This window comes from Dipteris shenzhenensis, chromosome 11, assembly GCF_047967505.1.
Source record: "Dipteris shenzhenensis isolate YYH24624 ecotype China chromosome 11, Dip_SZ_1.0, whole genome shotgun sequence".
Taxonomy (NCBI): domain Eukaryota; kingdom Viridiplantae; phylum Streptophyta; class Polypodiopsida; order Gleicheniales; family Dipteridaceae; genus Dipteris; species Dipteris shenzhenensis.
In genome coordinates this window covers 45,332,407-45,476,585 of record NC_141606.1, presented here as the reverse complement: position 1 = coordinate 45,476,585, position 144,179 = coordinate 45,332,407, and the positions used below count along the sequence as shown (strand labels likewise).

The following is a 144,179-nucleotide window of genomic DNA, read 5'->3' as shown; positions in this document are numbered from 1 at the left end:
CTCCAAATATTTGATCGTGTGTTTTTTGGTTTTCTTCCAAGATATGAGCATTACCCATCTCGCCATGTTTGTATTAGATGTCAATTTCTGAAAGTTGACAAAAGTAAAGAGGGAAAAATTCTCCTTGCATTGACGTCCACGAATGAGTGCATCTTATGCATTGTTAAAATTTGAATGCTATTTTGACTTTAGAGAGTTGCACTCATGGAAATTGTCATGCAGGGTTGCTAGGGCTCATGTGACACCAACTTTGTCACATGAGATATTCTTGTTTCAGAAGTTTGGTTTGGAAGGGCAGACAAGTCATCCCTTCTTCGTCTATTGTCCAAGGACACGATAGAAGATGGGTGGAGGCTGAGATGGAAATAGAGAGAAGAATGGGAGGTTTATCGACATGGTATATCACCCCGGCCACGGTGATCTCACAACTTGTATGAAAGGTGAATAGTTTTTGTAGGGGAATAAAGTATATGCAAGTCTAATTAATATTACATACATTGTGCTTGCAGGAAGATTTGGCGAACATTGTGAGGAAGACCATGGGGAACCTATCCAATGAGGCATTGAATACTCTATGAAATATAGTAAAGCAATGAGGAGCATGGAGAGAAACTTCTGAGACAAGGGCTATAAAACACTGCATATTGCAAACCCATCTCATGGAGACAATTTCTTGCAATTGCTATTTGGTCATGATTGGTCCCAAAAGGGACTTATTCCTGCATTAAGGGAGAAATTGTATACTCTGTGTCACTCTAGGATTTGCTCAAATAGGTATGTTGTCTCATTTTTGCATGGAGTCTTGGCTTCATTATACTGATCACATTGGGGTGCTTGCAAGAGTGGTATCTGCAACTGTGTAATGTTTGTATCTCTTGTCTCTTGAAGGAAAAAAGAGATCTTGCACATGATGTTAAATGCAAGGATAAAAGACAAGTCCTCTGCTCAAAAGTTCATGGATAATAAGAAGACCCATGCCTTTGTAAAGAAGGACACATACTAGGATAAAATCTTCCATCAAGGGCAAGCAATAATAGAGGACTTGTAGGCTCAAGAATTTCAACCACCTAATGGGTTCAAGGCCTTCTAGAAGGAACAAAGGGGATATCATACAACTATGACCTTCCATGATTTATGGAATGACATGAAGAACATGGCAGACCCAAAAAAGCAGCCACAGTTCGAGCAATCATCTAGGCAACTTGTGTACATGTGAAATTGTTCTCATAGGTTTCTTTAATTATAGGCTCCCTCTGTCATGTCTGATATGTATTATCTGAGAAATCGTTTGTTGTTAGATGGATACAATCCTTGTGTTGGGAAAATGTGATTCCATGCATGCCAGTCTTCTTTATGACATGGACGTACACCATGGAGCACAAGGATAGTATGTATCCCCAGTCATGGGTAGAGAAAGGCCTCTCAAAATGGAAAAACAAGGAGTGCCCTTGGTGATTGGAATAACCCTTGGGATGCATACCCAACAGTGAGCATGTCCTACATTTGGGTATGCTTTGAAGACCCTCTCCCACATTCACGATTTTTGTATATTGTTTCTAGTGCATCACTCTTGCATTGGGTGCATTTGATTCACTGTGATGCTTTAAGAGGCTGAGAAACCCCAATGGGAGGATGCACCAAGATAGACATTGTTGTTGCTCGATGGACGAGAGGTGGTGTTATCAGAAGAAGTTGGATCATCTTTGAAGCGCAAGCCTAAATCTTCCAGTGCTCCTCGTGAAATCAGAAGCAAGAGGGGGTTGGATTTCCAGCACCCCCCTCCTCTAACCATATCATGTAAACCCTTAATGATGGGTTATCCTTTTACACTACTGCAGATTCGAGAAGTATGTGATCCCTTGTACAATTATTCATTATCTAGAACAAATCATTGTTGCAGTCATAAATGCGGATGTCTTTGAAATTCCACCGACCGTGCAGGGTAAAAGATGGTTTCTTGACATTGCTTTATTACATTCTCTTTTGAGAGAGTACTCTTTGCCCATGCGTGGATGGTGTGAGCTATGAGACCAGTATGCAGAATCTCTTACCGCATTGGTTTATCATAGGAGTGACAAACCTTGTTGCGAGTTTTACTACGGATGAGGGATGGTACGTTGCTCTTGGGCTGGCAAATCATTCCCATGTTATCCACCAACATGCGATGTGGGTGGGGTTCATTATTCATAGGGCATACCCTGTGCTTTTAGAAGCGTGTTACCTATATGATGATGGGGAGAAGGTAATAGACGTCTATTTTTTTTGAATAAGTACATTGCGATGGACTTGACTTGAAATGGGCTCCTATTGGCACTTGCAAGTAAGGGCACTATTGATGAGCATGTTTTGGAGGAATGTAGCGGGTTAGACATCCTACATGGACAAACAACAAGAACATGTAGTGGACCATCGCTTGCTTGAGGCAGATAGGAACTCGCTCTTGGAGGCAAATGACCATCTGCCTTTCGAGCGCACCACCAGATAGGAATCCTATGTTTGCAGGGGTGCAGAGTGGTCAAGTCACCTTTACAAGTGAGTTGAATTCCTGGTATTATTGGTGTAATACATGGATTTCATTTCCTTGAGAGTAGCTTAGAGTTGATGATCTACCCAGGTGGTTATTACATACATTCACAAAGCTAGGGCAGGCAGTTATTGATGTGTTTGTAGGCACATAAGGGCTTAGACAACAAGTTAAATGCTTGTCATGCCATTATGTGAGCTTGTAGCCCATCTTGGTAGATTTTTAGATGGTAGAGTAACTACACGGACCGGCCAATATGCCGCAATGAGTTTTGAGTACTTGTACCCTCTTGTTATGCACCACTTTTATAAACTTTGCTTTTAGAGACGTATGATTTTAAATTGTAAAACTCTGCTGAGTTGAGTAGACACTAAAATAGAAAGATGAAGCTAAGATTTAAGGGAATAAATACAATAAATCCACAAGAGGGCGGCCCAATTGCCTTACAACAATGACCATAAAAATTCATAAGGTGTATAACAACAATAACAACATAGCTGGGATTATACTTGAATCGTGCATTTTATTACAATAAGAAGTAAACAACAATTGTTCAGAATTTTTTGATTATAGCCATGCAAATAGCACTACAAGAAGACTCCCTTGAATAGCGGACCTTAAAGTATGATTGGATGAAAGGGGCAAGTTCCCTCCTCTGCAACGGGAGCTCCACTTTAGATACTTGGCTCATCTGCTGCCCCCGATTTTGTCCTCCGCATTGGGAGCTCCACCTTCTGCACCTAAATCATCTGCTTTGGCACTTGGACCTACTCCATCACTATTGATCCCCCTCCTTAGCTACAATGTAGCACCAACCCATTGTTGTCACCTAGTGATGATGCTTTGATGACGAGCTTCCTACCATTACAGCGGATGTGGCCGCAAATAGTCCCAGGCACTTGCCGATGTTGGGTACTTTTCCTTATCCATTTGGTCCATACCATGGCTCCAAATGGTAGGTTGAGGTCGATCTGCTCCATAGCTATAACCCTCCGCTCCAAGGTATGAGGGACTAAAACTGGTGGGTCTGCCAGAGCTGCGAATGGAGTGTGACACCTATCAAAGTACCACACTAGAAATCAATCTGCATCATGCCACCAATGTGGTCGGGGTGGCCTATGCAGTGCCCAAGAGTGTGCAGTTAGTTCTAGCGAAGCGTATAGGTTCCTGCAATGCTGCCTCATCAGTTGATGCTTGACCATTTTTGTCAAGTCATTGGCCACATCGTTATACTTGGCTTCCCAGTCTTTAGATATGGGTTCTTGTTCGGCTTTCCCTTTGTCCACAACCTTCCACATGTACCCTGTGCACCTGGAATGTGGATGGTGAGAGCCATGGTTGGTCTATGCACTCGCTTTGAGAACTAGCTATGAGCAGTATGGATCAATGCTTTCCACATCTCTGGAATCCCTACATGGTGCCATTCTCCCCACAGATCCTCTTGCATGCTTGCCAAAAGATCTTTGAGCTACTCCAAATTAATAAACATGTCGCTGGGCATTGTGGCAAGGTGCTACGCTAATCCATCCATTGTCCAGTGTCACACCAACTCCTCCCTAGTAGATCTTGTATACTCCCATGGAGGTTGCAGACATGTTCTGCCACATCTTCCACTTGCCACACCCATTGTTCTAGCTGCTACACCCGTATAGCTTGACCCAGTGTTTTCCCTTTGTATTGCTGTCACCTCCATGTGTAGGTCTATCATCTGCCATTGTTGCTCCTCCGAGTGATGACTAGCCATCTGAGATAGTTGAGTGGCATAAGTTAGCAACATCTAGGGTGACTAAGAATCCACCGGCTCTACAGCCCTAGAGAGAACTGCGCGACCTTTCCTCTGACACAAGTGACCATTGTGCTCTCGGTAGATACCATCTGCAATGGCATCAATGAAGTTACCACTGATGGAATGTTTATGTTTCTCCACCGTAGCAAAGAGCTTCCAAATTGTATCCCCCTGCCAAAGCCTACCCCAGTGGTGTGCTTGCCACTAGAGGGCTGGCCCCCACAACCAATGTTGGCACTGGCATTGGTGTGTTTGCCACCACCAATGACATTATCGACGAAGCAGTCGTAGACACTGGTGTTGCGAACACGTCGACCAATGAGACTATAAAACAAAAAGCTTCTGCAGCCATTGTCACCACCTCAACCATGGAGTCTGTCTCATCAAAAAATCCTCTACAGCCGTTGTCAATGTTGTTGATGCAAGAGTCATGGGTGAGTGAACATTCATCTCCGAGTCGAGAGCTCGAATTGCTAGTAGGGTAAAAGTAACAGATGGTGGTGGAGTATGCGCTTCCCCTAAGCATGCCCTCTTTTTGTTGCACTGAGTTCTGCCCTTCACTTCTTGTTTGCCATTGCTTGGGTAAGAATCGAATGGCTCAGGCATTCGAAATCGAGCGTCGGCCTTGAAATGAATCTCAATGTCCCTCTGGGGAAAAGGATCGAAAAAATTTGACCTATCTCTGTGTGGATAGGTCAACCCTTTGCACTTGCTGAGGAAACTCTGCTAGCCTCCGCTCAAATTTGCTCCTTTAGGACTATGGCCCATGCCACTAGTAAGGACTCTGCATGGCGCAAGAGAGCGCACATCCTCACAGACATGGTGTAGGTCTTCGCCTACAAGAAGAACACCTCTAGCGACCATCAAAAACACTCCTCATGTTGCAAGTTGTTGAGGCAATACTAACTGCTACTACAGCCCTCCCCAAACTCATTCTCCATCATAGATTGGGTGAAGGAAGATGGTGCAATGAATGCTCCATCAATGGGAAGAAGCATACGGTCTTTAATCAACTCCTCGCTGAGTAAGAGCTACTATCATGCACCAATGTTCACCTCGTCTCCCTTGGCAAGTTGAGAACACAGGGCAAGAGCCTGTGGATGGATCACTTCACAAGCTCAATCGATTTTGTTGTATCCTTGAAAAGCCAGGCATCCATGTCGGAGTTTTGCAAGTTGGGTAGTAGAGTGAGAGCGTTGAACTACACTGTTGCCATCACCATATGGGAGAGATGCATAGGAGACACGAAAAAGAACAAAAGATGGTGGGAGCGAAGGATGAGTGTGCTAGCAATTCATGGACACACCACAATGAAAATGAAAGGAGAAGACTTAAGTTACACACAAAGGGGCATGCACACTTCCATTATAGTGGATTTTTGAATCTCATCATCATTCCATGAACTAGCCGTAGAGGTGTGCACTCAATCCAAGCCATCGATCTCTCTGGCCTGGATCTTAAGGGAAAAGCATGCCACAAACATCTCCCTTATTTTGGTTGGTCACACAACTATTTGTCGACAGGATGAGTAGAATGAATGGACAAGCTGTGAAGAGAGTGGGAGAGAAGTAAGGAGTCTCATTTGCAGCTTTCTCACATACACAATGGGGGAATACACATAAAGGTGGAGGCTGAAAACAGTTTTCCTCTTCTTAGTTGTGAAAGCCAAAAGAACTCTCTCTAAGTACAAAAGGAATAGGTGAACCCTATATGTGGGTCTCAAACCAACCTCATCTAACCTAGGTGGCATACTAACTGAGCCACTAACTAGAGTACATAAAGATACCTGTCATCCAGCTATTATTCATGGGCGGTGTACCAATCGCATATGCAGCTAACAAGTCGGTGACATAAATACACAACGATCACCCTGGCATATCACGAGTGGAGCTCAATATCTCAACACTCCCCCTCGAGCTCAATCCCAATTCTTGCACACACCAAGTAGGTCTCTAAACTTGTGTAGCTTCTCTGTGCCCAATGCCTTCGTGAATATGTCAGCTACCTAATCCTCTATGCTGACATAAACCAGATCAATAAAACCTACTAGAACCTTCTCTCACACATAGTGATAATGCACCTCAATGTGCTTTGTTCTAACATGATAGACTGGGTTATTTGCCAAGTGTATACTGCTCATGTTGTCACAATAAATGACAACTGGCCCATCTATAGATTGATGCATATCATAAAGTAGCTTATGCAACCAAGCTGCCTCACATGCAGCCATTGTTGCACCCCTGTACTCAGCCTCTATGCTCGACAAGGCAACTGTAGGCTGTTTCTTGCTGCTCCAAGTGACTCTAGCACTCCCAAAAGAGAACACATATCCACTGGTAGATCGTCTATCAGAAATACTACCAGCCCAATCAGCATCAGTGTATCCATGGAACTGTATCTGAACCCCAGTCTCATAAAATAGTCCATACTGCAATGTGGACTTCACATACCTCAGTATGCATCTAGCCGCATCCAAATGCAGTTTCCTTGGAGCTTGCATAAACTGACTTACCAACCCAATAGCATAGCTCAAATCTAGCCTGCTAATAGTCATATAAATCAAACTTCCTACTATGCATCTGTACATAGTAGGGTCTTCCAGAAGCTCACCTGCATCTGTGCTCAACTTCACATTCTGCTCCAAAGGAACTGAAATAGGCTTACAGCTTGTCATCCCATATTTGGACAGCATGTCCAATCCATACTACCTCTGCAAGAGCCATATCCCACTTGTGGATCTAATCACCTCAATGCCGAAGAAGTAATGCAGCTCTCCCAAATCCTTCATCTCAAACTTCTACTTCAATAGCATTTTCACATGAAGGATATCTTCATCACTATCACCTGTGACGATCAAATCATAAACATAAATGACAAGCAGCATAATGCCTTTCTCTATTTTTCTCACATAAAGTGAGAAATTTGCCTTGGAGATCTGAAAGCAAATAGTGACAAGATACTGTCTTGTCTTGTCAGACCATGCTTTGGGTGCTTGCTTCAAGCCATACAAGGCTTTCTTCAACCTGCAAACAAACTCAGGATGAACAACATGCACATAACCTGGTGGCTACTCCATATAGACCTCTTCTTGCAAATCGCCATGCAAGAAGGCATTCTTTACATCCATCTAATGTAAAGACCATCCCTTTGATGCAACCATAGTAATGACTGCTCTTATGGTTGCCATCCTTGCAACCGGAGTGAATGTTTCTTCATAATCAATGCCATATGTCTGTGCATACCCCTTGATAACTAATCTTGCCTTGTATCTGTTCACAGAACCATCTGCATTGTGCTTCACCCTATAAACCCACTACATCAACCATGGGCTGATCTACTTTCTCTTTTCCTTTTCATGATACTTGCATACCACTATCTACATTGCTTTGAGGAGATTCTCCTGATCTCAATCTGCCTGTCCATGGTGAAGTATGTGAACACTGCTAGAGGACACTATAGGTCCACTAATATTTTGTGATTGCTGCTGTGAATTCTGTGCAGCATTACCATTTTGTGCATCTACATCATCAATCACATTTATTGGTTTATACCATCTGCTCATCTAATAAAAAACAACATCGCTGCTCACTGTAAACTTATAAGTAGAAGGGTTATAGCATCTATACCCTTTCTGTTGCATAGAATAACCAATAAAGATGCACTTCTCAGCTTTTGGATCGAACTTGGATCTCAACTCATTTGGCACATGAACATAGGCATTGCAACCAAAAACTTTCAAATGAGAAATATCTGGTTTCCTACCAGTATACCTCTCCGCTGGCGTCATGCCATGTATTGCTACAGTGGGAGTCTTGTTCATTATGTAGATTGCTGTAGCAAATGCTTCAGCCCAATAATAATATGGCAAGTCTTTTTCATTGAGCATGGCATGAGATACCTCTCCAATATGCCTGTTTTTCCTTTCTACAAGTCCATTTTGCTATGGGGTATGACTGCATGAATATAACTGCTTTATGCCATGCTCATGCAAGAACCTTGCAAACTCATTTGAGAGGCACTCTCCCCCTCCATCTGACCTTAGGCATTTTATTTAGAGGCCTATTTCTTTTTCAAACATATCTTTAAAAGCTTTGAAATGCCCAAACACTTCACTTTTCGTTTTCATAAAATGCACCCAAATGTTTCTGCTGTAGTCATTAATAAAAGTGACAAAATAATGACAACCTCCAATAGATGCAGCTTTAGTAGTCCACACATCAGAGTGCATTAATTCCAATGGCCTCTTACTCTCTTGAACATGTCTAGGAAATGGTTTCCTTGCTTGTTTTCCAAATTGACAGGCTTCACATACCTTATGCATTTATGCAACCTTGAACTTAGGCAATCCTGCAACAATATTTTGGGCTTGCATTAATTTAAGTCGCTGTACATTAACATGACCAATGCATTTATGCCAGATATCAATATCTGCAACTACACCGGTCCCATGTGCAAACATTGCTGCACTCAATTCAGGCATATCTGCATCCAACGTAAACATCCTGCCCTCCTTCTTCCCTTTTGCTATCAAGCGACCTTTATTTTTCATATCCTCAACAAAGAATCCATGAGGATTAAATCTAACCTGTAAGCCTTGCTCAACCATTTGACCAATAGAAACCAGGTTCTTAGTGATATTCGGCCCTCGAGACATGAAATACATCAGACAGGTATTTCTTTTTCCCATCTTGCATAGACAAAGGACAATAGTGTCATGGGGAAAATTGGTAAGGCCCATCCTGAACCACTTATCCTACTAGCCAACCGTAAAATTGTGAAGCACATATTTTGGGATGGATTGAACCATGTGACCTATAAGCTCCTTCGTTTGAGTGCTCTTTTATGATAGTAGCCATCTCTTTTTATTAGATCCTTCAACATTTACCTTTTCAAATCTCCTACATTTTAGAGCAACATGATTGTCTTCCCTCATTTCATTTGGACACACATGAAATGCCTTCTTCTTCAGCTTCAAGCTGCAATGCTTGCATGTGCCACAAATGCATTCAATGCGGTTCCATTCACAGTATCCCTTTGGAAAAATCACTGGCTTTCACAAAGACCTTAGGCTACAAAACCTAATCTCCCTGCAACACATGATGAGGATCCAAGTGGCCTACAAAGTGCACATTCATCGGGGAGGCATGGGCATCGATCCCTATAGAGTAAAGCTCCAACATGACCAAATCTCAAGTCATTGATAGTTTGTCGATCCAAGTCAAAGTCTATGTATATTTTCCAACAACTAACATTCTTATCTTTGAGTTTCCTGGCATACCAGAGCTTACAATGCTCAAAGCTCCTCTGCCCAATTGAAATGTAAAGATTCTGATCCATAAACTTGAGATGCACTCTGTCTTCTACAGACCCAACATGTGGAAACAACAGAACAGTGAGCCCTCTTTTAAATGGAGCAATAGTACAATGAGCCCCCTTTTTGCATTACTAAAATAAGATAAAATGCAATACGTGCAAAAACATGGTCTAATTAAAGTATATAATGAATCTAAACTGAACTAATCAAGCTACTAGAAGAAAAACAATTTCAACTACAATGATGGTTTAAGACAATCACAATTTCAACTACCAAGATGGTTTAGAATAATCACAATTTCAATCACCGGCATTGTTTAGGATGTGTTTAGGATAGTCAACCACCGGGCTAGTTTAGGACACATATAGGACAGTCAACTACTAGGCTGGTTTAGGATAGTCACAATTTAAACCACTGGGCTAGTTTAGCCTGACGGTCTCAACATCACATATTAGACAATAACAAGTATATTTCTTTTCATTTTTTTGAATTTTGCGATAATAAAATAACATTTAACAACTAGAAAATAATAATATAATATTTCTTTTTATTTCTAAATTTCAGAATTTCACTAAGTAGTTACGGTTGTTTGTCTTGAACCAGCACTGTGGGCTAGTTTATGATAATCATGTTAAGTCCAAGCCATCTTAGTCTAGAAATTAAATGGTATATGACCCTAATAGTAGAAAATTAAATTTAACTAATTTAATTACTAAGAAACACAGTAATTTCAACCACCGGGACCATCAACAACTAATGTATGTTCAACCATGCTAGTTCAAGACAACCACATAACCGGTGATAGAGCTAAAGTAGCCACAGTTGCATGATGTTCCAACCTCTAGGCTAGTTTAGTAAAATAACAATATAATGCTTTTCTGTTGCAAAATATATTACTGTTAATTTCTGCTCAACCACGCCACCAGGCTGGTTAACAACTAATGTTTGTTCAACCATGCTGGTTCAAGACAATCATGTAACTGTGATTGAGATGAAGCAACCACGATTGCATGATGTTCCGACCACTGGGCTGGTTTGGTAAGATAACAATATATTGCTTTTCTGTTGCGAAATATATTGTTGTTAATTTTTGCTAAACCACACCACCTGGATGGTCAACAACTAGTGTTTGTTCAACCATGCTGGTTCATGTGACAATCACATAATTGGTGATTGAGATGAACCAGCCTACGGTTGCATGCTGTTCCAACCACCAGGATTCTTTAGGACAATCACATTTAATCCAAGCCTAGTTTAAGAAATGAAACAAGTAAAATATCACAAATCTCAATCATAAACAACCACCACGTTGGTTTAGGCACCACTGACCCAGAATTGTATTAAGCATGTTGGTCCTTCTAATTAACAACACCTTTCACATTGTGCATTTTAGGGGACACCAAAATAGCTAATGTTTCCCTCTTTGTAGCTAGTTATTTAAAGATATGCACCCCTTTCTCTTTTTGTAGGCCATTTCTTAGGTTAGAGAGCATCGCCTCTTGGGCATGCATCTCCCGACATGTTGGTAGGGTTATTACTCTACAAACTTTAGGGTGCAAGCTAAAGCTTGTGAAGACTCAAGACTAGTATTCACCTAAATGGCCTAATGTTGTTGCCTTGAATGATCCCACCAATTCTGACACCACAGCTTGAGTTCTTCATTCTAATGGCAATGATCAAATGCATGCATTTGCAATTGTTTCTTGCTGCTGCTCTACAAGGTTTCTTGTTTCTTCTCATTGTTTCTCCCTTCACAAATTTTGCAAAAGTGTCTTCCATTGCTATTTTTGATACCATGCCATTGCTTTCCTTGACCCGCAATCTATTCCTTGTGGCTTTTTAGCTTTCCTATCTCACAGCCTCTGTCTACTTCTCTTGCAAGCCATGGTAAGCTATATGTTGTTAACATTGATTCCATGGCCATGATTAGTCTAGAATAGACCCATAGAAGCTAGCTTGTGAGGCGAGCAAAGAATAGAAGACAATGACAAACCAAAGTTTGTGCAAGGTTATTTGCTTTACATGCAACATAGCACCTGCAATGCTTTAATGTTCTCATTTCAAATTCTTTTTCCACAATTTTTTTGTCTCATGTTCAAGTTTGGAATGTGTACTACACCTTGAAGACAAAGTTTTTTGAATTCCATTGAGGAGTGCGTAAGTTATGGGTCATGCAAGATACCTATATCAGAAAATTCCTTGAACCTCACCAAAAATGGCTACACCCAAGCAAACAATGACCCTAGTACATTAAAATTCTTTTAAAGTACTTGAGAATGTTTTAAATTCTTTAAAAGTATTTCAATAATGCAAGAGGAAGAACAAGAAGAACAATCGCGTATATATATATATATATATATATATATATATATATATAGAGAGAGAGAGAGAGAGAGAGAGAGAGAGAAAGACTAGTTGTCGTAGTGTGTTTGCATTGGAATGAGAGTGCGAAATGGTAGTCTAGGATGCCCCATACTACTTGTCATCATATCCTTTTTTGAAGTGCAAGACTGAAGTGGCACTTGTAGGATCCTTCTCATGATATCGTTTATGAAATTCTAAACATCCAACTCCCCGTGTTTGAAATTTTAAACACCTTCTAGCCAAGTTGGAAAAAGCATCTTTTACACCCCAAAAACCACCATGTGAAAGCCTTCAAAAAAGGAGAAAAGTGGTACCACCTATCCATGCTTTCACCCAGATGCATTTTGATAATGTCCACTTGGTTAAAGGGTGGAATATCATGGGTGCCCATGTGTATGACCATTTCATAAGAGAGCTATTAACAATTGCTACTTGTGAATTCAAGAATTCACAAGCTCGCCAGACACTGGTGCCTAGATAAAGTTTTGGGAGCTCATTAATGACCAAGTGTTAAAGAATGGATTCCCTTACCAAAATTCATATGAGGTAGATGGGATAGGTGCAAACTGGCTTGCAATTTGATCAATTTATAATGACGGACTTGATAATGTCATGTAGGGTAAAGAGAGAACATGAATTTTACATTGGGAGATGAGCATAAAAGAGCACACTAGGAAACTCATTAGGCCTCTCTTTCAAGACAAGCATAAGCTCGCATGTAGGAAGGAGAGAGTTGGCTATTTCCCATGGCTTTTGTAGGAAGAGAAAGGTTTTCTCAATATGAAGGGTTTTGAGGCTTTTTGTCACCTACAAATATATTGGTGTTATCGTTTGTAGTATAAGTGTAGCTTAGGGCCCCGAGTCAAAGAGAGAGAAGAGGGAGGAGGAGGAGGGAGGAGAAGGAGGAGGAGGGAGGAGGAGGGAGGAGGAGGAGGAGGAAGAGGAGGAGGGGGGAAGAGGAGAGGGGAGGAGGAGTTGCAAGGTTAGGACATGCTTTTGGATGTGGAGTGTAAGGAAGCATGGACACTTGAGACAATTGCTTGGAATACCAAAGTAGAACTCAACACAATGCCCCAAAGAGTGTGGGCTTCAGTCGAGGTATTGGCAAATTGTTTAGTGGGCAGGTTGCACACTATTTGATTTTGCACTCACATGCCTGTGTTGTAAAGCCTTATAGGCTATTTTCTGGCATTTTTACACATTAGTTTGAGCCTTGTAATGCCTCTTGGCTATTCTCAACATCATATGCCACATCAGCCTTGTAACTGATTGGAATATATCGTAGTTCTATCTTCACCTCAATAGTTCAGATTGCAATTTAATATAGATAGTGTTTTGCAGTTGATTTAGTCAGTGTTTTTTCACATACACTTTGGGTACATTTCTTGCATCAGGTCTGCCATTAGTAACCTCAATTCGGAGGTAGCTACTATGTTGGATAACTCAAACTATGGAACATGGAAATACTAAATGGAGACCATTCTTGTACTTTAAGACAAATGGGAGTATGTTGATCGGTCTACACCTACACCATCTAGTGCACCACCAGTAGCAACTCCCACCATTGCTACACCACAAGCAAAGGGTTAGTTGCATGTAGGAGTTGCAAGTTGTATCTAGAACTCGCATGTTGCATGTTGCATGTAGGAGTTGCATGTTGAACTCGCACGTAGAACTTGCATGTAGAACATGCATGTAGAAGTTGCAAGTAGAACTTGCATGTTGAGGATTCCTAAGAGAGATTATTCCTAGCCTTATGCAAGTGCAAGCAGAGCTTTGCCACTACTCTACACACACATTCTGTACAATCTAAGTCCATGTTGGCACAAAGACAACATATTCCCAGATCCATTTTATTACCCATCCTCGGGTTATGGCTTATTGTGATCATAGAGTTGGGTTTCAATGCATGTAATCCAGCAGTAGTGGAACTTGTGTCATGCCAGTCAATCCTGTTATAAAGCCTTGGCACCATACAAATTTTGCTCAGTTTCCAAGTAGCCTGTATCCACCATTTTTTCGAACAGAGATACGTGGCGTGCTTCTAAGAAGATGACTCTTTGAGAGAGTTAGCTTGTAATCTGAGCATCGATCCGTTCATTGGGATTGAAATTGAGTGGAGGCAAATGGCGATCAAGGTGACATGGGACCTCTAGAATGTATTCCAATGTTTTGCAGAAGATAGCACTTTGGCAAAGGAAGTGATCAATGTTGCCACGCATTATTTTCTCATGTTGCTGAAGTGCTTGGATCATTGTGCCTTGGATATTCCATTCTACACTAGAGTATGGTTCGATCATTGGCCAATTAATGGTGCGATCTTCACCCAAAGTGCATATGTTGGTTCCCATCTGTGACGTCGTCGAATTGCATAGAACTTGGGATGGGTTCTGAGACATGGAGGTGCATGCAGGTACGCTTTCAAGAAGATTACATCAAAGAGCTTGGGACAGTGCCAATTATTTTGTGGATCCAACTTCCTTATCCAATCTTCACTAATTTGATGCTAAAGAAGGTTGGTAGGGAAGTTGTCCAGGGTCCATCCACCTCAAGTTTTCGTATCAGGATATTTGCTCCAAAATTCCTTGATGGGGTTACTGGGAAGTGGTATCTCATCAAAATCATACCCGTCATTGGAATTTGGCATGGGAGTATGAATTGGATTCTTTGGATCCTGATATTCAAAATCAAATACTGTGTCATTTTCTACTGATGGTAGAACAAATAGTGTTAGAGTTGATGATGGGGTAGGGAGAGAATCTGGGGACATGGGGGAGAAATATGGAAGAGTGTTAGTTGTTGAAGGGGGAGCAGAGGGGAGGGGGGGAAGAACTGGGCAAATGGTTTGAGCAGCTTGGTAATCCTCAAGGGTAAGATTAGCAAGGGAAGGGAAGAAGCTAGGTGTGAGGGGCTCGTAAGTTTGTGACTATTGGGTTAGTTGAAAATGGTGAGAGGCATGAGCAAAGAGATGATGAAGGGAATAGATGTTAGGATGGGTCTCAAGGAAGGTTAAGAGAGTGGTAGCAGTAGCAAGGGGAAGTGAGGTTGTGAGGTTGACAAAGAGAGTGGTTAGATATGCGAAGTTGGTAGGCCCTGTCATCTTGTGACACTTCTTTCTGCTGGTGCGATGGGATCATCAACTGCTGCAAGGGTGGGATGTTCATTATGTCATGCCTTGCAAATAATAGTGATGGCCTTTGTAGCAATGGCAACAAACTAGCAATAACCTTGAGGAGAGGACTACATATGCGATGAAATCATCCGTCGTGAGTGCTATAAACCCGGCATGTCTAGACAGGCAGAAGATATTTTTCTCATCTTCGGACAAGTCTTGGGAGATTATGCATAGAGTTTTGGTCCCTATGGAATGTTTCCATTCGATTATTAGATGAGCAGATATGATCTTGATTTGGAGTTTCTTCCATTGGATAAGCACTCGTGCATTGAGGTGATCTTCCGCTTATAGAGCGGTCACAAGCTCTTGGTACACCACCATTGTGCATTGTTGTGGGACTTCGTTGATGTTGTCTTCCATTGCCTCATTTGTTGTCCACTAGCAATTGGAGTTCAAGCTTGGAGATGATTATCTTTTGGGATTGCATCTCATCCATTTTTTCTTTATATTTATGGTAGATGGATGTATATGCCTCCTTAAGCTTCCTCATTTGCAAGGTGACCTTCGCCTGTTGAGGAATGTCTTCAGTAGTATTGGACCATTGGTCCAAGACTTGTGCTTGTGAAGTGCATGCCTCTTTAGCAGTAGCAAATTGGTCCTTTAAGATTCTGCATTCCCTTGTAAGCTCTTTAATGATGAATGTGCATGTTGCCAAAGACTGTTGCATTTCTTCAAGCTTGCCTTGGTAATTTTGAAACTCTTATTTTTTATGGATTAGCATGATCAAGCTTCTCATTCATTTATATATGTGTTTGAGTATTGTACATAACCGGGGTAAAGGCATAGTGACCTTTAACCCCCACAACCTCCCACTTAAAGGACAATGTGCCTTTAAGGGAGAACAACCAGTGAGCATACTATCTAATGCCCATCAATACACAACAATACTCAAAACGCTGACTAGGTAGACTCTTCATCAGCATATCTGCAAGGTTATCATCTGTATGAACCTTGACAAGCTCTATGCACTTGTCCTCAAGTACCTCCCTGATGAAATGGTACCTAACCTCAATGTGTTTGGTCTTTGCATGAAAGACTGGATTTCGTGCTAGCTGAATAGCACTCATGGAATCACTATGCAATGTCGGTACACCTGTATGAATCCCCAAATCTCCCACTAGCCGATCAAGCCATATAGCCTCCTTGCAACCCTCTATGGCTGCAACATACTCAGCCTCTGTGGTAGACAAAGCCATGCACTTTTGTGCACGAGACATCCATGACACTGCACCACCTGCAAAGGTGAACACATAACCAGAAGTGGATCTCCTACTATCCACATGCCCTGCATAGTCTGAATCTGTGTACCCAAGTACACGCATGTCTCCTTTACCAAAGCAGATGCACATCTCCTTGGTACCCTTCATGTACCTCATGATGCACTTAACTGCCTCCCAATGCCTCTTTCCTGGATAAGCCATATACCGGCTAACAACTCCCACTGCAAATGCAATGTCTGGTCTAGTAGCTATCATAGCATACATAAGACTCCCAACTGCTGATGCATAAGGAACCTTGGCCATCATGGCCCTTTCCTCATTTGATTTGGGACTATCTGTATGACTCAGTTTCACATATGGAGGCAATGGAGTACTCACTGCCTTCCCCCCCTCCGTATTGAAACGCTGCAATACTTTTGTAACATACTCTTTTTGTGAAAGCCAAAGGAGTTTCCTACTCCGATCACGCGTGATGCGCATACCAAGAATATGACCTGCAAGTCCCAAATCCTTCATATCAAAGGCCTCATGCAACTTGGCCTTTAATGCATCTAGCTCATTAGTATTCTTGCTAGCCAATAGCATATCATCCACATATAGTGCCAGGATTATCAGGCTACTATCCTTAGCCCTTTTAGTATAGAGGCAGTGATCAATTTCACTCCTTCTAAAACCTTGGGACCGAATGAAAGCATCAAACTTTTGATACCATTCTCTAGGCGCTTGCTTAAGACCATAGAGACTCTTCTTCAACTTGCAAACTAAATGCTCTTTGCCCTTTTCTTCAAAGCCTTCCGGTTGCACCATGTAAATTTCCTCATGCAAATCGCCATGCAAGAAAACTGTCTTGACATCCATCTGCATAAGCTCCATATCCTCTAATGCCACTAGTCCAAGCATGCATTTAAGTGTGGTCATCTTCACAACCGAAGAGAATATCTCATCAAAGTCCACACCCTTCTCTTGCTTGAACCCTTTAGCGACCAAACGGGCCTTGTACCTAGGCACATCATCACCTGTGACCTTCATTTTGTAGACCCATTTACATGGCAATGCTTTCTTTCCATGTGGCAAAGAAACCAAGTCCCAAGTCTTATTCTTCATAAGTGAACTCATCTCTGATTGCATAGCATACTCCCACTTGCATTGATCCTCGCGCATCATAGCCTCTCTGTAGCAAGAAGGCTCCCCGCAATCAGTAAGCATCACATAGTCTAGCCTTGGAACAAACTTATTAGGCGGTCTAGACACTCTAGATGATCTTCTCAAGGGCATTTCAGCTTGCTGTCCCACCTGCATATCAATCACATTTGGCTCATCATTTCCACCAATAGATGATCATCATCTACCCTTGATTGTACACCTGTGGGAGAACTTGGTGGTACCATTTCTTGCACATTTGGTGCATGGACAGCTTGCTGTCTATCAACATATGTAGGTGGATTCACATCCTGGAAAGTGATTCTCCTCATTTCCACATCCCTCATGGGTGACTTATGCATCTTCTTCTCATTGAAGACTACATCATGGCTGTGTATGATCTTCTTTGCTTCTGGATCCCAGAGACAATAGCCCATCTCTTCACTTTCACCATAACCTAGAAAGATGCATTTCCTAGACTTAGGATCTAGCTTCTTTCGAAGCTTTTTTGGCACATGTGCATATGCCTCACACCCAAATATGTGCAAATGAGAGTAAGAGGGCTTCTTGCCACTCCATGCCTCTTAAGGAATACCACCATCCAAACTCTTACTAGGTGATCTATTGATCACATGCACTGCAGTCTTCATTGCCTCAGCCCAAAAACCACCAGAAAGACTTGCATTGGAAAGCATGCATTGCAACCTTTCTTGAATGGTACGGTTCATCTTTTTTGCAACTGGATTTTGCTCTGGAGTATGAGGGGATGTGAGCTCCCTCTTACTCCCACGTGTATCATAGAAATGCTGAAAGTCATGAGAGAGATACTCTCCACCATTGTCAGTCCATATGCATTTAAGTGTTCTACTTGACTGATTCTCAACCAAGGCCAACCATTTCTGAAATACCTGGAATACATCACTCTTTCGAGCTATAGCATAAGCCCACACTTTCCTAGTTGCATCATCAATGAATGTCACATAGTATTTAGCCCCGCCTAATGACCGTGTAGGCATGGGACCACATACGTCTGAATGCACCAAATCAAGCTTTTCAAACTCTTTCTTTCCCCTTCTTTTATGGGCTGATTTAGTCTGCTTCCCATAGAGACAATGCTCACAAAATTCAAAATCAGAGAAACTCAAATGCGATACATAACCCAAACAGCATGAGAGTTTCATTCCATTCTGGCTCATGTGCCCCAACCTGCAATGCCACAAAGAAGTGCTTGGCTTCTCGGTTATTGTTGCAACATGATCAAATACCCCTGATACATGTAAGGGATACAAAGTCCCACACTTGGCACCCCTGGCCAAAAGCATAGAGCCCTTCTGAATTTTCCAACTCTGAAAGCCAAAAGTGGTGTGAAAACCAGCATCATCTAGCTGACCCACTGAAATAAGACTCTTGGTCAACTTAGGCACATGTCTCATATGTTTCAAAACAAATGCAGATCCATTTGCAAAAGAAAACTTTATGTCACCTGCTCCCACTATGTCACATGCATAGTCATTTCCATATGCATCCATATGAGCAAATCTGGCCCAAAAGAAAATGCTAATAAGTGCCAAATGACTCAAGCATAAACACCGTCCACTCACATATGCATCAATAATATCTCATCCAAGAGAGCATAGCACTATCAATGCATCACCTGCAATGTGTCAAAGCTGTCCCTCAGCATAAAATAGCATCCATGTGCAAAGCGTCCATAAAAAATAGCATCCCACAAGGCAATTTGGGCCTATCAGTGCATCCAACAAGGACCGCAATGCATCCAAATGGCCTATAAATCATCCACTGTAACCCAATGCATACCACAAATGAGCGCACTGCTCAAACTGCAACCAGAATGATCTGCATAAGGTATGCTCAAGAAATCATAGTCCCACAGTAATGACTGCTACTGAAAACAGAACCTGAGATGCCTCAAAACATGGGCACCATTGCATAATCGGACTCAGCAAGAAAATCTGCAAATATCTCTCTTTTGCTAGAACTCCAAAATCCCAACCGATGAGTGAGAAATGGGAGTCAACACTTATCCACTGCCATGTGGCATAAATCTAAGGTTTCAAAACCTTAGAATGAAAAATGCATAACAGAGAGACGAAATCGAATATACAGAGATCTATAAATCTGAAAATCCTCCACCGAATCGCACAAGAATTGATAGGTAGGGGTTTTTGGGCGTCCGAAACGCAATGGGACAGACGGTTTTGGAAACCGTGGTCTCAATCACTAGGGCCAACACACGGACTGAAAAACATTTTTGGAAACAGAGTTGTTTGTAAACCCCACCGGAGTGCAAATGATGAGCAACATAGAAGTTTTAGGACTCTTGAGTCCACCGGAACTGACAGATCTGCAAATGGTTGCTCCAAACTTGAGTTCCAACACCCGAGCAAAAAACGCAGAAACTGACACAGTGAGTCAGAAATCCAACGAAATGATCCCAGATTCAAGAATGAAGGTGTTTCCAAGCTCCTGAAGTGAAGTGGACACCAAAAGCAAGCAATATTTGCCTTTACAAGTCAATATGGAGTCTTTGTCTCATCGAACAGAACAGGGAAAAGCTCAAAAAACGAATTTTTCTTTGAAAACACTTAACAGGCTCTCAAAACCACTTCGCAAAGCCAAAGTGACTTTTCCAAAGGTTCCTCCAAGGTCTCTACACACTTGGATGCAAGTAAGTCACCCATAAAGCTTCCCACAGAGCTTCTCCTTCCTCCCACAGAGCTGCTAAGCTTCAAGCATTCACGCAGGCTCAGCTAGATCACCCGGGCTCTGATACCAGTTGAGAGTGCTCTCAACGGAAGCAAGAACAGAAGAAGGAGAGAGAGAGATACAGAGAGCCACACAAGGTTTGGTGGGTGCAAAACCACCCTAATCTTCTTTTTCATTCATTTATATATGTGTTTGAGTATTGTACATAATCGGGGTAAAGGCACAGTGACCTTTAACCCCCACAGACTCTAGAATAGACATCATAGACTAGGGAAGGCTACTTGATGTCACAGAAGATAGAGTGTCATTTGATGTAATGAGAAATAATGAAAAAGAGAGTGATGAAAATTTCCAAGCTCAAGTTGCAATAGAAGTACAAAGGAGGTGTAGAATGAAGTGGATAGCCGTAGAACTACATAATCCATTGAAAAATGTACGCTATTCTTAAGCAATGAATGTCTATGCATTAGGTTGGATTCTAAAAGAGATGTGTCTTTTTTATGAGGATTCTAGATACCTTCTTGAGAAGGTCTCTAGGCTTCCAGATATCCAGCTTATAAAGAAGGTCAAAGAATGGATTATAGACAATGTGATGAATGGAGTTCCATGTGTTCGGTACTCTTTAGAACAAGTGGACATCTTCTTTGCAGGTCTTGGTTTCAAAGGGTTTCTTGCCATGCATCCTCGACATTAAATGGATCCTACAATGGTTTTGGGAGCAAATACTTGTAACCAAATTATTTGGTATGATGAAAAACATTCCTTGAGATGTTATCATATGTGATATTATAGATCTTTGGTATTTTTCCATTTTGGTTGTATTGACATGGAAAAAATGCTTTGCAACACCTGATATGGACATGGAAAGTGTTTTCGCAAGGGAAAGTCCTTTTTCCAATCCAAATGGACTCAAATGGCCAAAAGTTGAAAAGATCTCCCCCAATGATGTTGTCCAGAAACTTTGGACAAAGGGTTGCGCTAGGCATGCACATTGGGCTATAAAAGACTATACACATGCATTGATACAAAAGCATGCTTCTAAGATTTTTATTTCAGTCTGTGGAAGAATTGCTCATTCTTGTTGCATTCCAATGTTCTTTGCACAATAATTGTATGCAAAGTTTGAGATGGGAATGGAGGTAGACTTCTCTAGTAGGGATCCTTATAAGAGAAGATGTGTCTCAGAGCTGGCAAGTACATCAAGGGGAGGTAGCTTTGACAAGTTAACTTGAAATCTTTTACATTTTGATGTTTTATTTCATTTCTAAATATTATTTTTTCTTTGAATATATGCAACAGGAACAACTCATGATACACCATACATAGATCATGCATTGGAGGCTGAGATATGTAATGCCACAATTGAACAACATAATGATGATGAAGAGTTAAATTGTGAAGTATGCAAACATCCCCAAATACAAAAACACTTATATTTCCTTCTATTGTTGCACAATGCAATTCATGAAGTGACTAGTGAAGCTAAAAAAAATGATCGAGTACATAAAGAAATAATTGTGCAATTGAATGAAAATATTGCAAATCTTCAAAAACAAAACTTATGCTTGCAAGAGGATATTCAAAAATTAAAACAACAGAGAGTACAGATTTTCAAGTACAAATATTGGAAATACAATTAAAAGAGAAAGTACTCATATTACAACACTTTTCATGTACTGTTGAAGATGCGAGGATTGCACTACAACACATTGATAATGGGGATCATGTTTTTTATTTTGATCATGAAATGGTAGGACTAGTAGTAAGAAGACAATCAACTCTGCCAATTGCACTGGTGATCAATCCAAATGGTCCTATTTGTCCAATATGCCATGATCCTTTTGATAGTAGCATTGGATGGTACACACCTTCATGTGAGCATAGCTATCATTTGGCATGCTTGGCAAATTCTTTGAAGGCAAGACGTGCATGTGTCTTATGCAATACACGCATATCAAAGGATTTGTATGATCTGTTGGGTATATCTGAGACTTAGAATTTAGATCCCCAAATTAGAGACATTCGAACGGGCTATCCTATATGGTGTGAGCATGAGTTATATCTCTCCTTGAGATTTCAATTAATCAAATCTATTATTTGACATTATACAACTTTTATATGACAATATTATTTCCTTTATAATGTAATTTTGTAATCATTTGTAGTAAAATTCATGTCTTATGGTTATGATTTGCTATAAATTCCATGAGGAGAATTTGTGTCCCTCAATGATGATAGTCTTTATGTATGGAATTCATTGCAATGTGGAAATCCATGAAAGAAAAAGGAATCATCATTTCAGAAATATTATTAGAGATTGATTCTCTCTCTCTCTCTCTCTCTCTCTCTCTCTCTCTCTCTCTCTCTCTCTCTCTCTCCATGTCTTCACATGCCTGCATGCGTGCACACACACACATGTACACACACAATATTCTCTAATTTATGCCAATAAAATTTGAAACCAAATGCAAAATAAAGTAGGAAATAAAAAGAGATTTTACAAAGCCATGTCACAATGTAGCAATATTATTTATAGTCTTCTGACATAATGTGAACTCTAATTCAAATGCTATTTGCTTGCACACTCAATAATCAAATCTTGCCAAAATTTGTAAAGGCTGATTATTTATTATTTAATTGCATACAAGATATCTAAAGCCTATCTAAAGTCAATATCGTGTCATTGAAATGTGTTTTCAAGTAGGGCACCTTCCAATTCAAATTGAAGTACCTTATGGTACCCCAAAAGGTCCCTTATGGTGTCCCAAAAAGTCCCTAGGGGACCCTAAAATGTCTATTATGGTACCCAATAAGTCCCTTGTGGGATCTCAAAAGTTTCTTATGAGACCCCAAAAAAGTCCCTTGGCGTACCCCTAAAAGTCCCTTATGATACCTAAAATATTCCCTTTTGGTACCCTAACAAATCCATTATGGTACTCCAAAAGTCCCTTGTGGTGCCCCAAAAGTTATCTTATAGTACCCAGAAAGGCCCATGTGTCACCCTACAAATTACCTCTTCAATGTACAAGAAAGATTAACCTCATAACTTTGCTAGTATGTTGGGCCATATGCACTATATAGACCTCATCTTCCAGGCTGACAAAGGCATGTAATTCTAAGTCATGATCCATGCAAGGATATAAGAAGTAAAGAAGGTATCCCATGACTTTTTTTTGGCCTGACAGTTAAGAAGAGTGCACGTAGGCATAGTCCTAGTAAAGAAGCACTTTTGTAATAAGGACGTTGGGCTATTAAAAGGCAAGTTTTTAAAGAATAGAACACATAACTTAATTAGTCTTTTTAAACTACACGTGAAAATTCACAATAAAAGCAGAAGTAAAAGAAAAGTAAAACACACGACTCTAAAAGTAGAGAACAGAAGTAAAGAAGGCTCTATGTAACAAGTAAAAAGGCTCTATATCGCATAACCTTGCTAACGTGAATGGTTACTACATGGTTTGTTGTCTCCTCATCGTGTTCGCTTCTTTTGGCATCATTAGGTCAAGCATCCCCATTGTTAACTGCAGCAGCTGTGTTGCCTTCTTGCGATGGCCTATCCTCTTCTTTAGCATCTCTACTTCGCTACTCTCTTTTGTCCTCTTCCTGGGCACCTACTCTAGCAAGATTTTTAAGTGATGCATGGCTGCCATGTTCTCCTCGCGGTTCTTTTCTTATACTTCACCATTTTCAATCAGTTTGGTTATGACCCACAAAGGAGATGAATAAAGAGTTGACAGTCTACATTTCAAGGAGTACCATCTACACGGTTGCTCACATGGCTTGTCCCCCCTCATCATTGATGGAGAAGAGTTTGTATTCCTCCACCATGATCTAGAGGTTCTTTTTGGACTGCGAGAGGACAAGGCTCTTGGAGTCCTATCTGGTTTCGATGTTGACACAAGTGTCAAAGAGCCCAGGGTTTTAGGTTCCAAAGACAAGACAATGGAAGAGTTTCTCTTGAGGATGTTGGCTTCAATGAGGGATACAGACATGTCCATATATGATGCACGTCCCTCTCATTCAAAAGCTTACACCTCCGAAGGCAGTGTTGAGAGTTGTGGTGCCATGAGCACTTGTAGAGCAAAGGTATGAGTAAAGGGAAAGCTGCCACATGGCATGGAGGACATATCCCACGTGTGAGCAAGCAAATGGATGTAAGTACCCTCACCTATAAAAGGGAGGTTCATTTGAAGTAATATCAATCAAGCACTTTGCACTATCTCAAGATTCTCTTTATGAGTCCAAGCTAATCTATCTTGGAACCTAATTGACTTGAGGTACATGTCATGAGCACTCTCTTCATCATGTTTCCACACAGGTTTCATCCACCTTAGAGCACTCCATAGATCCTGAGGCACGCATGTTTTGTCATGGTATCAGAGCATAGGTTTAGCTCTCCTAGTTTAGCTCATTAGTAGTTCACTAAGATTGCTTCCATTCCTAGATTAGTTGTAGGCATGTCTTAGGAGCTCATGAGTTCTCCTAGGTTAGTTTTAGTTTTAGATTGAAGACAAATTTCCATCCCTAGAGAGAGAAAAGTTCCCTCCATTGATTCCTTCCATTGCATTTGAGAATTCCGTTCATTGCATTTCTTATGTGAGAGAGATAGCTTCAGTTGAGAGAGAGAGATATAGCTTCATTATGAGAGAAAGAGACTAGTCTATGCCTTCTATTCTCTACAATATAGCCTAGTGTCCTATATCAACCTCTCAACAGAGCTCAAAGCAAGGCAAGAGCGGCGGGCTGCATACTACAAGCCTCGCAATAGCAGAGCAAGGCTCTAAGGCGACCACAAGAAGCGACTTTCTACACAAGGATGGTACCACCACAAGTCCTTGATGATGGATCTCCAACGCTCCAACAGATATAAGCTCCTGGACCTGCTCACCAGCCAGCAGCCTCTTCAACGCAACAAAGCTTCTACAACCTCTACTCTCCAAGGCCACAGCTCCAACTAAGGCTAAAGCCATAGCCTGCGCCCTCGTCTCCAAGCCTTGACGGTGTTGCAACTCTTCAACTCTTCATCGACCACAAGCCTAAGCTAACTACAGTAGCAGCTCTCTGCATCAGCCTTCTACAAGGCACCACGGCTCCTCTGTAGCCCCAATCGGCTCCCTTCTACAAAGCACGATAGACCCGGGAACCTCCTCCATAAAGGAAGGACCATCAATAGGCTTGTGCTCTTTATGAGCCCCTAACCAACAGCCTCGCGCACCTTCACAACACTTCTACAAGCCCCAGCAACGTCCGTCGACTTCTTCCCATAGCTCCGCTCCAGCTGCATCAAACGATGCAGTAGCCTCTGTCAACGATGCGCACACTCCAAAAGCCTTCCTTCATAGAGCGCACAGGCTCAATACTGCATTGCGGGCTACCGAAGACCTTCTGCCAACAACTCCATCGACGGGCGACGAAAATCGGAGGCAACAAAAAACCAAAAGCCTCCAAGGTCACCAATGACTGACATGTGGTAGGTAAGATTAAACCAAGGTTAGGTGAGGTTAACCCATGGTTCAGAGGCTAGGTCACCTTTTGGCCACGTGGCAGATAAGGTGTCAAAGCTAACTATGGTTAGGTTCAGTTGGACCATGGTAAATTTTATGTAACCATGGGTAAACCTATTTGGGTTTAAAGGTTGCCACATGGTACAGTGCCACCTATGCATAGAGTCCCTTGCTAAGCACAGTATGGAATTCAGCATGTGAATCCCTATGCCACATCATCAATGGTCCTCTTCTTCACAGGAACTTCGACAAGCCGTAACTTGCAATCCAGGAAGAATTTGAACACACTCCAAAAAGGAAAAGTGATCATCTTTTTGAGCTCTACATGCCTATCAGATCAGAATCATTGTATGCAATTAGACACTGCCAATATTGAAAGAAATCAATTGGTAAAACCTTTGCAACAAATGACAAATCAAAGCATGAATGCACACATCATTGTCATAAGCATGCCAAAAGCACAAGTGCATGAGATGACCATAGCACAAAGCATGGCATCCACACACAAAGCATCAAGGCACATGGAAGAACGAAACATCATGTAGGTAGCTACACCAAGCAAAGAAGCAAACGCATCATCATCAAGCCATGAGCCAAATGGTGACATCAATGAAATGTATTGAGAAATCAAAACCTTGCCAACCTTGCCTATATTTTGTAAATCAAACCTTACCACTTGAGAGTAGCCATGTAGGTACCCAGGGGAGGATTTGATCTTGTAACTCACATCTGACCACCTTGCAGTAGCCAAAGGATCATGGCACCAAGGGGAGGTGTTGAGAGTTGTGGTGCCATGAGCACTTGTAGAGCAAAGGTATGAGTAAAGGAAAAGTTGCCACATGGCATGGAGGACATATCCCACATGTGAGCAAGCAAATGGATGTAAGTACGCTCACCTATGAAAGGAAGGTTCATTTGAAGTAATATCAATCAAGCACTTTGCACTATCTCAAGATTCTCAGTACGCTCACCTATGAAAGGGAGGTTCATTTGAAGTAATATCAATCAAGCACTTTGCACTATCTCAAGATTCTCTTTATGAGTCCATGCTAATCTATCTTGGAACCTAATTGACTTGAGGTACATGTCATGAGCACTCTCTTCATCATGTTTCCACATAGGTTTCATCCACCTTAGAGCGCTCCATAGATTCTAAGGCACGCATGTTTTGTCAGGCAGGTTAGGAGAAAGCTTCCACCTCCCAAACGGAACATTACACAGCACTTGGTTCCATCAACATTTCAAATGAGGAAGGGATAGAAGCCGATGATGCTATAGTGGTAAGTTCAAACAATATTTTGTATTTTGATGTTCTTTTGGTATAATTTGTTTTGTCAGTCTTCTAATGTTTGTTGAATTGTTGCAGGAGACGTTTGAGGTTGATGAATTCTCATCTCGCTAGGGTAATGTTTGTAGTGTATTTGGGCAAGATCATTCTTTGGTCCATTACGTCGGCAAAGTCGCAGAGCACCTCGTGGTCTTCCACAGCAAGTTTTCTCCTCGAGGGCTTGTGGAGCTACTAAAATGCAAGGCATTTTCACATGCTATCGGATACTCCAAAACTACTCAAAATGCTAATAAAGTGATTTTGGTACACCATTTGGCTGCTATCAATGCTTTTGGATTGAACACTCACAGTAGGGCTTTGATGGCAACAACTATGTCTTTGGCCAATAGAAAATTTCTTGAAATACCAAAGTAGAACTCAACACAATGCCCCAAAGAGTGTGCGCTTCATTACATTATGGCGTATTTATACAAGTTGGAGAGCTTCTCTCTCTGCATTTAGGAATTGTAAGACATTCTCTCTCTACATGTAGAACTTGCATGTAGAAGTTGCATGTAGAAGTTGCATGTAGGAGTTGTGCATGTAGGAGTTGCAGGTTGCATGTTACATGCTACATGTAGGAGTTGCATGTAGAACTCGCATGTAGAACATGCATGTAGGAGTTGTATGTAGGACTTGCATGTAGAACATGCATGTAGGAGTTGCATGTAGGACTTGCATGTAGAACATGCATGTAGGAGTTGCATGTAGAAACTGCATGTAGGATTTGTATGTAGAACTTGCATGTAGAGCATGCAAGTTGGATTCCTAAGAGGGACTATTCCTAGCCTTATGCAAGTATAAGTGGAGCTTTGCCGCTACTCTACACACACATTCTGTGCTACCTAACTCCATGTTGGCACAGAGACAACATACTCCTGGATCTGTTTTATTATGCATCCTTGAGTTATGGCTTATTGTGATCATGGAGTTGGGATGCCATGCGTGTAACCCAATGGCTGTGGAACTTATGGCATGCCAGTCGATCATGCTATAAAGCCTTGGCACCATACAATTTTTGCTCTATTCCCAAGAAGAATGTATCTATTATTTGTTCAAACAGAGATATGTGGCGTGCTTGTAAGAAGATGGCTCTTTGATAGAGTCAGCTTGTAGTCTAAGCATTGATCCATTCATTCTTGGGATTGAAATTGAATGGAGGAAAATGTCAGTCGATGTGGCTAGGGACCTCCAAAATGTATTCCAAGGTTTTGCAGAAGATAGCACTTTGGTGAAGGATGCAGTCAATGTTGCCATGCATTATTTTCTCATGCTGTTGAAGTGCTTCGATCTGTGTGCCTTGGATGTTCCATTCTACACCAGAGTATGGATCGATCATTGGCCAATTAATGGTGCAATCCTCACTCAAAGTGTGTATGTTGGCCTCCCATTTGTGACATCATGGAACTCTATAGAACTTGGGATGGGTTCTAAGACATGGAGGTGCACGCAGGTACTCTTTTAAGAATATTACATCAAAGAGTTTGGGGCAGCACCATGTACACTGATGGTGCCGTACTTGCCAACCTGTGCATTGCTAGAGTGGTAAGACTAGAGAAATTCCGTGATGTACGTGGTCATTGTAGGACTGTCCTCTAAGTATTTTAGGCTCTCATACAAACTTCCTAGACCCCTTTGCTCTAATAAAGATGTTGTTGCATTGGAAAGAGCACAAGTCAATGGTTGTGGAGGCCACACAAGTTCCAAGGACTAGAGGCCCTGTCAATGGTTGTGGAGGCTGGTGGTGATTGGGGTGGCATTTGTTCTTCTTCTGTTTATGTATGGAGGTTGCAATTCTAAAGTATTCGAATCTCTGTTTTGCAAAAGTAAAGGATGTAGATACTCCACCTCGTGAGACTAGGGATGAGGAACCAGTCATTTAGGTTTCTCTTGAAGGTTAAAATCTCAACTTTCTTTACTTGAAAAAGTATCAAGCTTATGTTCTTGTTTATTACTGAAGCATTTGAATTAATTCTAGGAAAAAAGAAAATGGTGAAATATTTCATCACATTTGTATATCACCCCCCATCACCTTTGGATGGACATGGAGACATGCATGTCTATGTTTGGTTCAGCGGTAGGTGATTACAGTACCATGGAATTAGATTTCGCTACTACCAAGAAGAATCATGCCTACATAAAGGTACATGAGTTCTTTCTTGGATTTGCTAGAGCAAGGGGAGGGATTATACTCGGATGAGCAAAAAAGTAAAATGGGATGTAGACTTTATACTACTAGACTTCCCTATGGGATTGGAGATGGAGGGACATGTTGGGATTCCCACATGGAATAAGCTTATAGAGGACCATGTTAGATATGGTATTAGTGTAGCAGCTACTACACTTGCCAATGATGGATGGCTGGTTCTCTTCTGTCCTCTTGCAAGTAAAAGAGATTTAAACATACTCTCTTAATTGAATAAGATTTTGATTGAGTTTGGTCTTTCTAACATGTTGGCACAATCTTTGTTTGAAGGACCTTGCATTACGTGGTTGGAGAAATGCATTCATGTTCAAGGCTTGGAGGTTGCATGGCATGTAGTCGTGAGGGATAGAGTGCCTTATGGACATATCATGGAGAATGGAGAGGATTTTATGGTTGGTTTTTTTCTTCCATTGTTTGCTTTTATCACAATAGGAAAGAAAAGTTTGGTAGTATTCAAACTTTCATTGTTTGTATGCTGATGCTTTCCTTCATGGTAGTATTTGCTAGATGTATGTGCCATCATCCACTCATGTTCTACTAGGAGATCTAAACATTATTTGGCAGACTTCACATCAAGCAGAGGAAGGACTCATGGACTCGCTATCTTCCAGATGCAGAGAAGATAGCAGGATCCTCATTGAGTAGGCATGCTAGAGGATTAATGGAGAGGTCCACTAGTTTTGTGGGTTGTATTTTGAGCTTCCTATGTCTTGCAAGTGGACTTTTCATGGAGACAGGATGTGGAACATTAGTAGTTATGCAAGCATGCAGGCTACTAGTCGTTCTTGATTTTCTTTCAATAGTGATAGTACGATTGTGCATTCCATTGGGGAGACCCTTCTGTAGGTGTCATGTGCAAAGATATCTAGATTGGAAGTAGGTATTCTAGAGGGGGATGAGTCTAAGTATGCCTTGATGCCTACTACCAATCCATATGATGACTCATAGGGATACATTGGTTACTTCGATATAACATTGGTCTATGATTCATATTTTGATATTTTGAGACCTTTGAAGTAGTCATGTCTCTTTTTCATATTTTGAAAACTTTAAAAAGTAAAATTTGATTTTGAGAGTGGAAAATCCATATGGTCTATATGTGATATGGTATCTTGATTATGCTTAAGAATTTGTAGTGGATTGTTTTGTGAGCAAGGAGATTATATTTGTAGTTGAATAATCCATAACTTGAAGAAAGTTTTTACTTATTGGAATGTCAAGTTGATTTGGTCTCTTATGTTGATTTCTGTAGCTTCCTACCATGCTATGCAGAAGATATGGCAAAGAAAATGAAGGCAGACAAGAAGTATGATAGAAGGATAAAAGACAAGAAAGTTGCTCGATGCTTGTTTGTCAATGATGAATTCCCTGAGGTATAGCTCATGCCTCACCTTCCACTCATGAGGAATGATCTCATTTTGGATTCCTCTTTTAAAAGAACTTCATAGCTTTGATTTCCAATTTCCAAAGAACATTATACAAAGTCTGATTTGATGAATATTTAAAATAGTCCTATTGGATGACATTTTTTTGGCTCCCATTTTTTATTTCCAATTTCCAAAGGACATTTTGATTTGATGAATAATTAAAATAGTCCTATTGGATGACATTTTTTTGGCTCCCATTGTTCTCCTTTGCTGAGTATTGTGGTTGTATATTCCATCTTATGGTATAGAAGTCGCTCATGAAATTTCTTATGTCACTCGAGTAATTTGTTAGGTCACTAAAGTTCATTATATGGCAATGAAGTCAATGATGTAATTTATTAAGTCACTCATGCTACTAATTCAATCAATGAATTTAATGAATTTGAATGTTTATGTGCTTGTACATAGGTTGGCTCACTTCTGGCGGCTCGGCTTTCTTCTTGGCTCGCTTCTGGTGGCTTGGCTTTTTGACTACCTCGTGAAAGACTCTTTAGCCAATCCTAACCTTCCTCACCCAATTCTGGATGCTCGCATCCTACATGTTTATGTTACCTTAGCACCTTCCTCCCTACTACGTTCTTGAAGCTGATCTTGGATCTTCATTTATGTAATGGTCTTCTCTGCACCTTGTGTGTCTTCGTAAATGGGGTTTTCATCTCTTAATTCTTCACTATTTCTAACCAAGGATGAGAAGTCATACATGTGATGGAATCTTCCTTCATCCAAATGATCCTGCATATTTCTTGAATAGTTGGACTAATAGTGACGTAAGTGTTAATGAGTGGTTTAGAGGTTTTTTCTAATTTTTGGTAGCTACTCTTTAATTCTTAGGTGACTAATATGTATGAAAAGGGGATACACTACTTTTCTCAGGGTCTATACATCACTTACATTGATTGGGCCCCCTTCTTTGGGCTGTATTTTCTTCTCATTTCCATGCCTCTAAACTACTTCATATGAATTTACTTTAACATCTCTTTACCCCCTTACAATCTTTATTTTCCTTTGACTAAATAATGGAAGATTTGACTTATTATTTGGTTTGAGGTACTTAAAGGGATGATAGTAGTTTTTGCACCTTGTTTTCTTTTCCAGCTTATTAAAGTAGCTATAGTTCAAGGTTTAGGCTACTCTAATGTGGGGGTTAATGTATGTATGACTAGCACATACTTGACTCTCCCATTTACATGTATCTGGTGGGTTCTCACAAAATCAAGTTCTTTGCCCCTTCCACTTCTCTCCTTTGCTCTCCTCTCCTATATAATTTCCTTAGTCCATCACAGTGACTTGCTTTGTGTTTGTATGCCTATAATTAATGTGATGTGCAAGAAAAATGACTTCTCTCTCTTTATAATACCTTATTCCCATTCAAACCTTTAAATGAAACACGAGTGCACAAGTGTGTAACGCTGCCTCATAGTATATTTACATATGTAGAGCATCTCTAATCTTGTTTAATGATTATGGTTTGATTTAAGTTGGCATACCCTTTCACCTAAGCAACCTTATTTAAATAGTAATAATCAAACCTAGAGATTCACAAGAGAGAATCCAAGTCTCGACTATAGCACTCCCTCTAAGGCGTTAGTGCTAATAAGATACAAAGTGGACTGGGCACTCGGTACTTACTCCTAATATAATATATTGGGAAGCTTGCATTGCTTATTTTTTAATTTACCTTAATGCTTATTGTTTATTTTACATTGACATAACTACTCTCCAGCAACAAAACACACAGCACAATAACAAAAAAAACCAGCAGCACTGTGCCCGCAATGCCGCCCCATGCAAGTTGTTGATCACGTTTTGAAGAACTGCTACTCTGCAAGAGTTGCAATCGAAACACAACCGCCACACATCATTGTTCCAGGTTTGAGAAAAGTTGCAATGCATGCTTTCCAATGCAAGTCTTTCTAGTGGTTTTTGGGCTAAGGCAATGAAGACTGCAGTGCATGTGATCAATAGATCACCTAGTAAGAGTTTGGATGGTGGTATTCCTGAAGAGGCATGGAGTGACAAGAAGCCCTCTTACTTTCATTTGCATATATTTGGGTGTGAGGCATATGCACATGTGCCAAAAGAGCTTCAAAAGAAGCTAGATCCTAAGTCAAGGAAATGCATCTTTTTGGGTTATGGTGAAAGTGGAGAGATGGGCTATCGTCTCTGAGATCCAGAAGCAAAGAAGATCATATGCAGCCATGATGTAGCCTTCAATGAGAAGAAGATGCATAAGGCGCCCATGAGGGATGTGGAAATGAGGAGAATCACTTTCCAGGACGTGAATCCACCTGCATATGTTGATAAACAGCAAGCTGTCCATGCACCAAAGGCCCTGACCTCTAGATCTCTCTCTATGTCTCCCTCAAGATAATTTATGAGCACAACTTAGGAGCTTTTCTATGACCGTGGATCTATATCCATCCACATACATTGATGCAAAGATATCCTTTGTAGCCTACAATCGAGAACAAGAATAAGAAAGATAAGGATGTATTTTGTTTCACAATGACATTTGTACAAGAGTCATTATGAATATATAGATTTATATACTTACCCTATCTGGTTGCGGATCTATAAAGTATCTAACAAATATTTAGCATGGATCATTGTCCTCACCCACATGGATGGGCATCATCCTATTGTGGCACCTGCACCAACATAATAATCTTAAGATATGGTTTACCATTCAAGAGGACAAAAACATCCTTGAACATCCAAAAACATCCTTACCCTTAAGTTAACAATTTGAATAGTATCTAGCAAGTCCACATTTGGAGGACAATGATCCAAGACATCCAATAACCTTTTCATGAGTCTAAAAGATAAATTCCTATTGTTAACAATGGTGAAGTAACAACTCATAGCTTTATTTTATATGGGGCTATAGTAAAGAAAGGAAACATACAGATCAAGCTCCCTATGTGTCCATAGAGAGAGTTCATACAAAAGGCTTTTTGTTGTTGAAGATTGATACACACTAGGCTCCAATGGTTGCTGCAAAAAAAGGACAAATACATCAGTCAACATTACAATAACAAACGATACAATATATGAAGTAAAATGTCTTATTCACTTACTCATAGGAGGATGATAGTGATCACGGTGAAGTCACAGTGTTCAAACCACTTGACAAGATCATTTGTAGGAACCTTTGGATTTCTTAGTAAGGGAGTTATGCAGGGATCAAGTACATGAATCTCAATTTGATGCTGCTCTTTTAACCCTGCTCTGTACATGCTGGTAAACATATTGTTATCAATGCATTGCTTCAGATTGAATTATCTGTGCCAGCCTCAATGCTCCCCAACATTTCCATCTATGATTTCTCCTACAAGGAATTCTCACCTCTTCTACTGCAAATAGTGAATTAATTCCCGCACATTGCTGATAATCTCTTGAAGTGCTTCACAATTCCCACCATTCACAGTTGTCTGTTGGAGGTTCCTTAGCATCTAGAGAGCACGGTAGATAATATTGATTTCTCCTTGCAAGTGTTGGAGGTTTTCGTTCCACAAACTAGGTGTTATGTGTGTGCGTTCTACCACATGCGCTCTGCTTCCACAACATTTGCACGAAGGAGCCATATGCTCTCTCTTCTCATATTCACAATCGAAAATGGCTAATTGCTTTGCAGTGTCGGATTGCTTGTAGCGCGGATTGTGTTGACTTAATCTCTTTGACCATTAACTGTTTCAGGCTTCGATTCATTCATTCTTATTGTCCATCCCCTTGCGGGTAGAACGCCTTGGTCCATATCATTGATTAATCAAGAAACTCAACCCATATTCATCACCTAAGCATGAAGATCAATTACTTGAGAATAAACAAAAGAATTGTATTAGTCACCCACTCTCCTCGTGACCTCAAAGCTTGCAAATAGTCTTGGGTCAATTTTATATCTCTCACAAAAGTGGCATCTTGCAACTTGATGACAAATATTTGACCCCATCTCAGCTATCCCTTTATTATTTCTAAGGTCCCTTAGGGCAAGACTCTGGGATGAATTGCATGTTGGAAGCATCGCTTTACTCTATCATGGCCTACTCATAAGCAACCTTGCCTCTTGTGTCCTTGCTATGGGTTACCTCCTCTATTTGTATCCTTTCATCCTTTGGTTTCCTTGCTGGTGGCTCAAATAGAATATCCCTTATTTTCAAGTCCACCCAATTGCAAGGATAAAGGAGTTTGTTGTATCTATAATGAACTCTCTTGAGTGTCTCAAAATCCTTCACTATCAAGGTGACTTTATGAGTATGAGCAACAACACTCATCATGCTATCTTGGAAGAATTCTATCATCCAATATTTGGTTGAATCTTGGAGGGTAAACATTGTAGATCTATGTCCGAGCTAATTGTCATCATAGGTCTCCCTCACAAGCCTTTGAAAGGGAGCCTTTTTCATTGCATATTCCATGGCCTTTTGTGCCTTCCTTCTCCCTAATCACTTATACTTTTTGGGAAAGCCTCCTATTCTTTGCATGTTTGAGGATATGCACTGACTTCCCTTTCCTCTTATGATAACCTCTACATTGGTAGTGGTAGCAACAGGGACAATGGCAACTTGAGCAATTGGAGGTCCCTTACCAACCACCCTAGCTATTTACTTTGGCCTTGCCATGATAGTCTTCCAGCTTGCAAGCAAGAGAACTTAATTAGAGAAGTAGTCCCTATTGGCCTTGTCAAGGAAGAAGAGCAAGACAAAACATGCAACAAGAAACGAATGTAAAAGTGTACTTAAGAAAGCGATTTGGAGGGTTGGGAGTTGTCCAATAGGCCAAATTTCTTTCTTAAGCACATTATTGAAAAACTATCCCACACGATCTATTTATCTCCCACATTCCACTAAATTGATCAGACACTCGAACTAGCACCAACAGTCTCCAGTTGCCTCTTCTGCAACCAAAGCTTCAACGTGCGATCCTGCTCCATATCCATCAGCCATTGCAAAGGATGCGGCTTTGACCAATCCACTGCTTGGTGCTTAGGCCACTGCTTAGTGGGCAACACCTCCTCAATCCATGCACCTTGTGGCAACTGCTATTGCCAGTGCTCCTGTTGTGTAGCTAGCCGTGCTAAATTACCATAGGCTCATAAGAAGGAGGATCAGGTAATCTAGGAAATGAAGTATGCTTATTATAAAATTTCTCCAAAAAATGATCCGCTTCTTTCCACCAAGGAGGATGAGGAGGCAATGACAAACTGAAAGAATGGGCACACAATTCTAACCACAAACACAAAGAACACCTCTGCCACTTCAGCATCTCCACTCTTTTGCTAGAGCAAGCAATAGCGTCTACAATGCCATCAGCCAACTCTTCATACTTCGCATGCCAATCCTCCCTAGTCAGCATAGACTCCGCTACCACTCCTTCCTTATCTGCATTACCAGTACCACCTACAAAATTATTGGAACCCATCAGTCCAGATACTATTTGCACCTACGGACCACTTTGCGGTCCAAAGCTCGCATCAGCACCCGCATCTCCATCCATTCCGAATCGGAGTTGTTGCGGAACCACATCTACATGCTAGCGTGCAACTTGTCTATCCCATTCTGCATGAACATCCCCTTGGAGAGCATCAAGGAGCGTACCCATCTGCTCCATATTGACACTAACATTACCCAAAAAAGCCCGCAAATGCTCAGCCAATCCATAGGTAGTACGTCAACATAACAATTCCTCCTGAATGCCAGAAACATACTCCGAATGTAACTACTGAGTGGCCTCCGAGTGTGTTTCCACCACCTGCACCTATGCATCCAGAACCAGAACGTCTCCATAAGGATTCATTCTCATTCTACAATTGAGTGACCTCCAATTCTAAACTGGTCACCCTTGATGAATCGCTCCCCGCAAAACATTGCGTTGCAAGGCAAGAGAGCAACTACGCACAGAACTATAGTTGCACATTCATAGGCTGTGATTGAAAAGAAAATCCAGCTGAGGACATCAAAGATACCACCGCAAGCTCAGAGACCACCGCCAATTCCTTTGTTGGAGACACCCGCACTACCTCAGACACCACCACCACTGCCGTAGAGGGTGCCATAGTGGTGGTTGTTGTGCATTGAAGCTACTCCAACCATCTTTGAGTGAGTGATCCCCCCACCAACAAACTGCCTCCAGAAACACCCATCTCAGTGGTTGCAAGGTCTACCGACACCATTACCCTCTCTGCCATGACCAGTGGTGCAAGTGGAGGCATAACGTTGATCTAAGTTGATGCCACCCCACTACAAAACACACTTCCTGTTCCATCTGCATGAGAGGAGTCAGGGGTGCAAGGGAAGAAACCACCCCTGAGTGATACGAGGCCCTTGACATTTCTGCTTCTTGGGTGCTCTACTAGAGTTGAACCTTCAGCCTCCTCAACAAAAAGTTATGGAGCGTGACCTCAAATGTGTGTACATCACTTTAGCACAACATTGGAGGCCTATTAATCCATGCCTAATGTTCTCATTTAGGTGTGTCCTTAGGTTGAGGAGGAGCTCACATAGTGTACTTTTGAATGATTACTTGGTTGCATGTATGTACCTAACAAAATTTTGATGTTTTTGAATAAATTGCTATATCCTATAGTCTTCAGGATGCATTCACATGCAATATAGCACTTGTACTACTTGAACAATCTTGTTCCAAATCTTATTACATAATTTTTTGGTCTCATGTTCAAGTTTGGAATGTGTACTATAACTTGAAGACAAAGTTTGCTGAATTCCGTTGAGCAATACATAAGTTATGGGTCATGCAAGATACCTATGTACGAAAAATAGCTATAAAGGAAAGGGTTAGATGCCCTAATCCTAACCCTAAATGGGTTCGTATATATTCTACATTTTTCAACTAAATCTAGTGTACAGTTAGTCATTTGTGGTTTGCTCTCTAGCTGTGCCCTCTCTCCTCGTCTCCACTCTTCTCCTCTCCCCTCTTCATATTTTGTCATGGTATTAGAGCTCCCTTGCCTTCTGTTGAGGCATTGTGATTCTTGAGAGTGTGAGAGAGATTGAGTGATTGTGAGTTCTCTTGAGTATTCTCCATGAGGGTTCACTTCCGATGAGATACTCGCATCTATTGAGAGAAATTTCCATCCACTTGGAAGAATTTACATCCATAGGATTTCCGTACATCTCTTTCAAGAGTTTGTGAGAGATCTAGTGATTGAGAGAGAGAGAGCTTGATATTCATTCCTGTGAGAAAGAGATAGAAGTTCATTTGATTGAGAGAAATTTGCGAGTTCTCTACAATCTGTAGTGCCTTCTTTCAGCAATACTGCCAGCAGAAAGCTCTAACGGCTACTCCAACTACATGCAACACCTTACGAACAACCAAAATCCAACTACTCCTACAATGACTCGACATACTGTGCAGCTCTACAAACCTCACGGATGTCTCCATCTCTCGCCAGCCCAAGCTCCTAGTCAAAGCGCTGCTCCTACGATAGTAATTTGCCTTCTACCAGCCAACCACTACTATTGGCTCTCAACAGCCAGACAAGGGACTCCATGCAATAGCATAGCACCAGCCTTCCTTGCAACCAGCACACGTGGCAGCCTTCCCAGCGGCTAATGATCAACTGCTCCAAATGGCACCCGACGCTCAAAACTACACAAGCTCCTGCAACTTCCATATGGGCTCTACCATGGGATGCCTCCCGCGCTCCTAGCATCTTGTCTACAAAGCCTCGAACGGCCACAGCTCTACTAAGGCTTCTTGCTGTCGACACTCTTCCAACTGCCAACTGCTCTAGCGCTCCATAGCAATGTCGACACACAGCATGCCATCAACAGCCAAAGGTTCACCTCACACTAGCGGTCACACAAACAGAGCTCCATCGCTCCAAATGGTGCATCCACTCCTTCAGCATAGACTACCTTCAAGCACTAACAGAACTAGAGACGAAATCTCGTTGATTCCGTCAAAATCTATAAAAGATTTCAGTAGCCATATTACAACATGTGGCACCTACCCTATCCTCTAGGGTCACCACACCCTAGTGACACATGGCCATCCACATCCTATCTACCACATGGAAGACCTTATCTGCCATGTCATCACCTTATCCACTACCATGTTAGTAGGTCCACCTCACTACCATGTGGCAATAGCCTACCACATCAGCAGTCTAGTCCTCTCAAAGAGAATGTTGCAGACATCTTTACCAAACCACTCAATAAAGAGCTTTTCAAGAAACACTGACTAGCTCTTGGTTTGATGCAGAGAAAGGACATTCCCATTAAAGGGGTGTGATGGAATGTAATGTTCAATCCTTCTTCGATTCCCCATAATCATCATCTTGAGGGAAGGCCTACTTCATGATGTTGATCTTGAGGAAGGTGTTGAGAGTTCATGCTCAACATCATGTGATCAATGTGCATAGCACCATCATGTGATCATATGTGCATAGCATTAACCCAATATAGTGCTAAAAGAAAAGGGTTAGATTCCCTAACCCTAAAGGGGTTTGTATATATTCTACATTTTTCAACTAAATCTAGTATACAATTAGTCATTTGTGATGTGCTCTCTAGCTGTGCCCTCTCTCCTCATCTCCACTCTTCTCCTCTCCCCTCTTCCTATTTTTTCAGGATCACCACTTGTCAGGACTACCTCCTCAATCCATGCTTGGAAACGTATGAGAGCCGAAATGTCATGTTTTAGGATTATGAGTGTGGAGAGAGCTTTAGATCGACTATTTGTAAGCATTTTGCATTTGGAAATGGATATTACTCCTTTTGTCTCTATTGATATGTCTAGAGCAATTCAGATGATGTTGTGAGTTTCTAATTTTAATAATGTATTCTTTGCATTATTCGTAATGATGTTTTGCATTCTGTATATGAGTTGTACATTGCGCTTTGAGTTTCTGTTATTCTGGAATACTTTTGTGGGTTCCAGATGTGAACCCCAAAACACTGATGCCTCAGCTGTCTATTTATTTTCCATTAGTTTAAAGTTTTATTGTTCTACATCCTATTGTAGTTCAACTTTTTCTTTGTCATGTTGTGTTAGCAACTTCTATTCTTCCACTTTATACTATAAATCCATTGATTTTTTTCAATTAAAATATCACTATCTTCCTTTAGTTCTTGCCATTCTAAATATACCTTCTCCATTCCTATGTACTATTCTCTTTATTGCATTTGAAACCTCTGCGGTAGAGCAATTGCCTCATCTACATCAGTAAATGTGATCTGACCCTCTTCATCTTCCTCAGGGCTTTATTCACTGTGATTTAGATTTTCGTGTATTCGTGGTGACTGTTGTGCCAGCCTCTTTTGTTGTGGTGAGTCCATGGACATTTTTCTCATTGGAGGTACTCCCTCTTGATTTTTTGGCATCTGGTCTTTTGGCTTGTCCTATACTGCCTGTTCTGGCATAGTCTGTTTGACTTCCCATTCTACCAGCGTCTTGGCTTCTTATTTGTCCCTTGTGCATGGTCTACAGTTTGTGGTTTTGCACCAGATTTTGAATTTTGGTTTCTTGATTTGGTCGGGTTTAACCTTTTGGTGGGCAACCTCTAGTGGTGATTGTAAATCTTTCTCTGTTCCTACTGTTGCTATTGCTTCAATCTCTGCTTGCTTGTACCTAGCTTCCTTCAAAAGTCTAATTGTTTCCTGTTAGGGGAGCTATTTCCTTATGCATCTTTCTTCTCGCTCATTCTCTTCATCTGAAAATGGTAGACATTGGTTAGGACGTGGTCCCTCTAGAATCTAAATAAATAGAGCATAAAGAATGGATCGTAGAGCTTCATGTGGGTCCTAGCCAGGTCCTAGCTAGTTATCTCCCCCATGATTCTTTCGTGCATGAATGTTGCCCAATTGACAAGATTTCCCAGCTCAGCAAAATACATAAGAGAATATTTGTCTTTTGAAATGTAATTATATGTAGTGACACCCTCTCCAGGAACCACTTTCACTGATCTCATCTCTGGCCTCCTTTGAGTGCGTTCTTCACTTAAAAGTATACTTTTGAGTGTACCTGACCACCAAACTCCTACACCATGACCTCATCTAGATATCATCTTGGAGTCTTCATCGGTCCATTTGGAATTAATGGCAGTTTCAACACTTGAAACATTACCTCAATTGTGACTAACAATTCTAGTGTAAGCATACCCCCACAAGTGGTCAAATTCTCTCTGTGCTTCCATATTCATGGCCCACTCCCACCAAGGAAGACGATATACTTGTGTAGCCCCATCTTGTATAGCAACGTAGTGTTAGGAGGACTAGTTGTATCCTACACCATGACCTCATCTAGATATCATCTTGGAGTCTTCATCGGTCCATTTGGAATTAATGGCAGTTTCAACACTTGAAACATTACCTCAATTGTGACTAACAATTCTAGTGTAAGCATACCCCCACAAGTGGTCAAATTCTCTCTGTGCTTCCATATTCATGGCCCACTCCCACCAAGGAAGACGATATACTTGTGTAGCCCCATCTTGTATAGCAACGTAGTGTTAGGAGGACTAGTTGTATCTAGATCATGCTTAAACTCTTGGAAGTCTCAAGTGGAAGTATCAGCAGCTGGCCTTTTCTTTATCGGGAAAGGAGTTTAAGAAACCTACTCGTAGACATTAGCACTTACTTGACTGCAGAGCAACCAGCATGATGCTTGCTACCCCTTCCTATTATGTGCTAAGGGATTGAATGAAGATGCCATCACTTGTAAGCCCGATGAATTGCTAGCAGCTCCTCTCTGATTGTGTGCTCTTCTACGATGGTTTTGAGAGTAGTTTGCATGCTAACAAACCAATGGCAATTAGATAGAAGATTTTTTGGCAGTCAAAGCAAACAAAGGATGATGGGAAAGGTAGAATGATTGTTGTGAAGGAACTGGAGTGCCAATTTCTGCATGTGCTTCAATATCCACACGTGTAAAGTGTCACTGTCTTGTCACTCCTTTGGATGATTTCTCTATATAAAGGTCCAATTTACATCGGATCGCCAAAAGTTCGATGTTCGACCAAATGGTGGTCCAAAGCCAGATCATACTTGCTCCTTAGTCTAATGAATGGCTTCAGTCAAAACTCATTGTCCACTTTCAATGATATATTACCAAGAATCTCAACCAGTTGGAATGTGGCTTGGCCTAAATCCTTCACTATTTTAAATGGTCCATCATATCTCAATTTCAATTTTCCTAGGAGCATCCCCAATTTTGTATTAACAGTAGCCAATCTCCTTCGTTCAATAATTTTAATTTGATGTTTCTATCAACCTAGGCTTTTCTTTGCTCTAAGCAGTTTGTCAACTTTCAAGTCGATCTTCTTCCAACAATTGATTCAACTGCTATCATCAAAACCCCATCGACTCCTCTGAACTCAGTTTCTTAGTTGAAACCCATAAACTAGCAGTCATAAATTCCATGGGCACTACTGCCTCAACTCCAGAAACTAACTCAAAGGGTATCATTCCCTTGCTTACCTTGAATGCTATTGAGAATGCCCACAATGTTGAATCTAGATTTGTGTCCCAGTCCGAAACTTTCTGCCTATCTGGCTACTTATGGATGGTAAGTGGATACTATTTTGTAAACAATCATATGAACTTTTATCAGTTTTTTTAATGGTTCTATTTAGAAAGTATCCTCCTTGATCTGATACTAACTCTATTGCACATTCGAACCACATAATAATGTTATGGTATAAGAGATCAAAAGACAACGCACCACTGGCCACTTGAAGGAGTCAGGGTTGGAAGATCGTGAGCAGTAGGAGTTCGCGATGTACCGGGAGGTGTCTACACAGTTAGCCACGTATACACTTGCACCACGCACCATCACCCAAACCCTCCAAATGCACTTCGATGCACTCTGCATGCAAAACCTCACCTTCCACCTAGAACTCACTACTCCACTACCCCCCAATGCCCTTCAAGCCATCCTCCATCGTAATCCTGACTATTGCCGCTCCATCTTAGCCATATCGTATTTTTATCTAGACCTTCAGCCCACCTCCCTATCTCTTCTTCTCAATTTTCAAGGCTGGCGCCGCGTCATCACTCAGTCCCTTAATTATCCTACGGATGATGAAGTGATGCAACTCGCAAAACCCAAGGAACTCACACCATGGATCTGTACTTCAGAAAGTCTGCACGTAGACATAACTTGGATGCAGACCTACGGTAGAGTCTTCGCAGTCCAAGCTCAAGGACACCTTGCGGCCTACTAGATCACCACCTACCATCCCCTCGAAATAATAATACTCTTTAATCGGGTGCTACAAGCTCTCCAAGACTCACTTGAGTCCTTGGTGAGCAATTTTGAAACAATTCACGTAGCATACCCTGAAGAAATAATCGAGGACGAAGAACAAAATGCAATCACCCTCTTTCATACTACCGCCCCCTATTGATATTCCATTACCACCTCCACTAGATCCCGCCCAACCCACCCAACAAGCTACCCAACCTCCTCTCCCTCAAACAACACTGCCCGAGTACTCATCCAATGCCTCCAACACCACCATCGCATAGCATAGACCCTCCCCGTCCATCACCTCCAACGCTCTAGTCGACCTTCCTAACGAGGCATTCAACACGCTGCTCAAAGCAGCACATTTTGTACAAAGCACTGACTTAGCAACTCCTACAGGACCCCCAGAGATAGAACCAATGCCGCTAGCAGATGACGAAGCTCTACCACCATCCCTGCTAAGGTCTCCTCCTGAAGATCTTCATTAGCATCCGGACTTATAGTCCTTCTATGAGTTACCGGATAGTGCGCTCATGCACCACTGGAAGCGCCAAATCGAGGGCTCCAACCTCCATCTCTACGAAATTCTGGAGGTGCTCCCTCTCACATAGTTCATAACGCAGTCATTTGACGACTAGTGGCAAGCGCATCCCAAGCGCGCATGAGGAGGATACAACCTCACCCCCAACGCCCCCGTTCTCGTGACCAGTGCAGATGCCGGTCTACAGCCCAAGTAGCGGCTCCCCTTTTTAAAGCTGGAGAAATTTTGGTGCTACTACCGCAACATGCCTAATCGTTGAGTCCACCCACTCTACATGCCCATGGAACGACGTTGGACTTGGGCCGCATTTCGACATCTCTAGCAAGAGGACCCCAATGTGTTATACAATTTTCCAAAGTACAACTTCGAAAAGGAAATGACGTAGGAAGGTTTTTGCTTTCGCCTTCAGTCATTCAACGACACCTATGGCTCCGTCGTCGCCATCGTCCACTTCAATCGCCTCATCCTCTTACTCCTCCGTGACCTCCCGCCCATAGCCGCCCCATCGACGACCGCATTCACAATCTGAACAACAAGATTGTCTTCAACCCCGACATTGGTCCATCTCAGTTCTAGGACCTCTGGCTCTACCTACGCATCCGCAACCTCCACGGACATCACATTTGCACTTATGGGGATATGCATGCCACCCATTTTTGAAAGTACCACTCGTACCTCGCTCGCCTCACGTCCAAGTAGCTGGACCGCTAAGCCATCTTGTAGTTAGTCCTCTCCACCACCCTCCTTCAACGCAGCTCGGATCAGCAACAGGAAAGGGGGCATGTTAACATCCACAAGTACAATCACCAAATGCAGGGTAATCAATGAGTAAAGGTGACCAAGCAAAATGATCTACTTCAATAGGACAAGCTCAAGGGAGTTTGATACCCAAATACACCAAGGCCAACGATTATAAGCAATGTGCACACGGAAGAAGTATAGCTCAAACTCAGGGAGTTTGATCCCCAAATACCCCAAGCCTGCCCAAAAGTCCAAAGATTCCAGGCAACATGCATAGGTTGTACATTCTAGCTGCCCCCGCCCAGAACATGGAGGTGTTGGAACAAGGAGATGCACACTTCAGAGTGCATACGCCTTGCACTGTTTAGCTCCACATCCATAGGAAATAGCGACGCCAATAAAAATAGCCATGAAGGGAGTATAGCTCAAACTCAGGGAGTTTGATCCCCAAATATTCCGAAGAAAAGGCTTCTCAACAACATTTAGGGTTGTCGTGGTGTGTCTCATGGAAGCCTAGCCTCGTCGTCACTCCACGTTTTGAGCTGCATTCATAAGGTTCAAACACCAAATAGATGAAGGTGTGAGGGCGCTCAGGGAGTTTGAGTCCCAAATCACTCGAGCCTAAGAGTGGCGAGGCTAACACAAGCGCTATTTGGGAACCTGTTAGGATCACCTCCTAATACTAGATTTGTCCCAAGCACTTTAATATGGTTAACACAAGTGCTATTTCCGCTAGTAGGAAGAGTCGGTAAGAAGAGCAATATGCCTTGGCGCCCTACGAGCCCAAGAGCCCATGGTTGTAAAGTGAGGGAGAGTACTAAAAAGGAAAAGGGTTGGCCCTCCCTTCAAAAGGTGACTTGTATAAAAGGCCAAAAGTTTGACTTTGGTCTTCATTGTTGTTTGCACAAGTTTGAATACAAGCTCCCTCTTCTCTTCCAAGAGAGTGTTTTGGGTGTTCTCTTGTTTCCATTGTAGTGCCTTTGTGGTTGTCACTCTATCCCCCTTCACTCCCTTCTCCTTCTTCCCTTCCTCCTCCTCCCTTCTCCCCCTTCTCCCTCTCCCCTCCCCTCTTCCGCTTCCCTCTTTCTCGAGTGAAACCACACTGCAACAATCCAGAGGCTGCTTGAGTGACACTTTCGGACGACTCGTGCTATGCATTACTCCCACAAGTAGTAGTTAGGAGTGGAAGCTCCGTCAGCATATCTTCAACTACCCCACGACACATGCGTCACTATTGAGACCCACCACATGGGTCAAGACCGAGGTCTATGGTTGTGAGTGTGATCACATGAGTGAGTGTGTGAACACGTGTGTGTGTGTGTGTAGGTGTGACTGATGATGTGTCAGTTACTAGGTGTGAATGAATGATTCATGGAGAAATTTGTGGATGTAGATGCTCTCTTGAGCTCATAGGTACATTGTATCTCTTGCCTATATATTGGCCATCTCTCTCATGAATGAAGAAGCTTCTTCCATCTTCATGTGCCTCCATCATGTTTCCATTGCTACTCCAACATGTGGTATCAAAGCCACCATGCCCTCCTTGAGCCATTTCTAGGCATGTCATCATCTTCTCCACCTTCTCCATCCTTCCTTCTTAAGCCCCTTTCTAGCCCGAACTTGGAGCTTCAAATTCTATGAATGTAGGCGACCATTCTCTGAGCCCTTTCAGCAATAGAATCCTCTCATGTAGGTGCACTTCCACTTCATAGGGTTTTTGAAAATTGTCCTTCCTTTGTCCGTGCTGCCACGATTATTTCCTGATGAACTTTTGATGCATACAACCTGTAGGTGTAAAATTTTGACCAGCCCTCCTAGCTATATTTAGGAGACCATATGAGCTAGCTTCTGTTCGAATTTGAGCTCATTTGAACTAGTGGCTGAGGAGAAATCAATGAAAAACCAGTCGGGATTAAAGCAGCTTGTACTAGCGACTTGGCACAACATTTTGCCCATCCTTGGTGGTTGAGGATACTCTCTCGATGCAAGCACAGTAATAGCTACAAGTGGGTTAGGTAATCCCACATTTGATGACCAATTTAACAATGTTTATAAGCACATCGGGCCCAACGCCATAGCAAAGCTCTCTAAGTGAATGGCCCCTCTTAATGAAACTTCTAGGGCAATGGGTGATTCAATGAGGCTATCCCCTCGTAGCTAGCTAGTTGGTAGCTTGATTGCCATGTCAAGTTGGTGCATCATTGCTAACAAAAACTAAGTTGGTGCTTCTAGGGGACAATGTATTAAGGAACTCTCAATATCTTTAAAGTGCTTCTAATTAACAGGACAGGGGTGAAAAGGGAGGGGAAGGTGAGAGGGGTGAAAAGCCAGGAGGACACCAAAGGGGTGAGGGAGTGAATTGGGAAGAGGAGAGGGGTAAAAAGGGAGGTAAGGGTGGGAGGGGCATGGGTTGAGCATGAACCCTAGATGCTGGGTGATTTAGTCACATGCCCACTTTAAATTTCTTTGTGACACTAAGATGTGCAAGCTAGCTTGCAACCTTGGGCCACATATTATAGCTGCAAATCCGACATAAAGGTTGCAATAGGACTTATGACATGGTGGTAGCTTTGTGGGAAATGGGAAATTCAATGCCAATGAGGGATGCGGTCCCTCAACTTTTTTCCACATTTTTTTCGAGAGCACTGTAGGTCAATGGTTTTGTGGCAAATAAGATTTTGTGAAGCATTTGAGGGTTGAAAATGACATAAACACATTTCACCAAACATTATTTCACATTTTCAACCACATGAAAACCCTTTTCCCACCATGTCATAGCATAGAGCAAAAAACAAGAGTGCACCTCCTAGTCTTATTTAGAGCTTATGGTTTAATTTTAGCTTGACATAACCTTTCACCTAAGCAACCTTATTTTAACAATAATAATTACAAGTGGAAATTCACAAAAGGACAATCCAACCTTCCACTATCACTCCCTCTAAGGAGGGAGTATTAATAAATGCCATTTGTTTGAGGGCAGATCCCCACCATTGATCTACAAAAGGTCTTTTCAAAAAAATGGTGGCACATCTTAATCATTGCAAAAGCACTTCTAAAGGCCTATAACATTGGGGAATAATGGGAAATTTCATGCCAAAGCGGCATGTGGTTCACCATCATTTTTTCCCATTTCCCCCCACAAAACCAGTGAGCTTTTGAGGTTTATGGTTTTGTGGGGAAAAAGACTTTGTGAAGCATTTGAAAATTATAACTACATAAAATCTGCGTTTTCGCTAACATGGGGAATTAGTTTTTTTTATGAAACCCCTTTTCTCTCTATGTCATTAGGGCTTAAGAAACGTGATAATTATGGTCTTCAATCCTTTGTGGCAATTTAGCTTTGTTAAATAACTTATCGAGGAGTAATGGCAGCTCAAGGGGTAGGCGTGTACCTACTTGGCCTCGTAGTGGACCATGGTGTGTGAGTGGGTGGGTGAGTAGGAGGGGGCATGGATGGCTCTAGTTTGTAAAAAACCCACGTCCAGCCCACGGCCTAGATGCATTCAATGCACCATGGGTGAGCATGGATGGCTCTAGTCTGTAAACAACCTTATAAGAGCCGTCCACCCGATGTGCCTAGTTTACAATTTTTGGAGATTTGATTGCTACTTCAATTGTTCATGCACGATGAAATTTTTGTAATGATTGCATTTAATCAAAAAATTGGTTTTTTGATGGAACCCTCCTTCCAAACGAGGGACTCAAAGAAAAACTAAGTTTCCCTACTACTGACCCGTTTAATTTTTTTAAGCTGCAGTGTTGGATGCCTATAGAAAACTTCTTGAAAACTCCTCCACATGAACCAAAATCCTGGTTTTTGGCTAGGTTTACAATTAGGCCCTACTGGGGAGCACATGTAAAGAATAAGGGAGAGAGATAGGAGACTCAAGTTCAGCTTTCTTCACAACACACAAAAGAGAGAGGACACAAGGTTGGAGGGTGAAGCCTTTCTTCACTTTTGCACACAACAACAATACAATAGAAGAGGGAAATACCCTATATGTCAAAACCTAGAATACGTGGTTCATATGTGAACCCAAACCAAAAACATACGTGGTAGTCTAACTACACCACGAGTACAACTAACATAGACGGTGACATAAATGATAGTCATCCAGGAGATATGTCGGGGATAGAGCTTGATATCTCAACACTCCCCCTCAAGCTCAAATCCATCTCACGTACACCAAGCAAGCTCCTAAATCTGCGAAGCTTCTCGGTACCCAATGCCTTCGTAAAGATATCAGCCACCTGCTCCTCAGTGCCGACATAGACAAGATCAATCTCACCAGCTAGAACCTTCTCTCTCACAAAGTGATAATGCACCTCAATGTGCTTCGTTCTAGCATGATAAACTGGGTTATTAGCAAGCATGATGCTGCTAATGTTGTCACAATGAATGACAACTGCTGCATGAACTGACTGTCCCATATCTGCAAGTAGCTTCCGTAACCAAGCTACCTCACATGCAGCCATTGCTGCACCCCTGTACTCAGCCTCTGTGCTCGACAAGGCAACTGTTGGCTGCTTCTTGCTGCTCCAACTGATGGCACCACTCCCAAGGGAAAACATAAAACCACTAGTAGATCTCCTGTCTGAGACACTACCAGCCCAGTCAGCATCTGTGTATCCATGTACCTGTAATGCACACCCAGCTTCATAAAACAGTCCATAATGCAATGTGGACTTCACATACCGCAGTATGCGCCTAGCCGCATCCAAATGTGGCTTCCTTGGTGCCTGCATAAACTGACTCACCAGCCCCACAGCATAGCTCAAATCTGGTCTGGTTATAGTCATGTAAATCAAGCTACCTACTATGCGCCTGTACATAGTAATATCTTCAAGAAGCTCACCTGACTCTGCATTGAGCTTCACATTCTGCTCCAATGGAACAGAGATAGGCTTACAGCTTGTCATCCCATATTTGGACAGCATGTCCAAACCGTATTACCTTTGCAACAGCCATATCCCACTCGGGGATCTAATAACCTCAATGCCCAAGAAGTAACGCAGCTCTCCCAAATCCTTCATCTCAAATTTCTGCTTCAACAGCAGCTTCACTTCATTAATGTCTGCATCACTATCACCTGTAATAATCAAGTCATCAACATAGATGACTATAAGCACAATCCCTCTGTTTGTCCTTTTCACATAAAGTGAAAAATCTGAATTGGAAATCTGAAATCCAATAGTGACAAGATATTGCCCTATCTTGTCTGACCATGCCCTCGGCGCCTGTTTTAAGCCATACAAGGCTTTACGCAACCTGCATACAAAGTCGGGGTGTGAGTTATCCTCATAACCTTCTGGCTGCATCATATTAACCTCTTCCTGCAAATCACCATGCAAGAAGGCATTTTTCACATCCATCTGATGCAAAGACCATCCCTTTGCAGCAGCCATAGCAATTACTGCTCTCACGGTTGCCATCCTTGCAACTGGGCTGAAAGTTTCCTCATAGTCAATTCCATATGTCTGTGCAAAACCTTTGGCAACCAATCTTGCCTTGTACCTGCTAACAGACCCATCAGCATTGTGCTTTACTTTGTAAACCCACTTGCAGCCAATAACCTTCTTATCATGAGGCAAAGGCATCAAATCCCAAGTGTGGTTTGCATCCAAGGCAGCCATCTCTTCATCCATAGCTGCTTCCCAATTTTTATGCCCTGCTGCATCCTCAAAACATGTGGGCTCTGGCTCCTCTAGAACCTTGACCATATAAGCATAGTGATGTGCTATATACCCATCATATCTCAGCCTGTCAACTGGATACTTAATACGAGTGGACCTCCGTACAACTGGATCAGTTGCAGGCGTCTTTAAATCATGCCTGCTTTTCCTTGCACCAGGTGTAACAATAGAAGGAATCCCAAGTTCCTCATCAAGGCTCATTTCAGAGCCGCTTGACTCTCCATCAACATGAGAGCTACCAGCAGACACATCAAATACTGGAGCATGGTCCACTTTTTCTTTTCCCTTATGTGATACCTGCACAACACTATCAGGACTGCCATGTGACGATTCACTAGATCTCAATCTCCCTGTCCATGCATTAGATCCACTAGTAGAGGACTCTCTGGGTCCACTCAAGGCTTGAGATTGCTGCTCTGCATTTATTGCAGCATTCCCATTTCCTGCATCTGCATCTCCTACCATAACAGTTGGTGCATACCAGCTGCTCATTTCATCAAAAACAACATCTCTGCTCACTTGCATTTTGCGGGTGGAAGGGTTATAACAGCGATACCCTTTCTGGTGCTGAGCATATCCAATAAAGATGCATTTTTCTGCCTTTGGATCCAGCTTTGTTCTCTTCTCATCAAGAACATGAACATAAGCTATGCAACCAAATACCTTCAAGTGAGAAATATCTGGTTTTTGGCCTGTATACATTTCTTCAGGCGTCATGCCATGGACAGCTGTAGTGGGGGTTCTGTTCATAATATAAACAGCAGTTGCTACTACTTCAGCCCAAAAATAATCAGGCATGTTTTTCTCATTTAGGATCGCCCGTCCTACTTCTGCAATATGCCTGTTCTTCCTTTCTGCAACCCCATTCTGCTGAGGGGTAGACCTGCATGAGTACTTCCTTTGAATTCCCTGTTCTTTCAGATATTCACAAAATTCTTCTGAAAAGTACTCTCCCCCTCCATCAGATCTTAGCACTTTAATATGCACACCTTTCTCTTTTTCAACCATGGCCTTAAAAGCCTTGAAATGGCTGAACACTTCACTTTTGTGCTTCATAAAATAAATCCACACCTTCCTAGTGTAGTCATCAATAAACGTCACATAATAATGGCATCCACCAATAGAAGCAGCTTTGGTTGTCCAAACATCTGAATGGATCACTTCCAAAGGTCTTCTGCTCACCTTAGCATTTTTGGGAAATGCATGTCTGGCCTGCTTACCCATTTGGCATGCTTCACATACCTTTTGCATTCCCTCAACTCTGAATTTAGGCAAACCTGCAACAATGTTTTTCGTTTGCATAGATTTCAGCCTTTGTATATTCACGTGCCCAATGCGCTTGTGCCATATCTCAATATCTGCAATGACACCTCTCCCATGCGCAAACATAGCAGCTTTCACCTCAGGCATATCAACATCCAAGGTGAACATTCTTCCATTTTTGTTGCCTTTCGCAACCAAGCGGCATTTATTTTTCAAGTCCTCAACAAAGCATCCATCAGGATTAAATCTAACCTGCAGACCTTGCTCAACCATCTGGCCAACTGAAACCAGGTTCTTAGTGATTTTTGGAACATGAAGTACATCTGCCAAGTACTTTGTTTTGCCATCCTGCATAGCCAATGGCACTTTACCAACCTGCGTAATTGGGTGCGCAGTATCATCACCTGTTTCAACATAACCTGGCTTATCCAAATTTCTGACATCATGAAACCACTCACCATGACTGGTCATGTGGTTAGAGGCACCTGAATCAACATACCAAACATCATTGCAAGCTGCAGCATCTCCTGACATGGAGTTAACCATATGCTGCATCACAAAAAGGTGCTCATTTCTGTCGTCACCATGCCCACTTGATGATGCATAGTTGCTTTGCTGCAACTTCCCACTTTTGATGTCATTCTGCTTTTTATAGCATGTATTCTCCTTGTGTCCAGGCTTTCCACAATAATAGCATTCTGTGCTGCTATTTACTTGCTGGTTCCTTTGCCATGAACCACGGCCTCTTTGGCTCCCCCTGCCTCTAGAACTACCACGTCCTCCTCCATAGGACTGGTTTTCCTGTTGTTGCTGTTGGTTCTGATTTCCTACACGGCCACCAGAACGGCCTCTTCCTCTACCCCTACCTCTACCTGTATTCGAGTAGAAAGCAGTCTCTTGAGAAGTTGAGGTGGCTGAACCACCATTCCTTTGCTCTTCACTCAGCAAGAGAGCAATAAGTTCCTGAAAATCAGGAAATGTTTCACGGACTCCAATGGATGTCCGAAATTGTGCATAATCTTTCCAAAGACCATTCAAGGTCACGGACACTAAGTCCTCATCATCAACAGGTGCTCCAATGGAGGTAAGAGAATCTGCAAGGCCTTTCACCTTCAAGGAATACTCATTTATATTCATATTTTTCCTTTGCACATTGTGCAACTCCTGCTTTAGCTGCATCTTTCGTGCTTTGGTATTTGTGCTATACAGCTTCACCAATGTATCCCATGCCTCCTTAGGCGTCTCTAGATCCTGTATATGCACAATCATAGAATCTGAAATGCTAACGGACAGCCAATACAGGCATTTTCTGGCTTTTTCATGCCATTCTTTAAAGGCCTTCAATTCAGCAGGAGTGGGAGCAGCACCCAAAACTGGTTCTGCAGTTTCACCACTGATGTAATCCCAAACTCCCTTTCCCATAAAGAAGTTTGTCATCCTGAACTTCCATGCTTGGAAGTTGTTCTTGTCAAGCTTCTCACTGACAATGGTAGACAGATTCTCAGACATTTTACAAATCACGAATTGCAACAGCAACCTGTAAACACAGCAAATGCCTCAGAAGGGCAAATAGCAAAACTTCTGCAAAGAGCCTCACAGGGGCAAATCTGCAACACTGACGAAAGTGGTATTTCACCACACAGTCACTTCCTCGTGACGATTTTGCATCAACAGGCAACAGGCATGAATCTGCAACTCCCAATATCTCTGCACATAGGCATACGATGCAATTTCTGTGGCACCTTTCCACCGACTTGCCGCGCGGTGGTCGCACAGCAAAAACAGGGCCTTTTTCTGAGTGCCTGCGAAGAACTTCCGCCTTCAAAACGGGCCTCGAAACGGCCTCAAATCAGAAAAATAAAGTCACCGAGGGCTTCACCCAGCCCCGCAGCATATACTGCGCTCTCGCCGCACCGCGAAGGGCCTCTCAATCTGAAGCAGTGCACTCCTGCACTTCTGGCTGTGCTACCTGCAGAGATTTGCTCCCAAACTCGAAATAGGAAAGCTACACTGGTCCTCTTACCAGGACACCACAAACTTGGCTAGCTTTCTTGAGCTCCTTACCACGAACAAGGCTCTGATACCATGTAAAGAATAAGGGAGAGAGATAGGAGACTCAAGTTCAGCTTTCTTCACAACACACAAAAGAGAGAGGACACAAGGTTGGAGGGTGAAGCCTTTCTTCACTTTTGCACACAACAACAATACAATAGAAGAGGGAAATACCCTATATGTCAAAACCTAGAATACGTGGTTCATATGTGAACCCAAACCAAAAACATACGTGGTAGTCTAACTACACCACGAGTACAACTAACATAGACGGTGACATAAATGATAGTCATCCAGGAGATATGTCGGGGATAGAGCTTGATATCTCAACAGCACACTCTAAGAATCTTCTTTTTTTTTTGTGTGCGAAAAAGATAATTCATTAAAGAGAAGAGAATTATAGTGCAGCTTGCAGGGATTTATTGAAATATTTCAGTAAATCTAACATTCCTACCTGAGTATTCATTGCAAAATTACATGAGAGTTTTTGATGCTTAAACACTATAGCATTCTGTTGTTGCCATTTACATTGGACGAACAAAATGCTAAACAACGTATTGAGGCCTTATCAAGTATTGCGATCTCCTAGAAGTGAAACTTTCCATCGGGAAGTTTCACGCTCTAACAATCGTCAAGGTCGTGATGCGGTTGGAAGTAAGGGTGCCCCAAAGGTGCCCAACTTGTGGGCAGCCAAAAAACATCTTGGACAGTCTTGAATGGGTAGGGGCTTTACACAGTGCCTAAGCAAGAATCTTTATAAAAAGGTAGCATTTAAGGGGGAGTGATCCTCTACTTGAATTTGATCCCAATAAAACTCTTATGAAGGGCACGAGGTGGCAGTTGACTTAGCTTTTGGAGTCCTCTAAATTTTTGCTGTATGTAAAGGGGGGGGCACCCATCCACCCCAATGGAGCATTCTGATTGGCTCCCCCCATTAAAGATAGGCGAGCACTCTTTGGTGTGTAAAGGGCCACCGTCCAATCAACCAATCTTCCTCGTTGGAATTCGTATCCTCAAACGCGGGGTGTAACCTTCAGTTTTTGAAGTCCGCACGTCTCTATGAGTGCTGTAGGAAGATGTGAGGTGGCAGCCTGAAGATGAGTGTGTAGGGTCACAATCTTGGCAAGGTTCTGTCGGAGAGTCACGGTCGGGGAATGCTCAAGAGGGAGGGAGAGCCACCTTGATTTGTGGGAAATGCCATTCAGGCAGGATTCCATGGAGGAATGGCGAGCTGACGGCCATTCTAAGGAGGTGTGCGTGATTGTGGTACACGTGGTCTCCTCTGTTCAAAAGTATAAAGTACGCTCGAGATCTTCATGAGAACACAAGGTGCCAAGCTCACACTCGTCCTCCGAATCAACGATTTTGTTCTTTCACTCAAACCTAAACGCAACAAACTCAACAAACTCACGAACATTTCGTTGCACCAAATCGGATCTCCGAGCTCCTCCCATCCGTCGCGAGCAATCACTCTCACATTTGTTCAATCGCAGCTCGCAATTCTTGCTACCAGGTTCATTTCTGCTTAGCTCTGCTGTCCTTTCTTTGCGGTTCCCATCAGGCCGCTCATTGGTTTCTCCCCCGAGTTGGAATCGTGATTTTTGGCGGTAATCTAGAATCGCAGGTCGGATTACAGGATGCTCGATGCATAGATCTTTGCATTGGTTTGCAAAAATGTGGAACCTTGTGTAGTTTCCCCCGTTTGGAACAATGCCGGTGATCCAGAGCCTTCCATCGTTGCTCAGGAGTACCACTTTCTCGTTCCCAGCTCAGTGGATTCCCTCTCATACTTCTTGTCCGAAGCACTCGCTGCAAAATATTGGCTTGCAGGGGCGCATCCGTATCTGCATTTCCAAGACTATACAGGATATTTATTCGTACAATCCATATGCCTTTTCTGATGAGAATATAGTCGGTTGATTTACTGAGGCTTGGGCCCTGCCATTTGGAAGTATTGTGGGATTCACTAGTCGCACCATAAAGGGATTGGCGTGATGCCTTCGTCTCCTTCCTTCAGCAGAAAGTCTGCTCCCTTTCGTGCGAACGGGTGGCAGGACAAGGGGCCGTCACGGTCCGTACGCGTTTCGCGTCGTCAACTGTCTGTCATCTTCTTTCTAGGTTTGGTGATTCTGGGGTTGATTGTCTTTAAGGTCGACCTGCCTTCATATTTTACCTGTGGACCTGTTCGTTCTCCGTGCAACTGTGTTAATGTGGAAGATACACTTCGATCTACTTATTTTAGACCTGGGGAAAAGTATCCTGGCTGGTCTGGAGGAGTTAAGGCACAAGTGGAGCAAGGTTTGGATACTTCAAAATTTGGACAGGAGCTTCTTGGAGCGGATGGTGGCAATAGTCTATCAAGGCCCAAGGTTTTAGGATTTGTCGGTGTGCAAACTGGCTTCGGCTCTGTTGAGCGTCGAAAAGCATTGCGGGAAACTTGGTTGCCCTCAGATCCGGAAGGCATTTTCAGGTGCAGCATCATATTTTTATTGCACTATATTAAGATCTAAGTTATGGTAGTCGATTGAACTAGGCTTAATTGTGTTGACATTTGTTGAGTCTAAGTCTTTGGTTTCACTGCTTTTTTGAGAGTCATTAAAGAGGCTTTCGCAGCTTTCCGAAAAAGGCCTCAATTTTGGGGCTTGATACGACTATGGTTCAGTGAAAATATCGGTCTTGTAATCCTGCTATTCAAAACCCTGCATCTGTTACAAAATTGTACTAAAGCATGCAACTTGAAGCTTTCTTTCCTGATATTTTTATTGCGTACAATCTAATTGGAACATTAATTTAGAAGCAACTTAAGATGTGTATCTGACCATTGTGTGTGTGTGTGTCTCTCTCTCTCTCTCTCTCTCTCTCTGTCCCTGTCTCAGTGTCTTTCGCAATTGTAGCCTCCATAGTTTGAAGAAAGCCAAGTTGTGTTTGTTATCAGTTTGGACATGGGTGACTAGAAAGAGAGATATTTTAATGCATAGGAAGGTTTTCTTGTATTGCCTTGCTTCCTTGCTCTGCCATTGTGACTTGAACCTACTTTCTTATTATTTCATTAATTTTTTTTTCCCAGAGAAAAGAACTTTCTGTTTATACTTTGAAAAAACCAACCATACAAATCAGTCAAACCATATTGTTCGAGGAAGAAATGAAAAACTGGTTGTCCAACCAACCCGTTTCCAGAGAACTTATTCATTTGATTTACTTCAGGCTTCTAGCAATTCTCTTTGGGAGTACAAAGGTTTTACAAAGCTATGTTCCTATTGCATCTCATAAGAATAAGTTAGCTTTGCTTTCTAGTGCTAGGCGACAGCAAAAGATTTGGGAGGTGCTCCAGAGGCACCATGGCTCCTGGTGGGATCCTTGGGCCCTCATGGAGCTGATGGATGGTTTCCTTTTTCCAGTTTCAGTGTCAGTTTCGACACTGGATTCTTAGACACGTCTAGATCCCCTACAGCACCGCCCCACCTCCCCCCGCTGCGCGCGCGTCTCTCTCTGTGTTTGTAGTAAGGGCTGAACACTCTTTCCATATATATCGTACGTTGACTGCCAAACCAAAGCAAGTAGACAAAGACACCGTTAACCTACCTTGATCAGCCTCAACAATATGGCCAAACGAAAGCAAGTACACAAAGACACTGTTCATAGTTTTTACCATACGTTACCATACGCATACGTCATATGAGTATGGAAGTATGATTGGTGTATGGTTCAGGCCCTAGGGCTGAAACATACGTGACCCTAATTTTACCCAAAAACATTTAGAAAAATATACATTGTACACATTACATTGACATAGAGCTACAAAACTTTCAACTTTCAACTTGTATTAATATTAAAGTCATGAATCATGATTCATGAAAGCTCAAAGAGTCCAGCCTCCAGAGACCAGAGTCACCTGGAATCTGGATTCTGATACATAGTGTCAATGATAGATCAATGCTACACCAAACATCATGATCAAAGGTAGTAGGTAGTAGAAACTTGGAAGTAGGTACTACACCAAAACATCAAAGGAAAAACATCATCTAAGAAAAGGCTGCAACAGCCCGGAAATAAAGCTGAAAGTTGAAATGCATCACAATTCACAATCGATGAGGCTCAAGCCTCAAGCTGCATCCTCATCCTCATTCTCTTGCTCATCCTCATCCTCATCATCATCTGTATCAGTGCCATCCTCCTCCTCCTTGAGACCATCCTTGAGGCCAACCACAGCCAAAGTCGGCCAACAGTGTATGGAGTACGGATTAGAATAGTGCTAAAAAATGTGTTTTCCAAGGTTTTGGCCAGGCACAAAATCGATCTCCCTCCTCCCAAAAAAACTCAACACAGAAACAAAACCAACCGGGGGGGCGGGAACACACTCGTATGGAAGGCTGTACGGAATACCATACATACGGATGGAGTACAAAAAAAATGTCCGTACGCGTACGGACCTAACTATGACACTGTTGAGAACTGTCTCACCATCCATGCAGCTTGCAACCAAGGGGGATGAGAAGTGCTGGTACATGGGGTCTTTCTGTATGATTTTACTCTCGTTGTATGTCTATTGATCATCTCTCCCCACAATAGTTTTCCCTAAATGCCTCCCAAGTGTACAATCAATGGACATGGATCTCCTTGTCACAGCCATGTGTCACTGAAATGGGATTCTATAGAGAGCATTGCCTTCATTTGATTGAGGATGGCTTCATTCAAGCACTGGGGGTACCTATAGATCCACCTCTCCTGTGGAATATTGGTAGCCATTGACTAGCTCCAAACATCAGCCCATCCATTCCAGATAAGGACAGGCGGAGAGATTGATACCCCCAGCGGGGATGTATGACAGCCCTCGCTGGGGGCCAGCCTTGTCGGATATAGAGTGGGCTCGTGTAGAGCGGCTACAAGTTCTCATGCTATCGCAGATGATTCGTGGTAAGCCATCCATTCCTCACGAGATCATTCAGGTTGAGTTTGGGTCATCCCCATTACAGCTAGATGCTGCCTTTCAGGTCATCATGTATGTGTACCGAGTCAAGGTGTATGGGGATTACACTTCAGGGCGCAGCGGACTATCATTTCTAGCATTGTCCTCCTCTATGGCACTTTCAACAGGAGGTGACTAGAGATGTTGGTATGCACGCACAGAGATGGTTTGAGCGACTGGGGCTCCACATGTATAGACTCCCTCCCTTCCAGTACAGTATGGATGCTCCGTTTTCTCCCCTCTTGTCACATGAGGCCAACAAGGTGACCCGTGAGGATCTCTTACAGCTACACACGTTTCGGACTTGGCTGGGACCAAGTGAGCTTCCAGTGAAGCTCAGCTTCTACGGAGATCACTGCTTACATATCACAGATGAGGGTTTCATCGACCCACTAGGATACACATAGATTTGCTTACCCCACTCACTGAGGATCTCTATTGGGCAGTTCCGGGTCTCTTCACATAGACTTCCTATCAAGAGCGGCAGAGCAAAGTGCCTACTTAGGGAGAGGCGCATATGCACATTATGTGACCTGCAGGAGGTTGAGACGGAGGAACACTTCATCTTCAGGTGTCCTGTTTACTATGAGATTCGAGGGCATTTCTATTGCCGCTTCAGAGATAGCTCGGGGGTTTTGTCCCGATTCCTCTTCTATCCAGACCAGAGATGCTTGGCGGGCTTCATTCATGAGGTAGTCAGTCACCGTGAGAGGATACTACGATCACGGAGACATGAGCAGACTTCTTCCTTGGCAGATCCCTCTCAGAGCTCTATCACGGAGTTCTTCCTACCAGATCACATGGACCCCCACGAGACAAGGCCTCGACATGATCGTGACCCAGAGCCAGTTACTCGCCAACTCAGACAGAGGGTGGACGTCAGATTACACTTGGGGATATCCCCTTTCTATTCAAAGTTGGAGCCCGGCAGACAAGGGCTACTGTAGCCCTTGTTAGGAGACATCACAGGGCCGCACCCGTGAGCAGCCGACAGCATTCTGTCGTCGATTTCATGCCTCCATTGCCTCATCCACCCTGATGTTCTGATGATGATGATGATGATGAGATTGATATGTAGTCGACCACTGACATGACTATGTTGTACTTAGTACTATCATTTTGCATTTTTTTGCATTCTGTGATGCACGGTATCTCCCTCCTCCATCCTCATGGTGAACAGTTGATTTTGCTGGTTAAGGATCCTGTTCATTTCATACAGGTCCTTCAAGATGTCCCATGCTTCCTTCGAAGTATCCACCAACTGAGAATCACTCCATTTGCTGTCGACCATTGATAGCGCTTTGGCATTCTTTTCTTTCCCACTCTTCTATCTCGTCTGGATCAATTGATTGAATAGACTCAAATTATCTTCCTTCTCGCAAAGGTACTTGTCATTTATGCTAGAAATGAACCTATACAGAGGGTATTCCACAATGGAATACTGATAGAGCGTCCAGGAATTACATGCAGGAGAACTGCGGAATTCAAAACTTTTTTACTTATGTGTGCTTCACAACCATGTGTGTGTGTGTGCGTGCGTGCACGCCAGTAAATAGAGAGAGATATAGCACCAACGAAAGATATATTTCTGTCTCAAGTGGACACAATACAAAAGAGAGGCTCAGAGTCTACCAAACCGTGGTCCTCCTACCTTACCAAAAGTTGTACTACTATCACCTTGGCACCTTTAGATCCGTGAGCCGGTGTGCTCCTTCCCGAGCTTCTTTAGACTTAGTCTCTGTGCCGTGATCCCGGCATCTTACTGCCCTGGATGTCAGCCTAGGTTTGCAGCCCCCTTCCTAGCTCTGTCTGGAGCTCTCCAGCCCTCCTTTCTCCTCCTGGATGTAGGCCCAAAGATGCTGGTCTGCTGCTTGAACTGGTGCTCTGGTAGGCCTCCTTTTATAGGGCCAAATGCCCCTCCAACCAACCGACCTGGTAGGGGGGATTTGGCCGACCCAAAGAGACCTCCCCTTTGCTCTCCTCATGTGGGTGCTTACAGATGGAGAGGTGACCACCCCATTTCCAACACTAGGAGATGACTTTGATTTCGACAAGCTTGAATTGATATCTCCTTCCAAACATTCTAACTTCCAAGCTTCACACACTTGTGAATCTTCCTCAGGACTCCAATAGCATGTTAGAAAACGGAGGCAGAGGTTGCCTGCTGTAGCCAACACTCCGGCAGCAGCGGAAGAATGCAAAGAAATGCGGCCCGTGAATCACGCAATGGTAGCATCAAATCTCGTTTTCTATTGTTTGTGCACACAAATGTAGATAGAGATAGGTATAGACACAGATCTTAAACAATGCAGAGTAGAGTAGAACAGCAAAACATGTATTATAGATTGCTCTAATGGACATAACCTGATACAAGAGTGCTCAGTGTGCCACCATCTAGCAGCCAAGGTACTGCCTAATTGTTGACCCTTGAAACCCTCAGAGCTGTCTTCTACTCAGGTTCCACCTCGTCCTGGCACTTCCAATTACCTGACAGGTTGTGTGCTCCTAGGAAGCTTCAGTGGCCTTGTTAGATGCAGCACTAACAGACCTGCTTGCTGCTCTGCAAAGCAGCCGATGGTGAGCACTGTACATGTTCTCCTTTACCTCCCTGCTGCTCTGGAGGTAGACCAAAAATGAGCACAAGGTGACTTGATTCTTGGCCTTCCTGCTGCACTGGATGCAGTGCATACACAATGCACAGAGTCATCTTCTGTAGTGCAATTTCCTCAGACTGCACTCTCCTGCACAAATGTGCTTTCCTACTGAATGTAGGTATGCACCAGATGATGCTCCACAATGGGTGAGGGCTGCTCCTGGACTGAACTGCTTGACTGCCCCTGATGGGGCCCTTTATATAGGGCTGAAAAGGCCCCACACACCTTACACCCAGTCTGTGAGTCTGCCAAAGTGGCAGACTTTTATACGACCGACTAGCAGATCACCGACCTGTCAGACCAGCTGACCCATGTTTGGGGCCTATAAGTCTCCATGTAAGCTACTATGGAAGCCCTTGAAGCAACCAAATATATACCATAGGTCCCAGATAGACATAGTCACTAAGCTTTGGGTATCGTTTGCATCCAATTCTCATTTGGTTTAGCTGTTTGTGTGACCAATGATGTGCACAACAAAAAGGAAAAAAAGAAATCTGCATACCTGAATAGCTATCAGACATAGTTTGCTTGAAAATAAATTTTCTTGAACATAGACCTTTGTGGATTAGGATCGGATTGGATTTCCATAAAAAAGAGAGATGATTAGAACATCATTACTAATGAATTGGATATTTCTCCATCTCAGGTCACAGCTTCCCCACTGTACGAGTCTACAGGTTGGCCCTAACTCAGAGCTTCTGCCCATGTTAGATAGTGGACTGCACAGCAGCCCATGTGGCAGTGTAAAGTGCTGCCCACGTGGCTGCCATGTGGATGCCCTTCACCCAGATCTGTCCCTGTGGCATCTTCTTCTATGCCCACATAACAGACTCTCTTGCTCCCCATTCCTGCACTAGTACCATGTCCCTGTACGCTCCTGTGACACATGCTGCAGAACTAGCATGTTCTAATAAAGCTCATGCACTTTTTGATGCATGTAGGGCATATGCATGTGTTCAACGCAAGTCAAAAAGTTTGCAATTCCATGCATGTTTGGAAATTTTCCTAAATGTTTGCAAACATGGCAGTTCCAAAAGGGTGGCAATTGTGAGCTTTGATACCATGTCAAAATTAAGGGCAGCATGCTGCAGCAGCAAACCCCGCAACTGTATAACAAGCAAGTGCTGAAAGAGAGAATCCAAATCTGGAAGCAGTACGGCAAGTGGAATAGCCGCAATGTCTGAACACACTAGCTTCACGAAGTGTGGGCAAAACAGCACGAACGTTGAAGATATGTTCCAAGAAACCAGCTAAGTGCTGGGCAAAGTCTCCCGCCAAGAGAGCCTGAGAGAAGACCGGAAACCAAGCAATTCCAGAGCTGAACTCTCTGTTCCTGCGTATCTTGTGTAGAGGCTTGAATGGCATGCTTTGAGTGCCGAAAGGCCAAGGGAGGCAGTCTACCCTTAAGACTTAATTGACTGCTGGCAGGAAACAAGCTGACCGAGGAATGACCGACGTATGGCAAAAGGGGGCCTACTGAGCGGAGAGACAAGCTAACCAGCAGATGGCCAACTGGTTGGGCTTGATCTAGAACTAGGTCGGCTCTAGATCTGAGCCTAAACCTTTCCTATAAATAGACCCAAAAGTAGCCATCAAGGTGGTGTCCTTTGACAGCCCTAGATGCTAATGTACAGTGCTTGTTTCAGGACATGTACCACATTCTCTACACCAGATTTCTACACAAGAAGTCACATACCCCCATAGAAAAGAACTTCATTTAATACTTGAAACAATAAGCATACAAATCAGCAATCCAAAAGACACTTATCATGGGAAAAAGAGAAACAAACTGGCTGTCAGAAAGACCAGCGTGCTTCCAGAGAACCCAGCTCACTGCCTAGGAGTCTCTGGAATCGGGGCTAGTGGCATGTCGTTGATTAGAAGCCTAAGTACTTCGGCCATTGCCTTCCATGGGTGCGCTAGGAGATTAAAAAAATTCTCACCGTCCGAAGTTTGTGGACGTCCTGAGGGGGATCCATCTGTCTGCCCTCCTTGAGGAGGGAAAGCGCTTGTATGACCTGCCATCGCCTTCTGTTTAAGTCTAGCATGCTGCGTGTGGTTCTTTGCAGCTCTCTTGCCAGGATTCCTTCTCTCCATTTTGGTCCAAGCCCCCTTAAAAGGCTCCACCAAGGGGGTCGTGGACTTTTGTTGCCGTTTGGCCAGGCGATTGGCTCTATCTCCCTTTGCTGCCCCTGGCAGGACTGGGAGGTAGGGGGTGCCTTGCCTTGCTTCTTGGGGCAAGCTCATGCCAAGTGGTCCATCTGTCTGCAAGGCACTGACACGGGATGCACCTCTGCCCGCTGTCAAATCTCTCCCCCGTCTAGTGCAAATCTCCTCTGCAAAGACTCAGAGGCCTCAACAATCACCCTACGGTGAGTGACTCATCGTTTGTCAAAACCAATGCTATTGTGGTTGGCGGGGACTCGAGCATTGTGCCAAAACAATCTCCGATGGAGGTCAAGATGGGCTGATACTCCTTTGGGAGCCTCGGGAAGTGGAGTGTCACCGGAAACCAAGTCAGGAAGTGCGTCATATCCATGAGGTCAACTGTGAAACCATGATACCTATTACCAAGGGATGGATCATGCAGTACACCAAATGTGGGCCGAGGAAGATCGGACTCTGTTCCACCAAAGCTGTAATGTTGTGGGAGCTCAGCTGGAGAAGAAAGGCTCCTTTCCCATAGATAGTGACCTCTTGAATATAGGCACACGCTTTTGTTGGGACTGATCTATGTTTCATTTAAGCATATTTCTCATATCATAACTTGGAAATTGCCATGAGTGATCTAGGTTTCTGAATGTATCTGATTATATGAAAGAGACATAACAACTATACGTGCCCCTACAGAAATTGAAAGGCAGGAAAGATATTTGTTCCGTTGGCCATTCATTTATTGAGCATTGCTCAACATTATGGAATGGTGACCAAAATAGATGTGCTTTGTGAGAGATGTTTGTTTCATTTATTGAGCATTGCTCAACATTATGGAACGGTGACCAAAATAGCTGTGCTTTGTGAGAACTTTCCTATTCTTTCCTGGGCTTAAAGCTATATATAATGATCATATATGCTAGGTTAACTTTTGAACTATTGATGTTTTATTTGAACAAAATCAATGTAGATACCAACTGTCTTCTATTTCATAATTGGTTGATATTGTGTCTTTTACACTTTACTGTAAAAGAAAAGGAATCACCATTGTGTTTCCTTGAATCCATATGAATAATTACGGTCTTTGGGACTGCTGACATAATGAATCTTATTCATGATTTATGTTTGTAGGTTGGAGCAAGCAACAGGGTTGGCATTTAGGTTTGTGATTGGAAGGACTTCAGATACACGAAAGATGGCAGAACTTGACAGGGAGATTGAGAAATACAAGGATTTTATACGCTTGGATGTGGAAGAAGAATATCTAAAGCTCCCACGGAAAACGTATGATGCCGACTTTCACTTTTCATGGTGTTGTATGTCTATTGAAAATCCTAACTGCATGTAGTCCAAGGAATACGGCTTGAGTAAATGTGAAGTTTTCACAGATCCCACCATATATACCCCTCACATCTGTTCTCTGTTCCTTGAACAGGCAGTGTGTAGTATTCAGTCTAGCTAGATAGCTTTATTTAGAATACATTTGCATGGCCTAAAATTTGGTCTTATGGCCTGTGTAATTCTTGATATCAAAATGCCATAGTGATTTCCCTTTTTGCATCCTTGTCCTACGTCCTATCTACAGCGTGTCATTGACTGTGGCATGGAAACATTTATGGCAGCATATGTCAGATATCTTTATTAATACAAATTTATCGTACACATTGTATGCTATCGTGAAGCTCTCTGTTAGTAGTCTCACACGAGTGCTAATTTTCCCATCTGATTGCTCTAAAGAGTAATTATATAAGAATGCGTGCTGTTCTATAATGCATTATCCTGCCAACAAAGGTTAAGAGAACACAGATGTACAGCCAAATAGAATAGATATAATGGTGCTAATTAAGTCCAAAGGCTGCCAAGGCATGTACCAAACACCTTCAGCAAACACTCGGCACCAAAAGATGTCACTAGCTGCTCAAGGCAGAGCACTCCTGCAAAAGTTCTGCCCTGGTGTTCTCAACAGACACAGCTCCCTTCCACGCACTCCTTATGCTCACCTATGGATGTAGATCTGCATCTAGGACTGCTCCCAATGTCAGGGACCTATGCTCTCTCCAATGAGGTGATAACGATTCACAAGGGGTTCCCACTGCTCCACTCCTGCGAGGTGATCCGCAGGCTGAGCACATGATGATGCTGACTTCTTGGGCCTTTCTGCTGCTCTAGATGCAGTTATTGTGGTCACCTCCCACACCTATGAGCCCTCAAATGAGGAGTGACATGGGGGAGGTGTACCAGCAGCATGTACAGGATCTAAGAAAAGCAGTGCATGCAGTCCATAAGGCTGCTAGATGGGCTGAACAGGGATTCAGGTGGTCTGCACATGGGCAGTGAAAAACTTGCCACGTGGGTAGTGTGGACAGTCCCTAAGGCTGACTGTAAAGAGCAGCATCAAAGGCTGCTGTGCAGGGCTCTTTCTGGGAATGGTTTAGGGCTTGACAAAGCTTCGAATGAGTTCCCGGTGAAGGGGCCAGAAGAGGCGCAGCAGGCCACCAGAGAAAGGCGCCTAGAGCTGGAGCAGATCACAATGGACTGTAGACAGCACAAATTGGGTCGGCCCAGTCTATGGGTCAGGTCGGTATATGTGCAGAAGGATGGATGGGGCAAAAGGGGCTGGGCCAAGGCCTTATATAGGCACATCAGCAGGTCGGCTGAGCAGGAGGACCAGACTGGGGCGGCTGAGTCTGGTGGACCTAAAGACTGGTAGGCCAGCTCAGCAAGGCTCTAGCCCTATAATAGGCCGCTACTTGGGGGAGTCTATCATTCACTCAGTGCCTCATGTTTGGCTGCATATCAGAGCAGCAAGGAGGCCAAGAATCTTGCTCGAGGAGTTGTTGAAGGACTCCACAAAATCAGTGCTATGATGGCACAAGGAGATGTTGGGATGTCTCAGCTATGGCACGAGAGGTCCGGGCGGCGGGCACACTGGCTACACTGTGGATGCGCATGGTATTCATGGTGGACAGACTTCCACAACTGTTGAACAAGCAGGAGGTTTGCAGACTTGCATGAAAGGCAAGCAACACCGGGCAATATTCCCGATGGAGGCCACGAATCGTGCCATAGAGCCACTAGAGATGTTTCATTCAGATATTTGTGCGCCCATGCCTACACACTCACTTTTAGGACACAGTAATTTCTGACCTTTATGGATGAGTTTAGTAGAATGACTTGGATTTATTGTCTTTCTATAAAATCAGAGGCCTTTGTGAAATTCAAGGAATGGAAGGCAAAGGTAGAGAAAAAAACAGGGAAGAGACTGAAAACTTTCAGAACAGACTGAGGTAGGGGGGGGGGGGGGATTCATGTCGGTTGAATTCAGTTCTTACTGCAAGAAGAGTGGCATCAAACGGCAGTTGATGACAGCAAGCACATCCTAGCAAAACAGGGTGGTTGAGGAGAAGAATAGACCAATAGTAGAGTTGGGTTTGAGCATGTCGACAGGCAAGAGTGCCGAAGGTCCTTTGGGGAAGAGGCAGTCAATACGGCTGTCCACATCCTTAACAAGACGATGACTAAAGCAGTTGTGGGGAAGATACCTCTGGAGGTTTACTTAGGTAAGAAACCTATTATCATGTGGCACATAGGTGCATGTCCACAAAGACACCAAAAGAAAATTGGATGTGAGGAGCAGGAATGTTCGTCGGTTACAGTGATGAGTCCAAGGCTTATTGGCTGTACGACAAAGAAATAAAGAAGGTGGTGGTCAGTAGAGATGTAGTCTTCCAAGAGACCAAGGCCTATCTTGATGACGAGACAGCCTCTGCATCTGCACTACTACCGGCTGTGCCTAGATCAAAGCAAAAGAAGTAGAAGCAAGTCCGGCAAGTTCAGAGGGGGGCCATGAGAATAAAAGTGATTCTCTAGGTCAATGGTCTTATCCTGACGGGGGATCATTGTAGCAAGATAAGGAAGGTAACACTCTCTTGCATGGAGAGTTTGAAATGACTGACCTTGGTTTGTTGCACTACTTTTTGGGGATAGAGATACGGAAGGAGGAAGAGAAGACTTTCATCTCTCAAGAAAGGTACTGCCAAGAGATCCTAAAGCGGTTTCAAATGAAAGAGTGCAAGGAGGCGATGTCGTCCATGGAAGTTGGGAATAAACTCAAAGAAAAGATTCTTTGAGCTAGTGGATTCGACCAAATATCAATGACTTGTGGGGAGCTTGCTCTACCTCACAAACACTACCTCACAAACACTCATCTTGAAATCGCATTCTTGGTGGGACTACTTTGCTAGTTCTCATCAAAAACTCGAGTGAATCAGTTTTGCTTTCTTGCCTGTGTTATGGTCCTTGAAGGTTACCTAAGGATACAGGATCACATACTGCACATGGATTGACTTCTTCAGGTATGGTGATTTTGATTGGGCTGGAGATGGGACACTTGACGTTCCATGACTGGCTACTGCTTTTGTTAGGGTCAGGAGTAGTAAGAAGAAACCCATGGTTGCTCTTTCATCTATGGAGGCAGAGTATAGTGTGGCTTGTATGACATCATGCGTGTCCTTATGGCTCAGGTGGATCATAGCAGACATGGAGGTTCTATAGAACGAAGTGGGGGAGATCTACTGCGACAACCAGCGTTGCATTGCGAAAGAACCCAACGTTCCATGCTTGGATGACGCGCATTGAGGTTCACTACCACTTCATCAGAGAGCTGATCATGGATGACTTCATTGAGCTGACTTCCATCCCTACAAAAGCAAATGCTGTTGACGTATTCACCAAGGCTCTTTCTCGTGAGCAGATGGAGCATCTCATTCGGTTGGCCCACATTGAGTCAGTGAGAGGGGGTGTTAGGAAAGATCACTGACCCACCTGTGAGCCCCCATATGAGGAGGACATCAGGATAATGTATCAGCAGGCAGTTGATGGTGGGCTGAGAAGTTCTCAGCAGATTAGGGTTGCAAACAACCTCTGTCAGCAGAAATAAGGCAGAAAACGGGTCGTCTTTTAGGCACCTGAAAGGACTGCCCAATGGGCAACCGACACGAGACCAGTTCAGCCTGGTCTGGTCAGCTGGTTGGTTGGCTGGGACAGACCCAGTTGGCCAGTTTTAGGGCTGGTTTGCCCTGTATAAGTGCGGCCCTTGCCTCATTATCTGCATCCCACTGAAGCCCTTTCAAAGGCATGCAGGAGCAGATCTTGTGGAGCACTTCTACCTGCATATGTAGCTCAGTTTGAACAGTCCACTGCCCCCCCCTGGCCGACTTTTCTGGCCCCTCCTGGGCCTCACAAAATCGCCCTCCTGGGCTCTCTTTTCCAGGGCTTGCTGGACCACGATTCCATGCAAGGGCTGAGCCCTTGGCCAGCCCAAGATAGGGCCTGGTTGGCTGGCTTTGCCCAGCCCAACCAGCCCTCCATATGGGCTGCCATGTGCTGCTCCATCCCCCGCCATGTCAGCGCCTGTTCCCCCTGAAGTTGTCCTCTGAGTGCCTCATGCCAGGCCTGATCCAAGACAATGTGTCCCTGCCATCTTCCTGCACATGAGCTGCTCCTGATGCAGCCTTTCATCCTTGGGATACCCCACCAACCATGAATGCTCCAGATCTGTCCCAGATCCACACATCCAGGTAATCTCTCTTTGGGCACATCCTGCCCTAGGTCTCCCTCCCCCACGCTCTCCTCATTTGGGGGCTTACAGATGGGGAGGTGACCTTTCCAACAAAACTGAGTGTACACTGTACTTTTGGAAGTTCCTTTGCTGCTTTATTTTCCTGTTTTATTTACAGTTTTGTGGGATTCAATTTACTGTTGTGCATTGGGAGAGTGTTTTTCTGCTATGCACACGGGCATACTTCAGCTCAGACAGAGGGGCATGTTACATTTAGATGCCTTGTATGCTATGAGATTTGTGGACTGCATAATGTATTACTGTCTATTTAAGAGCAGATTTGAACCACTCAGATTCCCTGGCCCATCTCAATCAGTGATGCATGATGACTTTTTCGAATACGTTGATAGATTTCTTTCTTTCTTTCTTTCTTTTCTCACACTCATAGCAAGTTAGACACCACATTTGCCAAGAGCCAGCAGCCATCAGGCAGACACTCATCTCCTCTTTTCTATTAGTAGGAGGACAAGCAAGGAGAGGGCAACAGTGTTGGTGACGGCGCAGTTAGGACTATTAACTAGATTCCATGGACCAAAAGTGTAGAAGGGCCCGCATGCACATGAAAATATCTTTGTAAAAGATGTGCCTCCTTTGCATGTAGTAGATTTCATTAGCTTCACACGGTTTTTTCTAGCAGGATTGCAACCCTTCATACAGTCTAGTAATTTTATTGTACTGATAGTAATTTGTTATTGCAGGTTGGCTTTCTTCAAAGCTGCCTATGTGCTTTTTGATGCAGACTTTTATGTGAAAGCTGATGATGATATCTATCTACGACCAGGTTGAGTCATTTTGTGGGAAAGTAGTTTTTTTTTGGTCACGTGCTGGTGATAGTTATTTGGAATGTCCACCTAGCCTGTGTGTTGCAGCACCTTTGAAGTAAATACTTCAAACTAACTATAGTCATGGGATTTTCCATGATTTCTTTGTATCAGATCGCCTAGCAACATTGCTTGCAAAAGATCGAGAATTTCCCCGGACTTATCTTGGATGCATGAAGAAGGGACCTGTAATTACTGATCCAAAGCTGAAATGGTGAGTCTATTGTAAAGATGAACATTTCCATGATCTTCAATTTGAATTCTAGTTAGTGATTTCTCTCCTGTATAAAAATGAAATATGTCTATCTTGGTTCTTTTCATTGGTAACCATCTTGTGTTTTCGGAATGCAGGTATGAACCGATAGGACATCTTCTTGGGAATGAGTATTTTTACCATGCATATGGGCCAATATATGCACTATCAGCAGAAGTGGTGGCAAGCTTGGCCATTGCCAGAAATGACAGGTTTGAATAAATATTGCGTGCATTTAGTTTATTTAATTTAAATTATCTTTGCCTGCTTGATAGGCTGAACCCACAAGAGCTTTACTGTTGCACAGGTTTTTCAAGTGTTGGAATAGTGGAATTGAAGGGTTTAAAGGTGACTGAACGATGCATATGTCCATAAACCACCTTGCTTTTAAAATAAAATATTTGAAAAACCATTAAATGTATTCATATTCTGCCCAGGCTCCACAGCTTGTCTTCATGTTAGAAAGCCAGCATTCATCCTTCTGATATCCCTTCATTTGAAGCTGTATACCCACGTGCCATGAATGAGGAGATAGTGTAATGTGGCATGTAGCAAGCCCCCCCAGCCCTTGGAGAGACTAGCTTGTTTACTGCCTGCTCTCAGGGTTCAAGCGCATGGCCTAATGTAAGCCAGGAGTAGAGAGCACCCACAATGAGTGTGGTAACCACTGGATTCCTTTATCCGTGTGAACGTACAATGTATTTGTAGTGGAGGTATGTAAGTACTTGTATTTCACTAGCTTGTATATTGTAGAACACAGCCATGTGCAGTAATAGTAATTGAATATGAGTTTGGCAGAACTACTGTGGCCAATGTATTGGTGGATCGTCATTTGTATGGCGTAGGCCTCACAGGAATGGTTGCGCCGATCTTTGCTATCGGACGCCTAGTGTCTCCCAAGAGTGATAGGCCAGCAAGTTGTTCCATTGCTGGAATCTGTGCTAGTCTGTTCAAGGACCACATAGATCTGGTTCTGCAGCTGTCACATTGTGCCCAACTAATGTATTTACAGGCCTTTAGTTCCCTTTCAAGACTCTACAAACATGTGGATTTAGCGTTGAAGGAAGAGAAAGCTATGGACAGGGAGAAACTGGGCACTTAGTGTCCAGATTTGGGGTGTACTGGGGCATTGCCGAAGTGAAGATTACAAGTTCCTTCATTGTTTGAGCAATGACTTGACAACATAGTGAATGCCATGCCAATGATTTCTTGGGACAGTACATTAGTTGACACATTCCAACGCACACCACAAAATCATGCCATCATCACATGCAAGCCACAAGAGGATAGGTTGGCAATTCTTTGCCAAACCAAAGCCTTGAAAGGCATGAAGATAGCAGCTGATCTTACCCCTCAACAGCTTAAGATGAAGCCTAATGAGCTTCAGAAACTAGGGTAGCTCGAGAGCATGGCAAGTGGGCAGTATATCGTGAAGGCATTGCTCTCATTCAAGATTTCAAATTGGCTAGGTCAACAATGTAGACGTGGAGACATTCAATCAATATTTGATGTAAAACATAAGTCTCTAAGATGTATTCGTCCTAGGTGTGGATGCCCACTTAGTGGTTTCACCCATTCAGTTTTTTCTTGTCATACCTGTTTTTTTCAGTTTCATAGACTTTATTTCTTTCTCAATGGATGTGAGATCTCTTTGATGTGCTTTGTCCTTCTCTTATTGATGCGTAGGTGTTCGTTCTTGGCAAGTCACCTACTTTTTGGAAAGGCCTTAGCCATCCATTGCACTCAACCGCCTTAGGAGGCTCCTCCAAAGTGCAAATCTGGTGATGATATTTTCCATTGCCGCCTCCTAAAAGAGTGCTTGGTAACCTCACTCCTTGTGAAGTCTCTATTGTGGGTTCTTCATACAAAGGACTTTAGGGGAATGATTCGGTGGTCCTTGGTAAAACTCATATGGAACCTCTTGTCTTTATGGCCTACTCCGAAACATAGAAATCTCCAAATTGTGAAGGGTTGTGCCTCATAGGAAGTGTCCCGTCGAAAGGGCATACCCTTCCACAAGTATCCATTCATTAAACCATCCATAAGTCTAAGGTATAGAGAAAGGAATAAGTCACAGATCGTGACATCCCCTCCCACTCAATTGTCTTCGATTTTTGGGACATAATCACCTGCAGGAGGAACTGCTTCATCACCTGGAATGTACGTCTTTAGCCAAGAAATATGAAATGCCGAGTGGATTTTACTCTATGATGGTGGTAATTCCAATTTGTAACTTGAAGATGAATTTTTCTTGACGATCCGGAAAGGTCCATAGTATCTTGGTTGCAACTTAGGAAAGACAGACTTAACCGTCTTGTAGCGGTGTGGGGCTACAAATAATAGCACCATGTCACTAGTTTCAAATTCCAGGTGACGTCTATGTTTGTTGGCGGACTGTGGATACCGCTCTTGCGCTTTTCGCATATGATCCCTGACTTGGAGTAGAATGTCTTGCATTTCTTGAACCAGTTGATCAGCTAGGGCCACTCGATGTTGAAGTATAAAATTCGTTGGTACAATCAGAGTGTGTCCATAAGTTGCTTGGAATGGAGTCATGTTGATGGCACTGTGGAAAGAGTTATTATAAGCAAACTCAAGGAGTGGTAGATACTCTTCCCAAGCTGCTAGGCGTGACTGAATATAATGTCGGAGCATTTCTTCCAGAACTTGGTTGACTCTTTCAGTCTGTCCATCTGACTCTGGGTGGTAGGCTGAACTGAACAGTAGAGTTGTACCGAAAGATTCGAACAGTGAAATCCAAAAGTGACTAGTAAACTTAGGATCTCTGTCGGAAACGATATTCTTGGGCAATCCATGGTGTCGGAAGATGTGTTGTATGAAGAGTTTAGCGATGTCCGGAGCCTGTGCACTTTATTTGCAAGCAACAAAGTGTGCCATTTTGGACAATCGATCAACAATTACCATAATCTGAGTGTTACCTCTGGAGGATCGTGGTAGTGTTGTAATAAAATGGAACTACATGATGCTCGTCGAACATCCTTGTCATGTGGTACACAGATGCGATCTTGATAATACAGAAGGTTGTCCGTATAAGAATAGGATGAGAAAATCTTATGTTCGGAAGTCGAAGGTTGATCTTTCGAAAGAACTTGTATTGCTGTGCTGAAGTCTTTATCATTGAGATACTTCCCTTTGAATGAATTCGGAACATCCACAGATAATGTAGAGATTACCATAGCTGATGCTAGAGTTAACCTGTTGAGAGCATCTGCATTGTGTAGTCCGGGAATGTACGCAATGGTCATGTGAAAGTTGGCTAGAAACTCAACCGAGCGTGCTTGTCGAGCGTTCATGACTGGCTGAGTAAAGATATACTTTAGAGAGTGATGGTCTGTCTTGACCACCGAGTCGGCTCCCATGAGATAATGTTTCCAAGAGCGATAAGCATGTACAATGGCAAGAAACTCCTTATGATAAACCGGGTATCGGGTTTGGATATCGGAATGTTTATGGCTATCAAAAGCAATAACTCTGCCTTCTTGCATCAAGACTACTCCTGTAGCGATGTTGGAAGCGTCGGTCATGACCTCAAATGGAAGGTTTGGGTCAGCAATAGCCATAACTGGTGTGGTAGTGAGTGCTTGCTTGAGTTGTTGGAAACTATACTCTGTTTCGGGAAACCTGAAAAACTGCTGTGCTTTTTAATAATTCGGACATAGGAGCTGCGATCTCGGAAAATTGATAGACCTTTGTATGGTAGAAGTTTGCCAATTGGAGAAAAGAGCGGACATCATGAACATTCTTAGGAGTAGGCCAGTTTCGGATTACCTCAACCTTCTTGGGATCCACGGAGATGCCTTCAGCTGAAATAACATGTCCCAAATATTCGAGTTGGGTCTTGAAGAAGTCACTCTTCTCAACGTTGATGTAGAGAGAATTTGCGCGGAGAACTTCAAAAACTTGGTGAAGATGTTGTTTGTGCTCATGTAGGGATCTGCTGAAAACGAGGATGTCATCGAGGTAAACGATGATGAAATTATCGAGGAAAGGCTTTGTTCGAAAAGCTGTCTTGTACTCATCGCCTTCTCGTATGCAAATTTGATGATAACCTGAACGAAGATTAATCTTTGAGAATTGTGTTGCGTGTAGAAGTTGATCGAAGAGGTCATCGATGCGAGGCAATGGATACTTGTTTTTGATAGTGAGCTTGTTGAGGGCTCGATAATCGATGCATAGGCGCATTGACTTATTCTTTTTCTCCATAAGTAGTATAGGAGATCTGAAAGGGTTGCGACTGGGCCAAATGTGACCTTTGTCGAGCAGTTCGGTCACCTATTGGGTGATCCATTGGTCGTCGAGGTGGTAACTTCTTTGGCAATTCCTGTGGAAAAATATCTAGGTAGGGCTGGAAAAAAGGTTGGTTGAGGTACTCAGGAGGATCCTTTGTTGGTGTCTCCTCTATTGCCGTAACCAACAGAAGTGAAGTCTTTACTTGACGTTTACGAACCCACTTCTTTACTTGTAGGGCAGAGGCAACTGGGGTTGAAGGAGAGTCCCTAGAACCAGTTAGCTCAATAAGTTTTCCCTGGTGGATAAACTGGATAATATGGATGCGAATACTGATTGATGGATCATAGTCGTAGAGCCACTGTTGTACGAGTATGACATCGTACCGAGAAAGAGGCATGATGTCAAAGTTCAACTTGTCGGTATAATGTTGTATGCGAAAAGACAGGTTTTTGATCCTGGTGTTGCACAAGAAGGTAGTTCCATTTGCGAGTTCAATCTGATAGTCCATGGGACTAGGACTGGTGGTCAACCGAAGTTTTTCAACCATAGAACTAGCTAGGAAGTTATGAGAGCAGCCATTGTCGATGAGGATAGTGACCGTTGTTCCACGAATCGATCCTTGGACACAAAGTACTTGAGTGACCCGGGAAGGTTCGGGGTTGTTGGCAAGGCTCATGTGGATGGTATTTGCCATTCGAACAACTTTGCCTTTCTTGTCTTGTGCTGGGGCAGCATCTTCTGTTTGGGAAGTGCTAGGTTCCATATTGGAATTTTGCTTTGGTCGCTTGGGACAATCGAACTATCTATGGTCGCCCGTACAGATGGTACAAAGTCCTTTTGTGCTGGCATTGTTCTTCTTGTCAGTGGCCGCACCTTTATGTTGGTGATGACGGTCATGACTTTGTGAAGAGGAAGAGGCGCGGTCCTTGGGGGAGTGCTTCTGTTGGGATCCAGCATACGATTTCTGAGACTTGTGGGGATCTTGAGATTATCGCTGACCTTGATTACCCGAGTTTTTTCTGAACTTGGGGTTATCTTGAGGGCGAGCACCCTTGGCCATAGTAGAGTTATGTGTTCTATTAGAACTCAGCTTCCCTGTGTTTTGGAAATCGGTAATGCGCTCTGCGTAAGCAATAGCGCTAGCTGTGGTGGTGATGTTTGCTTTGAGGACATTAATGCGTAACGAGGGATTTAGGCTTGAGATGAAAGCATGAAGGCAATCATCATCAGTTAAACCATCGATCTCCAGCACCAATGTGGTGAACTGAGAGATGTAGGAAGACAGGGAGCCCGTTTGCTCCAATTGTCTGAGTTTTGAACGTGCTTGGAAGTCCGCATTGGCAAGTATGAACTGCGTAGGAGCACGTGTTCAAAATGTTCCCAAGTTAACACACTTTTGCTGTCCTTTAAGCGTTGTTGCCACCATAGGGAAGCTGTATCCTTGAGGAGGGAGGTTGCCAAGGCAATCTTTTTGCCTTCAGTGAGGTTAATAGTATCAAAGTACATGCGCAGTTTTGCGAGCCATTGGTCAACTGTTCGGCGATTTCGTTGACCATTGTAGGCTTCCGGAAGTTTAATGTCTTTAGTTTTGGAAGCTTGGAGTAAGCGGTAGAGGGCACGTAGTTCAGTGTTTTCTACCTCTAGTGGGAACGAGTCCACGTAGTCGTCCGGTGGCATCACGTCATCCTCTGTATGTGTGGTATTGCGAGAATCCTAGAGTTGTTGGACTTTCTGGACCAAGTCGGAGATGATGTCCTGAAGTTGAGAAATTTGAAGTTGAAGTAGTGCTTCGCCTTGTAAGTTGACTTCAGGGGTCTTTTTTGGACTTGAGTCGCTTATCACCGGAGAGGCTGCACGCGAGCGTTGCGACATATCTGAGGTCCTTGTGAGAAGAGCATGAACCTGCGCTCTAGTTTGTACCATTCCTGGAAGAAGATCCGGGCTGCTCCCTGAGGTTGCTCATGTTGGAGGAGGTAGGTGAGGCAGGATGGAACCACCCGTGGAAATCTGGTAAAGGGGGTCCTGTTCGAGGTAACACCGGTGATGCCGAAGTGGGTGTTACTGCTCGTGAGAGTACAAGGGTAGGTTGCAGAGTCCACGGATCTAAGAAGGGATAAGGAGCTGCTGTCGGGAGTGGATGATATCTAGGAGAAGGAGTGAGTGTAAATATTGTCTTGGGGAAGGTAAAACCTGTGCAGGAGGAGCTGAAGGAGGTGGAGAGTGTTGGGGTAAAGGCACTATGGCCACCCAAGTACAGTTAGTACACTTAAGTACAGTTAGTACTTTTATTTGTTAAGTACACTAAGTATACCGTACTTAGTGTTGTAACCTTATCCTTTCATATAAAAGGTTGACTGTGTGCTAGGGGAGGTACACACATATGTTTTATCCCCACACTCTTGTGTTTATCCTGCTTGTGTGTGTCGGTGTGCTCCCTCTCTCCCTTCCACAACTGGTATCAGAGCTTGGAGCAGCACACTCTCCCTATCCTCGCCTGTTCTGCAGCTGCCTGGTTTCGTCTCTCTCAGTGGGTGCCCAAACGTGGGTCTTAGTAGCAGCTTTCTTGTTGGCGCCAGCAGCCAACAGCCAGCAGCACTGCCATCGCCAGGCAGCGGCGCCAGCAGCCAGCGCCTCCAGCAGCGCCAGCAGCTGCTAGCGCTATCAGCCGTCGAGGCTGTCCGTCGCCAGCAGCCAAGGCCACCGGCGACGCCAGCAGCCAAGGCCACCGGCGATGCCAGCAGCCAAGCCAGAAGTGGCGCCACCAGCGTCGCCAGCCAGGCGGCGCCAGCAACTCCGCCACCAGCGCCACAAGTGGCCACAAGTGCTTGTACTCGCCATCGCCATCGCCGGAGAGCTCGGAGACGATCACGATGTGCAACACATCGTAGAGCAGCCCGCTTCATCCACTTGTGTTTTTTTGGTTTCTTCAGCCTTCAGTTCTTTTCTGTCCCAGCGCAATTTCTGAGCTCATACCTGAGCATTGTGGGTCTGATGTATTGTCAGTGAGGTAGATCTGCAGATCTATGCCTCCTATGTGAGAGGAATTCTCACTTTTGAATTGCGGAATCAAGGGGCTTTTGTAGCCACAGCCAAGCATTGGCTTATACACGCACTTGTTTGCGTATATCCTCCTGATTGGAGTTAATTTGTGCAAGGATTTGATGCATTTTATGACTTACGGGACAGTGGCAGATGCAGATGATACAGTGTGAACCACATTGTTACATTGAGCATTGAATGTGCAATTAAAATTGGGGCTTTTGACATTGTTATGCATATCAGTGTTGGGGGAAACACCTAGATGCTTTATGTGATCAGTGGAGCTTTGGGAAAGCGGTGTATGCACTAAAATCTTCAAAAAAATTGGCTTCCGGTCAAGGGGCTTTTGCCTCATTCAAGTTCTTAACTGTGTAACACAGTTATAGAGGCAAGAGAAAGTCTAATTCTGACAGTTTTGGACAGTTATACAGTCAATTTCTGTTGCTGTACTAGAAAGTACAGTCAGGTACTGTCCGGAGTCAACTTTTGGACTGTAAACAGTCACTTTACTGAAGTTTAAAGTGCATAAAACAGTGCTGTTTTTCACTGTTACAGCAGGGACATACATTGTGTCAGATAAAGGTACTGCTGTACTGTACTACAGAGCATCAGTTAATGCATTAAGTATTGCTGTTCTGGATCTGCAGCAGGCAGGAAACAGACAGTATTTACTGTTAAGTGGGAGAAAGTTGCAGGTCCTGTCTTCCATTGCAGGAATTAACTTTTGAGCACAACTACAAGTGCATCTGTGCACTTAGTTTGCAGGGAGTCAGGCACCCAAGTGTGGGTTATATTTCTTGCTGATTGTAATGGCTTCATCCTCGGAATCTTCTCTTCTCAATATTAAAAAGTTGCAGGGTGCTGCTAACTACCCAATGTGGAAAAAGATGGTCCTGAATGTGCTAATTCTCAGGCAGTTTCATGCTCCTATTATACACAAAGGTGTGAAGCCCACTGGCACAACTGATGATGCTTGGGCACTAGCTGATCTGTCAGCAAAGTCCATAATTGAATTGTCACTCCATGAGAGTGTTGTTTGGAATGTGGATGGTGAAAAAACAGCCTGGGGTGTGTGGAAAAAGCTACAGGACACATATGAGCAGCAAAGTGTAGCCACAAAGATATATTGGTTGCGCAAGTTCTTCAATCTGAAGATGAAGGAAGGGACCTCCATGGATGCACATCTCAATGAGTTTAATTCAATTGTCACTCAACTTGCAAATCAAAAATATGTGGTGGATGAGGAAACCAAGGGTATGGCACTCTTGATATCTCTTCCTGAAAGTTGGGATACATTCACCACAGCTGTAACAAATGCAAACACTTTCATAAGTTTTTCAGATATCACAGGGCTGATTTTGCAAGAAGAGCAGAAGCTGAAAGCTCAAGATGCAGTAAAGCCTAACAATGCCTTAAATGCAAGGGGGAGAAGTCAGCAAAGAGGCAAATCTCAGGAAAGGGGAAAAGGGAGGAGCAAGTCCCGCTCCAACAAAGATGTTGAGTGCTACTACTGTGGCAAAAAGGGACATACCAAAAAGCAGTGCTTTAAACTGAAAAATGATAAGAGAGACAAAGCCAAAAACACTGATGCGTCAGATGCAAAAGCAATTGTACCGGTAAGCAATGGCAAGAGCAGTGTGAAGATTGAAGAGCTTCATTCTACACACGGTTATGACAGTGAGGGAGAGGTTCTATTTCTCTCTACTTTGGATGCTCATTCTCTCCATGCAGGAGATTTTGCAGACATGCACTCTTGGATCATTGACTCAGGTGCCTCATTCCATGTTACACCTTACAAAGAATTGTTTGTAAGATATGCAGCAGGCAGTAATGGAGTCGTTTTTCTAGGGGATAATCATGCATGCAGTATTGTCGGTGTTGGAGATGTCAGGCTTGTATTTGCTGATGGTACTCAGCTTATGCTTCACAATGTTAGGCATGTACCCGAAGTCAAGAAAAATCTGATTTCTACTGGCATGTTGGATGACGAAGGTTTTGTGACCAGCTTTGGTCATGGTTTCTGGAAGGTCACCAAAGGTGCCCTGGTTGTTGCCAGAGGCTCTAAGGTTGACACAATGTATACTCTTCATGCTAAAGTAGGTAATCATGCTGATATTCATGCCACCGAGCTGCCGAATATTTCTATGTGGCATAGCCGGATGGGACATATGAGCATAAGTGGAATGGAGCAATTGGCTCGCCTTGGCTACTTACCGTCTCTTAAATTTTCTGATTTAAAGTTTTGTGAGCACTGCATATATGGTAGACAGTTACAGTGTTCTCATAAAAGGAGATTAGGACATAAATATGCTCAACTTGAGCTTGTGCATACAGACGTGTGTGAGATGCCTAGTCCTTCACTTGGAGGTGCACGGTACTTTGTCACATTTATAGATGATTCCACAAGAAAGGTGTGGGTGTATCTTCTTCGATTGAAGAGTGATGTCTTTCCAGTGTTCCAGAAATGGCTTGCTATGGTTGAGAACCAAACAGGCAGAACACTGAAGGCTTTGCGGTTAGATAACGGTGGGGAGTATATGTCTAATGCATTCAATGCATTTTGTGATGCTAGAGGTATTAAAAGAGAACTCACTGCTCCTTACAGTCCAGCGCAAAATGGCACTGCAGAGCGTATGAATAGAACCATACAGGAAAAGTCTCGCTCTATGATGTCACATGCTGCTTTACCTCATGGATTTTGGGCTGAAGCTGTAAAAACAGCAGTACACCTCATCAATAGGTCACCGAATAAAAGACTAGATGGCAGAGTGCCAGAGGAGCTTTGGACAGGAAAACCTCCTTCCTATAAGCACTTGAGGGTCTTTGGCTGCACTGCGTACGTGCATATACGCAGAGAAGATCGCAGCAAGCTTGATCCTAAGTCTCTTAAATGCATTTTTCTTGGATATGGTGACAGTGGTGAGATGGGTTACCGCCTATGGGATCCTGTAAATAAGAAGCTAATACGCAGCAATGATGTCTTATTTGATGAGTCATGTATGTTTAAGGCAGCAGATAAGCCTTCTGATGCTTCAGAGGTTGACATTGATGACTCGGGACATCCTGTACAATTCAGGCAGGCTGCGAATCAGCCACAACAGCAGCGTAATCAGCCAATGCATGATGCTGCAGCAGGTCCAAATGGACAGCCCACAGTGGCGGAAGATGTACTACGGGACATGCCACCTTTGGAAGACCTCCCAGGCATAATTCTGCAGCCTGATCTACTGGAACAGCCACCTGTTTTAGGTGAGCAGCAAGTTGGACAGCAAGACCAATGGGTCCGAAGGTCCACTCGACAAATGAAACCGCCAGACAGATTTGTTCCAGGAGCAGATTTTATTATGCTTACAGATTGTGGAGAACCTTCCTGTTACAAGGAAGCCTGGCAAATGCATGATAAAAGGCTATGGGAACTAGCCATGAAGTCTGAAATGGACAGTCTCCATAAAAATGGTACTTGGGAATCGGTGCATGAAATTACTGCCATGCAAGTGGGTGTATAGATTGAAAGTCACACTTGGAGCTAAGCCAGCAGGAGTATGGTGTCGATTTTGATGAGATCTTTTCTCCAGTGGTTAAGATGACCACACTCAGGATTGTACTTGCTTTGGTTGCATGTGAGAATTTGGAATTATGTCAAATGGATGTGAAGACAGCCTTTCTTCACGGTGATCTTCATGAGGAGATCTACATGCAGCAGCCAGAAGGATTTGCAGTCAAGGGCAAGGAGTCACTTGTATGCAAGCTTAAAAAGAGCCTTTACGGGCTGAAACAGGCACCAAGGGAATGGTATAAGAAATTTGATACCTTCATGAAGTCCCAAGGTTTCAGGAGAAGTGATGACGATCACTGCTTATATACCAAAAGGGCTGCAAATGGCAGCTTAATCATTCTCATTTTATATGTGGATGACATGCTTATTGCTGGTAAAGCTCGTAAGGAGCTTGATGACCTTAAGAAAAGATTGCATGAGGCCTTTGATATGAAGGACCTTGGTGATGTAAATCACATACTGGGAATGCAGATACGGAGAGACAGGGGACAGCGTTTGTTGTATTTGTCTCAGACCGAATATATTGGCAAAGTATTGCACAGGTTTCATATGGAAGGGGGGAAGACCCTTAGTTCTCCATTGCCTCCATATGTGAAACTCAGTGCAATGGACAGCCCACACTCAGATGCTGATAGGGCTGAAATGGCCAAGATTCCGTATGCTTCAGCTTGTGGCAGTCTCATGTATGCCATGGTTGCTACCAGACCTGATATTGCGTTTGCAGTGGGAGTGGTTAGCAGGTATATGGCAAATCCAGGCAAAAAGCATTGGAATGCAGTGAAAGGTATCATGAGATACCTGAAGGGCACACAGGAGTTGTGCATATGCTTTGGCAAGCGAGATGCAAAGGTGCATGGTTATGTGGATTCAGATTTTGCTGGTCATCCTGATAACCGGAAGTCTACTACCGGTTATGTTTATACATTCACTGGAGGTGCAGTGTCATGGATGTCAAGGATGCAGCAGTGCATAGCCTTGTCTACCACGGAAGCTGAATATATTGCAGCCACAGAGGCATGCAAGGAGGCCTTATGGTTATCTCGGCTAGTGGGAGACTTGGGCATTACAGGTGATATTCCATTGTTACATTGTGACGGTCAGAGTGCTATTCAGTTGGCACACAATCCTGTCTTTCATGCAAAGACAAAGCACATTGATGTGAAGTATCACTTCATCAGGGAGGTAATAGATGATAAGCTGATTCAGCTTGTCAAGATTCACACAGATGATAATCCAGCAGATCTGTTGACAAAAGGCTTGCCTGCAGAGCGGTTTGCACATTGCCGACAGTTGATGGGTATAGGTTGAGCCTCATTTATTTTTACTTGAGGGCATATTGCCTTTAAGTGGGAGGTTGTTGGGGTAAAGGCACTATGGCCACCCAAGTACAGTTAGTACACTTAAGTACAGTTAGTACTTTTATTTGTTAAGTACACTAAGTACACCGTACTTAGTGTTGTAACCTTATCCTTTCATATAAAAATTTGACTGTGTGCTAGGGGAGGTACACACATATGTTTTATCCCCACACTCTTGTGTTTATCTTGCTTGTGTGTGTCGGTGTGCTCCCTCTCTCTCTTCCACAGAGAGTACCTAGGAGATGCTGAAGCTGAGGGGTAAAAGTCTCTCCAAAGATGGTCAGCAAACTCGTGAGGAATATTGGGTTCTGGGTATCTACGTGTCTCGTGAAACACAACCTGGACTGTGCTGAGGAAGTAATGTAATTGAGGTGCCTCACGCAAAAGATATAGGATGTGGTCCAAGTCATTGGAAGGGCTCGTGACACAAAAGACCCACGATACAAAAGCTCCGAAATGGGCTGGTTGTGCAATCTGAACACGATATTGTGTGATAGATGATGCCTGAGGTGTCCTTGAAGGGACTGAGGCATTACCAGGGGTTTCCATGCTTTAAGGAGGGGGCTTTCATTTGCTGTAATTTGATAATGAGCAGCAAATAACAATATGAAAGCGAATTCTTAGAAAAAGAATGGAAAGAATCCAATATTTTGGACAAGGTTGACAATTGAAATCTTTCCAAAAATTGAAATTTTCAGTTAATTTCAGGTTCAGGACTGTCACATTGTGCCACGTCATCACTCAGGTCAACAAAATTTGGGGCTTTTGTGTTGGGAGCTCAATTTCAGCTGGTGTTTGGGAAAGTAAATCATACTTTTGCAGTTTAAAGCCTTGAGGCTATACATTGGGTCAGATTTGCATACATTGGGTCACATTTGCAAAAATTTCAGCAAAATTTGGGGCTTTTCTGTATTTGCCCTCTTTTTGGCCTATTTGCCCTCAATAAATTTGGGGCTTTTGCCAGATTTACTGTTTTTGCAGTGAACATTGCCTGCCACAGTCACCTTTGGGTCAGCTCTGCATTTGCCCTTTGATTTGGGTTAGAAATTTGCAGATATCTGCTGTCATTTTTGGACAGCCAGCTGTTTGCGGTGATAGCCTTGAGGCTTTTGGGTTTTCAGGTCTTTTTCAGGGTGGCTGAGAATAATCAAGATTTATTTGGAGTTCTTCGTGAAGATGATAAGTTGGATGGCACCAACTATCCGATGTGGTCTTATCTCATGAAACATATTCTTGTTGCGAAGCATTTGTGGAATATTGTTTCTGGGGTTGATCTGAGGCCAGCCAATGCTACAGTGGTTGCCTCTACTGCTGGTCCTTCTGCAGGGGGTACTACTCCTGATGCCTCTTCCTCTAGCACTCCTGCTGCTGCACCAGCGGTGGGCTTCGGGCTGGAAAAAGTACAGCATCAATTGCGAGTTGAAGCAGGTCCTGATGTCGAGTTGGTAGAAGACAATAGTCATGCTTCAAATTTCGAAATTAGGGTTTTCTGTAGAGGGAGGCGATTTAGCGACCAAACAGTCCGGTTGTTGGCAGAAATATGTTGCCAGCGATAGCACGATGAACCAGTTGGGGCTCGATCTATTGATGGAGGCGAGATCTTGGAAAAAAGAGGGATTGGTTGAAGTGATTTGCAGTAGAAGAAGATGGCGAATTTCTGGCACTTACGCCTTGTTTGCAGAAATCTGGGCAGCAAGATGACGATAGAGGCTGCAAAGGGGATATGTTCGATCAAAAGGTCTTGTAGGCAGGTATGCAAAAGAGCCGGCTGATGCAGGCAATTGAGAACTATGCAAGATGGAGGCCTGACGAAGGGCACGGCTTGCTGCAAGGATATGGCGCAATCACATACAGCAGAAAAAGGCGAAACATATTTCAAGAATTCGCGTTTTGATTCGTGCGCCTATTGCTGGGTGGTGGCTACCAAAAATTAAAATGTGTGCTGCTCTTCCAACTCAAGAACAGTCAAGATGGGATGCAAGAGATGCAAATGCACATTCATGCCTTGCTTTATCATGCAAGAGAATCATTATTCCACACATCCGGTCTTGCAGGACAGCAAAGGATGCTTGGGATAAATTGGCTTCTCTCTATCAGATTCGCAATGAAGCTCGTGTTGCATATTTGAGAAGGCAATTACAGGAAGTTAGTATGAATGAAGGTGAGTCTATGGATGCATACCTGACAAAGGTCAAGGACCTCATGGAACAGCTTGCCAACATTGATGAGGTGGTGCCAAATTCATAGCTTGTCATTCTTTTGATCAGCTAGTTACTTTGCTTTTGCAGGAAGAGCAAAGTAGAGCTAATAGACGAGCCATTATTCCTGATCATGCATTTGCTTCACAGCAGACAGGAAGAGGCAAGGCTTCCAAGCCTATGGGCAAGCCAAAATCTGCGCATAGCAGCTGCAATTCCTCCCATGCATCTAAAAATACAGCAGATAAGTCAAAGAAGAAAAGATGCAACTATTGTCGCAAGCCTGGACATGACATTTTAGAATGCAGGAAGCGCATTGCTTCGGAGAAAAAGAAAGCAGGATTGATAGTTAATGCCTCACATGCTATTGAATCCCATGAGCCAGAAGATGCTTCACATGCACATGCTCTTCAGGATGATTGGGTATGGGCTGTCCATTGCTCATTTGATCCCTCCAACGCTGATGCATTCTTTACTACTAATGATGCTCAGTCCTGGTACTTTGATAGTGGTCCTTCCAAGCATGTCACATCTTGCAGAGAGTTGTTTCATTCTTTAGTTGATGCACCTCGAGGGGGGACTGTCACATGTGCTAATAATGCTTCATATGCTGTAAAAGGAATTGGAGATGTGCAGCTCACATCCATTTCAAGCCATCCTGTTACTCTGACAAATGTTCTTTTTGTGCCTGGAATTGAAGTCAACTTGATTTCAATTTCAGCAATTGCCACTTCAGGTTTCAGAGTTATTTTTGATGGCTACAGATGCCTAGTTTATGATCTTGGTGATGACAATGCCATAGTTCTCACTGGCACTTTGCAAAAGGGGCTTTATCACCTTGATCATCACTCAGCTGCACTTTCTATTGAAGCATTGGCTATTTCAGATTCACAGCTTGCTGAAACTCATCTTTGGCATGAGAGAATGGGCCATCTCAATTATAGAGCTCTTGCAAAGCTACATTCACAGCAGATGGCAAATGATGTACCTCAAACTCACACAGTTTCCAAACATGTGTGTGAGGGTTGTCTTTTGGGTAAGATGCAGCGGTTTCCTTTTCAAAAGAATTGTCCAAAACTCTCACAAAGGAAATTGCAGCTAGTACACAGTGATGTCTGTGGCCCAATGAGGACAAATGCCATTGGGGGGTATAAGTATTTCATGAGTCTCATTGATGATTTCACAAGATATTGCTGGATATAGCCTTTAAAAGCCAAATCTGAAGTTTTCCTATGCTTTCAGAGATGGCTGAATATGGTTGAGAATGAATCAGGATGCAAGCTTGTCACCCTCAACACAGATAGGGGGGAAGAGTATATGTCAAAGGAGTTTGATGCATTTCTGTCTTCACGGGGCATTATGCACTCATGTACTACTCCATACACTCCTTAGCAGAATCCTGTTTCTGAAAGGAAAAACAGATCTACAATGGAGATGGCCAGATGCATGCTTAAGGCCAAGTCTTTGCCTAATAAATTTTGGCTTGATGCACTAATGTGTGCCAACTATGTGTTGAATAGATCACCTACACGGGCATTGAAGACTGTTACACCTTATGAAGCATGGAAAGGCATGAAGCCTTCACTTTCACACATGAGAGTTTTTGGGTCTCTTGCATATGTTCATGTACCATCTCAGTTGAGACATAAGCTTGATGACAAGGCAATCAAATGCATATTTATTGGTTACAGCCAGGAGAGCAGAGGGTATCGGTTATATCAACCAAATACTGGGAAGATTATTGTCAGTAGAGATGTAATCTTTGCTGAACATTTAGCTTCTCCTCTTATGGACTGCAAAGCAAAGCTAGATGTTGACATGTTTGATGCCTTTGAATCTTGGTTACATCCCCGTTGGGCGAACCAAGGAGTCAAAAAGCAAACCCTTGTTGTGTGGATCCTGAAAGTGCGAGCGGAAGCATTGCCTCTCTAGTCTGGCCAATGAAGCATATCCTCTGCTCAAGCGTGCCTGCATCGCGGGTCTCATAGTGAAGCTGGGTCTGGAAAAGATAACCCCAAGATAAGTGTATGATGAAACTATCTCAAAAGGTGACCCCTCAAATGTGAACTGCTCTTGACGCATGATGGCTCGAGATGTATTGAAGATCATGACCTTGGTTTTACCCAGGTTGACCTTCAAATCATGAGACTCACAAAAGGACTGTAGTGTGTCTAGGTGTTTCTGGAGCCCCTCTGCCGAGGAAGATGAGAGAGCCACGTCATCTGCGTAGAGCAATATCTGGATCAGTGTGTCCGCAAGAGAGCAACCTACACCCCCCCTTGTCTGCATCACTGTCTCAAGCTCGTCAATGTAGAGGCCAAATAAGGTAGGCGACAAAGGATCCTTGTTTGACCCCGATGGTGCTCATGATCTCGTCTGTTCATCCAGATCCTGCACGAACTTTGCATGAAACTTTCTCTCCTACAACCCTCCTTAATGGCACCATCTTCTTGGTGCTTTTCGGGCTTGTGGGACTTCCTCTCTGGCATTGGTCCATCATTTGTGAGCCTTTTTGCACTCTTCCAAGTCCTACAAAATCACCAACACTTTAACCCATTAAAGGTGAGGAAAATGCATGCATTCCTAGTTCTTGAACTAGTCTTGGGTGCCCCCACAATTCTCTTTTACCAATGCAAAGCGAAAGTAAAAACAATAAAACTTATTCTAGTTAACCAAAGTCAACTTTTTTGACCGTAGTCAATAAAGATCTCTCTTTATTTCTTGGGATAAATATGATTTCGTGACAGCTAGGTGAATAAAAAGAAGCTCTACATCTGGACAATGGAGGGAAGCCACACCATCATAAGAAGAAGGACTTCCTTGGCCTAAAAGTCCTCGATGCTATTTTGAGATCATAAAAGAAGACTCTAGAGGAAGGTATGATAAGACTAGTAGAGCAGAGGGAGACCACCCCAAACGGTTGGCAGCCAACGCTATGCATATACCTGCTCACCTGAGATACTGCATACTGAATATCGGGTTGTGTATTGCACAAATAAATGAGGCATCCAACAGTCGGGCTGTAAAGTGTGGCATCCACTGATTAACTTGCATCATACATAGTAAGCTTCAGCCCTGGCTTCATAGGAGTGGCTGTAGGCTTACAATCTTGCATGTTGAACCTATCCAAGAGCTTTTGCACATACTTGGATTGAGACATAACAATGCCACGCTTGTCTTGTATGAACTGGATCCCCAAATAGAAATTTAACATGCCCAAATCTGTCAGGTCTAATTCAGCTTTCAATTCAGCTTTGAAATTTGCAATTATTTCCTCATTTGACCCTGTGAGCAGCATGTCATCTACATAAAGAATGATGACCAAAATATCGCCCCCATCCTTCTTGATGTAGAGAGTGCTTTCTGTGGGACTATTGTGGAACCCCTTACTTGCCAGGAAGGCATCAATCTTGGCATACCATGCACGTGGGGCTTGTTTCAGCCCATATAAAGCTTTATTCAGCTTGCAAACGTGAAGTGCATTGCCCGGAAGTTCAAAGCCAGGAGGTTGTTTGACATAAACCTCTTCCTGCAAGTCCCCATTAAGGAAAGCTGTTTTATGTCCAACTGATGGACATTCTAAACAAAAGTTGCAGCCATGGCAATAACTGATCTGACGGTGGTCATCCGGGATGTAGGAGCAAAAGTCTCCTCATAATCTATGTCCTTTTAATGAGCATAGCCTTTGGCAACCAGCTGTGCCTTTTAGACCCATCTGGCTTCCTTTTAGCTTTGAAAACTCATTTGGTACCAATGGCATGTTTGCCTGGTGGTAAATCCACAACATCCTAAGTCTGATTTTTCTCAATGGACTACAATTCATTGTGCATGGCATTCATCCAACGCACATTATCCTTGGCTTCTTGAAAAGTTTCAGGTTCTTCTTCATCAAGAAGAGTACCTGTATAAGCTGATTTAATAGAAAGAGCCTCCCCCTGCATGTCTTGCTGCACTACGAGTCCTGCCAGGCATAGGTGCCTCAAGTTTGAGAGTCTGTAGCAACCAATTTGGAACTGTTTTTGCTGCCTGTATCTCTTGAATCTCTTGCCTGACAACATCATCCACTGCATGTGGAGGAACAAAATCAGCATGTGGCTGAATCTGGGCATGTGGAGGTTGCTGTAAATATTAATTTTCAGCATGAGCATCAGCTGGGGAACCAAAAGCTATAGGAAGCAACCCCTCAAAAACATCATCTGAAGAACCTGGAAAGTGAAGTCAGCATGTGTATGAGCTGAATTCTCTAAAAAAATGACATCTCTACTCACAAAAATTTTGCGTGTGGCAGGATTGTAGAGACAATAGCCTTTGCTTTGTGCACTATACCCAACAAAGATACACTTTAGTGCCTTATCTGACAACTTATGTTGAAACTCCGCAGGCATGTGGACATATGCAACACATCAAAAAACACGAAAGCGATCCACTGAAGGCTTCCTCCCTTGCCAAGCCTCATAGGGAGTGATTGTCTTCAAAGCCTTTGTGGGAGCCCGATTCAAAACATAATTGGCACACATGAGGCCTTCGAGCCAAAATGTGTGAGGCAATTTCTTGCTAGTGAGCATGCATCTATCCATCTCCATGAGAGTTCTATTTTTCTGCTCAGCTTTGCCATTTGCTGAGGGGTAAGCCTCACTGTAAGCTGATGTGTGATGCATTTTTCCTTCAAAAATGCCTCAAATTCATGAGACATATACTCCCCCCCTCTATCAGTGCGAAGTGTCTGCACCTTGAGTCCTGTCTCATTTTCAACCATGGCCACAAAGTGTTTGAAATGCATCAACACATCTGATTTTTTCTTCAAGCCATAGACCCAAGCATAATTTGTGTAGTCATCTATAAGTGTGACATAATATAGATAACCACCAAAAGCAGGTGTCGTCATGGGACCATATACATCACTGTGTATGAGCTGTAATTTGCGAGTAGCTCGTACTGCACCATCCTTTTTAAAGGGAAATCTATGCATCTTACAAAGGATGCATCCCTCATAGGCATGAGGAGGAGGTGACTCCAACGGAGGTAATGCATCAACCATAGCATGCTTCTGAAGTGTCATCAAGCTGCCATAGCTCATGTGTCCATATCTGGCATGCCATAACTCCGCATTGTGCATGGCAAGAGTGCCACTGCAAGTGCAAGATCGGATCTTTTCTCATAAATATCAAGTTGAAAAAGACCCCGATACAAAGTGCTAGACAACATCAAAGCATAATCATTCTCCTTGTCTCAGATTGCACACTTAGCATCATCAAAGATAACCTGAAATCCTCCTTGATTGAGAGAGGACACTTAAAGTAAATTCTTCTTTATACCAGGCACATAAAGAACATCAGTGATTCTGAAATCTGTGCCATCCGTGGAGGTAAGTATAATATCACCTACTCCACACACTAAATAAGAAGAATTGTTTGCACATGTCACCTTCTTTTTAGCGGGTGGTGCATGCAGAGATGCAAAAAGACTCTTCCGTGAAGTGATGTGCTTGGATGTACCACTATCAAAATACCATGTGTTCAGTGTCTCATTGACACTGGAAGTGCATGCATCCTTCGAAGGTTCATAGCTGCAAGTTAGGGAAGCATATGAGTCATCCTCAAGAGTGGCTGTAGTATATCGACCAACCGCTGGAAAATCTGAAATGCAAGACAAAAAGGCATAATCCTCTTCCACAAAGTTGGCTGTACCATCTCCTCCTTCATGTGCATTAGGAGCTGATGCATCTGAGACAGCCATACTCAAATCCTTTTTCTTCTCCTTTGCTATTCTTTTCTTGCATTCACCAATGTAGTGACCCGGCTTCTTGTAGTAGTGACAAATACCCTTTCTCTTTGGCTTCTCTGCATCACCTTTAGCCTTATGAGAGGGCTGTTCGGAATCAGCTTTATGCTGATGTGTGAGCTGATTTCCATGTTGCTTTTGTTGCCCTTTCCCTTAGGGCCTGAATTTTGAAAGCATGGCATGCTCGCCAGCCCGTGTGGCCACGTTCTTCCTTGTTTGCTCTTCCTGTCCTACCAACTCGTGAAAAGAAAGAGGTTTGCTACCCTCCCTCAATGACAAATTCAGCGAGGTATGAAAACCGAGATACGACTCTAGGAGAGAATTCAAAGTGGCGGTAATCATCTTTGAATCAAGAATGATCTCATCTATATTCATCAATTGTTCCCTCAAATCTTGAAGCTTGGTGAGGTGAGCATTCATGGAATCACCCTCATCCATATGTGTGTGAGATAGCTCTTTCTTTAGGAATGAGACTCGGGCATCATTTCTGGCTGCAAACATGCTCTCTAAAATATCCCAAGCTGCCTTCGAAGTCTTGCATGACCGAATGTGAGGAATGATAAACCTTTTGACAGAAAGGGAAATGATTGAAATAGCTTGTGCATCCCGTGAATCCCACCTTTTCTGTTCCGGTGTGGAAGCCACCAATGTAGCAACTGCTGCTTCTATCACTCGTCCTGCACCTTCACCTCTAGCCCTGCCTCCACCTTGAGTAGGAGTAACAGGTGTAGCCACAGGTGTCTCATCTCCATTGACATAATCCCATAGATGTGTGCCAACTAAGATGTTGCCCACCATAAAGCTCCACAAGGAGTAGTTGGTGCCATCCAACTTATTCTCCTATGTGAGGACACCAAAGACCTCATTGGGAGTGTTCTGAGCCATATCTGCTAGACAACTTAAAAAGTGCAGCAAACCAGACAAGTGAAATCCCTTCTTGGGATGTAAGATGCACAACCAAAGTTTGCTAAAAATCTGCCCAAAAAAACAATTTGCTGTCATAGCCTATCAAAGGCTTAAAATGCACTAGAATGTTCTGCAAAGCCAAAATCTGCAAAATTTGTCTGCAAAAATTGGTAAATGTCTGCAATGTGACTCAAACTGAGTCCAAAACTGCTTGCAAAACTCCCAAATTATCTGTCCACTGCCAAATTGCATCCAAAATGCAAAAGCTCTTGTGCAAGAAATTGCAACTGAAAGAGGGCAAATTGACCAAAAGCCCCAAATGCTGTCAAAATTGCACTTTGCCTGCAAAAGCCCCAAATTTTTGGACAAATCTGCAATTTGCTTGCAATGTTTGACTAAAAAATGCACAAAAGCACTCCCAAAAATGCAATGTGCCTGCAAAGGACTCAGAAGCCCAAATTTCTTTGCCAATAGAAACACTTGCAAATGAAGGCGCCTTCAAAATGATCCTGCAAAGAGACCCTACAAGGAAAACTTGCAAAATGTACGGACGCCAAAGAAGCGCACGGCGCCAAAGAAGGGTACGGACACCTGCAAAATGTACGAATACTCATATTGTGTACGGACTGTTGCATGGAACAGACAGTACGGGTGTACGGCACTTTGTACATGGATGTACGGCGTACGAACGGGATGCAACTGATAGGAGTTGCACAGGTCGTACAGTATGGGTGTAGGTACGGCTTCCACGTATGGTACGATTGGCGAATCAGGTACGGCTTCCACATGCAAGTCAGAGTTGTATGTCGATTGCTATGTACGGAGTTGGCATCGTACGGATGTACTTCGTAGTTAGCGTACAGATTGTACAGCAGTTGTGCGCAGTGTTATGCGGTCGACGGACTGTACGGGTGTCGAGCATACAAACTGTACGGACGAGAGGCGTGCAGGCTGTATGGCGAGCTGTAGGTAGTACATATTTGTTGTATGGACGAAGAAGAACAACGGGAGCATGAGCAGTAGACACGAACGACAAGATCTTGGGCTAGAGGCAGGAGCTTAGCAAGGCTCTGATACCAAAATGTTGAAATGGGAGCACAAGGAGATGCAAGGGAGTTAGAGAACAAAACATAGAATGCAATAGATAAGATAAAAGAAGTACAAGTGTGGAGATGGTTTTGTCTAAGTGACAAAACTACACTAACCCACTAACTGTGGTTAGGGGAAAAAACCTCTAATGAGGGAAAAATGCCCCTAACTCACTCATGGATTACATTGGTCACTGCCTAGAATATACCAATAATTCTAACAAAGATCTGCCAAGTTGTCCTTGGTGGGAACATAGAGACAATTGGATGTCTCCACCAGACAGTCACTGTCGAACATAGTGATAGTGGACTTCAATATGCTTTGTGCGTGCATGAAACATTGGGTTTCTAGCAACCGCCAAAGCACTCCAGCTGTTGGTGTGGATCGTAGTAGAGTCGGGCTGAATGATATCAAGATTTGCAAGTAACTTGCGAAGCCAAACACACTCTACTGTAGCTCTGAAAGCTGCTCTGTACCCAGCCTCACAACTGGATGTGGCAATTATAGGCTGCTTCTTGCTGAACCAAGAGATGCATGAAGCTTCAAGCATAAAATAGTTGCCGTTGTGTGACACCCTAGTGTTGTAACATCTTGCCCAGTCGTTGTCCGTGAATGCATGTAAAACAAGTGGGGCCTCTGAACCATAGAGTAAACCCAAATGCTGCGTGGCCTTCAAGTATCGAAAGACCCGCTTCACTACTTGCCAACACTACGTACTAGGTTTGTGCATGTACCTGCTGAGCTGGGAAATGGCATCTTGAAAATCAAGCCGGGTATGACAAAGGTATACGAGGCAACCAACAGCCTGTTGATAAAGGGATGCATCACTTCCATCCTCGGAGGAGAAACGAAAGATAGGCTCCAATGGAGTAGAAACTGGCTTGCAATCCTCGAACTGGAAGTGATCAAGGAGCTGTCCAATAACTTGGACCGACTCATTATTATACCCCCCTTAACATATGCAAATTGTATGCCCAAATAATAGTGCAGTCGGCCCATATCTGTCATGGTAAAAGACTGCTGTAAATCAGCCTTGAAATCTGCAATTTGTTCCATATCTGGCCTAGTGATAAGCATGTCATCCGCATATAAAATCAGAATGAAAAATTATGATGCACTCTTTCGGACATATAGAATGGCCTCAGTTGGGCTATTCTGAAAGCCACGGGCTGTCAAAAATGCATGTATCTTTGCATACCATGCCCGGGGTGCCTGCTTCAAGCCATAGAGGGCTTTTCTGAGCCGGCAAACCATATCTCCAGAACCTAATTGTTCAAAACCAGGTGGTTGAGTGACATAGCCCTCTTCTTGAAGATCACCATGAAGGAAGGCAGTCTTGATGTCTAGCTAATGAACCTCCCAATGCCGATGAGATGCCATGGCAATAACACACTTGATAGTAGTAATGCGTGAGGTGGGAACAAAGGTCTCCTCAAAGTCAATGCCGTGCTATTGTGCATATCCCTTTGCAATCAAGCAGGCTTTGAGGAGGTCAACATTGTCATCAGCTTGCCTTTCCACCTTGTAGACCCACTTTGTGCCAATGGCACGCTTGCCTGCTGGCAAGTCACAAAACTCCCAGGTGTTGTTTGCATGAATGGATTCAAGCTCAGCCTTCATGGCATCCATCCATTCCTTGCTATCAAAGGCATCCTTGTGACATAAAGGTTCCTCATTGCAAGCAGTAGCAACCAAAGCTACAGTCAAATAGTTGCCATACGTCTGTTTATGTGCACCTCTAGTGCGGGCTGGCAAAGGCTCAGCTTGTTTGCTGTCCTTGAGTGTGTCCAAAAGCCATCTTGGACTTATTTTTGCTAGCACTCTCTTGTGCAACTGCTTGCTCAATAGCATGATCATCAACTTAAGTCATATTAGGCTGAGCAGGAACTATTGGAGGAGGATGTGCACTGGTTGAAGTGTATGGCACAACACACTGCATTGGCTGCTCTGGATCTGTGGGCGATTGAAAAAGAGGCAACAATGTATCAAAGACATTTGAGGAATCAACAATAGGCTGTTTTTTGCATTCCAGCCAAGGTAAAGGCACATTTTCAGCAAATACAACATCCCTACTGACAATGACCTTGCCCGTGCTGGGCTGATACAACTGGTATCCCTTGCTCTTTGTGGTATAACCAATGAATATGCATTACAGCTTTGTCTTCTAGCTTGTGCCTCAGCTGAGATGGCACATGAGCATAAGCCAATGACCCGAACACCCGCATATGAGAAATTTCAGGTTTGCGACCATGCCATGCCTCGTAAGGTGTGTGATAGTCTTCAATGCCTTTGTGGGTGCCCGATTGAGCACAGTCAGAGCACATGACATCATTCAACCAAAACTTATTTGGCAAAGACTTCCCTTTGAGCATGCACCTGCCCATTTCCATCTCTAACTGATTTTTCCTCTTTGCTAGCTCGTTCCGCTGCGGAGTATAAGGCACTGTACATTGATGAATAATACCCCGAGTTGCCAAAAGATCAGAGAATTCAGGGGACATGTACTCTCCCCCCTGGTCAGTGCATAGAGTAAGGAGGTTGTTCCCTGATTCATTTTCAGCCATGGCAAGCCAATGTATGAAGCATGGGAACACATCAGATTTGGCCTTCATGCCATATATCGAAACAAATTTGGTAGAAAAGTAAAGGTAGCCCCCAAGAGATGTTGTCTGCATCGGCCTGCACACATCACTATGAACAAGGTGAAGCTTCCTGGATGCACCAACTGTCCCATCCTTTGGAAATGAGAAACAGTGCATTTTGCCCAACAAGCATCCCTCACAAACATGTTTAACCGGTGCATGCATGGGTGGGAGAGCAACCACCATGTTTTGTGAATGCATTTTAACCAAGCTTCTGTAGTTGAGGTGACCCAACCTCGCATGCCATAAGTGGGAATTTGAAATTACAGATTCAGCCACCAAATTGGCCTCTATAGCAAGCTGTTTGTCATAAACATCAAGATGATATAGCCCAGAAGAAAGTGACCCACTATGATGTCATCGTACTGGTTGTCATACATGGCGCATTGATAACCATAAAAGGAAACCTGAAAGCCATGCAAGGATATGGCTGCAATGGAGATGCGGTTCTTCTTGATACCTGGGACAAACAAAACATCCATGAGCGTGATCGTATCACCTAAAACTGAAGTGACCTCGACCTGTGGCCAATCCCTTTCATGGGATATGATGCATTGTTGGCACATGTCACTGTGCCACCATGTGGAGCAAGCAGCCCCCAATGTATGAAAGAGTGATATGCAAGAATGGATGTGCTTGGAAGCACCACCGTCGAAGCACCAATCTGACTTAGAATCTAAGACAGACAAGGCTGTAGCATGCTTCTCTGGATGGTATTGTCATGTCACCGTGAAAGCCCACTCATGGTGAGCAATGTTTGCTGCCTCATGACCATAATTTGGGGCAGCAGCAGTAGTAGTGACAGCAAGTCCCTTTTGCTGCTTTTTCTTTTTAGAAGCGATGTGCTTGCGACATTCAGAAATGTCATGTCCTAGCTTCCGACAATAATTACAACGTTTGCTGTTTTTCTTCTTTGTATCGGACGGGGCAGAATTAGATGAGTGTCCAGCAGTAGGTGAATCTCCAGAAGGCTTGGGTTTGCTGTAATTTTACCCGTTCTTTCCCTTATTTTTGTGATTAGTGACAAAAGCATGGTTTGCAATTTGAGACGCATCACGATTTGTGCGACTCTGCTCCTCCTGCAGGAGAAGGGAAACAAGCTGGTCAAAAGAAGAAGTGTTGGGATTGCCCATGGCAACCAACCTCAATGTAGTAGCAAACCCCTGGTAGGATTGAGGAAGTCCATTGAGTGTCGTGGACACTACCTGAGCATCTGAAATAATTTCATCCACATTAATGAGCTGCTCTTGAAAATCCCTGATTTTTGTGATGTATGCATCCATGCTGTCCCCCTCTTCCATTTTGACATTCTCCAATCGCTTGCGTAGGAAAGCAACACGTGCCTCATTGCGAAACTTGGTAAAGGTGAGCCAAGATGTCCCACGCGGCCTTTGATGTTTTGCAAGACCGAATGTGAGGAATGATGTCTCTTGACTGAAAAAGCAATGATAGAATGTGCTTGGGCATCTCTACCATCCCATCTGGCCTATTCGGGTGTAGGAGGGGTGGGTGGAGTAGTAGTAGATCCAGAGGTGGCTGTAGCAGTTGCACCAGCTGTAGCAGTAGCAGAAGTGGATGCCACAGAGGAAGGTCGAAGATCTGATCCTGAGACAATATCCCAAATTTTTTTGGCAACCAGCAAATGTTTCACCATGTATGACCACATGGGATGATTGGGTCCATTGAGCTTGTCCTCAGCTGAGAACATACCCATCTAATCGTTGCTTCCCATGGCAAAAATAAATCCATGAAGGAAAAATGTGCGCCCCCAAGAGTAGCCTCAAGGCTTTCATTGCAAAATGAGTTGGCTGTCCAAAAATGACAGCAAATGCCAGGCCGTGACCAACCAAAAAGTGATTGCTCAAACAATGAGCTAAATGTGAGCTAAATGCACGTGCTGTCCCCCAAAATATGACCTTCAAAACAATATCTGTCCGGTTAGAGGACCCCCTTGCCAAAGATAGCTGTCCTGCAAAAATATCAGCCCAAAACAAGGGACAATTGTTTGCAAGTGTATCCAATGATCAATTGAGCTGTAAATGTCCCAAATGGAGGCTGCGTGCCTCAAATCCGATAAGACAACAAGCCCAAATCAAGGGGCAAATGCATAATATATTCAAATTGAGGTGAATATAGCAAATGTCATTGCAATGGCCATCAAATCTAGCAAAAGGCCCAAAATCTGAGAGTGCAAATATGCCAAAAGAAGGGCAAATTGGGAAATGTGCCAAATTGTGCTGCAAGTTGCAAATGTGACTCAATGTGCTACAATTCCAAACCAATGTCAATGTCTACCAAATGCCCAAAATTGGCTCTACCAAGCCAATGTCATTGCAAATTTTAACAAAAGTAACAAAACCCCCAATTTTTTTGGAAGGGAAAAATTGTCAAATTTGGGACAAATGACCAAAAGCCCCCAAATTTTGCTGAAATAAAGAAAATGTGACAAAATAACTTGCAAATCTAAAAATATCCCGCAATCTGTTAGCAATAGATCCAGAATCCCCAGTGTCGGAGTGGAAATGAAGTCAAAATAAGGCAAATACTACAAAAGCCCGAAAATGTGACCAAAAGGAGCAAATGTCACTACAAAATCAGGCAGATCTGAGTCAAGAGGGAGAGAATCCCAGCCAAATGATGCTAGAGCAGGTTGGAGCACCTGGAGGAAGGCTCGAATGACTGACAAGAGTCCAGATTTGAGGGAAAAACCTCAAAAAACAGGTAAAAAATGCTTGAAATCAACTTCTGACAAGCCATACGGATTCCTAGCAGCATCATGCACCTGTCCATACAGATCCGGAAGGCCGTACGGTCATCCATACAACTGTACTGACAAATGTTTTTCGGCTGAAATGGTGCGGGACAGGGTCGTTTGTATGCGGGCAGCTCAGAAATTTTAAAAAACGTTGAAATCGAACCTCAAAAAGTAAAAAAACAGTCATTGGATTGTTTTTCTGCTCAAGAAACAGGTTTCCAGTGATGAGATGAGGCACCGGACTGAGCTGCAGCAAAATGGTAGGTAGGAGCAAGAGAACTTGCTCTGATACCGCTGTTGGGTGCAAGAAGCAATGGAATGGGAGTGGAGTGCGGGAAGATGGTTGACGTCAACTCATAGAGTTGACCTGACCTACAAGGCTCATACCAGGGCTAAGTGCTAACATGAGATAGGCTATCTAGCAAAGCATATGATTCATGAAGAACCTAAAGGTAGAGAAGACAGATAAATCAATTCCCAAGTATCAAACATATTCTGAAGAAATATATCAAGAAGTTTGATGAGAGGGTGGAAAGCTAAGAACAAAGGAAAAAGCAGATGCTGCGAGTTGCTTGGAAGAAAAAATTCCAATTGTTTTTGTTGCTCTTCCAAAGAGGAAATGCCATTTGAACTAGACAAAGATAACAAAGATGATTGTCATGGATTCTTCATTCATACACCTTAGTTTCTTTTCATTGAAAGGCTACTACTGGCAAACTGATGGCATGATTTTGGTAGTGTAGATGCTTGAAGGCATGCGACTTTTAGTTGACCTCGCTAGATTCTAGGATTTAGCCTTTGAAAATTAGGTGGTGATTGATCATTGATAAAGCCATAGAGAGAGTTATTGGGTACTCGCTTGTGATGTATAGATGCAAGGATTACTTTGATAACACTTGTAATGCACCTGTGACCTGCATAACACTTGTAACGGAAGTGGGTGCACGAAACAAAGAAGAGTGTCTTAACTACTTACGGGCAAGCAGCTTTAATCACGGGTAAGCCTAGAAAAGGGTCATGGAGCAAGGAATCCTGAGTGGAAGAGTAGAGTGAGATCTTCTGTTACACAAGGAAATCAGAACCCTGATTTCATAGTGGCTGAGAGAGAATGGATTAAAACTAACAACTTGAAAATGAAATTATCCTTAACAAGTGATCTTTAAAAAATTTCAATCTTGATTTAGTGAATGAAAGCATGTGCCGCTTGCAAATATGGGCATGAATTTCTCACAGCGATTAAAACCAACAACTTGAAAATGAGTTTATCTTTAACAAGTGATCTTAAAATTTTTTAATCTTGATTTAGTGAATGAAAGCATGTGCCATTTTCAAAAATGGGCATGAATTTCTTACAGCGGAGTCCTTGAACTTATAGCTATGCCTTCACAACCACATTTTATTAAAAAGAAGACATTGATTCACCATTATGCTGTAGCCTGTGCATATAGTGGGCAGAAGTATGCTTTAAATTGGTTTTTAATTAGTTACCTTTTGTATCTTGATTGCATAGGAATTAAATTGAACCTAACATAATCTTTATGGATGTTGAATTATTGCAGCTTTCGTTTCTTCACCAACGAGGATGTCACTGTTGGGGCATGGATGCTTGCCATGAATGTGCAGCATGAAGACAATAGAGACCTTTGTGATCCTCAATGTACAGCCACATCAATAGCAGTCTGGGATATCCCAAAATGCTCTGGTAAAGATCTTTTCTTGTTCTTGTTACATTGATCATCTTTGATGTCTTTATAAATATGCTCTGTGAGGAAACATGCTTGCATGTAGTGGCAACATACCTAAACTAAGGCGAGGACTCCTTGGAGGACTTTACGGCTACCTTGGCCACTAGTATTTTCATTGGTCTACTAGAACCCGTTGACAAGTGCTCATGTAGGCAAGGGCAAAATTCTGTGAAAGATTTTGAATTCTCATACTCAAGACTGAGAATGTCTAAACCGTAGTGGGTGCTCCATATAGAGAATTTTCATTCACATCATAAGGTTTAGTGCACTAGTTGTAGTGATTCTGTGAGGGCGATTTTTAAGACAGCCAGGTGAAAGTCCTAGAAAATTTTATTACCTTGGGGTTTGCCTTTAATGGCACAAATGGGAGGAGAAAAGAGAGATTAGCGCCAATATTATGCCTTTGAAGACATGTGTAGATTAGGAGACATGTTGTTGGAGACAGGGTAAATACATGCTTGATATATTTGTTACACCTATTCTGTTATATGGGATTTACAACCTTGAATGAGGTGGAAAATATGCAAAAATGGTTTGAGAAGTTTCTTGGAGGTAAGAGAAGCCTCACCTTATTTGATTCTCTTTTGAGAGTGCCATGGGAATTTCTTGGACGGGAAGACTTGTTAGAGCATACTATGTAAATAAATTTTTTGCAACCAAGTTGGACCAAACAGATGAAACTCCGTGTTTTGATGATGAGAGGTAGACTTAGAGATACCCTCTTTGGATGGTGATGTTAAAGAGGCTTGTCTGCATGACAATTTTTTGGAGTTTGGAAGAGGAACGTGCATCAGACAACACAAGGGCACATTTCTTCACGGAACAAAGATTTCAAATCCACATTTTCTCAAACCCTAGACAGACACAGAGCATGGCGGCGTCAATTTGAGGGGTGATATGAGACAAAGTGATGGCATGTGGAAGGTTGGGAATGGAATCTTGTGTCTGACGTGCAATCAGGCATGAAAATGGAATCTTATGTTTGACGTGCAATCATGCAACACACTCTTTTGGGGTGCCTATGGTATTTCCCTCGCACAAGATAAATGCCTAAAACAATCATACAACATTCTTGAGAGAGGAAGTAATAGGTCAGTCTAGAATGTGGCAGTTTGGGCACTCAAATCATCCATGTCATGGAACCGTGGAACAAGTTGAGCTTTTTCATGACATTGCTCACAACCACTAGGGTTGCTTTCTCACAAAGCACACTACATTTGTTTTTGGTATCACAAGTCATATACGGTCAGATGGTCTTGATTGCAGGTCATGTATATGGACCATTTGCCGCCGTATGAGTACTCACTAGACACCCCTTTCTTGCATCTGATATAGCAGGAGACTCATCAGATCACTTATGGCAACAGTGGAAAGTACAGATGACAAGCACAGCCATAGATTTACTAGAATGGCCACATCTTGTATGCTGAGCATGAGAAACCTATTGTTGATGTGTGTTTTTGTGAAGAAGGACAAGGAAGCAACATCATAGTTCTTCAGTTGGTAGAACCTCACGTGGCCTGTTCAAGCTCTGGAAATTGACCCCTTAGCCCCTAAAGTATTGCAACCAAGTCATTGTTTGCTACCTTTGCACAACAGTCTCCAGTATTCAGGACTTCAAAGGAAAAGGCTTATCGTGGTGGTGATTCTTTGACGTAGTCTGCAGGGGGTTCCTGTGTAGCAGTTGTATTCTATATTCCTTCAGAGATCTTTAAGGCGCTTTGTTATAGTCATGCCTGGCACATCAGATTGTCTAGATTGAGCTGCCTTGAAGCATCTTAAGTACCACGTCTACCTTAAGGAAATTTCATTGCAATTGCCTGTGACAATTATGTATGACGAGGTCTCTTGCCTTATGCTTGCCGTCCATCTCAGGTGCTTTGTTTGATGCTGTTTTCTTTGGAAATATTGACCTGCCACAAATAATTAGAAAGCAGGCACAAGGTTTCTAAGGTTTTGGTTTTTCTGAAATCTATATGTATTTTCATACACATTTTGTTTCTTAGAATCACAGTGCTAGAGGTGTATCATTTTTTGCAGGCCTATGCAATGCAGCTGAAAAATTAAAGGAGCTGCATAAAATTGACAAGTGTTCAAAAAGCCCAACCTTACCAGCTGAAGAATGATGTCTTTCGCTATTTGGTTAGGAGTGAGGTTGCACAGGAGGGTGCCATTGCCGGTCTGACTTTTTCTTGATCTTGTGACGTTCTTTGCCCAAAGAATTCGTGGATAAGCATGTTTACCTTTACGTGGCGTGACTGCAGTCAAGTCTCCATGCTATTCATGCAGACGTTTGTTGTCACCAGTTATGACTAGTCAGTTGTCTTGGGTTGTGATTAAGCTATGTTCCTCACTTCTTTGCTGTAGCCTTGGGAAAATGGAGGCTAAGATGTAGAAAAAAATTTCTTTGATCTGTGATTGCCAAGGCATTGGCCTTGTCATTTTTAAGGCAGTTCTTTGGTTCTGAGATTAAGGTGCAAACTCAAAAGAGGCAAACATGATATATTCCTTTTTAAGGGAAATTTTGTTGAGTAAGGTCGTTGAAGGGCACTGAAAATTGCAGAGTATGTGGCATGATCATCAATGGCAAGGTATGTTGGACCATTATTTGTAGCTAAGAGATTCCCTTGCTAAGATGATCTGTTCTTTAAAGGCTACGTATTATGAATAAGCAAATAAAGATGGCCCAGGTGTGGTCTGAAGATCATTTTAGAAGATCAGTGAATTTGAAGACGAAGTAAAAAGTGCGGGTTCGTTCATATCATGAATGATGTACTCAATGCTCCAGCCATTCTTGCTTGAAGTTTTTCCTTCGTTTCAGGAATAAGCGGGAAGGAAATGAATGTGGTGGCTTTAGGAGACACGCTGCAAGGTTTATCAGCAGCCTTTTCCCATGTGTAACTCACAGTACCAGAAGAAAATTGGGATATCAAGATCTTAACTCGTTACCGTATCTTAAGTATCTGTCTTGGAATATTAAGATTTGGAGGATATAGGTTCAATATGATACTAGCAAGAGTGACATTGTTTGAGGCTAAATTTAATTTAAAACTTGGAAAAGCTCTATCTTGTATAACTGTTATGACGAGTGCAATTTGCGTGCGGGAGAGGAATATGTAACTTCGTACAATTTAGAGTAGAATCCATGTTGTAAAAGAACATTGTCAATGCGCATCTCATGCTTGGAAAAAACGTGTAACTATCTTACCAGGCGATTATTGCTTTTCCATTACAAAGAAACAAGAATGTCTTATTTTGCCCCTTGATGATCTCATTACAAAGTCACTTTGGTATTGCCATGGGATAAAACTTTCTTTTTGAAGTTTTTGAGGGGTAAAAACCTCTCTTAGGAAGATAACATTTAGTTATTTCAGAATTTTACCTGACCAAGGCATCATGGGCAAATTAATGCCAAGGGTCATGGTTATACTCCAATTGGTTCCCCACCCCTTTTCCCTTTAAATGCCGTTTTAGAAACATTTCCAGACATAAACGATGATTTTGTCAAGAAACATGCCCGTGGACAAAAACGGCATTTGAATAATTTTTCCATTCGTCGTGAAACATTTCCCTAGGGAGAAACATGTCATTTTCCCTTGGTTTGCACTCTAATAGCTGTGAATTGTCTCCGCATCTCTATTTCGCAAACTTCCACTCCTTCCACTCCTTCATCGTTAACTCCTTGCACTCCAGGCTCTTCAGCCTTCGTTCAACCCATCCTCTTCTTCCACTCCTTTAGCCCTCCTTCAGCTTCCAGTCCTTTCGCCCCAAACATCTATGTTTGGTCATGGCTTAAGGAAGGAAATCATAAAATGGAAATGTTTCGACATTTTTGGGAGGGGCCGAAATTGAAAAACACTATGTCAGCAAGGGGGCTTTGAGATTACATTCCAAAAGGGGTTTAAAGATACATTTAACAAAATGAGTACACACATTTAGAATGCTACAACCTACAGCCTACCTATAATTTAAACATAGTGCATAGCACAAATTTGAAATGATTGAAGGTTTAATTAGCACCAGATGTGAAATCAATGAAGAAGGTTGAAGCGTGAAACAAGTAGCAAGTTACAAAATGCCAAATAGAAATATAACATATAGCATATATGTTTGATGTAAAAAACACAAAGCCCAAAATGCCTAATGATCAAATATCTGGCTCACCTATGGGATCCTCGTCCTCAAGGCTTAACCTTTGCCTCCTACTCCTTTGCATTAGTAAGGGTGTCATTTGGCCTATGAAAACCGATAAATTGTCATGTTATAATACTCCTGTCTCATCTTGTTAAGCAAACACAAGTTTGCATTAACAAAGGCAAGACTATTGGCTCTTTGTGCTACGAGATGGTTCCTCTTCTTTGTGTGGATGTGGGCAAAGTTGCTTTGCAAGCGCTCACAAGAAGCGGAGTTACGATCTTGGCTACGAATCCAAATGGTAAGCGATTTTTGCTTAGAAAATCAACTCCACAATCCTTCGAACACGTAATAATCGCAATATGATTTTGCAAAGCTCATACATTGCGGATATATGTGATGTATGTAAATTGCACTTACAACTCTGTCAATTGTCTCAACTTGTGGGAATATTTTTTGTACTTTGTGAAATTTTGAATCATGCGATCCATCCCCTCATGTACCTTGCAAATAAAAGGCATATTTACATCAACATTTTTTAATATTGACTTATACAAAGCAACAAGGTGTGATTCATCACCCCAAAAATCATCACTACCTATGCACAAGTCATAGCAATATATCCCAAGGGCTTGCTTAGAAGTGGACCACACATCCTACTCAGGTCTTGCCACAACTTATTTAAGTGCAAGTTTGATATCAAGTAGTCTTTGAAGCATCAAAAAGCTATATGCAAACCTTATCTCTACATACTTCAAAAGCTCCTTCCTTACAAACTTGTGGTACAAAGAAAGAGAAAACTAATGACATGTTATAAGTCCAACCACCTTTCTTCCACTTTCTATAACATTCTTTACCTACTCCAATTTGCCAATGTCTTTTAGCAGATTATTTAAACAATGTGCAACACGAACTGAAACAAGCTGCACAACATTAGATCAACTTGTGGTACAAAGAAAGAGAAAACTAATGATATGTTATGAACCCAACCACCTTTCTTTCACTTTCAATAACATTCTTTACCCATTCCAATTTGCTAATGTCTTAACGTATTGTTTAAACAATGTGCAACATGAATTGAAACAAGTTGGGCAACATTAGATCAACCCACATATTCTACGGCATCTGTTGCATCAAAACATTGGATGTTTTTTATTGCACTCCACCCTCTATGGAGTGTATGTAACATAGTGCAGATCCTCTACAATATGCAAAACTGCCCTCAAGTGAGTGACTTCACACATCACTCTAAACATTTGCAACCGAAGTCATCCCGTACTTACATGATCTCCTTCACAAGTTGAATGGATTTCATTAAATACTTTCACCTCATCATTTAAAAGCTTTCCCCGCGATTCACAAAGTAAAGCTAGATGGAAAGTAGCTGTATCTCCATGCGTGATCCACACGTCCTTCTCCTATTGCTTAACCACTCATTTGTCATCTTGAACATTTGAAATCTCATCATTGTAAAGAAAATAATGGGGGTCCACTACTACCCCGTGGCTACAAAGTTGAAGCCATAGAAAGATCAGGATCGGCTTCCAACTATGGGCGATGGTAGCACCTTTCTGGGGCTACAAAAACAAGACTAATGCCTTTATCGCAAGCAAGTAGTTGTCTAGAATGTCTAAATAGTTCCAAGGCCTTGTCCACTAGAAATCTTGTGGAAGGGCATCCCAGGCGAGGCTTCAGCCCTGTAATCATCCGAAAAGGGGAGGACTCCTTGGATGGCTTAGGGGGCCCACGGCTTGACCCCGGGAGGAAGAGGGTTGTGACGATGAGGATGAAGCAACACTTTGATCTAGGGGCCTAGATAGAGGTGGACCTTGAGCAGTTGATGAGGCAAAACAAGGGAGGAGGGAAGGACTTGTGGCAGCTGTAGAGAGGGGATAAGGATGACGAGGTTGGCAGTGGGAGGGGGAAGAAGAAACATGGAGAAAGAGAGGGGAACAGGTAGTGATGATGATCTTGGGCCTCACTACAGAGGTAGCAAAAGGGGGGAGGGGCTTTGGTGGTGGAGGGTGGGAATGAGTAGTGCAGGAAGGAAGGAAAGAAGGGCACCTCACTTAAGTCTAGACCTGGAGTGGGCTCAAGGGCTAGGCAGGGTCCCTGCCTCATGGTCAAGAGAATCAAGTCTATCAAGAGATTGAAGCAGACATCCCCCTTTGGCATCTAAGGGTAACTTGATCCTCATTGCGAGGACAAGGGGGAGGCAGAGCGAGGGCCAGGAGGCTGAGGGGGGGCTGAGGAAAGTCAAAGGTGTTGGACAGGGTTATCGAGGGGAGGCTAGGGAGCAGCAGTAGCAACCAACGATAGCAGTCTCCACTAGTTGCTCATCAACAACTCTAAAGGACATGTTTCAAGTGACTATAGAATGTATGCACCATGTGTCACCTTGGAGGAGATAAGTTGTACTATCGACTATGAATTTTAAGTTATGGTCCTTCTCTTCTAGTGCCACCTTCTGAGCAATGTCATCCCTTTTGAAATGTCAATCGATTGTCATTATTTGCAGTGTCTTCATTTTTTAATGATTCATGTGGTTTCTCAATGTTTAAGATTAGTCATGCACTTTGGGCATAGTACTCACTTCCATGCATTTGATAATCTTTGAAAAGCTACATACATCATGATTATTAGGGTTATGTGAGACCATGGCTTGCAATCGTTCACTCAAATGATGCTTTGATCAATCTCAACCTTCTCTCCCTATCCTAGCTTTAGATATACAAGTTGATGTTGAAGTCATCTCATAGAAAGATTTAGGGGATTTTATCTATATCTTGCATTTGAAAAGAAAGTAAAATGTCCAATACTTTCAATTGACCCAATCTTATTTACACTGTGTTTTATATAAATTTTAAAACCTCAATCATTTTTCGGTTGAGCACCTATCCTTCATCAAATATGGCTAACTGCATTAGGTTCATTACCATTCACATGGCCCCAGAGTTTTTGATTTTCCAAGATCATTTTTTGATTTTATTTCTAGCCAAATCCATCAAAATGTTCAACGAACCTAGAGTTCCTAAGCCATGGTCAAATGGTGAGAGGAAGGGGATGAAGGACAAGATTTAAAGAACATGGATCTCTTTAGCTAGGAAAAAATGAATATGCTTGAAGATGACTCTACAAGGTCACGATCTACAAGAAGGTTGAAAGGATAAGTGGTGTTTAAGGGATAGGGAAATTAGGTGTATTGTAGGTGCACTACCTTTGTTGACAAAGATGGATAACTAATACACAAGCTAAAAGCACAATAGATTCTTTACCTTAGGTATATTGAAGGCGCACCACCTTGTTGACAAAGGTGGTGAACTAAAGCACAAGAGAATATCTATGCAAATGTGATGAAGAAGCAAGAGAATGAGCTAGCGAAGAAACAAGAATGTGCTGATGCCTAATGTACTATGGAGATCAATGCTCCTTGCCTCCTTTATGAAAAAGGTGTCGTCTACAACAAGAACTAGTAATCTCATCTTTGGGACTATTATCAATAAGAAGAAAGGCTAATACCATATTTCCTCTAGCCCTTTTCCCAACCAATCATTCACCTTTGGATTGTGTTGGCAATTGTAATTACATGGTGTCAAGATCATTTAACTCTTACCACACAAAGAAAAAAAACATGCTAGTGGATGGACCTCACATAGGTGAGAGAGCATGGGGGTGAAAGCACGATAAGTTGGACTTGATGTCCATGTCTCAGACACCACTAGGAGAGGAGGATCTCTGTAACCATTGCAGAGGTAAGAAGAAAAGTAATTATTTCAAGGACACCACCATTTATACCTTTGAACAATTGGCCACCTCCCACGCTGATAGTGTTTTGAATTTCTCTTCTAGGGAATTTTGAAGTGGTACCTATCATCTTGTAATCAGTGCAAAAATACATAGCCAGTGTACCACCTTATCATGCTTTCACCCATGAATTCCCTCAAAGCTACGCTTGCAACATAAGGATAAAAGTTTTGATTATGATGAGATATTTTCTCTTGTAGGAAAAATTATCACAATCAATAAAATCATTGCCATATCTACACACCATAATTTGTCATTTTATTAAAACAATGTAAATAATGCCTTTCTAATTACATCGATGATAAAATTTACATGGATCAACTAGAAAGTTAGATAGGTTCTAGAAAATAGGTAATAACACAACACATACAATTCATAGTTTTATGGCAATTCAAGCCTTGGCTGATGAATCTTAAAAAGTAGGGGATGGAAAGTAAAGAATCTAAAAAAGTAGGGGATTCAAGCCTTGGGGTGATGAATGTTAAAAAGTAGGGGATGGAAAGTAAAGAATCTAAAAAAGTAAAGAAAACAGGTAGCAACACAACACATACAAACTCATAGTTTTATGGCGATTCAAGCCTTGGGTGATAAATATGAATCTTAAAAAGTAGGGGATGGAAAGTAAAGATCAAAATAAAAACACAATTTTCTTTACATTATTTTGGTATAGGCCAAGGGAACTGACCAAGGATATATGCATAATTACTCTATGCAATAATTGGATGAAGAGAAAGACTAAATGCTGAGCAATGGAGTGTAAGACTAATACATACAAGCCATCACGTCTTTGAAAATTGATAATAATATAAAAATACTATGTAACACATTTTAAATTATGTGCATTATAGTCCGATCCTAGAATGCAATTTTAGTGAAAAGTTGGGCATAATAAAGCACTAGATTGGTAATATGATATAAAAATGTAAGAACGATTTTAGGTCCTATCAATCAAGAAACAAGGATTCAATAGGCACAAAATGTATCTTGGACTTATCACTTTTGGACATAGGGAAAATGGAAACGAAAATGGAAACATTGGGATCTTTTTGTGTGTGCTTGAGGGGGAGCTCACCCAATCAGGTCATTGGTGGAATCAAGTCTATTTACAGGGCAAGTATGACACCAGAAATGAGGCGCTCGTAAAATATTCTTGCTTGTATCTATGAATGCGCCTATATCTAATCATTTCTGTAAGCTCAATTTAGAATCAGTGGGAGTGATTATAACTCGAATGCTTCATTTGCTGGGTGATGCAGACAATGCCTTTGATTGGTTATGGCAGAAAACTAAAGAGAAGCTTGGCTAATGATCTATAGAAATGATGGGTTAGTGAAAGAGGAGAGATTTTTGGAGGAATTAATTCAAGGATTGTTTCACATATTTGGAAAATAATGTTGTAACTAGTGTATTCCTTGGAGAACTAGCAAACATGGTGTATTTCAACTATTTTGTGATATGTTTAGCTTTAATTATCCCTCTTGCAGCTTGTGTGTGAATGTGATGTGTTAAACAACGTGTGTGTTAAAAGGAGTCTTTTAACAAAGAGGTTATCTTCATCTGTAAGGAAGCCTTGGAGCCATAACATTAATTCATGATATTATATGTAAGGACATAAGCACTAAAAGAAAGCTTAACCCCATTACTTTGCTAGTATGATGGATCATATGCAGTATATCGACTCTATCTTCTTGGCTGACAAACACATTTAATTCTAAGTCAGGATCCATGCAAGGATATAGACTTTGTTTTTTGGGAAGACTCGAAGAGTGCACGTAGGCATTAGCTCCTGAGTCCGGTAAAGTAAGCAATTTTGTATGTAAGAGAGAAAACAGAGGAGCTTTTAAAGTGACCTTGGAAAGATTCATCTCTAACTTAATTAATCTTTTTAAGTTACACTCCTTGTAAGGAGTGTAACTTAATTAATATTTTTAAGTTATACTCCATCTAAGGAGCTAGTGCTAATAAAAGGAGAAGAAAAAGAAAAGCAAAACACATGACTCTAAAAGCCGAGAACGCATGACTTAGCTGATCTAAGAAGTAAAGAAAGTAAAAAGGCTCTACAGGTCTCCCATAATTTTGCTAATATGAATGGTTACTACATGTTCTGCTGTGTCCCCATAGTGTTCGCATCTTTTGGTATCATGAATTCAGGCATCCCCATTGTCTAGTGCAGCGACTGCGTTGCCTCCTTGCGATGGCCTATCCTCTTCTTCGGCATCTCTACACTACTCTCTTTCGTCCTCTTCCTGGGCCCCTACTCTCGCAAGATTGTTAAGTGCTGCATGATGGCTACCATGTTCCTCCTCGCGGTTCTTTTCTTATGCTTCACCGTTTTCAGTTTAGTTGTGACCCACAAAGGAGACGAAGAAAGAGTCGACATTCTACATTTCAAGGAGTACCATCTCCATGATTACTCCACATGGCTGCAAAAGCAGGTGACTAATGAACGTCAATGGGACAAACTTAGGAGGGCGATTATCACTTCGGATGTATGTAACAAACTTGACGGCGCTTAAATTGAAGAAAATGCAATCAATGCGATTTGATAGTAAGCATACCTCACAATACCATTGATCTTGAATATAGCATCTATGAAATGGTAGATGCTTTGTACAACGCAGCTTTATCCCCCAGAAAGGTAATAAGATTTCGTTGTTCAAATACGAGAGATTCCTGAGTCCATAGTCCGTCGCTGTGCACCTGACTTGTGGTGTCGCATGTGCAGTCAGGATGCTGCAGACCTCCAAGTGCCTGCGGATTCACATTCGTAGCGGTAACGGATTGGACGAACGCCACAACTCCGGGTGCAGACGCCGACTATGAAACGTGGAGCAATGATGTGTGGAGGTTGTGTTTTAATTGCAACTCTTGCAGGGCAACAGTTCTTCAAAAGACGATCAACAAGTTGCGTTGGGCAGCCATTGTCGACACAGTGCTGGTGGCTCTCCTTGCTATATTGCTTTGCGTTGGGCAGCCATTGTCGACACAGTGCTGGTGGCTCTCCTTGCTATATTGCTTTGTGCCGGTGCTTAATACGATTGATGATAATGACGGTACTCTAAGGAGTGGAGATCAATGGAGATTCCACCCCCGGGTCGGGTTCCCCGCAAGGAATTTCCATGTGTAAATATTATTTTTTGAATAGTTTGCAATTGTCTCAAGGTGATTAACCCACGGGTATATATATTTTTTAGGGGGAAGATTGTGTCATTGTAATAACCTTTCTCAAGAGTTAGAATTATTTCCTTTTGTGAATTTCAATGTGTGATTCTTCTTTTCAAAATAAGGTAACTCTTAAATCAAACCACACTATCTATGCTTCCCAATAGATTAGGAGGAAGCATTCCATTATTTGCTTTGTGCTTGTGTGGGTTTCCTTCTAAGCCTATCAAAGTGCTTCGAAGGAACATGCTTCGCTCTCTTTATAATACCTTATTCTCCTTAACCGAAGTTTTAATTGAAATAAGGACTTGATCAAAGATTTTTTGGCAACAATGCCAAAGTAGCCAAAATTTTCTTTGTATTTAAAACACGAGTGCATGTGTGTGACACTAAGGAAATTACATAGTGGCAAGGTTTAATGCGACATGTTTCGGTCGGCAAGTCATGGAATACTTAACCTTCTAGCTTCCCTCCTTTATGAGATGGAGAAGTTATACAAATTTTAATATGGCTTTAGAATCAATCTAGGCATATGTCTTAGCTCCTTGGTCGGAGGTTCTATCTTGTCAAGGTGGATGGTCTTGGGTCCTTCAGTGCTTAGGGGGGGATGCTTTTCCTTGCTCCCCCTACTTCTCTTTTGCCATCAACTTGCCTAGTTTAGTGTGGAAGAGGAGAGCACACACACAAAGGGATAGGAGACACCCAAAAGTGGTGGAGCAAAAGCTACTCCAGCTTATTCCTCTATCATATATATATGAGTATACATGGGCACTGTACAAGTGGGTGGGCACACTGCCCTTTACCCCAACAACCTCCCACTTAAATGCAGTGTGCCTTTAAGGGAGTATAGTACACTTATAATACAATCAGCCATAGGCTGAAAAACAAGATGACCAGACCGTCATCCTATGCCCATCGGCACTTTACAATGTGCAAAGTGCATAGAGGATAAGCTGCTAGTAGACATCACGTTTGTAGGATAGAAAATGACAAGCTGTAGATGCCTGTCAACCAAGATCTCATGCCAGATCTCACTGGGAGAGTGAACTCTCACCACCACGTGCTCCTGTGCTAAGTCCATAGCACTCGAACTATCACTGTGCAGAGAAAATGTCTCTGTACCACCTGTGACCATAAGCACATAACCTACAATAGACCTCTGCTGGTCTACCCAACCTGCATCACCTGCATGCTGCTCCTGGAAGCATTAGGACCTGATGTCCACAACTGCTTCCCTACTGCCAAAATCTGCCATAATCATGCTACCAACTCCCATTGCAACGGAAGCAAGAACTGGAAGTGTAGCCCCAATGGCAAACATGTGAGAACCAAGTCTCAACACATTCATGGATGCATGAAGTACTATGGCTGCCATATCAACCATAACTTGCTGCTCAACTGATCTGTGATCGTCAAACCTACTGTGTTTCAAGTATGGAGCCAATACAGGCAATGGAGTACTCAGTAACTTCCCCCTCTCCATACTGAAACAACCAAGTATCTGAGAAACATCATCAAGACCATGCAGCTCCCACTGCAAAGCATCCCTGTCCATAAGGAACCATATGGCAAGTAACCTTAGAAGGATAGCGACCTCCTGAATACTGAGACCATAACCTGTCTCACTGCGCATCACATCCTGAGCTCTCATAACGGTATCAAACCTATGAATCCAAGCTCGAGGGGATTGCTTCTGGCCATGAAGGCACTTACGAAGCAAACATATCAATGATTCCTGCCCATGCACAATATGACCCGAGTCAATAACTGCAGAAACCACATCTGTCCTGGCATAACCAGCCAATGGATCATACCGGGCATCATTAGCCAAGGTATCCTCCTCACAATGCATAGCCTCATCCTCATCTGCACGAGGCACTCCGCATCTTGGGAGTAAACTGTAACTGTCCATAGAAGATGCATCAACAATCTCCATGGGAGTATAAACCTGTGGAATACTTGAGACATCTGATCGAATCAGGAAGTAATCGTGGCTGTCCTAACTTTATAACCTTCTCACCGTGGGAAAAACCTCCCACTCCAAGGGATATGGGCTGCCCCTGCAAAGAATTCGGAGGTATCAATGCACTTACACCCTCCTGGAACACCACTCTCTTGCTATCCACAGTCTTGGGCTGTCCAAACATAGCATCCTCTCTGAAATAGACATTATGGCTGCATATCAACTCTCTAGTTGAAGAATCCCATAACCTGTAGTCCTTACTGGACTTACTATATCCAAGGACGATGCACCTCCTCGATCGGGAACCATGAACATAAGCCTCGCAGCCAAACACACGTTAATGCTCATAACATGGTGCCTTGCCTGTCAAGAAGTCAAATGGCACTCTACCATTCAAAGATCTCCTAGGTGACCTGTTAAGCAAGTATGCAGCTGTCTTACATGCCTCAGCCCAATAGCATTCGGTAAGACCTGCATACCATAGCATGCTACCAATCCTGTCCAATAGAATCCGATTTATGCCTTCTGCCAAGGCATCGTGAGCAGAAAGATGAGGAGTGGTCAATACCCTCCTGATACCAAGTGTATCACATAGATGCTGAAATCTAGGAGAGGTAAACTCTGCATCACCATCAGTCATCAAGCTCAATAGCTTCTTTCCTGACTGATTTTCAGCATTACCCAAGAAGCGCTGAAATGTATCATATACATCATGCTTCTGCCGTATCGGATATACCCATATGTACTTTGTAGCAGCATCAATAAATGTCACAAAGTAAGAGGCGCCACCTAGTGAAACGGTAGGCATAGGCCCACAAACTGCACTATGAACCAATTGCAATGGCTCAAGATACCTCTCACTGACTGTCTTCCTCACAAAGGAGGATCCTGACTGCTGACCATCATCACAATCATGACATAAAATTTGAGAGACATCCATAACAGGAATGTATCTCAATGTTGTAAGGGCTTCCATACCTGCAGTAGACATATGTCCAAGTCTGGCATACCATAAACTAGCTGATGGCTGCTTACTAATCATAAGCATCTTATCCTGGACACCTAATACATGCAATGCATAAGAGAATCCAACCCGTGATCCCCTAGCCATAACCAGATTGCCTCTAGCAATCTTCCATGCATGATCACCCAAAGAGACATGATAACCTGCCTCAACCAACTGTCCAGTACTGATCTTGCTTGTAGCAAGTCCTGGTATATGTCTAACCCTCTGTAGAACAAGAATAGAGCCACTAGGCATAACAAGGTGGATATCCCCATAACCATAGACATCCATAGAATGATCAATGCCCATCAAACTACTCTCCACAATGCATTCGTGATATGCACTGAACCATGACCTATGAGGGGTCATATGACATGAAGCACATGGATCTAATATCCAATCACCGAGAATGGGTACATCAGTGGCCAAGAAGGAGGTGTCAGACATAGACAAAAGAATGCCTTCATCACTGCTACTATCAGTGGAAACCCTGGCATCCACGCCTTGAAGCTCAACATGCTTTTTCTCCTTCTTCCTGTCATTCTTAACCTTGCTCTTCTTCTTGTATTTTCTCAGCCATTTCCAGCAATATTTTTTCATGTGGCCATACTTTCCACAATAGAAACATCTAACACAAGTCCGAGAGCTAGTCTTGCTCTTGGAATTCCCCCTTGAACATGACCTGTTTCTACCAATTGATCGACCTTTGGAGTGCATATCAAGGCTGTATTTCAGCCCATCATGCTGTAACATAACACTATCATGGTCATACATCCGGCATATACGAGTATAGAACTCATATGCATGGTAGTCTACACCCTGTACACCATCCTGTACCTGCAAGTAGACTGACTTCGAGAGTGATGATTGAATGATAGAGCATGCTTGCTCATCCATGTCATCCCAATCACTCTGTTTAAATGCTATTAGGCTTGATACCTTTGCATTGGATGGGCTTATGCTGCCTCTTCTGCACTAACACATCATAAATCTGCTCTTTCCAATACTGAAATTTTGATCCATCCAACCTCTCAATATGAAAGAGGGCACTACCAGCTGTAGATGCCATATCTATGGCACAATAGCTCACAACCAAAGAGCAGTATAGTGCAATAGGCAACCCAAATGACCAAAAAATATAGTGTTGTCCAGACCAATCAGGTTTCCAAATAAACTGGCTGATCCAATGCTCAAAAGTACTCAGCCATAAAGAGGCATAAACAAGAATATATGCAGCCCAGTAACCTTCCAATGCCTGGCAATTGAAGTAAGAAATGCACTGAACCAAATGAGCAATGCCTGCTCAACCAATGGCAATAGGAGCCCAGCTCAACTATCCATAAACATCAGTGCGGCATCCACCAATGCTAATCCATAATGCATTGAAATGGCATTTACTGCATCACCAATGCATCACCTCGAGTGTGCAATCCTTTGGCAACAAAATCAAGCATTCACCACTTGCCAAATGTGCCAAAATGACTTGCCTAAATGCCAATAATGCCCTTGGACTGAAGTGAGATCCCAATCACTTTCTGTAATTTACTGTGAGTTCCCAATTCACTGTTGTGCAAGAGAAATTCCTACAACAATACCTCACAGCCAGTTTGGGCAAAATAACACACTGTCCCTGTTTTTGAACAGCGATATCTTTTCACTGAAAGACCGGATGCCAAAGCTGTAAACAGCAAAGTTGTAGCTGGTAGAAAGATCTACAAGTTGTCAGCTGACCTCAAGAGCCAAATCCTTCTGGATTCTCAGATATTCTCACCCGAAAAACAGCTTCCTGCACATTGGTTACAAATAGACAGCAGACTGCAACTTTTTGTGGTTTTGCAAAGGCTGTAACTCATGCAGCTTATACCGGATCAACTTGCTTCCAAAAGCAAAGTTGTAGTATGTTCTGTGAACTACAACTTTCTAGTTCAGCACAAAGTGCAATTCCGCACAAGGAAAGAGATATTCAGTCCTGAAAATGACTGTTCTGTCATTAAAAAAAAAAAAAAAAAACAGCAGCAACTATTCAATGACCTGTCAGTCAAGAATATCAATCATTTTCTCGCGGGCTTCAAAGCATAATCAGATATTGAACATCCAATTTCTGAGCAAAATACTTGCATATACTGTGGCATCCAATGCATAAACCGCTTTCGGAAAATTGCATACCAGAGAATAAAAAATGCCTTTCAAGAGTCCCCAAAATGCATTTACTGTATGTATATGGCCTCATTATATTGGCATTCAAGTGAACATCAAATTATATGCATTTGCCACTCACTTATGCATCCAAAATGCATCACCAATGGCATATACCAAGTGACATTTACTGCATCATTTTGCCAAAATGCATCAACTTGCCAAAGTGTATCAACATGTATGCATTTGCCAATATACAGTTTGCAAAATGGTTGTCTGCACACTGATCACGAACTGTCCCTATTTTGGATAGTAAATAACTCTGTACTTTAAACACGGATGACCGAGCTGTCAACAGAGAAAATGTAGCCCTTTCAAAGTTCTCCGACTCCTCTGTTGGGCATCGAGCCTAAATCCTTATGGATTTGCAAATACTTGCTGTCGAAAATGGCATTCTGCTCACTTTTACTGAGAAAAAGCCATTGAGAGAAATAGAGAGGTAGATTAATGGCAACCTTGAGCAAGCCCTTCAATGGCATCACGAGCAAAAGTGCCCTTCAGTAACCTCTCCTTCAACGAGCATTTGTGACCTCCTACTCCAACTAAGGCTTCCAGAAATATGTCCCAACAGCTCTCTCTGCTGCTCTCCAAATGACAACCAAGCTCCCTACTCTTTTGCTGTGGCGCAATCACATTTCACAGGCCACTAAGTTCCTCTTGTAGAGATTGCTTCTTGGACTGTAAGAGCTTCAGGCTGCCCTCCTTCTGCAAATTTGGAGTCTGCAATCCACTAAAAGGCTCACAACGTCTCCCGTTGTAAGTGCATTGGCAACCTCGATAGTGTCAATGGTAGCGAAAGCCCAACAGTCGTAAGACACAGCCAGATGACACAATAGCCAGCTCACGCATCAACCAAGGCATCCTCAGCAATGACTGTCTGCAAGCGGATTCACAAGGCTCCAACAATGGTTGATTACAGCCTCCATCAATGCCCCAGGCTAGCGGGCTCATGGGCTGATCTCTAGCCCTCCTGCAACAACTACAAGGCTCCCAGTAGTGAAGCGCCAAGCTATTTGCTCAGCCACGCCTTCCTAGATGCCTATAGCAGATTCTAATGCTGCATGCATCATTGGGCTTCTTTAACCTGCGAATCCTTATAGTCCATGGCCTCTAGCAGTAAGTGCAGCTGCAAGCTCTAATGCCAACAAGCCAACTGCTCCGTCGAGCTCCAAAAGCCTCCATCAGCAGCTCCCGTCACGCGTAGCCTCTCAACCAACGGACTCCATAGCCGCTCTCCAACAGCAACGATGCTCTTCAAAATCGCCTAAGACTCCATGCCTCTCCAGCCGACTATGAGCTAGCAAGCTCAGGCCCAAAGCAAAGGACCCTCTACATCGACTACTTTCTGCCACTCCACAATGCCCAACGCAATTGCATATCCCAGGTGCCAATTGACTAAGCACCAAGTCGAGCTACCTCCATCTTCATGCAACAGGCAACGCATACAATGCCACACCCATCTCCAAGATACCAGTTGTGTGAGAGGAGAGCACACACACAAAGGGATAGGAGACACCCAAAAGTGGTGGAGCAAAAGCTACTCCAGCTTATTCCTCTATCATATATATATGAGTATACATGGGCACTGTACAAGTGGGTGGGCACACTGCCCTTTACCCCAACATTTAGGTCTTGGGAAATATGATCTTGGTTGTGATTCAATGTCTTTAAATGGTCTTACATGCTACCCTTGTTTCAATGAACACACTATTCAAAATTTTTGGACTTTCTCTCTTGGTTTGGACTTTTTTTTGGAGCATATCCTTTCCACTCAACTTCACTTAGTGAGCTAAAAAATTGGGTTTTTTGAGCACTTAATGGGTCACTTATATACAAATATGGCCTTATTAAGCTAGTAAAAAGTCAAGTGGTAACCTCTAATTTTAAAAAAAATGGCTCGCTGAAGCTATAATTCCCAAACTCATGCATGGTGCCTCCATCCAATAACTATAATAATAATAATAGTAGTCTCCTAACTCAAGTTCAATTTTAACACTATGAAGTGAAAATATGACACCATATGAAAAGAGTTTGTTGAATTCAACATATAAGTGGTGTATAGATACACCATTAAAAAAAAAAAAAGAGTTTGTTGAATTCAATACATAAGTGGTGTATAGATACACCCTTTTTTAAAAAACAAACCATACAATAAATTATCTTATTGGTGGTGTATAGATACACCATTTGTATGGAAAAAAGCATACAAAACATTATCTTATGCATCTGAATCTCGTTATTGGTGGTGTATAGATACACCATTTGTATGGAAAAAAGCATACAAAACATTATCTTATGCATCTGAATCTCGTTCAGAGTCATTAGACTCATGTAATGTATTTGAGCTTGATGGGTCAAGTCTTGCCAAATGATGTTTAATATGGACACGACTTGGATCAGGGATTGTGATACATTTTTCAACATTGTATCCATGCTTCTTTTTAAAACTTCGTGTCCTCGATTTCCAGCAATGAATAATGCTACTGACTTCCACCTCTGTTAATCCCTCATTATTTGGAACCCATTCACGTTTCTTTTGCAAGCATCCCTCATAGAGTTGTTTTATTGTATATCTTCTCGGGAGATTTTTTAATGGCTTTGGTTCATACCATAAAGCTGTAAATGTTATAGGAGTTCCCTTGTCATCCCTTTCTATCTTAGTAACCTTTGCAACCCAAATTGGGCCACCTTGGTCATCCAACTCTGAACCCGGATCACATGCCCAAACTGCAACAAATAGACCCTCTTCAATCTCATTACATGGTATAAACTCTGGTAAGGGTTTGTCTCCCTTCCTGCCACAATATTTTCGAGGTAAAAGGCATTCCTCTGCTTCCTCCATATCTACTAACATATTTATATCCAAAGGAAAACTTGGTGACCTAGCTTGTTCCGACCAAAAGGATTCAGAGTATTCAATGCTCATTAAGTTTTCTTGTCTTTCTAAAGATTGGATAAGTGCTTTAGTTGATTTAATTGTCTCCAAATTCTTAGTTGATTGCTCAGGATATTTCTGCATCATACTTTGAAGATGTTTAATGAAGGCTTTCAAGCCTTTCATTTCATCTATGTCAAGTGATTTGTTTTTTGCAAGAACAAATCTAGTTTCCTCCAATGGAATTATTCGTTGTAACAAAGCATATGACTCACTCCATAAATGATCTCCATCTACTGAGTAGTGCTTCCATTGCATCACTGGAATATTGTTATGCATGTGAAACCGAAAGTAGTGTGGATTTGTGTGTCCTATTAGGGCATCATCTCCTGTTTGTAAATGTGGCTCTATAAATGCTCTCCAATCTACCATCCTCTCTAAGATAGCCACTTCTGATTCTTCCTTACGAGAACCTCCAATTTTTTTCCCAATTCGAAATAGCATATCCTCCATTGTCAAAACATCCATTGCCTTCAACTCACCAGAGATAACACTGAAGATTTGATCTATGTCTTCATGTGTATGGCCGACAAGAAGAAAGCCAACTTCCACTTCTTCAAATATTTTCAAACCAACCAACATAGAGCATAAAGCAAATATATATTTATTCTTGTTCTCTCTCCAACAATTATCAGCTTGTATTCGCAATGTGTTAGGCAAACATCCGCGAGCATCTCTGACCTTTCTTATTGCTTTCATGATTGATGTAACAACCTGGTTACTATCATGGTCATGCAAACTATCAATCCATACATCATAAAAGATTCGGTATCCATGTACTAATACTCCACACAAGTGTGTTTTTAGTCCACGTTTGCCCTCCAATGCCGGTGGAATACGTCTATATCGTGGCAAAGTGGTTGTATTCTGGTCCATGCCATCAATGGTGATGCACATGGACTTATTGACATGTGAAATAGCTTCCTCTCTCCAAGAAGCATACAACTTTCGAGCATCCTGCACATGACGTAAATGGATTGATCGCCATTTAATATATCTTCCTCGCTGCTGCTCACATTTACTATGTTCAATGGCATTTTTTAATTCATCACATGTCTTACATTTTGACATCCTTTGCTTTGATGGTGTCTTGACATGGCAAAAATCTCTACGCCAAATTTTGTACAAGGTTGATCGTGAAATCATGCTCTCGTCTCTGTCTTGTAAAGTCTTATTGACAGTCTCTAGGATGACCTTCTTTGTCATTCCCAAAGGAAGATGTTGTTGGCATTTGACACGTCCATCTAGCATTGTTTGTTGAAGATGAGGCTGCGGTAATGCATGGTCTTCGAGAACTTGCTTTAATGTTGCGGTTGCATTTATAGTGCTTCCATGGCATTTAAGCTTGTACGTATTTCCATGAATTGTATGAATAACTTTTTCTTTCACCTCTGCCCAGATGGTCCAATATGTGCCATGTGATAGTCCAGTTAACCATTGATATCCTCGATTGCAAATGGGTCTCCCATTAACCATGGGTTTCAATCTAGGTTTACAGTGTCCTGTGCTCAAATCTTGATTAGTGTTTTGATGAAGAAAGCATGAAAACTCTTGAAGAAGATAGTTATGTCTATTAGGCGCTGTCTTACTCCAAATACCAAGGCGTATGGCTGCACAATCATCTTTCCCAACTTTTCTAATGTAAAGTCTCTTGCAACAAACTCGCATAAGCATCCTTTCCATATTCTCCTCGGATAGCATCACATGTCTCTTTGGTTCTGGAATTGATGCCATGATTCTTCGCCTCTTCACACTCACATACTTTCTTTTTGTAAATAGTGTCTTGCGTTTTCTAGTTGTAAGACCATCAAACCTCGAATCCATTTCCCTTGAATCTTCACCTTTATAATCAAATGCTGTGTAGGCTTGAGAATTATTTGATACCTTATAATATCTTGGAAATGGCAATCTGGTCGACATGTTCATTGATGTCAATTTGTTGCCAATGCCTCTTGAATTTTGTGGTTGAACTGTTTCTCCTTCGTAACTCAAGATTCTCCCATCTATATTCTCTGGCATGCTAGCAACAATATTCTCAGATTCTCTGCCCCTTTTGCCTTGTATTCAAGTGGTAACATCATGATCATTGTCACTAATATCATCAATTCCTGTTATTGCATCACTTATCCCATTGATCTTTGCGTGTATTTTTCTTTGTGGTCCCATCTTATTATTTTCAACACATCTTTTGTCTTTTATATCAATAAGCATGTTTGAGTCACTTGCAGCACAAGACAAGTCTTCTATACCAGTGAGCCTGTTTGAGTCACTTGCAACACAGGATAAATCTTCTATACCAGTGAGAGCCTGTTCGAGTCACTTGCAACACATGACAAGTCTTCTATACCAGTGAGCCTGTTCGAGTCACTTGCAACACAAGACAAGTCTTCTATACCAGTGAGTATATTTGAGTCACTTGCAACACAAGAAACCTTTTCTGCATCAACATCTGTTACTATAATGTCCTCGATACCTGTGAGCATGCCACTATGATACTCTTGATTACTACTATAGCTTCTTATCAATTTGGATCCCATTTGTGTTATAGTCTTTTTCTTCTGATAATATTCTATTGTGTCTTCCATGACATTGAAGGAAACTGTCTTGGGCAAACTTGATTTCAAGAAAGCTAACCCCCATTTACAAGTACTATGAACTTGTAGTTGAGATGTAGTATTATGGACGTCTAATTGTGAAGTACTATCCATTGCATTTTGAATGACACCTGCACTAGTCAACTTAATTATCTCCACTATACAGAGAAAACTCTGAGCATAGCCCTTAAAGTTGCCAATTGCTAAAACTTCTCCGAAGCGAGATAACATCTGTACTTTTTCCCCCTGGATATAAGTTTTCTTGATATCTTGAAAGTATGTCTTTGGAACAATTTCATCTTGGTCCCAGAGTGTTCTGTGTGCTTGCATATCAAATATATCACATTGTAAGATATCTCCCAATGTTTCAAAGTCTCCATGTGGATATTTTAAATGTACTTCAGGATTTACAACGTTGGTGATTATCACTACACATCTTCTCTCACCACAACGTTGAAAATGACACACATTCATAGGATCAAGACTATGAATTCGTCCAAAAGCCACCACTTTATTCTTCTCATATAACACCACATCCATACCCTCTGTTAGGGTGAATACCTGTTTTATGTATAAAAGTAAATTAGCAACTCAAAATGAACATTTAATAAATAATCATTGAGCTTATTATTACTTAATAACTTCTATATCAAAACTAGCAGAGAAGGCATTAACCTAAACCCTACATCCTAATCTTTAAATAATTAATACCAAAACATCTTAACCACTGTAAATCCTAAACTTTAAACATTTAATTCTTAAACCCTAAACCCTAAATCCTAAACCCTAAACCCTAAAAATATAATCATAAACACTAAACCCTAAACACTAAATCTTAAATCCTAAGCCCTAAATCCTTAACCCTAAATACTAAACCCTAAACCCTAACCCTAAAATACAATCAAAATTTTATGATTTTTCTCGATTTGTGCAACATGTTAGATATACCCCCCAACTCAAGCAACACGTTGGGGGTATATCCGACCTGTTGCACAAATCTAGAATTTTCTCGATTTGTGCAACAGGTCGGATATACCCCCAACCTGTTGCTCAAGCAATAGGTTGGGGGATATACCCGCAACCTGTTGCTCAAGCAACAGGTTGGGGGGTATATCCGACCTGTTGCTTGAGCAACAGGTTGGGGGTATATCTAACCTGTTGCACGAATCAAGTTCGATATACTCCAACATGTTGCACAAATCGAGAATTTTCTTGATTTGTGCAACAGGTTGGATATACCCCCAACCTGTTACACAAATCAAGAAAATTCTCGATTTGTGCAACATGTTTAATATACTCCCCAACCTGTTGCTTGAGCAACAGGTTGGGGGGTATATCCGACCTGTTGCACAAATCGAGAATTTTTTGGATTTGTGCAACATGTTGGATATACCCCCCAACCTGTTGCTTGAGCAACAGGTTGCGGGTATATCCCCCAACCTGTTGCTTGAGCAACAGGTTGGGGGGTATATCCGACCTGTTGCATAAATCGAGAAAATTTTCGATTTGTGCAACAGGTCGGATATACCCCCCAACCTGTTGCTTAAGCAACAGGTTGGGGGTATATCTAACATGTTGCACAAATCGAGAAAAATCATAAAATTTTGATTGTATTTTAGGGTTAGGGTTTAGGGTTTAGTATTTAGGGTTAAGGATTTAGGGCTTAGGATTTAAGATTTAGTGTTTAGGGTTTAGTGTTTATGATTATATTTTTAGGGTTTAGGGTTTAGGATTTAGGGTTAAAAATATAGGGTTTAGGGTTTAGCTTTTAGGGTTTATGATTATTGTTTTAGGGTTTAGGATTTAGGTTTTAAGGTTTAGTATATAAGATCATGAGCTTAGAGTGTAGAATCTAGGGTTTAGAATTGAAAATTAGGTTTTAGAATTTAAGTTATAGGGATTAGGATTTAAGGTTTAGGAATTATAACTATTATATAAGTTTAAGAGCTTAGATTATATAACCTAAGATTTAGGAAACTTTAGGATTTAAGATTTAGGGTGTAAGATTTAAGATATATAGACTATATAAAATATGCATTCTAAAGTACTTAGTTTAGATATATATAGACTATATGTTATATGCTTTCCAAAGTGTTTTGTTTATAGGTATGATACATTGCAAAGGCTTTACTTTAAGTAAGTATAAGTCTACCTAGTCAAAGTATCCTACTGATTAGGGACAAGCACATAGGCTAAAAGCACACCGATTCATATTTTTTTACATTCATGCTGCATGGTGTATCAAAAGGTACGATCCTTTGCAAAGGCTTTACTTTAAGTAGTTACAAGCCTACCTACTCAAAGTATCCTACTGATTAGGAACAAGTACATAGGCTAAAAGCACACCGATTCGAAGAAGTGATGTATGCACACTGATTAGGATGAAGTGCATGGTGTATGAGAAGAAATGAAAAAGTATTTGATAAGAAATATTCGAAGAAATATATATTCCATATCATGGACATTCTAAGAAATATGTATTCCATATCATGGATACCATGGATATCTGGTGCTTGCTAAAGTAAAAAAAATGATATGGATGCAATGATACTGTAGTCTTCTAGATTCTATGGTTTTAAATACCTACCTTACAAATACATTATCTAATTTTGCATTCTTTCGACTAACTAACAAGTATTATACACATGGAATCATGGATATCTGATGGTTACTAAAGTAAAAAAATGATATGGATGCAATGATAGTGTAGTCTTCTAGATTCTATGGTTTCTTCATTGTTTTAAGACTAAGTATTATATAAAGCACATATGCTAGAAGATCTCCTTTCAATTTTTTTCTTAAATTAATGTATTTATATATTTATTTATATAATAATTATATAATATTTATATTAATTTATAGATTAATAATATATATTTTTAGTAAAATTATATTTTAACATTAGTTAATAAAAATTTAGTTTATTATATTATGGGGTAAAAATATTATAAATGGATTTCTTATATTAATAAAGTGTAGTGAGAAGAGTTTTTTGAAAAGATTTATGATTGAATTTTGTTTTGAAGTTGTTGCGTACGCAATAGGTAGGACATTTGAGTGGTTTTGAGATTGATAGAGATATTTGTAATAACGTGTAGTGAGAAGAGTTTTTTGGAGGATTTGTGATAAAATTTTGTTTTGAAGTTGTTGCGTACGCAATAGGTAGGGAGGTTTGAGTGCTTTTGAGGTGGAGAGAGAAATGTGTTATAGATTTTTTTTTTTTTAAAGGAGTTTTTTGGAGAGATTTATGATTGAATTTTGTTTTGGAGTTGTTGCGTACGCAATAGGTAGGGAGGTTTGAGTGGCTTTGAGGTTGAGAGAGAAATTTGTAATAGATTTTTTTTTTTGGTTGATGAGTTTTTTTGAGAGATTTATGATTAAATTTTGTTTTGAAGTTGTTGCGTACGCAATAGGTAGGGTTTGAGTGTTAAATTTTGTTTTGAAGTTGTTGCGTACGCAATAGGTAGGGAGGGGTTGTGAGAGTTTGAGTTAAAGAGGAAAATTTATGGAAAAAAAGATTTAATGCTAAAATGGTTTTTTAAGTTGTTGCATACACACAAGTTTTTTAGAAAAAGATCGGATTTGAAAAAAAATTCAAATTTATAAAAACTTGATTCTTAGAAGTTCTTGCGTACGCAACAACTCACCTCTTGCATCATTTTGAAAATTTTTGCGAATCCTGCAACAGGTTGATGAGAGGAGAGAAGCGTGGAGTGTAAACGAATGATCTTTGAATGAAAGAGAGAATGAAGAATGTTCTACTTATAGTGAACCTAAAAGAACTAAAAAAACCTTAAAAACTAAAAAAAGCTGACTTGACCTAAAAGCTATCCATTTCCTATAAAACTCTACTTTTCCTTATTCTGTCTCACAACTCTCTTATTCTCTCTCACAACTCTCTCCTGGAGCTCCACCACCTCTCCACTCAGGTACTCCCTCCCTCCCTCTTCTCCAACTTCCTCTCTCCCCTCCCCTTCCCGTCCCTTCCCCTCTCCTCCCGCTTCTCCCCTCCCTTCCCTTCCCCCTTCTCCTCTGCTCCCTCCCCAAGGCCCCTTCCCCTCCCCTTGCCTGCTCCCTCCTCCTTCCGTCCCCTTCCTTCCCTTCCCCCTGTCGTCGCTACCCCGTCCCCACCCCCCTCCGCCCCCCTTCCCTCCCCTCCGCCCTTCCCACTCCCCTCCCTCCCTCCCGCCCTCCGCCGCACCCCCCCTCCTGCCCTGTCGTTGACCCTCTGCCCCCCCTTCCCTTTGCCCTCCCCTCCGTCCCTCCCTCCCTGCCGCCCGCCCGCCCTCCCCCCCCTCCGCCTCCCCCTTTCCTCCCCTCCGCCCCCCAAGCCCCCTCTTCCCTTCGCCCTCCCCTTCGTCCCTCCCTCCCTGCCGCCCGCCCGCCCTCCCCCCCTCCGCCTCCCCCTTTCCTCCCCTCCGCCCCCCAACCCCCCCCCTCCCCTCCCGCCCTCCCCACGCCCCCCCCCGCCGGCGCGCCCGCCCCCTTCCGTCGTCGGAAGGGGGCGGGCGCGCCGGCGGGGGGGCGTGGGGAGGGCGGGAGGGGAGGGGGGCGGGCGCGCCGGGAGGGGGGGCTGGGGGCGGGGGGCGTGGCGAGGGCGGGGCGGGCGCGCCGGGAGGGGGGCTGGGGGCTGAGGGAGGGGGGGTGTGGGGAGGGGGGGCAAGGGCGCCCCCCCCCACCCCCCCTCCCCTCCCGCCCTCCCCACGCCCCCCCCCACGCGCCCGCCCCCCCTTCCGGACGGAAGGGGGGGCGGGCGCGCGGGGGGGGGGCGTGGGGAGGGGGGGAGGGCCGGGCGTGGGTGGGGCGGGAGGGGAGGGAGGGCATGGGTGGGGCGGGGGGCGTGGCGAGGGCGGAGGGGGGGCGGGCGCACCGGGAGGGGGGGCTGCAGGGGGCGGGGTGTGGGGAAGGGGAGGGGGGCGAGGGCGCCCCCCAACCTGTTGCGTGTGCAACAGGTGGGTGGGGGGGCCGACCCCCCCACCCACCTGTTGCGCACGCAACAGGTGGAGGGCTCTCCCCCCACCTGTTGCGCACGCAACAGGTGGGTGGCGGGGCGGCCCCCCCCCACCTGTTGCGTGCGCAACAGGTGGGGGGAGAGCCCCCCTCCCCTCCGGCCCTCCCCACGCCCCCCAGCGCGCGCCCGCCCCCCCTTCCGGACGGGAGGGGGGGCGGGCACGGGGGGGCGTGGCGTGGGGGGGCGCTGGAGGAGAGGGGGGGCATGGGTGGGGCGCGGGGGGGGCGGGGGGCGTGGCGAGGGCGGAGGGGGGGCGGGCGCGCCGGGAGGGGGGGCTGCGGGGGGCGGGGTGTGGGGAAGGGGAGGGGGGCGAGGGCGCCCCCCCAACCTGTTGCGTGCGCAACAGGTGGGGGGCTTCACCCCACCCGCCCCCCTTCCCTCCCCTCCGCCCATCCCTCCCGCCTTCCCCTTCCCTCCCCTCCGCCCCCCCAACCCCCCCTTCCCGCCCCCCCCGCGCGCCCGCCCCCCTCCCCTCCGCCCCCACGCGCCCTCCCCTCCGCCCCCGTTCCCTCCCCTCCATCCTCCCCCCGTTCCCTCCCCTCCGTCCTCCCAACCCTCGCACACCCCCGTCCTCCCCACGCCCCCCCCCCGCGCGCGTTGGGAGGGGCTGGGGGGGCGGAGGGAAGGGGGGGTGGGGGAGCGCGGGAAGGGGAGGGGGGGCGAGGGGGGCATCGATGCCCCCACCTGTTGCGCACGCAACAGGTACCCCTCGCCCCCCTCCCCTTCCCTCCGCCCGCCCGGCCCCCGCTCCTCCCTTACCCACATGCACACACACGTGTGGAGAGGGAAGGGGAGGGGCAAGGGAAGGGGGGCGTGGGGAAGGAGCAAGGGGAGGAGGGCGGGCGGAGGGAAGAGGTGGGCGTGGGTGATTAAAATAAACTAACTAATTAAAATAAAATAATTTAAAAAAATATTTTATTTTAAAAATTAAAAAAAAATAAAACTTAAGAAATATTTAATTAAAAATTTATTTAATATTTTGAGTTTGAAAATCATTGTATTTCTCATTTTTTATTTTTGATTGTTTTTCAGAAAACTATAGCTTTCATGGCTTCCAGTTTTGGTTCCAAGGTGTCTTTCAAATACCTTGAACATGCTTGGTATTTTATGGAGCGGAAATCAAAGTATTTTTTAGTGATCACTTCAGAGAACATATCAAGCCCGAAATATTCTGCAGAGGCAGTAAGAAATGGTGGCATGGTATCAAACATCAATATTAAAGAAAACAATTTAATAGAAATTGTGTGCCAAGGAAAGAATGACGAGGTGGTTTACAAGTTACGAGTTACTCTGAAGCACTTCTTGAAACCGTTACCAGATTCAATTGAGGGATCCCAAGAATTACTTAATGCCTTAGAAGCATTGAAGAAAATGTGGGATGCATTTCCAAGTGGTGGTGTTGAACCTTCAGGGGCACTAATTATGCCATCTATAACACACAACCCTCAAGTACCGTCAATATCTGTGGCGGTAACTCCGATAACTCCAACAAGTGTAACTACAGTATCTCCAACAGTACCTACGCCATCGACTGCTGCAACTACAGGAACAAGAAGGAGTGATCGTGGAGTAGACTCAAGTGCTATAGCTATTCCCAGAAAGAGAGCAAAAATAACTCCTACTCCACGTGGAGATCGCTCAAGTGCAGGCTATTTAAAACCAGGCGAAAAATTGGATAGCGATGAAGAGAAAGATCAGCAAGAAGAAGATACAAGTCTCGAAGACTTTTCTATAAGTGTGGCGGACTTACATCCTCCAGAGGATGAGGGATACATTTGGGGATTTTCACAATTCAGCGTGGCCACAATGCTTATTGATCGAGCTATCGAGCTTCATTGTTCACAAATCAAAGAAAGCTCGATAAGATATTTGCACGCAAATTGTATGAAGATACAAGGAAAACAAGAACTCCCGTTGCCACTAATATCACTCTTCGTCCTATGGCGTTTAAGAGACTTCAAGAAGATGATCCCACATTGCCTGATGTCACATTTCAAAAGCGCGTGGACTTTCTTGATGCTTTTGAGAACTTTAGAAAGAGTGACTTTGTTCGTGGAGAGTCTTTGTATCAAAGCCGATATGGGAGTGACATCGAGAAGAGATACATGCTGGCAAAGAATAGATTCTTAGAAAGGTGTAGGTTTGAGCCCATTGATGGGCAACACTTTTGTGAGGCTTGCAGGATCGCCCTTGATGAGGGAAGAAAAGGAAACTTGCCACAGATTGAGTGGATGGAAAAGTTTCAACGGGTCATTTGTCATATATGCATATTTAATGATGACTCGAAGTACATTCTAGAATCAGAGAGGCTGAATTCTGCTCCATTTAGGTTGAAAAAAAGCTCTTCTCTTTCTGAGATCTTGATAAAGGCAAGGGAGTTATGGATGGGCTGTGGAAAGCCACAAACAGTGAAGGGCAGGAGACCTACATCGGAGTACATGACAAAGAGGACTCGGTTCTATAGATGCTTGAAAGGTGTTGTAAGCAATACGCAAGGCATACCAAGTAATAAGGTTGAGGCAAAGGATTTGAACACCGCTGTTGCAAGATACAGGGATGTAACCTGCATTGTCTTCCGTGAGGAATCAGTGTTTCAGAGCATCGTGGATGTTTGCCAAGCATATGAAACAGGAAAGATATCCTTTGAGGCACCAGAGCACATTGCAACTCAGAGGAAAGAAATAAAGAAACCGATGTCTATTGTTTGGTGGAGAGCTTTAAGGTTTGTTCCAGATGCAATAACAGAAGAAGTATGCAAGAAGATCCTAAGTGGTGACTGCTTCTTTGGAAAGAAGAGCAAGCATAGCAACTTAGATGAAGTGGTCACCCGAATGATTCAAAGTGAGGCTGCTCTCTCGGCACTATTATTTTTATTGAAATCTGATGATGAGTTAGCTGGCAAGTCAATTGATGTGGATAAGAAGAAAGCACTTAGCCTAGGTCAACTCCTTGATAAAACATGGGCTAGAAAGTGGTTGGCTTCAATGGATGCAGATGCCACACCAACAAAGGATCTAAGAGCTAAAATGCCAAAGGTTGTTGAGACAGAATATATGGACATTAAGAAAAAGGCCTTGCAGTCCAGTACCCAAGGTAGAGCAATTGGTGGTTTAGATGATGGTTCTTCATTCAGCTTCTCTTATGATATCCTGCTATCAGAGAATGATACAAAATTTACACACATCAATGGCATTGATACGGAGCATTTCATAACAATGAGCGGTCATGCTTGGGAGAAGCCATGCGTATTTTTCATAAATGAATTGCAAGACCTTGCAGTGTCACAGATAGTTGAACTTGTGCGGTTTATTGTTGAAGGTCCTATGGCAGATAAGAAAAGATCAACGTTGGTCCTATTCGTGACAGAATCACAAAGGGATGCCCTATATGCGAGTTTGACATCTTCATTTGGGTATTTACTTTCAAAAGTATACCATGGTATAGTCCTACGTAATCATATGACTGTCTTGGAAGGCACTGCCATTCAAGTCTTGCAGCCTTTCTTGATGTGCTTCTTATCGAGGGGTGGTGGTAATCTAATCCAAACTCCTTTAAGGACTCTCGAGCTTCATTACTTTGAGGACCATAAGGTTAAGCTTGATGCAGCAATGGTGGATTATAGAAAGCCGATGGATCCTGATGTGATACTAGAGATGACAAAGAATTTATTGAATGATGGGTGGGAAGTAGCATTGTATCGAATGGGTTTTGCTGCTGAGAAATTGCTACGGCAAGGTAAAAATGTAAATGTTATTGATACCCCCCATCAAATTGAGTTCTTTGACACATATTACAATTGCACTACTTTCTTTGAGGAGGAAAATGTCAAAGAAGAGGGTAGTGAGTCTGAGGGTGATGATTCTAGCTCAGGTGATGATGAGGATGAAAGCTCTGCATCCGATGACTTACGGCAAGAAGAAATCCGCACAAAGAATAAGGGTGATCAATTGTCAACTAGAGTCAAGGAGGTTCCACTCATCATACGGGAAGGTTCACGGCAATAAGAAGTTATAGTAGTACAGCACGTCATAGGTAAAGGTAAGGCTAAAGAGGTGGAAGCACTTCCCTTAAAATTAAAAGTGAGGAAGGCACCCTTGATCTTGGATGAAGGACAGGCAAGTGGATTGATCTTGGGTGAAGGACAAGCAAGTGGATCAAGCAAGGAAGCCTTACTCAAAGAAGGTATGGACGAGGCAAAGCATGACCAGGAGGAGTTACCAGGAGGCATAGATGGTTCTTCAACCATGACCTTACAGAATCCAGAGCAGCCTACTAGTCAAGAACCTAGTAGCCAGGTCCCTACTTACCAAGAACTTGGTCATGAGACTCTAGAGCAGCCTACTAGTCAGGTGCTTGGAGCTGAAGAGCAAACTAGTAAGGACCTTGCTACTGAGACTCCAGTCTTAGAGCAACCTATTAGTCAGGACCCTGGTAGTCAAGGGCCTGGCATTGAGGACATTGGTACTGAGTAACATGTTGGCTAACGGCTTTGTAATCACAAGTTTTGAACTTCTATGTAAAGCTAATATCTAATGAAAAGTTTACTACTTTTTTTATTTCTTTACTCTCATTATTATGTATAAAGATTGTTTATGAGGGCCATTTTATACTTAATGGTGTTTTTTAATACCAAGTGTGGTGTATATGTACACTACTTACACATAAAAGGATTTATCTACACTACCTTTCTAAGGGCTTTATGTACACCACCTTTCTAAAAGAAATGGTCATAAAGGTGTGTGCACACCACTTATACATAAAGGTGTTTATTTACACCACCTTTCCAAGAGAATTGGTCATGTATTTGTCATCTATTGATGTTCTTACGTGATTATGAAGATGTTTATGTAGACCACTTTGTAAGAGAATTGGTCATCTATTATTGGTCATGTATTGATGTTCTTAGGTGATAGTTGCTCAATTCACAAGAAGTTATGAAGATGTTTATGTAGACCACTTTGCAAGAGATTTTTGTGAAGTTATGAAAATGTTTATGTAGACCCCTTTGTAAGAGATTTGGTTATGCATTGATGTTCTTAGTACTTAATCATTAAATCTTTTGTTTTGAGTTGGCAAATCTAGTTCAAAATCATTAAATCTTTTGTTTTGAGTTGTCAAATCTAGTTCAAAAAACAACATTACTAGTATATTCAAAATTTTTGGACTGTTTTTTAGTCCATTTCTCAAATTGGACTTTACACAAGTCCGAAAATTTTGAATAGTGTGTTAATGGCACTTTTGTCCTAAGAAAGCATGAATTCTTTGGCCTATGTTTTAATCCCATCTTGAATAATTTTGATAGATGCTACTTGTACCATCAAGTTAGCTAGGATTTTTTCAAAGAAGTTTCCCCCTCCCAAGATTCAAGATCAACTGATAACTTCCAAGCCTCTAGAATAGCCTTTTGGCATTAAGCCTTTAGAAAAACAAGCAAAGATAGATCGCCCTTAAAATTTATCATGAAGGAACAAATGACATTTTGACAAGTTGGGTACTCGATGATCTTGGAACACCCTCACCAAGGTGTTGCAAGAGGGAACTTTTAACTTGAGTTAATAGCTTCGAAGTGATTCATATGCAAGGGTCATTTTTTGCCTGGGTGTAGCCATTTTTGCTGAGGTTTACGGACTTTTTTGTATATAGGTATCTTGCATGACCCATAACTTATGCATTGCTCAACGGAATTCGGCAAACTTTGTCTTCAAGTTGTAGTACACATTCCAAACTTGAACATGATACAAAAAAATTATGGAATAAGGATTTAGAACGAGATCGCTAAAGCATTACAAGTGCTATGTTGCATGTGAAGCATGCATCCTGAAGACTAATTGCGAGCCATTGCAGTGGCTGGTAATTAACTGCCAGCCTAGTGGAATCTTAGCTACCACCATAGACGTGGCTAGGAAACTTAGATGCCACCACCTCTAATCACTCATTACCATACAAGGTAGGACTGTCGCCTTGAATTAATCAAAATTCGGGCCAACCACCACGGTGGTTCTCACCTTAATAGTGTAGTCGGGCTACAAACTTAAGCCTCCGCTATTATATTCCCTTAACTGTTTTGTCTTCTATCCCTGTCGACCATTTCTTTCTTCCTGAATTGCAAACTCAAGCCTCCAGTATTCCATTTCCTTCAATGTTTCATCTTCTATCCCTTTCGACCATTTCTATTTCCCTTGCACTCTTCCTCCAACTTCTATCCCCTCTCTTAATGGACCCTGCACAGCAGTCCTCACACAATCTTTCCTCCCCCTCTATACCACAGTGTGAGAGCCTATCCTCCCTTGATCTTGAAATCGTGACATATGGGAGCTCCTCTCTCACTCTTCAAAAGCCCAATTTGGATGCTCTCAAAAACTTCACCAGGTTGGTACGAGAGGTGAATGTGAAGGAGGGGCAACTAGTCTCTCAAGGTCAGAAGATTACCATCACTAAAAGCATGATTGAAAATGCGCTAGGCATTCCTAGAGGCGATTTGCAATCACACTTCTTCGAGAAGAAGTGGAAGAGATAGGATATTTTAGATGTATACCCCAATGCTCAGATTAGTAAAGATGGTGGAGTCAAGCTTTCTAGCTTGCCAAGAGACTTCCAAGATGTGTTGAAGAAGACCATTCACTTCTTTCCTGATGCAAGAGGAACTATGAAGTTCTGGCAGGTTCAAGCAATAGTAGAGCAACTGAAAAGACGTGATGTATCTTTCTCAAGTGTGATCTCCAAGGGCGTGATAACCAACCTAAAGAATTGCATGGATGGAAAATCCCAATTGTCATCTCAGTCTGCTGGAGTTGCAATGCACCTGATGGCATCTACCCTCAAAGGGATTTTTGAGCAATACAATAAAGAAGATGTCTCAAAAGGTGACTTTTCTACAAGTTGCATCCCACTTCTCATAGGTTGTTCCCCAATTATCCTTAAATGCTTCCTCAACCTTGTGTTTAGGTTTTGTTCACTGTAATAGAAAGTATGGGTCATCTTCCTCCTTCTCCCTAGATGCAGTGACAACAACTGCAAAGTTATCCCCCTCTTCCAAATAGTCAGTGAGGTCATCGAAACTCTCCCCAAACTGTGATGAGTCGTTTGTCTCTCCATTGTTTATCACTCCATTTGAACATAGAGGGAAAACTTGAACTCGCTCCTATGTCTTCACAGTTGCAATGTTCTCACAATCGTCATGATCCCCTATGATGCATGCACTGTCGAAACAAGAAAGTTTTCTTGTTTCAATTAGGTGGTTGTTTGAAAAGCCCCATATGTTGAGTAGACCACGAACTCCTTTAATTTTCTCACAATCGTGCTGGCTTCTCCTTTACACTTCATCCACTTTCACTTCATGGAACACTCTACGTACTACACTATTCTTAAGGATTTATTTATTGTATGTTGAATGCATGCCTGTGGAGAGGTTGGTTGTAAGCCATGCTACATCATCATGGGCATCATTGAGTTTTTCTTGAGGGCATGTTAATTGGTGTTTAAATAGAGCTTGCTTAATAACAACACTGCATCCATCATGTTCACCCTTGCCATGGCTAGACCCAAATAAAATTTACATCATGTCTAGACCAGTCAAGGATTTGAACCTTGAGACGAAGTAGAATCTATGGGCTGATTTAAATTGAGAGGTAGCACCATTTGACCACAACCAATGTTATTTTAGATTTTCTGCATGGGGATTTTCCTTTTTCAACCATTCCCAATGCAGAAGAAAAGCATGCTGCACAAATAAGGTGTCATGTTCCCTATCATCTAAAATGTAGAAATGGTATGTGTGTTGCACTGACCTGGAATCCTGCTCAGATGATAGGGAACATGACAATTGGCATCAGGCATGGAAGAATCAAGCAAATGATTGTACGTGATATGCACAAGAATTGTTATCTGCTTGTACCACCTGTGAGCACTTTGTATCTCATCTTGTTCTTGTGATGTCTGCTTTCGTATTATTTACTCAAGGTCTTGGATTCATATTTGAATTCAACTCACTCTTTTTTATCAACAAAATTTGAATATCATTGATTGATCCTTTGCTTCAAAATTGGTGATGTTAATGGTTGGAGGACCTTAGGATCTTGGAAAGAGTGAGGACCTTTTTCTTTTTAAAGGACTTTTGAAACTTCAAAAAGAGAGAGGGTAAAAAGATGATGTGGCTTGTTTGCATGGATGAAGATGTGAAAAGGGAGTGGAATGTGCACTAGCTCTAGAAGCATCAAGAATTTGAGGAAGAAATTAGGAACACAGAGTGGGCATTCTTGTCCAATTCCTTATTTTACATTTGGGATGGGAACCATTGCCACACAAGGTGGATGACTGAGATAAGGACATGTAAGTATTGTAGTCCATTGATTTGGGTGATTCAACATTAGTAGCCATGTTTCATTTGTTTTCAACTCATGAATTCTTTTTTTTCTTTTGAGTGCCGGCTTTTCCTAATGACAAGTGCCAGCATATACGCATCCAATGCCATTTAGTGGAGGTGACCTCGGAAGATGGAGAGTTGTGGTCTGTGTTATCAAGGACGAATAGATGAGTTCGATGATTCTTGATGAACACATTGTGTCTTTAGCTACCTTGCCCTCGCTAAAGAATCGCTTAATATGTTGCTTTCGACTCCAGGCTAGCACAGAAGGGGGTTGTCACCACCACTTTTTTGGACCTCATTTGTAAGGCCAGAGCGTTGGGTTCTATATCAGATGTGGCAATCCATCGAAGATTGTCAACTGATTAGAAACAGTGGCTGGACACCCACAGGAACTGATCTCCACATTGAGCTTTTCCCCTTGCAGCTCTTGTTTGGGTGCTTCCAACTTGTGCAGCCAGTGGATCCGTTTTTGCAGAAGCTAATACATTGCCAATTATTTAAGGCCCTCTATTAAAAAAAAACAACGTCCATGGGACTCTTAATCTAACTCAATTTTTGTCACAATCCTATCTCGTACCTTTAGGTGCGGGACTGTCCAAGTCTATCAGGTTAATCTGGCCTCCCGATCTTTTTTTCTACCCCCTTTTTCTTTCAGTCACTTTCTTACCTGCTCTAGTAGATGCAGGCATCCCCACCTTGCTTCCTTCACTTTTCTGTCGTGTAGAGTCCTTTGTAAGTACATAAAATAACTTGGAAGAGAAATATTTTGGGGGACACTTGAGTCTGTACATACCATCATTGCAGGCTTTTGTGGTTCTTTGGGCCCCCTTAGTTTGTTGTACACCATGTACATTTCTTTATCCTCTCGTGGGTGCTCCCATTCAGGGTAATCCAAGAATAGCGAGCACTTCTTGTACACTTTCTCGGGCCACTTTTTATCCAACTGGAACTCCTCATACATTGATGCATCTGGATCATTTATCGTGGCCCAATCTTTGCACTCGACTGACAAATGGCTCACAGGCTGGTTCTCACTTCTCCAGACATGAAACTGGCACATCCAAAAGACCGAGTCCACCAAGTTAGGCTCTCCACTATGAAACACAAATACATCTCACAAAAAAACGTGTGTCATGAAAGCATACCAATACACATGCCTCCAGCTTGCAAGCTTTACACCTTCCTGAGATGTCAAGGCAGTATCGAGCTTGAAATTTTTATGGACGTGCATAAAGAAGCGCTCCCTATGTTTGTGCTTGCTTTCCTGCATGTGTCTAAAGAACTTATTCTCATCGCACTCAATTGAGTCTCCAGCACTATAAAATGTGGAGTCCAGCTTCATGCATTTTGGACCACAGTGTCTCCCGTCTCAGACAGGTCCTAAAAACCACACTTCCATCTAAAGAAAAGCACCCAAAACAAGTGTTCATCAATTGAGCAATGATAAGACGATTCAAAAGCAAAGCAGCATATTCATCATGGTTTTAGGGTGTGTTGAAGCATACGCTCAGGAATGCCCACCATCATGACAAGCATCCCCTTGTCGTCGCTTGCCAGAGCTTCCATAGACCTTACTTTATCAACCCCGACATTGCGAGGCTATACAACCTCTCCTTGTTGATCGCCCCCAAGGGCTTCATCTCCTAGTCTACAGTGGTGACAGTCCTGCAAACCAAAAGTGGTTTCAATAAACAATCACTTCGTATGTAAGCTTGTCATCTAATCGTTGTCATTCCACATGTAATCCCCACAATTCACTTACTTGTACCATCTTGCCCCTAGTGCAGGGTCAGCCAACTTCAGGAGTCGATGCGTACGCTTCAAGAGCTTGTTGTTCACGCTATAGTACGCTTCACTCCATTTCTTTCGAAAGTCAGCATCCGACAACAGATAGTTGTGAGGCATGGAAATGCAGTCTGTTAAGGAGTTTAAAGGCAACTCCTTCATATAAACTAAATTTGCATGGTTTGAGCGCACCGCTCTTGAAAAAATGACCTCTAAAGTGCATTGGTACAAAAACCCTCTTCCAGTCATCGCACAAGTGATGTGCAAGGTAAGGATCATTAATGGGACACTTTTTCCTTTTGTTCTCTAGTTTTCGTAATATGTTTGATGACAAGGCAATGAATGCACGCACGACAAACACTTGCATCTAGTCGAATGCAACCACATTTTTTCATTTTTGATGAGCCAAATCAGGAATGAATGGTGAAATCATTACCCATTTGAGTGTTCTATTGGTTTGCCAATCATCACTAATTCAGTCCATTAGTAGTTGAAAATGAGAACTCATGGTAGCCGCATTCAAGTGAGACCCCTAGAAAGGTTAAAAACCCGTTGGAGAGTAAAGGAACGTAAAAATGCAACAAAAGAACTTAATAATTTCCAAAATCTCAATCTCGCGCTCTCTCTCTCTCTCTTCCTTCTCTTCTTGTGCTTCCCCCTTTGCTCCTTATAATTATTGGCTTTTGGCGACCGTAAGTCCGTCCTCCCTCACCTTCAGTCTTGGAAAGTCATCCCAATCGACCAACTACACGCACACAGAATTACTAGCTTCATGTCATATTCTGAAATAGACGTACAAAGACCAATCCTCCCGCATTATTCGAACCAAAAGAAAGCAACCTGGCTCAACGTCCTTGATGATCATGATTTCCTCAGCTTTGAAAATTTCCATCTGCTGATCTTCAGAGATTCCATGCGCGTGCTAAATAAGAGTTAAAAGCAGATATTCTAGACGTTCTACACTCAAAGATAAGCCGCAAGAGCTATGAGCTAAAAGTTCTACAGCCGCATCGATCAACAGTAGGATGGTTTTGTGAAGTTGTTCAGCTGGATGCATCTTGTGGCAACGCTTCTTACTTTCAAACCAAACATCGCCTTAGGAGAAACATCATGATCATGCTGGAAGATCAGGCGTGCCCATCGAGACTAGATGTTTTCGAAACCATAACAATGCCTTCATTATCCAAAAAAAATCGCGCGATGTCGTATGTTGAACCAGGGCATCAGTTAAAGGGAACTTTTTAGTCCTTGGTTTTCAAATCGGAATTGAAATTTCAACACGTTTGTAGCTTTCATGCCAGCTTCACGAAGTCACTTTGAGTATGTCAAAAGGTCGACAACCAGAAACAAAATTGAAAGTTTTCTGAAGAGCATCTCAAACTAATTCAAACATAATGGTGTTAGCACCATCTCCTTGCTTTCTAGTTATTTAAAAGAAGTTTTAAACATAGTCTCCACAAGTGACTTTCAGTAAGTTAAGATGGATAAAGTTTAGAATAAACACTAGTTCGATTTGATACTTGCATACGTTGCTAAAAAGTGCAATGGCAAAAAGTCGCAACTCTACTTGAGTTTGATAAGGATGCTACACTAATATGGTTGTGGTATTTTGAGACTATAATAACATAACATAAATGGGCCAAGGCAATGGAATGTTTATATTCATAAAATATATGTTATAGTATGATTTACAGAAATTCAACAATTGGAGACATAAGAAGTGGAATGCATGGCTTCACATAAGAACTAGTTTTAATACATGTTACCTTTATAAGCCATAAGAGGGGGGAGATTTCTAAAGTGCAACACTTGTTGAAAATGATCCTTTTTGGACACTTAGAAATACCGTGAGTGCTTGTAGCTTGGACCCTTTAAAATATGGTGAGTGATTGGAAATAATCCTGTTGGACACTTTGAAATATGGCGAGTGATTAAAAATGATCGTTTTAGACACTTTGGACTATTGTGAGTGGTTGTGATCATATTAGAACTATCCCATATGAGTACGGATGATAAATGATCAAGGTGCTTATGTTTGAATAATGAAGGAAAATAGCGTAAGCCAATATCAAGGACTAAGACACGTGTTCCTTTCAATTAAGAAACACATGCTCTAATATCTTTTTAAATCAATACAATCTCTACCAAATACAAATTGAATTTCACTCTTAACATAAGTATTTTGGCATAAAGTAAAGTGATGCATGGCCTACAATGTTGCATTAGAGCAATGTCATTTACTTTGGATCCAAGAGCATCTAAATGCTTTAATATTGATTGCATTCGATTTAGATAGGTGCCAAGACTCTTAGTCACTCCTATACAAAGCCAAATAATTATTATTTTGGATCAAATTTATCATTTTAGTACCAAACAATTATTCAAGCACTTCCCAATTATCTATTGCAAATTTCGTACATCCACATGATGGAAGTATTCATGACCCAGTGCTCTCCTAAGAATGCCAACAGCCATCTTGCTCCCAAGTAGTTATCTTATTAGCTTTGTTGCTTGAGCTCTTGGGCTTCTTCGCTATTCTTCAGACCACTCCCTACAAGCGTTTTTGCATAAAATACACTATCCAAAATTTATGGACTTGTGTTAAGTCCAATTTCAAAAAAGGACTTAAAAAAAGTCCAAAAAATATGAATACACTCGTAATGTTGTTTTTAAGGAATTCTCTTAGAAAGATGGTATACATATACACCTTCTTGGTGTAAAAATATACCCTCTTAAGAGGTGGAGAGAGAGAGAAGAGAGAGAGAGAGAGAGAGAGAGAGAGAGAGAGAGAGAGAGAGCAATGATGTGTGTGTTGTTATGGATAAATTTGACCAAAGTAAAAGGCATAAATATGTGCGTGTGCTTGTATGTGTAGCAATAGTATAATAAAATATGGTGTGCATAAGGCCCAGGGTTGAGGTGGCAGGGCATGACCATGTGCCACCCTTGCATGTAAGAGGACCCATAAGGTGTGTTGTACATAATCCATGGTAGTAATAATATAAAATGATAAGGTGGCATGGGTCCTCCATGCACCACCCCTACACCTAGGCGGTCCCATGCCTACATTTAGTGAGATGTGGCCCAAGGACCATGGGAGAAGTAATATAAAATAGGTGGAGATGGATATTATATTGGATTATTCCCTCCATGTAGGATAGGCCCATGTGGGGGGGGTGTAGAAAGTCCAAGAATGCAAGTTAAATAATGGGAAAGTAGGATGAGTGACAAGATTCCTTGTGCCAACCCTCCACTTGTCCTCCTAGATGTTTGAACATATTATAAAATTGGGAAGAGGCCAAGGGAGTATCTTAGACTTGGGATATGGGGGTTGATGTATGTGGAAAAATGAGGCAAAGAGTTGTCGCACACAATTGAGAGTGCGTAACTGCCTAGCCCACATGGGACACTCTTCGACACACACCATGCATGTGGGAGGATGCATTTATTGGGAGAGACCCCCTCTCTTGGCTATAAAAGGAGGGGGATATTCCTTGATGGAACATGCTCGTTCTTGTAAAGCCACCTAGCTAGTACTTTGATTTCCCCCCCCATCTTTTCAATAAAGCATGACTCTCTTCCCTTGATGTCTCCATCTCTACATTCCACCTCCCATCATGTACATGCTCCTCTTCCCCCTCTTCCTTCCCCCTTGTGCCATAGTCTGTCTCTTCATTCCCACCCCTCTTAAATTTTTTTTCCCACCTATGTGAACGCTTCCTCCCTCACGTTCCCTTTTCCTCCATGGCCCTCGAGCGTCGCCATGCCTAGCATCTAGCCTCATGCATTAAATTCTTTTCTAGTTAATAGAATTGGTATGGCTACTCAGATCGAAATCTCCATGGCTTGTGGTGTAAAATTCGTTACTCCTACGGCTAGGTGTAGTTCTGCAGCACCTTTCGTGTGTGGTTCTTTGTTTTTGCGCCTCCAATCTACGTATCTTCTGCTCATAGTTCTTCATCTCTGGGCTGCATAACTTCTCATTTTTTGTGCCTTTAGCCTACGATTCTTGTGCATCTTCTGGGTTCTTATGCCTTTAGCCTACGGTTCCTGTGCATCTTCTGGGTTTCTGCATAGTGCCACGCATTTTCTGGTCTACCGCGCTTGCAAAATCGCTTATGCACATTTGCAAAACCCGCATGCCCCCTAGTTGCAGCTAGCGCATCATGGATAGATCACAAATTGCGATTGTTTTCTGAGTTCTTGCATCTTCTAGTGTATCTGTGCATCGTGGACAGATCACGACTGTTTTCCTTGGTTTTTGCATCTTCTAGCGCACCTGCACGTCGCGGACAGAGTTTTTAGGCTCCTGCAAAAGATCTCACGCCCCTATCCTCTTCCTCTTCCCCTTCTCTTCTCCTCTCCTCTCCTCTCTTTTTATCAAGAAGTGGGAATTGAACCCAAGACCTCCCCATTCACAAAAGGAAGACTTACCAATGGGCCAACAAATAGGAAGTGATCATACTGTAAAGATATTGCTTATATGGTGAAATCTCATGAATTGTAATTCTCTAACCGTAGGGAGTTTCCTCTTGTTGTAAAAAGCAAAAGTACTTCATTTCATGTGCTCTATTCATATCTAATACTAGATCATAGATTCTGAACTTTTTCAAGTTCACTCCTTGGACGCACGCCACATAAGGAGGGTGATCATTTGTAAGGAATGCAAAGGTTGTGGTCATCATGAAAACTAAGTGTTGGGAATATTTGATACGAGTTTACTGACTTCAAAAGATCATCAGAAAGGTCCTCAAGGACATTTCTCAAAAGAAGGATGCTAGAACACACACCCCTTGAAGAAATAGCATGGCGATTATAAGAACTGAAACAAGTTGAAGGTGATGTGCAAGCTCTCCAACTATTGACATTTGTCATGGCATTCTTGTTTGCCTTGATGAACAACCTCATGCAACGCCGTGTTTCTAACCCTCGCTTGTAAAGATGGATGTAATATCATGAGGATTGGTCCTTTTAAGATTGTCTACGAGCTATTCTATGCTAAAGATTCTTCCCGTGTAATATTTTACAATACACCAGTCACACCCTATCCTACCTATGTGTGCTTTATGGATGTATCTTCACCTGATTTTCAGTTCAAGCTACCTCTTTCCATTGTTTGCCAATAGATAAGCCTCATTTTGTCTCTCTCTTTTCCATTTTCCAAGCATGGCTGACATTCTCGTGTTCTGTGGATGGGTTGAAGAAAATCCAAATGAGTATCTTGTGGCCTTCAAGTACTGTTTTATTTCTCTTAACTTTCTTACTGAAGATAGATGGATGTTGGTTCTTCCCACATTTCTAGAGGGTTTGGTTCAAGTGTGGTATGAGAAGCAGGCCGACGATGTTCACAAAGTTGGCCAAGGTTGATGATTGAGTATTTCGACAAAGAAGAGGAGCTGGAGAATGTGTACCTGTAGGTGGCAAACTTGAAGCAGTCAGAAGGTGAGACGGCGCGTGATATGTGGATCGAGTGGCCATGCTCCTAGATCGTTTAATTGCCATGTAGGAGGACAATGCCGGATTTCGAGTTGGAATGACTCAGCATGTGCTAGGCCACCTTGTAGCAGGAGCAAGTGATGAATTCTGCCTCAAGCTTAAATGGGAGAATCTAGAAACTATGGTGCTAGCACATAAGATTGCTCAAAAGTTTGATAAAGTTCAGTCTAACCCCGCTTCAAAGAAGATGATTGTCCCTCCGCAACCCTCTCAATTCTTGCAACAACAACCTGGGGGGTCTAACTCAGGGGCATACCCCCATCCCTCATCAGGGATGTATCCACCGCCTCCACCTCAAATGTATAGTCCTCCCTTAGATGCTTACCCTCAATAAGAAGTATATCCTCAACCTCCGCTTGGAAGATTTCCCCAACCTCGCCCACAAGCCCCCCCTCCTTCCTACTTCCCCGGCCCCTCCTGCTAAAGAACCCAGAGTTAATGACCTAGCCAAGGCCCTAAATGATCTTCGGCTTGAGATGGTGGGCATCAGAAATCAAGCCAATCGCCCTCCAAGAGAACATGCCAATGTTGTGTGCTACAAGTGCCACTAGAAGGGTCATTATCGCATGGAATGTCCCAATATTCCAAGGATGAATCTTCTGAGTGAATCAAGCACCGAGGATTTTGACGTAGAGATCCTTGACCTCGGGAAAAGAAATCGTACCACCTCGGACCCCTCTCCAAACCATGGACCGGGCTGCCCCAGGAAGAAGGTGTCCTTCTCAGAGCCCTCAGATGCTGAGATGGCAGACCCACCAATAGAGAAGACTAAAAGATCTCGTAAGAGTAAGTAGTCGCCCTTGGATTTTCCCATTAGCTCAGGGCAAGAGGACTATTCGGTCGTTCAGGACCTTGCTCATCGGTCTTTGAGCATCACATCCCTCAACTAATAGCATTAAGCCCTAAGGTGAGACATGAGTTGTAGCAAGGGCTCTCAACAAGGAGGAGCAATAAAAAGGAAAGGTACGAGAGGTTTCTTCTATCTCTAAAGAAATTGATCGGCACCCACATATAGTAGATGTCATCATAGATAATTGTCGTGTCAAAAGTGTGTGTGTCGACATTAGGAAAAATGGAAGCTCATTTTGGGGCCCTGTAAGAAATTCACTATTTTCTCTTTTCTCTCTCTACAAAAGCAAGAAAATATGGATACCTACGTGAGAAATGTCAGTGTGAAAAGGAATAAATATATTCTTTCACATGCTTTACATTCAATGTTCATATAAGAGCAACACTTTTCTGTGCAGAATTTGGTGATTCTAACACTGCAGACGCGTCCAGAATGGCCCAAAACCCCAAGAACGGCACTGGAAACGCTGGAATCGGACATCTGGATGCCCAAAAACGGCCAAAAAAGGGGAGAAAGGTACCAAATCGCGTTTATCAGCAAACCTCACTTTTCGGCCTTTTTTGGCCGTGTTCGGGCCTTCGGACGTCCGATTCCAGCATTTTTAGTGCTGTTCTTGGGCTTTTGGGCCATTCCGGACGTGTTTGTCGTAATAGAATCACCAAATTCTGCACAGAAAATAAATTTTTTAAAGATTCAAATTAGATCACCTCATTAATGTGACATGCTTCTACGAACGTATAGTACTATTTCTTTTTCTTATTTTCATCTTCTTTTGTTGAATTTTCAACGTTACATTGGCCCACTCCTGATTGGTTGAGAGCTTATTTTCTCTCTCTTCTAAAAGGCCCCAAAATGAGCTCCCTTTTTTTCTAATGTGGGGGAGTAGCATGTAATATCATGGTGCCTCGAATCATGAAGAAATTGAATTTGAAATGCACAAGGCGTTCCTCCACTCAAATCAAGGTAGTAGATGGTCGACGACTTGCCACCCTGGGAGTCATTAAGGATTTGCCCATCACCGTCAATGGGTTGACCACCACCGTCAATTTCTATGTAGTGGACATCGAAGATACAGGTAGGAGTTACCCAGCCATACTCGGGAGACCATGCTTGAGAAAGAGTGATGCAGTCAGCTATTAGAAGATAGGACACATGTCTTTTGGTGCTTCTAAGGAGAAGATCTCGGTGCAACCAGGTGACACTGAACCAGAAGAAGAAGAGGAGCAAGACAATGATACTCTCTCATCCTCGGTGTCTGAATCAATGGAAGAATCAGATGGGGGGAGGAGTTCTCAGAGGAGGAAGTTTACATGATGGGGGTGTCTTCGACCCCGTCACCTGTAGAAAAGGTAATAGCTAGTCCTCAACAGCTTGAATCTATGCTTTCCCTAGACCTCACTCCAAGTGAGAAAGACCAGTTCCTAGAAATGTTCAAAGATTTTCTTGACCTCTTCGCAACTAGCTACCGCCACCTTCACCATGTGACTACCATAGAACACGAGATAGAGCTGAAGCTTGATGCTAAGCCTGTGGCTCAGAAGTATCAGAGATTAGGGCCCCTATAGACCGATGCTTTACGCTTAGAGTTGCAAAAACTTGTAGAAGCTGGGTTTATTGTTTCGGTTCACAATATTGAATGGGTTTCACCAATGGTAGTCACCCCAAGTAAAAACAACAAGTGGCGGGTCTGCATCGACTATAAGAAACTCAATGCAACCACCAAGAGGGACCATCAGCCTCTTCCCTTTCAAGACCTCATTCTTGAGAAGGTAAGTGGTCATGAGATGTATACTTTCTGTGATGGTTACTTTGGGTCTTATCAAATTAGAATTGCTGAGGAGGATGTGCTTAAAACCACATTTGCCACACCTTGGGGGACAT

At 42.8% G+C, this 144,179-nt stretch overlaps 1 protein-coding gene across 5 annotated transcripts; it reads left to right on the top strand.

Moving 5' to 3' along the window:
• The first annotated feature begins 54,552 nt into the window (after positions 1-54,552).
• On the top strand, positions 54,553-102,196 carry LOC147897075 (putative beta-1,3-galactosyltransferase 14). 5 transcript variants are annotated; one of them, XR_015541766.1, is made up of 8 exons: positions 54,553-55,679; positions 64,115-64,267; positions 69,302-69,384; positions 69,539-69,638; positions 69,776-69,889; positions 98,812-98,954; positions 101,038-101,588; positions 101,819-101,840. XR_015541766.1 is itself a non-coding variant. In XM_087381556.1 (8 exons), exons 2-8 carry the CDS (start codon positions 55,204-55,206, stop codon positions 101,121-101,123), a joined length of 1,155 nt encoding a protein of 384 aa, XP_087237682.1. In that variant the 5' UTR covers positions 54,553-54,722; positions 54,834-55,203; the 3' UTR covers positions 101,124-102,196. The 5 variants fall into 5 exon arrangements, 4 of the variants coding, with proteins under 4 accessions (XP_087237682.1, XP_087237681.1, XP_087237680.1 ...); XM_087381556.1 differs by having other exon boundaries at positions 54,553-54,722; positions 54,834-55,679; positions 101,038-102,196; XM_087381555.1 differs by having other exon boundaries at positions 54,553-54,722; positions 54,826-55,679; positions 101,038-102,196.
• The last annotated feature ends 41,983 nt before the right edge of the window (positions 102,197-144,179 follow it).

Coding starts and splice junctions, on each gene's coding strand:
- LOC147897075 (XM_087381556.1), top strand. CDS start 55,204: ATGCCTTCGTCTCCTTCCTTCAGCAGAAAGTCTGCTCCCTTTCGTGCG. Junction 69,639..69,775: donor ACTGATCCAAAGCTGAAATG/GTGAGTCTATTG, acceptor TTCGGAATGCAG/GTATGAACCGATAGGACATC. Junction 98,955..101,037: donor GGATATCCCAAAATGCTCTG/GTAAAGATCTTT, acceptor CATTTTTTGCAG/GCCTATGCAATGCAGCTGAA.